Consider the following 121,896-nt stretch of genomic DNA (forward strand, 5'->3'; position numbering starts at 1 on the left):
ACAATCATATTGACACCAGAAAGTTTTTCTGAGGGTTGTAGAGTCTTTATAAATGATATAAAGGACAATTTAATAATAGTGATTTATTTATTTTCTTCTGCCTATGTATAAGCCAACATTATCATTCATATAGCAGACTTTTATTATTTTAAATACTGTCATAAATTAAACGGATTTAAATGTATTAAATGTAATATTAACACACATTTGCAGGTCTGTGTTTTTATCCCCTCACACACTTCTGTGTCTTTAAAAAAAGAAAGAAGAGAAGCAATAACACCCTGACAGATTTATTGAGTGAACAAGTGCGAATAAAATGGGAGACGCGGATGGATGGACGGACAGGAGGACGGAGCGTCTCACCGGGACAGGCCTCCTGCTGAGAAACCATGGGTGGCTTTTGAGTTTTGACTTTGTGGTCCTTTTAATATACTGAGGGACGCCAGTTTGCCTTGCTAAGATATGGGATTAGGAGTATTTCTGGTGAAAGGGGAGTTAAGACGGGCTAGTGTGGACGGTCCCTCCCCTGCAAAAGGCTGAGACAGAATTACAGCTTGTTGGACCGGTGTCCCGCTGTCGCCTTGGAGACAGATCTACTTGGGTGTTCCAGTCCGCGAGGCTGCAGCGCTGCAGAGGCCTATAGGTGCAGCAGATAGAGAGGGAGACGGAGAGAGACACCCTGCTCCACACAGCACCGCATCTGAATCCCTGCAATGACTTTACACCTGATTTAATAATTATGCACACGTGCAGACAGATGAGCCGAGGTCTTTATTAGATGCAGGCCCCGATTACCACACTGTCCTACACTCACGTGGGCCCCTGCAAAGGGAATATTCCACATGCAACAATTAGATTTTGGTTGTTCTTAAATCTCTTTGATGCGTAAAACTAATGCGTAAAACTTGATGCGTAAAACGCCACTATATTCCGCTGACGCCCATGGGTGGATGCGCGTATGGCTTATACTGTACTGAGTCACTCATTGAACAATGAGGCCCAAACTCGCCTTGCCATGAAAATGCATTGCTGTAGGTACGATTTCTCACTCAGGACAATTATTTAAAGGCGTGAACTAGAAAAAGGGGGAGACAAATCGCTTATTAGATTGGATTAAAATAGATTAAACAGGCCTAACAACTTGATTTGTATATAGGCTTTAATATTATTTAATGTCTAACAAAGACACATTATTTTTTAAGGTATAATAGATTTTTTTCAGCCAAAAACCAGAGCCAATCGTTCACTTTATGTGTGTGAGAGACATGGAGAGAAAGCGCGCTGACATCCAGGCCTTAATCAAGAAACATGCAAATGCGCGCACACAAGAAATGCAGAGAAATCAGGTTAGCGCGGCTAAAAGGGGGATCAACAGGCTGGACTGTCCTTTTATTCCGTTGCTATAACAACAGATGTGCTCGTCTATGATGGCGCGCGCATGGAGCCTGCAGAGGTAAAGAAGTAGAAGAAGAAGCCCTCTATAATATAATATAATATAATGTAACATCCGTTCTGATGGGAAAAACAAAGTTGGGGGAGATATGGGGAAGGTGCACTACAGTGATGTGACGTGGCCTCTGGCGAACTTTTGTCCGCCACTACAGATTGAGGTTGGGTTACCTTTGAACCGATAAAGCTCCAGAAGGCCATTCCCATCAGTGTGCACCCCCAGTGAGGTTATTCTGCACCAGTGAAGGGTCACAGGAGAGCTGACGCGTCAGGATACAACAGTTTAATGTTGGCAAATGGACAATTGGAGGAAACACTAACGGCCTGTTGAATATTACCTCAGCATCAAATTATTATTATTATTATTATTGTATTATTATCGTTTATATTATTAGCAATAATATAATATTCTCATTATTATAGTGTATTTAACTAATCATAATAATAACTATTATTATTATTATTATTATTATTAATAATAGTATTATTATTATTATTATGAAAATACCACAATACGAATATATATTAATACATTATATTAACAAATAATTTGAAAGGGTACAAATAATTAAAACATTTAAAAGTGAGCAATGAACATTAGTATTAGAGTTGATTTCAATATGTTCCAATTGATGAACAATGAAAAAATAAGCATATTACTTTGATTAAAATTTTAAAAAGCGTCAAACAATTGGTTTTAAAAATGCCATTTTAAATATTTCCGCAATAAAATAATAAAAATGTGTATTTTAAAAGCATCAGCAATGATAATCGATCAGCCGCCTGCACTGCAACAAAACAAAAATCAATCTCAAACAAGTCTCATATTTCACCGAGCAAGTTAAAACACGCGCTGTGTGTAGTTTCTCGCGTGGAATTGCATGTTGGCAATTTTATTTAACTTTAATTTTATTCAAACTGCTGAAGAAAATAAAATCGATAATTTCCTTTTTTTTATTATTATTATAATAATTAAAATGTCCATCTTTTTCTGTGCAGTGCAGAAGCATCTCACAACTCAAGGAGACACAAAGAAGAAGCAGAAAAACTTGAAGCAGTCACACAATCAACCCGCAGATCTCGTCGTGCAGCTTTGCGCCACCCTGTCGTAAAAAAAAAAAAAAATCCAATACGTTTCCTTTCTCTCATGAATTTAGGATATCAGCCTCTGCCCCCCCTTTCCACATCCACTGCACCCCCTCCTCCTCATGCCCCACAGAGACCATCTCATGCAGCACATCCAAGTTATTTCATATATATATATATATTAAAAAAGAAGAAGATTAATGAAAATGATAAAGAAATGAAATGCTTTTCATACCTGCGCAAAAATAGCCGGTGCTTGTTGCTGGCAAGCCGCACAGGAGCCCATTGTAGAAGCTCGCCTTCTGCCTTCTGCAAAGGGCTCCAGACATCACGGCATTTATTTGAGCTCAAACTCTGTCACTGTTGACTTTAGCACAAAGCAAAGATTTCACTGCCCCGCTAGTTAAAAAAAATGATTATTTTACAGAGATATCGATCAGTGTGCTATAAAAAAAAAAAAAAAAAAATCAGCTTAGCATTATATGTCTAAAATGAATAGAACGAAATTTAATGTCTGTGTAAATTTACAGAGCCGCTGCGTCCTATTCAAAGTTTACACTTGTGCAATTTGGTGTGTGTATGTGTGCGTGTGCGTATGTGTGTGTGTGTGTGTGTGTGTGTGTGTGTACTCTCCCTATATGTGGGCATAGCCTCCACTCCATTGTTTACTGGCTTTGTTTATTCGCAGATCACGCTGTTTAAAGTGCGATCTGTAAAGAGGGGTCTGGAGAATAAACGCACACTTTAGGCCGCTACGTGTTCAGGGTGTCATGTGTGTGTTTGTGTGTGTGTGTGTCTGTGTGTGTGTGTGTGTGTGTGGGGTTTGCAAGAGGTGCAGAAAAAAAACTCTCCTGGCCTTGGATGTGAGCGCAGCGGGGAAGAACAGGCAAGAGGAGGAGCAGGAGGATGAGGAAGGTTTTTTTTTGGTGGGGTGTGTGTGTGTGGGGGGGGGGTGGTGTCTCCTGATTCATCTGGGAGACAACTACAAGCCTATCTTATCTAACAAGAGGGGAGGGCCCGACTACTTTTAAAATAGGCGGCAGACAATGGGGCCCCCAGATTGTGGGGATAGAAGTTAGAGCAGCACATTGAGGCGGCTCTGTTCTCCAAATCAGCCTCCTTTTGCCGCAGCCATTCTCCTGCGCCGCGGGAGCCTGTTTTATGTGACAATGACACTTAATCTTATAGTCACTGATCTAAACTGCAGTGTGTGTGTGTGTGTGTGTGTGTGTCTGTGTGTGTGTGCGTGTGTGGATTAAAATGCTCAATTCCAAAAAGGTTAATTTGACCAACTCCTGCTGCTGCTGCATTATAACACTAAATTATACATGCATAACATCATATATGTGTGCGCATTTATGTTGTGTGTTGATTGCACACTTGTTTTTATTATTTATTTACCCCCTTGTTCATTTTTGTATGTTTAGTTCCAAAAATATGTCAGTGAAACCTATAGATTAAATATAATCATCACTTTATATGTTTGGGATCATGCATATATGTTTGATTGTTGTTTTAACTTCTACTAAATATGGCTTTTCTAATTATTATTATTATTATTATTATTGCACCAATTTCCTATATAATATAGAGTGTGACTAGATGTGCTGGATAAACTTATCCTTAACCCCTCTGTAACTATCCCACATTTCTGTTTGGGATTAATGGGAGTGTGTTGGTTTTCTGGTTTTTGTTGACATGTTCAGAATGAACAAAACTGCAGAGCATTGTGCTCGGTGTTGTCCAACAAATCTATTAATCCTTGCTGAAAATATGCGCCTTGTCGAAACGGCGCAAAGCAACAACTGATGACTAGAATATATCTATCTATAATAATCCTTCTGAGACAGTCAGGAGTCTTCCTGCTAATGTGGCGGCTGCTGCTGTTTTTGTTTGTTATTTACTATATTATGCATGTATTTTCTGTTAGTATGTGTTACTGTGAAGAAGCTGCTATTGAAAAATATAGGTGTTATTCATTATAAACGAATTTAAATGAGTATTAATGTGAAATATCTCTGCTTACAATTATATTGTATTATTATTATAATAATAATAATAAAGGTCGAACAGTCATATTCAGGAAACAAAACCAATAACACTTTAATATAGATTCTGTTCTTGTCACTACAAGAATACACATATACAAGCCATAAATAGGAATCACACAAATGATTGAAGAAAATCCTGCGAGGCATTTAAATTCCAGATATGCAGATGGAGGCTATTTTTTTTATTATTTTTTTTTACAGCAAGTTTTGTGTTTGTCTTTGGGTCCACTCCTGAACAGCCTGACCTCTGAACAGATCTCGTCACATTATCATCATTATTTTTTTTATTTTTTTTTTCATTATCATCATCATCATCATCATCATCATTATCGTCAACACCCTTTCTTAAAAATAATTAAGCTACTAACAAACTCGACAACTAAAAACGGTGGGAAACATCGAAAAAATATCTGAAATACATATTGTACACAAACTCTATATTTTTTGGTTTTTTTTATACAAATGTACAAATTGAAAGGGGGAGAAAGTCCACATCTGGATTGAGATGGTGGATCAGTTTATGTGGAGTTCATGATCGGCCTGGAATACACGCCTTGGTAGTAAGATGAGTCAGGTATGGATGAGGGATCCAGAGCGGCTTTCCCCGCCATGGAGCCCATGGAAAAAGCCCCGGCCATCGGGGAGCCGTAGCCGGAGTAGTGCATCACCTGCTCGTAAGTCTTAAGGTCCATTTTGTGATGCTGCTGTTCCGACGACATGAGGTTATTGATGGAGAAAGGGTGGTTAAAGGAGTAGTGGTGCTCCGGCTTCAGGTGCGCGTCGTGCGCAAGGACCGAGTGATGCTGCGACATGAGGTGCTGCCCCTGTGACACCGGCGAGACGGCGGAGGCGGCTGCAGCTGCAGCGGCGGCGGCAGCAGCAGCAGCAGCAGCAGCAGCGTGCTCCGGGCTCATCGCCTGGCTCGTCTTCATGTCCGACATAGAGCGTTTGTGGTCGCCGGAGGAGGAGTTGGAGTGCGGGGACTCGTTGCCGTTGCAGCTCTCGGAGCTGCTGTTGGAGGAGCCGCCGTCTCCCCCCTTGCTGCGTCCGCCCTCCTTCACCATCTTCTTGTCGCACTTGAAGCGCTTCTGCCTCCTCAGGTAGCAGCCGTTCTCGAACATGTTCCCGGAGTCCGGGTGCAGCGTCCAAAAGGAGCCTTTGCCGGGTTTATCCGGCGACCTGGGCACTTTGACGAAACAGTCATTGAAGGACAACGAGTGGCGAATGGAGTTCTGCCAGCGCTGCTGGTTCTGCCGGTAAAAAGGGAAGAGGTCCATTATCCACTGGTAGATCTCAGCCAGGGTCAGCATCTTACTGGGAGACTGCTGGATGGCCATGGTGATGAGGGAGATGTAGGAGTACGGGGGTTTGGCGTGCGTGTAGCTCCTGCGGTAGGTCTTTGGGTCTCTGGACCTGTTGATGTTCGACTGTCCGTAAATGGGGCTCATGGCGTTCATGGTGTTGTAGGACGTGAGCGCGTTCATGGACGCGGGCTGCGCGGTCATGGGGCTCATGCTGGGGCTGAGCGCCGCGCTCATGGCCGTCATGCCCGCGCCCATGCCGTTCATGGCTCCGGTGCCCGGCGACATGCCGGTCATGGAGGGGCTCATGCCCGTGTTGACGTAGGACATGTTCATGGAGTTGGCCGTCATGTTGGCGCCGGTGCTCATGCCGGGCATGCTCATGTACGTGTTCATAGAATTCATTCCCAGGCCTGTGTTCATGTTGCCAACAGCGGTGTAACACTGTCAGAGTGAGGGGGGAAAGAAAGAGACTCATCAGTTTCATCTGGCACAATTAAAACGCATCCTTATATTATTTAATTTTTGTTATAATTATGTTTTTTTTATATATATTACGCATTCTCCATAACTTTACATGAAATGGTGTTCGAATCAGAAATAAAACAATTTCATAGTCAATTCAGTTTAAATAATCTGCTCCACAAATAATACAACATTGTTGATATTTAAATAACATCCGCACCAAAACGCATGATGTTTGTAGAGTGGAAACGCCGCCCAACAGGGAATTATTATTATAACAACAATAATAATAATAATAATAACCTTATGTAGAAAATAGACTTTTTGGATTTAAGATATTATAATCCCATATTTCAAAATAAATAAATCAAATAAATAAGAGCCCCCTCCTCCCTCCTCCTCTCTTACATGTCAAGCAACTTTGTTAGGATAGTGCGCTGCGTGGAGATGGGGGAGGATTTGGAGGCGCTTCAAGTCAATATTTGATCACAAAGTTAATATTATCTCAGGGCTAATATTGAGTTGTATAAAATGGGATCGGCTTTAGACGGAGAGAGAGAGAGGGGGGGAACAAAAATATATCTATATATTTAAGGTACCAACCTCGGGCTCTGCGTAGTAGGTGCTCCAGTCGGTGTGTTCGTGTCCTTCCATTTTAACTGCTCCAAGCATCATGGAGGACTTTCTACAAAGCGTGTCCCAGCTGAGGAAAAGCCAAAAGTCTCCCCAAAAACAGCAGGTGACTGGGGACCACTGGGTGCGCGCGTGGTGGTGTCGTCGGCGTGTCCCGTCGTCGAGAGGATGTGCGCGGGTGCATGCGCGTCTCTTTTTTTTTTCCTCCCTGCAAGCTCCCCGAGCAGCGAGACGCGTCCGTCAGTGGGACTGGAGTTCAAATGACGCTCCGAGCTGCGTGTTGGCGCTGTGATATAGCTCTGTGCGCCAGGCAAGCCTCCAATCCCTACTTCTACGCCTTGGGCCCTATTTGAATAATCTCCTCGCACCTAGATGTGAGACTCCTCAAGCTTCCCCCCCCTCCTCCACCCTCCACCACCACCTCATCCCCACCCACCACCACCTCCCCAATTGTACACCTTCGCTGACTGAAAAGAACACTTTCATATGAAAAGCGTTCATTCTAAACTAAATCGCATTGTGTGTGTGTGTGTGTGTTTTTTCTCTCTCCATAAAACGAATGTGTCGCTCCTCTACTTCATCTGAGCCAAAAAACACATCATCATAATCCTTTTTTTTTTCTTTTTTTTATTATATTCTAGTATATAAAACACATTATTTACAGTTTTAACAACATTTGCGTCAAATAATCGCACAATAAATGAAATGAGCTTTAAGAAATCATTATTTGGACTAAATATATAGCTGTTTTTGTATATTTAGGCATATTTGAGTGTTTGGGGAAACACATATAGGCCTTAAGAAATGAAGTTTAACACGTTTTTGGTATAAAATGTGTGATAATCCAGTTATATTATATTATATCATCACTTTCCCACTGATTCTACACATTTATGCTCCATTATAATAAAAATAAATAAATAAAATCCTTCCGTATTTTCCCCCCTGAATGATGTCTCTAATATTTGCTGATAGATGACACTTTGTTCTGCTTTTCTAACCTGGACGAGTGCATATTACTGTTTCCAAACGCTTTAATTAATGTTGAATATATGGCATTGACACAGCTTCAGAGCGCCCTCTCTCGGTTATTGACTGCAACTGACTGGGGGGGCTGTTTGTGCCACAAGAAATTGTCTTTTTTTTAAATAAAAAAAAATCCGAATTCATTTAAATTAAAAAAAATTGTTTTATTAATTATTATTAATTGCATTAAAATAAACAATTTAAGCCGTCATTACCAACGCGCAAACTCCGTGTGTGTTTACCCACGTCTTTGCTCGCTAAATAGAATGTACACTTTCTATAAACCCTAATGCTTTTAAATGAGTTTTGTTCAAATATATACGGGGAGGACGCTCTTCAAATAGAGTGGGAAAACTCCTTCTACTGTATATTTGTGTGACACAAACATCAAGGTGAGGCTGCAGTCCGCGGTGCCAGCCACGTGTCACTGGTTGTACATCTATTTGACTGCATATTTACGCACGAGCATAACTATCAGTATAGAGCCCCATTAGTAAAGGCGAGTAAACCCTGTGGTGTTGACGAGGGACTAACAGAGTCTGCTTAACTTGGAAATGAGATCATGAGGAAAAAAAAAAAAAAAAAACCTCTCTGTCTATATGTGTGTGTGTGAGGATTGAGGACTGCGTCAGTGTGTGTGGAGCTGGGGATCGTCAAAATCTTTCCCGCTTCACTTTGCACATTTTTACTTTAAAAAAGGGAAAAATGCATATTTAATTATATTAATGCAATATTTCATTATTCTATTTAATAATCAGGTGTATATTTGTTGAGCATGCATTAGGGATGCAGAGCATGTATGAAATGACAATAAACGCTGCACTCATGAATAATGTATTTAAATAATAATAATGAAAAAAAATATTTAAATTAAATCTATATATGTGTGTGTGTTACACCATATGTTGTGTGACTGGAGCAAATATCTGCATGGTGAATGTGAGCTTACACTGTTGCTCTATTATGCATCTAAGTGTGTGTGTGTGTGTGTGTGTCCTAAAATGTTGTTTTAGGGAAACACAAACCCTCTCATGATAGTCCTTGACCCACGCTCGACATTATGTTGGAGCTAATTCCACTGTTAATCATCAACCAATGCCTCATGGGTCCTCCCACCTCCAAATGGGTGAAGGTCACATTTTTTGGATTGAGTCAAAAAACAACAACAAAAAAAATGTCATTGTGACTCTAATTTCACCTGAAACCACACATGAAAAAAACTGTTCAGTGCAAGAAAGTTGAGCAACGTCCTGTGTCCTTCTCTGCAAGGTCACATGAAAATACATGAAATATGGCTCCTTTTTTTCTGTCATCTTTGTTTTCCTCGTCCTTAATCTCTCATAGTTTAATTGGCGTCCGTTTTTTTTTCGTCCATGGTAACAGACCCTCAGCAAAGCAGAGCACGCATAAATGTGTCTGTGATTTTAACATATGGGAGTTCTGTTTGTGCAATCAATACGTGGCGATGATGAACAGCGTCTGCCTTTGGCTGCTGCCACCACGGATTTGGTCATTTAAGGCTGACGTTTTGATCTGATTTGATTTATTATGCGAGATAAATAAAAGAAATATCACACCGTATGTGTGCTTACAATAGCATTTATCCAAAGCGACTGACAAAAGAGGAATACATAGAAGTAGTCTAATAACAATAATGCAGAAAAGATGGGAATTATGAGGTTATTTTTCAATACAGGAACAGTGTTCAAACTTGTATTTAACTGTGAGTGGATAAAGAAAAGAGTGAGTTTGTGCAGCTGTTTCTGGAAATCGGTGTGAAACAAACAATATTTGTTTAGGTTTTTAAGCAAAAAACTAAATGAACAAGTATTATTTTTATTGATTTATAGTAAAAAAAACACAACCCTCACACTCAAATTAAGTCATTCATAATTTCTGATCGTCCTCTTTGTTATGTTTTAATCTGAGCTGTAAATCTGTAATCACAGTGCACGTGCAGGCACAAACTGCTGCGTTCCCATTCCCGCGATACACTCTTAGACATAAAAGTGCTATGTGGAACCATATAAGGTTCTACGGCTTGTCCTCATAGCTGAACCCTTTTTGGCACCCTTTATTCAGGAAAGGGGTTTTAAAGGGTTACCAAGAACCATTGAAAAACCCTTACTTTGGGGAAGTGTTTTTCAGAAGCAAATGGTTCAAGGTGGAACCTTTTTATAAAGGTTCCACCTAGAACCCTTTTAAAACCCTTTATTCAGGAAAGGGGATTTAAAGGGTTACCAAGAACCCTTGAAAAACCCTTTCTTCAGAAGCAAATGGTTCCAGGTAGAACCTCAGCCCTTGTAGAAGGACCCTTTTGGAACCCTTATTTCCAAGAGTGTACCACCGCAAATTAGATGTGTTCTTCGTGCAAAGTTGACTTTCCTCCCCGTCTTATATACCCATCTCTCTGCTCCCCCTCAGGCTCGGTTGTGCTTCATCATTCAGCCTCCATGATGATCCGTGTCACATTTCACACGTTCAGGTGCTTTTCCTTCACTGATTATGATGGGACGGCAAACACTGAAGTGTTGCAGGTTTAATGGGTCATTTAAAGAAGTGAAAGCAGTGACACGAGTGTGAACAAGACACCTCAGATGTTCTGGTTTTCTGGCACAGATGCTGCTTCGGGGTCTGGGTGGTGGTGTCGCTCTCTCTGTGCTCTGTAAGAGGAAGGCGGATCTCTTGGAGGATTCCTTCAAACACCCAGAAGTTGTTGGCAGGAATGTGTTAACTTTAAGTTTCAACTTTCAAAGTAAGGCCTCTTCTTTTTTTCTTTTTTTTTTGGCCCCGACTGATTTTTTTTGTCCTTTTGTGTGTGTCCCTGAATGCACACACACACAGGGTAAAGGGTTAAGCATGCGATTCATCAAAATAAATTAATAACGAGAGCGTATTCCACTTAGAAAGTGGTCAGGTTGGGAAAAAAAAAAAAAAAAAAATGTTTGCTGCCAACTTGCCTGTGGTGACAGTAAACATTCCAGAGCCAGGCTGGAGTTTGGACTTGCCATTATCTGCCACAGCTGTGACAACGCCTGTTGGCCCACAGGTTTGTGGCTGGCCACGCTGTGTTTACCTGGAAATGAATCTGAAAAGCGGCCGGACTGGGAAGGCACACAAGCCCCGGGGCTAAATAAAAAAAAAAGTGCGAGTCTGCGGTCGTTGCAGGAAGATGGCAGTGGGAGGGAGTCCAAAGTTATTGCACTGCTCCCCACCACCCACCCCCCCGCCCCCCCGGGTGGGTCAGGGAGCAAACACACACACGTAAACGCACTAAGGACATCCTCAAATATATGCAGCGTTTGATATTGAGAGGAATGTGTGGACGAGGGATGCCATTCGATATGTTTTTATGTTGACTGTATCCAGGCCCACGCTGCAGGATTGTCATGGTAAAGGAGCCCTATGTTGACCAGTGCCGTTCATTTATCAAACAAGGTGACAGTTTATCTATGAGACCACAGGAGGAGAAGGTGGCATCTGAAGACCCTCGAAAAACACTCGAACTTAGCTTTAAAATCTTTCAATAATGCTTTGTAGGTCATTAAAAAGATGAAATCAGTCAAAACGTATTAGTGTTTTATCACCGCAGAGCATTTATTAAGGAATTACCACCATTTATAACAGCATTGGTAGGAAACAGAAGTGATCGACACTTGCCAAAAGGGGATTTCACAACCAGATGACACACTTTTTCAGAATATAACCTAATTTAAATGGAGTTTTACAGATCGTTATGTAGAAAGAAGTGACTAGATATATGTATACTTTCATTCTCAATGTGAATTAAAGGTTCATTTAACCCTAGAACACTATCGCTCAAATTCAAAACACCATCACGAGATAATAAATACACCCAATAAAAAGTACTTGTCATCAAAATATATGGAAACATGACAAATTTGAGTAGTGTTCTTTTATTTTAAAGTGTGTCGTGGCTAACAAAATGAAAGAAAATCATGTAAAAAGGCTCCAAAATGACTGGAAAATTTGGAATTTGGGAACAAAAAATGTAATAATAAAGATGAAACTTGGTTTCCATGAAAATCACATGAATTTATTTGTTCTAGGGTTAAGCTAAAAAAAAAAAAGAAAAACTACGGCTAATATGGATTAGCTGTAAAAGTGCGGTTCCTTGTAACGTCTGTCTGTAACTTTCAAAGCAACATTAGAGCGCGTTGTGTATTAGAGCCCAACGATTTAATATCATCGAATCAGCACATTGTTATTCATTAGTGGACCAACTGCAGAGTCAATACACATTTAATCACAGACTGGAGGCAATTAAAACGGGAGGGGGGCTAGTAGTAGCTATGCTAATTAAAGTGCCAGGCTCCCATGGGAAGTCCTCCCGTGTCTAAATATCACTACAATCGAGCCCCGTGCCATAATCCATGATGAGTTATTGCTCGTTTGCTCTCGGCCTCGACGTGCTGTCAGATTCCCCGTCAGGGCAGACGAGAGGGCAAACCTGGTCTGATGATTAAAAGAAAATCTCTGTCCTTATAATGGTCTTTCTAATCCGAAATGACTCGAGGGACGTGGGAATAAAACACAAACACCCTTTTCCATGACAGTTAAATTAATTAATCAGCTGCTAACTGATATGAAATATGGCCGTTTAATGCGGTGATTACGACGACCGGTCGATTTCCTCAAATCTCTGAGAGGCCTCTTGAGAGGACACACACACACACACACATCTCAGTTCTACATCTCAGAGAGGCTTCTTTTTCCCATTTCCTTTTTCCATCAGTCACTCAGAGAGAGAGAGAGTGTGGGGTTCATATCTGCTGCCGTCTTATCTGTATTCCTGGCTGATGAGGAAATTCAAGTTTGGGATTACCTCTGACTGCTGACCCAAATCCATCTCAGACAAACTGGCCCCGGCACTTTCATTATCCCCCTGCCTCAAAGCGACCGTGCAAAGGCAAAAAAAAAAAAAAAAGCAGCTGAGACTCACTGCCGTCAAATCCCTGCGTCTTAATCTATCCGACTATCTTTGTTTTTTATGCATGAGAATAGAAATTAAAACCTGATAGAGGGGATTTTTTTTTCTTTCTTCCACATTAGAGTGGAGCATTTACCACATATTCCACCTTGGACCAGACAGCCCTCCTTCCTGAGTGTCCATCCATATGCAGATGACTCATTTGTAGTGTTTACAGAGCAGCATAGAGGGGGCTGACATCTCGTGAAGAGTGGCTGAAAAGGGGGCTGCCTATGTCACCCCAGGAGCCCGGTGGTTAAAGCCTGCCCTCAGAGCAACAACATAAGTGTCCAATCTGTGTTTGCTTACCCGCGGACGCCGATGGCCGAGCCCTGGCCAGGAGCCCCCGTAAATTGTGGCCCTTTTTTTTTTTTTTTTTTTTTTTTACAGGCGCTGACAGCTAACAGACCATTGGGAACAGAGGCCCTATGACACGGCCACTCAGCAGATTAGCACCTCATCAGCCTCCTGCAGCTTCGAACAAATACGGCCCCTGCCTCTTTAAAGAGACAATAGGGCCACCGCCGCTAAACAGCCCCCTGCCAAGACTGCCCCCCGCCTCCGTTGCTGTCACAAAACTTCCTGGTAAGGTCTTTCTCCAGGGCCACAGCTGCATCAAGGGGTCCTTCTCTAGTTCCCCTCAAGCCCACCCTGACCAGATGTGTGTATTTCAGGTGAGCAAATATTGCCACTTGCCTGAGAGTTCAATGGCCAGTGCTTTCAGTGATGGAGGGGGTTAGTGTGTATTGCACCGGCCTCCTTTGCAACAGGGGTTCGTGTGGCTTCACACAGCAACCGAGCCACAGAGCGGGTCAGGGGGGAATTCTCCACGGAGGCACAGCTGGAGTCGGTCAAATCAAACGTACCTATACGGCTCATCTGCATTTTTTCTTTTTTTTCCCCCAGATGAGGAAACCAATCTCGCAAGCTTTCATTTCCTCTCTTTTACAAAAGAAAAGAGTCGGCGTGCCGACCAGGCACCACACATGCAGCTTTGACCTCATCTTCCCCTGCAATACACAGGCTAAAACTCTTCAAGATACACTACACTCTCAGAAATAAGGGTTCCAAAAGGGCTGAGTTTCTACCTGGAACCATGTTTTTCAAGGGTTCTTGGTAACACTAATGGTTCCAGTAAGAACCATTATTGACCCTTTAAAACTCCCTTCCTGAATAAAAGGGTTAAAAAGGGTTCTTGGTGACCCTAACGGTTCCAGAACCAAAAAGGGTTCTCCTATGAGGACAAGCCGAAGATGGTTCTACTGAGCACTTTTATTTCTAAGACTGTACCATTCAAAAGTTTGGGCTCACCTTTACAATTTTGTTTGTGTTTTCCATTAAAAGCCACACTTTTATTCATCAAAAGAGTTACAAAATTAATAGAAAATATAGTCAAGATTAGAAATAATGATTTTTATTCAAAATAATCATTTGCCCTTTCGTCAAAGAACCAGCAAAACTGTTTTTAGCTTTTTGCACAAGGGTTTTTAAGGGTTTTCAATCATCCAATAGCCTTCTAACACGATTAGCAAACACAATGTACCATTAGAACACTGGCCTCTATACACCTATGTACATATTCCATTAAAAACCAGACATTTGCAGCTAGAATAGTCGTTTACCACATTAACAATGTATTTCTGATTCATTTAATGTTATATTTATGGGGAAAACAAGTGTTTTTCCTTAAAAAATAAGGACATTTCTAAGTGACCCCAAACTTTTGAACGGTATAGTGTATAATATGTCACATTTAACTTAAAAAAAACAAGTGTACTTGACGTTCCCATCCCTCTTTAAATGCATAGATATTGGTATTTCTGTGAGACGTCAGATTGTTGAAGGAAATGTCGCACGAAGCCGTCCCCATAAAGCAAAAACACACACAGGGGGAACCACTTCCCATGATCCATCACAAGAAACTTGAGTTGTCTTTAGTTGTTTTGATTGAGAGACGCCGAGCAGCATAAATGACAATAATTTAAAGCACAACAGGCAATTTTACACGATGTAACCTCAGTTATTTAGGCCCTTATTCAGAAGGTTCACATGCAGGGGAATTAAAAGCTAAGATTGACCACTTGTCATGTTTTGAACACCTTTTTCGACGTACGTCCTTTGTCAAGAACCCGGGAAATAAAAAAGTCACACAGTGCTGGGCTGCAGACAGATTTCCCCGATTTTTACCACAGCCCATCTCGTGTGTACTAAAAGCGCCCGTATATAGGACATGAATCACTATTTACTGGTCATGACGCAAAGGCAGCATTGTGAGTGTGAAAAGGCCACGGGGGCTGAATGCCACACCGACCGAGTCACTCACAGAAAGGCCAGGCTCACAGCTGAGGAAGAGGCAGGATAAGCTTAGGTAAAGGCTACAGGCCCCGCAGACACAGCCACAGCTGTGTATTGGGTTCAGAAGATGATGTGTCGGTGTAGACTGAGGACCACCTTGATCCCCGCTGGAAGTCAAACAGAAGTGTGGGTCGCCGTGTCCTGGGAGGCCCCTCTCCTCTTTGCCGTCACAGTGAAATGACACTAGGCCCAGAAAGCAAACAAGATCTCTCTCCATCTCTCGCCTCCAAGCTCGCTCCAACCTTGTTTGGGTGATGGGTTTTCTTTCTGTTGTTCTGTTTGTTTGCCTGTTTGGTCTGGGAGCTCATGGATACCCAGCATGGGAGAGGAGAGGAATAGAGGATGCGGTGGTGGTGGTGGTGGTGGTGGTGGTGGTGGTGGTGGACAAGCGTGCGTGACACACACACCTCAGACCTCCCCGTGAGGTGACGAGAGACCTGCAGAGAAGCTACCAGGCAAAGCTGCTCGACAAACACACACACAGGCCTCAGGATCAGGGGCAACAAAGGCGGATTGGCTGCCTCTGATCCTTCACCACGCGCTGTTTCTGTCAAACAGCGCCGTTTCAGGTCGTGTAAATGACATATCAGCTCTCTGGTATTCAGAGTTGATAAGTATTTTACTTTAAAATGGGGCCAAAATACATTTCTAACTGTACCAAATACACCGTTTACCCCCCCTAGTAGTTTAACCCACAGCGAGTGACACCTTCTGGCAGCATAGAGAATTTCTTTCTGCATGGAAGCGGGCCATGATGAGGAGTCTGCACACATGTGTATATATACTCTACCATTCAAAAGTTTGGGGTCACTTAGAAATGCCCTTATTTTTGAAGGAAAAGCACTTTTTTTTCACTGAATATAACATTAAATGAATCAGAAATACACTCTATACATTGTTAATGTGGTAAACGACTATTCTAGCTGCAAACGTACTGGTTTTTAATGGAATATGTACATAGGTGTATAGAGGCCAGTGTTCTAATGGTACATTGTGTTTGCTAATCGCGTTTATTGGATAACCCCTTAGAAAACCCTTGTGCAAGTATGTTAGCACAGCCGAAAACAAGAGAAAAATTATTATTTGGAACAAAAAAATATTATTATTTCCAATCTTGTCAATGTCTATATTTTCTATTAATTTAGCAACTCTTTTGATGGCATTAACTACTTACTAATTATGACACTATACCATTCAACCAGAGGAGGGAGACATTGCTCCACATTTCCTATAAATGACTGAGCCGCTTATCCCATGTTCCCTTTGATTATGTTATGCTTTTATTTTGTTGTTGTGCTTGATGTGAGGATAGACTCGGTGAAATCGAACAGTGCTGTTGTATTTTTTCCATTCGTCGGTCCAATCTGGGGTTAACGGGGTCATGAGGTCTCGCTAAGAAGGGTCACATCTTGAAATCATTGAGAGAAACAGACAATAAGGTCTGATATTCAGATCTGTGGCCCAGGAATATGTCATTTTATTCAAAAGGAGCTGCAGTTAAACACGCGTTTGATCCCGGAATTGAATCCACGATAGCGTTTTTTTTGAGTGATTTCAAAGTTGTCCACAAACCCCCACATCCACCTCCACCACCTCCCTCTTTAACTGTGTCATTACTCCCTTGCGGGCTGCACGGTGTGGTGCAACAATCACATCCAGCTGCTGAGGATGGGATCTGACATGTGAAACCACTACACACACACACATGCACACACACATCATGATGCAACATACGTGGAAGCCCGAGCTAAGTATGCACGCACGCTGAAATCCAAAAAACAGCCGTGAACGTGAAGAAAACTTCCATTCTCACTTAAGAAATTTGTTTTTTATTCCATTGGTATGAACTGAAATATACAAAACACTGACACCTGCCAATCCAGCGGCAACACAGACGAGGGAAAAGGACAACAGGAAACAGGAATGTACTCCCAAAACACACCAATAAAGCGAACTATAAAACCGTAGCACTATAAACTCCCATGTGAACCGAATTCTTTCTAACGACAAAGGGGGGGGGGGCTGTGAGAAATGGTCCCAGCAACGTAATAAACAAGAAAATGGACCCTAGTTATTTAGCTCTGGGTTGGCTGTGTGTGAGATACCTTCAGAGCACAAGGATCACATACAGTACATTCATAAAGAATTGAAAACCCTTCATGTTTTAACACAATTTACGTATATAAAATCTCTTTTTTTCTGCTTTGGCTTTATGTGTGTAGACTGAGGATTTTTAGCTTAAAGCTGCAACATAAACCTTATCTTAATACTTTCTGAACATTGAAAGAAACGCTCTAACACAAATAGTTTATTGTCGCTTTTAAACCTCATGCTGAACAGAGGTCGTGGCCCCTTTTATTATTGCATTTACCTTCAGACATAAACGCTCATTTTTTGCGATAAATAGTTTGGAAAACACTGAAATGAACGAAATACCTGACGTCACTACTGCGTGAGCTGCGTCCGCTCTCTGTAGCAGTGAATAGTGTTTCTATTCATTCACTCTGTTCACTGGTAATATAGTGCAAAAAACCTACCACAATTACTAAATACATTAAAAAAAAACAACATGACATAGAAAATTACACGGGATAGTTCCAGTTTCATGCCAACAGTTCAGAAACGGGGAGAAAACTCGATTGAGTTTGATCCTCAGACTGTCGATCCCTCGCGAAAGGTGCCCTTTACTCCCGGGATGAGCTCTCACTCTGTCTCTGATCTCCTTTTTCACAGAAAGAACACAGCCATGTAGTTAAAGTTAACCTAAATTGTATGTACATTAACTATAGTTGTGTGTTTTGGCTTGTGATTGTTCTTGAGAAAAACCCATGGAATGGACATCTTTGGTTTTTTTAATGCGTTTCTGTTGCTCCGCCTTCCGCCTGATGCTCGTAGCAGTGCAATCAAGCCACCGTTCTGGGTTTTTTTTGAAAACCTCCGGAGCGTAATTCTCCATGTGATCGGCTTCTGTTTCCTGTTTTCCACAACAAAAATCCAGCGCTCCCAAAGCTCCTTTAGGGTGTACTTAATCCCCCGAGCCACTAGGGATCCTCTTCCATGTCGTCCAGGTTGGGAGCCATGATGAAGTGTTTGGGGTAAACGAGGCTGTGCTCGTCGGCGTACTCCTCCCAGCGAGCGTCGTCGCTCTCGTGGGTGATGTAGCGCTCGCCTCGCCTCGTCTCGAACTCCCTGAGGTCCAGCCACGTCTGATAGTCCTGAGGGGAAATAGAATAGAACAGAAATATTACAATTACACGTTTAATCCCACCCAAAAAATCCCAATCCCTGACATTCAAGCAGGAAGAATGACAAGACATGGTCGTCAAGAGGACAGGCTACATCTCAACCATTAGTTTTTAATTCCTTTTATTAGCTTAAATGTTGCACTGTGTTCAGTCTAAGAACATAAGCTGTAACCAAGTGGCAATATGTTGTGACATCACCAATAAGAAGCTGAACTCCCATTTTGAAGCCTCCAGGGACGCCATGTTGAGTCTGTGTCCACTCATATGTGCTGTAATATCGTCTATTTTCCTCTATTATTGACATAATGTTCTATTGAAGAAGGTCTGAGACCATAGACTTCTCAGGAAAATGTTTACTGATGTTATTAAACAAGTTATAATTCAAGTTCCAATAGACGTCCATTGAAAATAACTTGTTTTTGCAACCAAAACTATAAGACAATGTCCACTTTGTCTATAACAATGAGTCATTAACTGTTCATTTAAAGGTTTAGGGGGGAAAAACAATAAAAACAAATATGTCACCTGTAACCAGGGATGGCTGAGACATTTGTCCACACTGTACCTCTTCCTCATCTTGACCTGGAGGAGATTGTTGATCAGATCTGTGGCTGTGGAAGAAACAATAGGCAGACTATGTTACTAATGTGATCTTGAAATGAAAACATGAAAATAACAGCTACAGCTCGGGCAGCTGGGGGAGATTTGAAAACCGATTCATCTCCAACCACAGACAGACACAGTTTCAGACGACTCAGACGTGTGGGAGGGGAGGGCAGCACTGAGGTCACATGTCTGAGTATCAGTCTGACACACACACACACACACACATGGTTACACATGCAGGTGTAACCATGCAGGGCAAAGTTACGATTCATTTTGCGCTGCTCTTTTCGTTTAATAAACAGACGACCGTAGGCGCACTCACGGCGATAAAGGAGCTAACAAAGCTAACGGAGCTAACTGGTAAACGGTGCCTGTACTCCGCGTCTTTTTCAGTTTTGAGTGCCTGTCTCTTTAAATGCCACATGAAACTATGTCAGCGTCACTGAGGCTCCGGCAGTTAACAGCAGTTAGCAATTGGAAAAGCCATCATTTGCCGGCGGCACATTGCCGTCATATATAAAACGTATCAACTGGACACGTAAAATCCTCTGAGGCTGGAAGTTTGTGTAGAACTCTGTGCTGCACTGTGCAGCCAAGAATAGAACACTTTGCGGACTTCCGCTCTTCCGGATACTATTGCCCTCGAGTGCACTCTCGCGTTTTTTAGGGACAAAGCAGAGCTCCGCGACACAACAATTCCAAGGAATGTTTCGTTGTGACGTAGCAATGAGCGCGGATGTCAACATGTGTTCTAAGCGTCAAAATTACCCTCTGCGGAGATGTCCTTCCAGGGAGTCGGTGGATACATGAAGGCGGCGTTCTTGATCTGATCGTTGATGTCCTCGTCCTCGTTGAAGGGGAACGTGCCGCTCAAGCTGACGTACACGATGACTCCCACCGACCACATGTCCAAGGAGCGGTTGTAGCCTTTGCTGCGCAGCACCTCCGGAGCGAGGTACGCCGGCGTGCCCACGACAGAGCGCCGGAATGACTTCTCGCCGATGATGCGGGCGAAGCCAAAGTCACACAGCTTCACCTGGATAACGATTTAAAAAAAAAAACAATCATCATCACATCCACACACCAGTTAGGACAGCAAAAGGACCTCTGTGTTCTTACCTGAGGAAAGGGCTCTGCAGAGGCCAGTAGTACATTCTCAGGCTTTAAGTCACAGTGAACGATGTTTTTGAAGTGCAGATGTCTCAAGGCCACCAGGATCTGTCGTAAACCAACGTCCAAAAAAGTACATATTTAGCAACTTAAAGCCAGACGACAATAAGTCGGCGTCAAAATGTTTTCATGTATACAATATATATGTTATATATACAGAGCAATGTTTGTATAATGTGTCCAATAGAATCGACGGCGCTGCCATGTGGAAAAATCACAGCAGCATAAGCACGCTAATGCTCTTAAGTACTTCCATCTTGACGAGTACCATCACATCAAGACATATGATCCCGTCTCATCATCCCATCTATATTCATGAGTACTGGCGTAAGCTAGCGCCGCACGCATGTCTGCCCACGGCGCTCTACCAAAACCACAGCACGACTGACTCCCCTGTCCTGACCCTGGCTTTGACAGAAGCCCTCGTCGGCCACATCAGAGCCGCGGCGCCCCGCCGCAGCTAATGCAGCTGTTGTTAATGGCTCCGCTCCTGTTTTTCGGGGACCCGGGGGCCTGCTGCTCCTCTAATCAGCCCCCCAAAGCCACGACGCAAAGCAGCGCTGTAATCCCCGGCCAGGGACGAGGCCGCGATGCCATGTAAGACCGATCCCGTAAACAACCCAAACCCTGACAGACACGCAAATCTGCTCACCACAAGAATAAACAGGCCCTGGAGCTGGAGCTCAGACTCACTCACAGTGGGCTAACAAACATCCCCCCCCCCCCCCCCCCCCCAAAAAAAAAACAGAGGGTGAAGGCCGGGAAACTATAAAGGGAGAAGTCGCTAAAAAAACACCAAATAACAGGAACTACAGAACCATTCCATTTAAAGATAAATTGTGCAACATTTAATTTGCATTAAAATAACGAGACCAATGTTTTCCAACATTATTTAAATCCATATTATTGTTCAGGGTAATGAACTGCTTCAACACACCTGAAGGGAAACATCTAAAACTGACATGTTTGAGCTGCAGAGGTGATATAATAAATTCTTATTTGACCATGACTCGTTCACAGAGAATAAGGCTAACGGATAATTCTGTTGAAAAAGTCAGCATGTGGCAGCTGGAAACTTAATCTCGTTAAGTTAAGGAAACAAAAGAAGCAAACACAGACCTGTGTGACGAGGAACTTGGTGATCCGCTCGGGAAGTTTGCTCTTCTCGCTGGACAGGATCATCTCCAGCATGTCGCCGTGCAGCTTCTCCATGACGACAAAGACCCGCTCTGGCGTCTCGAACATGCACTCTAAGTTGACGATGCCGGGGTGGTGCAGATTCTGAAGGACACGCGCACCGTGATGAGTAAAGAAGAAATGGAACTGGATCGGAATGGTGTGTGTGTAAAATAGGGCTACTGCTAAAAACCTGCAGTCCATTTCTATTCATTTTGCAACTCTTTTGATGAATAAAAGTGCGACTTTTAATGGAAAGCACAAACAAATTGTATAGGTGACCCCTAACTTTTCAACGGTAGTGTTTATATATATATATTAAAGTTGATAAAACAAAAGAGACGTGGATTGATTTTTAGTAGAAAAATCCCTCTGTGATGAAGGATCTCGCTACTGTGATCGATAAGAAACTGAGCGTACGTATTTTTATCGCAAGTCGACGCCACTTTAGTTTAGTTTGACTCTTGTTTTAGCAAATCTGTTGTTACATGTTCTTAAATGTGATTCCATATTCATTCTATTGTTGCATTTATTCATTTGTTGTGTTATGGCAATGATGATATTCAAATGTGACACAAACTCCCCCTTGAGGATAATAATAAAATGGCGGAGTTTTTGGAAAATCTCTAATTGCAAAAATAACAATTTTACACAACATGAACAATATATAGTTTTCTTCTTACCTGTAATATGGCCACCTCATTCCTCAGCTGGCTCTCCTGCTTGGTAGGAAACCTCATCTTGTCAATGACTTTGATGGCCACGTCTCTGCCGCTCTTTCTGTGTTTGCCTAACGTGTGTAAAAGAAAAAAAATGTATAACTTTAAATATCCCGCCTGTTACTTGTGGTGTAATAGATGGATAATGTACAAAATTGAGTTACTTACCTCCGTACACGATGCCAAACTGGCCCGATCCCAGCACCTCATCAGAAAATATTTGGTACACCGAGGCGATGTCCTGCACAGAGATAACGTTGCTCCGTTATTGCTATTGTTAGATTAAATCAGTATCGGTTACGTCATCTTAAATCCTAACATTGCCAAACTCTCGCTCAACTGCAGCAGAAGTAAAACAAACCAAAAAAAAATCCCTTCAACAAAGACACACGAGTCGGCAGCTTCCCCATTTGTGCAGCATTAAAGCTTCCACCGGGGGAGGGGGGGGGGGGTTTCAGTGAAAGGCATGGTATAATATAGTTTCTGATGTCACCACAATAGCTACTTTACAAGCACAATGAATGCATGTGCTGGGAAATTGTACAACAACATAAAAAAAAAAAAAGGGAGGACGACCCACACTCACCACATTCTCCTGGATCTGGCAGTTGGACACAGATATGCTGATGGACAACTCTTCTGAAACAGAACACACAAGTGGGGGGGAAAAAGAAAAATGTCACTTTACCAATGCATGAAGCAGTTACAGTAAGTCAGCTCACGCATGTTTTTTTTTTCTTCTTCTCCTTCCTTCTTATCGCAGCTGCACGCAATAAGTCACAGGCCCACATAATGAAGCATTTTATTACACAATAAATAGGCTACAACATCGATCTGAGAGGCCACGTGTGACTGAACGCTGCAAGTATGCGTTGCACAGCGAGATAAAGGGAAACACTAAATATGGTGTGACTTTATTTAATGCTGCAACTGAAAGGACCAAATAAATGCTATTAGGACATTTAATATTACTATTACTACCAACACAGTGTTATACAGTGTGCTGAAGTAGTTTTAACACACATTTTATAGATTTTTCACTCACATGTGGATCTTCAATCTTCTATTCACTTTGGAGCCACAGAGTTTCGGGCTCTGATTCCCTGTTTTTGATCTAAGAAAAATAAGACTTCCGTCCCTGAGTGAGGCTCTGGTTTTTTTGGGGGGGTTTTTTGCACAGTCTCGCCAGATCATTTTTCGCAATTGTCACATAACTGACTTGCTGGCCTCGAGAAAGTGATGCATTCTCTGCCTGTAAAACTGATGACTCCAGTCATCTGAGTGTGTTTTTTGGGGGGGGGTATCACATTATCCAAGCAGTCTGTCCTTTTTAACCCTAGAACACTATCGCTCAAATTCAAAACACCATCGCTAACGCTGGGTGATTTTTACCCCGAGATAATAAATACAGCCAATAAAAAGTACTCGTCATCAAAATATATCAAAACATGATCACAAATAGTGTTATAGTGTAGTAGTGTAATAGCGTTCTTTTATCTTAACCTGTGTCATGTCTAACAAAATGAAAGAAAAGCATCATGAGGGGACCGTATAGAAATGCTCCAAAATTACTGGAAAATTAGAAAAAAAAATTAGATGAAAATCACATAAATGTATTTGCTCCCAGCAATGGTGTTCTAGGGTTAAAATATGTATTAAAATATGTGGAGTCATAAGGAAAGCCTTCCTCAGCTGAAATATTCAGCTTAAACGTGTGAAAATAAAACAATATTATTTGTTTATTCTGTTTCAGCTGTGCTAACATCATTGCACAAGAGTTTTCAAGCGTTTTCTCATCATCCAATAGCCTTCTAACCTATTAAAAAACACAATGTACCATTAGAACACTGGAGAGATGGTTGTTGGAAATGGGCCTCTATACACCTATGTACGTATTACATTGAAACCCAGACGTTTGCAGCTACAATAGTCGTTTAAGACATTAACATTAAATAAGGACATTCCTAAGTGACCCCAAACTTTTGCATGGTAGTGTATGTGACTTACTGTGATCTTTGCCCTGTCCGGCAGCACTGGCCACACTCGGCTGGGGTGTGACGGGCATCAGGGCCTGTCTGATGGCTTTCTCCCAGCCCTGGGCGACCTCCACGCCGACACCGGAGGCAGCCAGAGCCGGGCTGTGGTAGTGACTGCCGTTGTTCTCGCCCACGTAGTAGACCATGGTCGCTGTGATGATCTCAAAGCAGTGGAGGTTGCTGCCCTGGGCCAGATGACTGTAGTCTTTGGACTGCTCCACCTGGAGGATCTCAGACAGAGGGATTTCCTGTAGAAACACAGGGGTTCACCACAGAATAAGCTCAGTGGGAATTTGTTTTTAATTCTTTTTGAATATTCCTTTTATGTACAACCAGCGTACCTGAGGAATAAACAAGTTATTGGCAGGAAAACGAGTATTATAGAGCTTGGGATGCGTTTAAAAGAGAGGTAACCTGAAGAAAACAGGAGATACTACAATATCTAAATGGACGATTATATATATATATATATATATATAAGACATCCTAAAACAAGTTTATCTATTCCTATTTTATACATTTTACAAGTTGTGAATTTAATAACAACAGTGATACTATTTTATTTGTATAGTGGTTTTAAAAAGTGCTCAAATACTCCTTAAAACCAATAAACTACACATACAAACACTAAACCTACAAATGCAGCACTCACTTTACACAAACATGACACTTAAAACGTTGATTTACAAACATAAACACTCACACACACTGCCTCCAACACCCGGTGCCGATGAGATAATCCAAGCTCTACTTTCCTCCCTTCCTCTTCTCTCTCTTATGAGCACATACAGGACGAACGGTAGTGTAGCACACTTTAAAAATCCCCCCCTTCCCCTTTCAAACTCGCTGTCAAATCAAAGAGAGAGGAGGGAGGGTTCGGAAATTAAAAAACACAAAGAAGCTCCAGCCAATGGGGGCTCCCGGAGGCACACGCTGTCCCCTCCGCGTGGCTCACCACAGAGTATCAGATGAAGTGCTTGTGGTTAGCGGGGCCAGGTCATGTGAGTGGAGGCCCTGCGGCGGCCGGAGCGCTCTGGTTTCCTGATTACAAGGCAGCACCAGCCAGAGGCCCCATCTGAGCATGAGCCGCTGGCGCTACCGCGAGCCACTGAGACGAAAGACACGGCAGCTACCATTCCTCAACGGGGGCACTGTGTGTATATGTGTGTGTGTGTGTGTGTGTGTGCGTTTGATTGTGACAGGACTCAATCTGGCAGAGACAGAGAGAAGCCCCCTCACCCCATAAAAAGGTTCTTCAGAGGAAAAGCCACAAGTACAGGGGTCTCGTCTTCAAACGCGCAGCCGTTATGGCTTCCAAATGGTGAAAATGGCTGCCATGCCTGGCAAGCGAGGCCACCACGCGACCACGACTAATCAGATCGGAGGTAAAGAGGAGGAAAAAAAAGGGACAGCGGCCCGCACGCTGATGAGCAGCAGACAAGAAACTTCAGGGTAATGAAAAGGGGAAAATGCCCAAGACGGATGCAGATGGAGAAATATGTGGTTTTCGGGAAAAGAAACTCCTGCAGCACATACAGGAGGCCATCATCATCATCATCATCATCGTCGCCGTCGCACGTTATCTATCACATCTTTGCAACAAAGCATGCAAATCTTCGAGCGTGAAGACCTTCAATTACCCTCCTGAGGGTCTTTAAACGAAGCCCAAGTCGATGCACATAAAGCTGCCTGTAAACACACCCTGAGGAATCGGTCCCCACTGAGGTTTCCCCTCTGAGGCTTTAGTGGCAGAGTCTGCAGGGTGTGACAGGGTAATTGGGGGAGAAGGGCGAAGTAATTAAGCTTTTCTTTTTTCTTTTTTCTAAGGTTAGTTTCACAACCAAGTGTAATAAAGAGTTGGTAAGAGAGAAGAAAGGGACGACTGGAGATGCAGCTGCTTGCGAAACCGTCACAGGCTCAAAGGGAGCGTGCCTGTTCAAAAGTCACTGGGGTCACTTATAAATGTCCTTTTTATGAAGTAAAAACACTTTTATTCAATGAATATAACATTACCTTAATCAGAAATACATTGTTAATGTGGTAAACTACTATTCTAGCTGCAAACGTCTGGTTTTTAATGGAATATGTACATAGGTGTATAGAGGCCCATTTCCAGTGTTCTAATGGTACATTGTGTTTGCTAATTGCGTTAGAAGGCTATTGGATGATTAGAAAACCCTTGAAAACGGCTGAAAACAAGGGCAAAATTATTATTTGGAATAATAATCATTATTTCTAATCTTATCAATGTCTTGGTTATATTTTCTATTCATTTTGCAACTCTTTTGATGAATAAAAGTGTGACTTTTAATGGAAAACACAAACAAATTGGATAGGTGACCACAAACTTTTGAAGGGTAGTGTACATAACATAACAAAACGCATTCCCTTTGGCCTTTATCTTAACCATCACAACTAAATGCCTTTCCCTAACCTTTGACCTAACCCTTAATCAAAGTATTATTAACCTTGTGCAGCTATTCGTCTTAGGACTGTTCTCCGCAACCTTGACCGTAACCAGTCGATGCTTAACTCTGACTGAAATGAGGGACTGGTCCTGACAAGGTTAAAGAGGTTTCAAATGCAACGATACACACAAACACACACACACTGCAACTTGACTTTGACCACAGTTAAAGGAGGTGTCCCGAAAACATACTGAGCAACATGAACAATAAGATGATTACAGCCCCATCTCTCGCTCTCTCCCTCACACACACACACACACACAAAAAAAAAAACCACCAGCACACATGTGGAAGTCTTTACCTAGCAGCCCTGTAGTTCCCTCCCTCCGACTTCAGCGTGTAATTACTGTGCTATTAAGCCCCTGCGGCAGTGTAATGACTGACTACGGAGCTGGCACCAAGTGGGAAGTGTCACACAACTCTCCACAACTGATTTTACACACTGAAAATCTCTGGTGACTTGGAGATAAGGTTGTGCAATATGACTAAATATGATTTAACAAAAAATTCCGACCGTATAAATTATTTATTTCACTTTACTTTAGATTCTTCCATAAACATTCCCCCCCTATTTTTTTTTTTTACATAGGGAGATTCCCTTAGTCTCTCCTCAAAACCCCTTCAAATATCCAATCTGACCTGATGCACAGAAGCTAAACATATCTTAGCGACTGTATGTGTTCACTTCATGTAGCTGCACTGTGGTATAAAAAAAAAAACCCACAGGGGAACTTTTAAAGAGCTGAGGTAGTTAACAGTTGCTATTCAAACAACCACACAGGGAATCCACTGCTTATATTTCATTTGCACACCTCTGATATTTCAATATGAAACAAAACATCCCCTACATGACGACTTCACTGTCAATATTGCAGATGTTTAGATTAGGGAAGTGGTAAAGTTTCAGGTTTAGTTTGACGTTTGAAGATATTGTTCGTCAGGTCATGGACTTCCATTGCAGGTGGAATCATCATTGAGGTCAAAGGCCGACAGTAACACTTTAACACCCACACGTGTTAAAGGACAAGAGAATGTCCTGTAACTAAGTTTTTTTGGCCATTTTTCCAGAATAACTTCCAATATCTGGCAGTTATTTGCAAATTTGCTGCATATTAAAATACTGTTTTAACAAACAGTTAAGGTTGTACATGTTAAATTTGAAATTTGAACAGTATAAAACATATTTACAATTATGTTTTTTGTAGCCTCTCTGTGTTTCTTTGTCTCTCGAAGTGCAAAAACAGGCTAAAAACAAGGCAATCTGAGATGGCAGACTTCACCCCATTCACGCAACGAGCCTCTGGCGGCCTCTGTCGGTCATATTGGCAAGTGCAAGTGTGGAAGCACAAACAGAGCCACTAAAAACAATACTTCACTCCCACTATGTACAGGGGTACAGGTGTTTCTCCAACTCTTTCAAGCATTCAACCATCTTTTCACCATGTTTTAGATTTTTAAATGCAGAAATGTTCCATATTATATCTTTAATTCAAGAACAAGGCGGGGAGGAGAGTGTCACGCTTACTTTGTAGAATTTGGCTCCAGTGTCGTTCTGGAAGAGACTCAGACTCTTGCTGTCCAGCCTCCAATAATGTCTCTTGCGCTGTTAAAAAAAAAGGGGGGGGGAGGGAAACAAACACCAAAGTTAGTCTGAAAGGCAAAATATTGCAGTGCAGAAGTCCAATGTTTAGTTTTTCCAGGCAAAATACCTTCTGTGCTGAATTCAACACATGCGAACTGGAGTTTCAACCCAGCACATAGGCAAGAGCTCAGTCCATTTCAGACTGGGCTCCTCTGTTGAGCCTTTGGGGTTATCAGTCTTACCAGGTTGTCCCTGCTCGTATAGTGTACCATCCAGCCCTCCTTCACTAGAGTGGAGCTCCGCCTCTTGGTGTGTTTGATGGACTGGACCACCCGCATGAGAGGGATGTTGGTGCTGGTGGAGGGACTAGACAAAAAAAAAAAAGATATTTATATTTAATTATTTAATTAATTACTGGTTTTAATAACAAGAATATAATAAAATATTCATTCATTTTCACTTTCTTCTCTAAGCAGTCAGCGTTTAGTCTCACAGATTGTGACATAGTTCTGTCGTTTGTATACACGGTAACACTCGTGCAAACATAAACGCCCACTGCTGGTGCAGAATAAATACAGGTTTCGGTCAGTGGTGTGTTTAAGACACGACCACAAAGTCCCCGGTTTGAATTAGTAAGGTGACCTTTGCTTACACGTCATTGTTTACCTGAACTGATACCAAAACGAATAAAATACAACAGAACTGGACGTTGACATGAGCAGGCCACAGCCACCATGAATGAGGAAGCAAAACGAAACAGAAACTTGCACTTCATCACCAGAAAACCAAAAATCTGAATCTTTATACCTAATAGCCTTGATGGGTTCTTCATCTTTCTCTCTGTCCAAAAAAGGAGAGTCCATGTCAAAAATCCTCTCTTCTGGCGTCGACGGCTCCTCTGAGTCGTCCAGACTTCTGCCTCCATCCATATCGTTACTGTCCACCTCCATCGTGTCCATGGTCGTGTCTGAATCTGGGCCTGGACTGGCTGGTTCTGCACAGGTGTCCATTAAATATGCAAATATCATGAAATCGACAAATACGATGAGATAAATAGTCACTATCAATTTGAAATGAGTCGGTAGTAGAAGAGCTCACCTCCGTTGAAGTCCACCTCACCTAAACAATCTCTTGGTACCTTCGACGCACATCGCTTGTGGCAGTTGAATCTGCAATCTAACAGAAGATATATATATATATATATATATCATGGTAATTAAACCTCTGTAATATACAGACTTAAATTCTCAAGACGGAAACATTGAACTTCAGAATTATCATGACAATGGAAGAAGTGCGCAGTTTTTACTCTCCACTGTGGAACCTCTAGTGCCCCCCTGTGGACTTCTAAATATCAAAACACTCCTCACTCTCTCGCTCACAGACACAGCCCTTCGCTTTATGCTGCACAAGACGTTCTATATTTCTTTCTGCGTTACATTTACACTTCATCCGGGGAATTTGGAGCTGCGTGGTGCAGGAACAGCAGCGGCTGCGATCGCCACATGCAAGCACATATTCGGGTAGTTGTTCAAGTCTTCTGAGGTTTGTGAGTTTGTGAGAAAACCAAAATCGTGACCTTGAAATTTGGAGCTGCATAGTGCAGGAACAGCAGCGGCTGCGATCGACACATGCAGGCACTTCAGGCAGTTGTTCAAGTCTTCTGAGGTTTGTGAGTGTGAGAAAGCCAAAATCATGACTGTCAAATTTGGAGCTGTATAGTGCAGGAACAGCAGTGGCTGCAATCGCCACATGCAGGCACATATTCGGGCAGTTGTTCAAGTCTTCTGATGTTTGTGAGTTTGTGAGAAAACCAAAATCGTGACCTTGAAATTTGGAGCTGTATAGTGCAGGAACAGCTCTATGCAGATTGATGCATGTTGACATTTTGTACATATTTGAAAAGTTAGGTGATTACAACTTTAAGAAGACATTTTTCTGCCCTACCTTTACACTGCATGCCCTGGCGAAAAATACCCTTGAGCAGACGCTTGCAGTACTGGCAGATAGTGGGCCGAGTGTAGGTGTGAATGGCAAAGGTGTGCGGCACCTTAACTCGTCCCAGCACCATCTTCTCCATCCAGATAGGCCGACCGCTCCAGGACAGGATCCGCTTCCCTGCCTCCTGATGAGTCCTCTGCTGTAGTGTGCAAGGATGGAGGAAGAGGGGAAGACGGATTGATGTTAAAGTTGATTAAAAAACATGAGCATGAAGGAATAAAAATGAAAAATGAAGTCCTCAAAGGGAGTATCCAAATGACAGGGACGGAGCCAGAGTGAATAATCACATGGCAGGAGAAGAAGAGAAAGAAGTCAGTGGAAAAGGAGGGAAAAGAAATCTGTCACACCGAGTTAGCATGAGTCTGCGTAGCATTCTCAATCCTGGTGGTCGACACAATGTTATTAGATTTGTCATTTTTCACCGCATATGTGAATTTACTCTCGTTCTCGTATGAATAAATGGAGAAGTCTGGAAGCTCCTGACAGAAATGGAAAGGAAGCTGTTCTCGGTTTTTTTTGCCCAGACGTGAGCAGTGGACTTGTAATGTCATTAGCATAATTATATTTTCTATTGACCTTTTGTGGGGACACAGACAAGAGGAGAATAATCGCATTGTGGGTTTATGCAAAGTCAGGTTTTTAGAAGACCTCAGTGAAGATTGACCTCTGTAAAGCTCAATTAAATTTTCAGATTCAGTGGTGATCTATTATAGGACCCCAGGGATTTACACAGGCATGAATTCGCTGAGTGGATGCCTCACATTCTTGATATGTGTGAAATAAAATAACATCACCACCGTCCTGACCTTTTTATTCAGAGGATGATACTATATTTCCAATCAGACCTCACCTCTTCCAGGACAACCACGGCATTCTCAGCAGGTGCCGGCCGGGGGACGGAGAGAGACGGCGGCGTTGGCGGCGGCAGCGAGACATTGGACAGTCGCCTCTTCCTCACGCCGGTACAGTTGTTTGGGATCTTAAAGGCACAGCGCTTGTGGTAGTTCAGGCCACATCCTTAAAACAAACAAAAACAAGCCACATTCTTAATGGACAAAAACGGTACGGTCGTATGAGAGAATTAACGGAGAGTACGTGTCACTGTGTGATGAAACGGGGGACATTGGATTTAAAATACATTCCAAAAACTGAAAGTGAGCTGACGTTAGCCATAACTCCTCTGGGATTTGAATGTCAAGCATTTCACTGGCCACAGTGCCCAGAGACCAAATCTTTCCTGTTTGCTCGTTTATCTCCCAGATACATTTTTGAGGTCAGAGATGTTGTGGGTACAACGAGGTTTATCCTCGAGATACAGTAGAAGGTCTTAGAGAAGTCAAAAAGAAGTGTGTGTGTGTGTGTGTGTGTGTGTGTGTGTGTGTGTGTGTGTGTGTGTGTGTGTGTGTGTGTGTGTGTGTGTGTGTGTGTGTGTGTGTGTGTGTGTGTGTGTGTGTGTGTGTGTGTGTGTGTGTGTGTGTGTGTGTGTGTGTGTGTGTGTGTGTGTCTAACCTTCACATTTGAGGCCCTGCCGCACCAGACCCCACAGCATCTCCCCACAGTAATCGCAGAAGGTGGGGGCCTTGTAGGAGTGGACGAAAAGGGCATGAGGTCGGATCTGGAAGTCTTCAACTGTTGCTTGAGCTAAAAACGACAACACACACGAGATGACAAAAGAGCAACAATTTGCCGTTTATTAGAGCTTAAAATAAGCTTTCTGATTGTTTTAGCTTCTTGAATATGAATATTTTCTGCTTTCTTTGCTCCAAAAAAAATCAGTAGGAAACCTCCCTAAAGGGGCCCCACCTCACTTTAACCTGTGTGAAGTTATCATTCTGCAAGTTGGAAAATGAAAAGGATTATTTGCATTGTAATGCATATCTTTTTTACTCAGTTTATATATGTTTTTTAAAAGCTATTTACAGTATTTTATTGTTCTTTACATTTATATTTTCACATACTTTAATTTAATTACAAGGTTTTTCCAAAAGAAATATATATTTTGAACTCATACATTTTTCGTTTGTGTCAGATTATTTATAACATAATGGTGATGAACACTGTTTGGAAGGGCCCCTGGGAATTTTTGCTTAGGGCCCCTACAGACTCTAGAATCGCCTCTGCTGATCAACATATATTTTTTTGAATTTTCTAACATTTATGGACCTAACGATTAATCAATTAATCGAGAAAATAATCGAGAGTTGCAGCTCTACCAGTTTATATACTATTCCAGACACTATCTTCAGAGCAGGAAACAAAAGAGAGCCAGGCAGACTCTGACTACCAGTGCTGTGCACACGCTGCAGCACTAGAGGGCGTCACATCTTCAGTGGCACGACTTCAATTCCGTCACCGCTTGAATCGAGAGCGATACCCAGAAGACACCAGGGCAATGCAGCGTGATCGCGTTCCCCCTATCAATCCATCTCTGTTCTTATGCACATAAACATCAACCCCCTGCGTCTGTGTTGCTCTCTCTCTTCTCTGCAGTTTTTCCCTGCTCTCTTTATTTCAAACAGACTCGCTGAGCTCATGGCTGGAAGCAAGTCATGGCTGTGAATCATCAAAGAAGATGAGTCAGCGTGCATGTGTGTTCAAGTGTGTGTGTGTGTGTGTGTGTCAGAGGCAGCACAGTGCAATCATTTCACCAGTGACCACAAAGGGGGAATAATTAATCTTATACTCAGGTTAACCTGTGTGGTTGTGGTGATGTCACGTGTGTTTGTGTATGTGTTAGTTTCCTTTAAGGTGACTCCTCTGAAGCGAGGACAACATTCTCAGCTGGTGTTGTTGCCGTGACGAGACGCAAAACTTGCACAACAAAATATGACATTTCATGACATGTCCAAAAAAAAAGAAAGAAAGAAAGAAAGAAATTGATCTCCACATGCTTCATTTAAAATAAAGAGGAAAAACATGCTCAAAATGACGGGGCGAAAACAACAAACAATTAAGATTCAGAGGCAATAAAACAAAAAGATGCCACGGAAAAATGCATTACACAGACACAGTTACGCTAAACCAATCGGATCTTCCTCGTTTTTGACATTTCCACAGATGTGACAAGACGAGGAAAAATGGGAATGGAAAGTAATACAATGTTATGTCATCGCCTTTAATCACCGCGACGACATTACGCAGGGATCGTCTGCGAAAACTCAGGCCACATTTTTGTCCACTCGATGGCTGGCGGGGCTCATGTTCGCTTGGTTCGTGGGTTTGATTTGAAAGACAGGACAGGGTCACATGTCAAAGCTTCCTCACGCTAACACATATTATGAAGGGGCTGCATTGAGGGGCTTTTTCACACACGTATGCAATGCTGGTTGTGCTAATTAGCATCAAACAAAGGCGAACATGAACCCGACGCAAGTGGAGAGGCTCACGTTAGGCTTCACTTGGCGGCCCACATGTGAGAAAAACAAGTTTGCCATATAAAAGAAAGAATGACAGAAAGTATTATAAAACCAGCAGCGGAGGGGAATAAGGAGCTTGTGAAAGTGGGCGGGACCTTCAGGGAGTGGAAAACGGAACAAAGGGACAATCGGTCAGGCCAAGCCTCCAACCTCATGGGCCGAGATGGCCGGTGCAGTGTCCGCTGAGTCCAGGGCCGCCCTGCACATCAGAGTGTGTTTACACTCCCCGGGTCGACTACAATCACTTACTGCAGGATAAACAAGCCCTTGCCTTTGAGCCCGCGGCCAAGAAAAAGCCACTTCTGCCTCCCTCTCACAGCGCCAGAGACACCGAGGCCATCCCTCTCCCACAGCCGCGGAATCCAGCGACAGGTCGGTTAAGGAGCGCTGAGCGGAAGATGACGGGGAGACAAATTGCGGGCCGGGAAAAAAGGTTCATTTTCTTTTTTCTCCGAGCCAAATGAAAGGCTTGGCAGTGTGGATCGCTCTGCTTGTGTTTCTCAAACAAGGATCAAGTGTCTGACATAATAAAGCTCCTCTAATGAAAAAAAAACCCAAGTTTATTGACTGTTAGACGACATAAAATAAGACGCGGTGTTTTCTTGCATATGTAGCATATCACAAATCTTCTATGACACTTAAATTAATTCTATCTCGGACCATAAACTGGCAAAGCTTACACCTGCAGATGGATTTGTTGAGGTAGGAGGGATTAAAATGAGAAAAACACAACAGAGGGAGAGAGGGAAAGCAACAGAGACTGACACAAAAGAGTGTACAAGGCAAACAGACAGTCAGAAACAAAGAAAGAAGGAAGTTCTCCAAGTCTTTCGTCTACATTCCTCAGCCCTGATGTCTGAAGCATCAGCAGATCCTGAACCTACACAATCATCCCGTCTAAATCCCTACAAACAATAGTCTCGGCTCGATATAGAGAGGAGGAGAAATTCGGCACAGGTGGCGTCAGGTGTTCGCAGATGGAGGCAGGCGGACAGATTAATGCAGAACAGATACTCTAAGCCCACCACACAGGAAGCTGATTTATCCATCGCAGGAAACGGGCAAAGAAAGACACCTGTGTAGGTGCTACAATGGCGGACAATCTATCACTTTGTTATATGGCTTTTTCCTGAAACTAATACTGGTACAAAATACTAGAACTGACCATCATGCCACAGTTTATGTCATGATCTTTTTATGTCCAGTGGATGCTGACTTGAAAATAACCCTGTTATTTTCACATAGGGTTAAATTCTCAAGCCCATTGATTGATTTAAAAAACAAACCTCCAAATTATTAAGAAAAAATGCTGCAAAATAATAAAGGAAACGTCCTGTCAAGCTCCGCCTTCATCTCCGCCTCCTGCACTCATCAGTTCACCTGTGGTGGAAGCACACCTGCTCCCAATCTAATCATCAAGCACCTCCCTACTTATTTCCTGGTTCTCCAGTCACTCGTCCCCAGATTGTTACAGACCTCTGTGTGGCAAATGTTATGGCGCTCTCTTGAAGTTGTGTTTTGTGTTTGTACTAGTGGGTGGGTTACTAAGAGGTTTTGATGTGCTCCACCACCATCATAACCCTAAACAAAAAAAAACAGGCTAAAACCTGAAGTTACCGAGCCACAAAATAAGAAAATGAAACTTATCAAAAGCAAGTAAAAGGGGTGTAGTACTGGGTGATTCACAGTCATGAGTCAAGGCAAAGATAACATTGCATTTGATTCAGGGAGGTTTTAGTGAGCACTGACAGCAAGTATCTGACCCAGTGTGTTTGGTAGAAGGTGTGTTTGCTTTGACTAAAAGTGAAGTGTCCTCCAGTTTATTAGTTTAAGGCAACTGTTTAGACATAAAAACACTTGGGGTTTTGTTCTGTCTGGAGGAATTTCAGGTTCATCTTTCTTCTGTTTTTGGAAGCGTGAAGGAGCGTTAACCTTAAATGTGTTTTGCGTTGGACACAGACTGAAACAAAGCTGTGCAAACAAACAAAGACGCTGTATAAAATAAATAGGACACATGAAGAGACGTCAGTCAGTGCGTTTACATGCATGTTAAAAGTCTGATTATAGTCAGACTAAGACAATAATTTGGTTTTCTTAATTTCATGTTAAGTTAGTCTGACTAAAAATCAAGCTAGACTTAGTCAGATTAGCATACCTGATTAATGTGATTCATAGTCTGATTACTGCATGTATATGCTTAGTCAGACTTGGAGTTACTACAGCATCTCAACGTCCATCTTCAAGCAACAGTTCAATGTTTGTTTTTCTGTGACGTAAAGGTCAAAAGGAATAAATCGACTCAGATTTGTACAGGTTGTTTGGACAAGTTGTCCGATTGCCTGTCTTAGTCGGACTATGGCCTTAGCTCCATTAAACTGTGCATGTAAATGTACTGAGTGTGGCCAGTTTCTAGAATCTCACTTTTTATACCATCCCCCTTGAGGGAAATGTTAAAAAGCAAACATTTGAATCCAAAATCACCTTGGAAAGAGGAACAACTGACTTGATGATAAGCGTGTATTGTTCATCCTGTACAGTTTCCTTCACACAGATGCTCAGCAGCTATTTATTTCAGCACCACTCGGTTGTTTTGCCCGTTTCTCACAACCTGACATTTTTTGACACAATAATTACAGTGGTGGTTACATACCAGAGAGCACCACCTCAATGAGGTCTCCTTCGTGGATGTCTTCTGCCGAGGTCAACCTCTGCAGGATGTTCTCGTCATTTAGGTCGTGGCGGAAGAGCAGGATCTTGTCGTACATGCCAAAGAAGCCACACTCTGGGAACTGAGGAGAAGTAAGGGAATTAGTATCATATATACTGTAGCTGGTCTAAAAATCAACTAATGGCTCAACGGTTTCAATTCAACCAATCAAGAGACGGTGACCAAGACGCAAGAAGTTGATACGAACCCTGATATTCAACAAATCTGATATTCAACATTGAAAGATACATAAAAACACTGTGTGTCTGACTTGTATTCACAATGTCTTCTATAGTAAACGTCCTGTAAATGTATGCACACACAAAAATAGACGTTATGTCATTTCCTGGGGCTCACATTCCAATTAGTATGAGGAATAGTATGAAACCTGCGGCTCAGGACAGAGATCCTCCATTATTGTTTGTTCCCTTAAGAAACAAACGTGCTATAGAGTAAGGACACAAAAAATCCATTGAAGAGTGGTAAACATTTTCCCGCCACAGTGAAAATCAGTATCCTATACTCATGGAGCCATAAAGCCAAGACCTCAGGAGTCTTCTACGTGACACTGTTATAAAAATTGCTGCACTTATATGATGTATAGGATGTCTTGACCATTCCAGCGTGGCCAAGACATTTCAACATCTGTTGGAAGTCTCCTTCGCTGCAAACGTCTGGGGCCAAAACAAACCGAGACAAACCAGGTCATGAACTGGAGTCGAGTGCGCTGACATAAGGTCACATGATCAAGGAAAAGGGGCGGAGACGAGGGTGGGAGAATGTGACATGAAGAAGGAGGAGGAGGAGGACGTAAACATCCTGAGAGGAGTCGAGGAGAATCAGCGCACAGGAAGTGCAGCGCCAGTCAATACTGAGTCACTTCCTGTGCTAAGGGCAGATCAGTGAGAGAGAGTGTTCTTGTCATAAGTATAAGGCTATACAAAAAAAATGATGCTCAGGGTGCTGTATATGCAAACATCTACTGTGCACACATGCACAAACCATAACTTAAAACTAAGAAAGGATGTTCAGATTGGTTGGCACTGAAGAGGAGGCTGGTACTGGAAGGATCCACCAGCTGTTTCCTTCTGAACCAGGGTCACACACAATGGGCCACAAAAAAAAACAATGCCTCTGTGGCCCAGGAGTAACGAGGTTGGCACGGCGTCTGGGCACAGGACACGCAAGACACCTGCAGCCCGTTACGTGCCAAGAAACACAGATAACAGATGGTTACATTGGGACGACTTGCATCAACAAAGTCGGAGAAAACGACGCGTCGCGAGGCCAGAATCTTATTCTGGACGAAAAAACCATGACAGCTACAGTGACTTCAGGCATTAGAGAGGATCACACAGAGAGACTCTCCATCAAAGATGCTGGTGCTGAGTTCCCCCGAGAATGAGGACAATGTCCCTTCAGGGATCAGAAGTACATCATAACATGACTTCATGTACAGAAATGAGCTTTGAAAGCACCACCAGACCTATTCGGATCTACGTATACTGAAAAACAACATGCACTTTGAGAAACAGTATTTCTTTGTGTACACACACACACACAGTTATTTAGTGCCCTCTAGCATGACTCGGCTTGGCTTGAGAACTCAATTCAGAACTGTGGATCGGTTAAAAAAGACTTGAAAATCCTGAAAACATGTGTTCATCTCCAACATTTTGCAAGGACATTTCAAAAAGCTCAATATTTAAAAGAGGAGCCTTGTGTATTTAGCGACAGCACTGCGGAAATTCGGCAATCGTGAGCAGAACCGCAACCCCTTCCGCCATATTTTAGTTCAATATGTGAAGTCTGTGCTCTGGTCATGCAGGAAATACTCAACTAATGTTTCCATTGAACTGGTTATAATGATTCAGTACACTGAAAAGAATGTTACTACTGAATTCTACATGATTTGAAGTCTAATTTTTATACTTAAGTAACTTTTTAATCATTCAAATTAGCTAAAGTGGTTAGTCGCACCTTTTTCTGCAGGTTGACAAAGTCAAAGGAGGTATTTGTCATCATTTTATACGCACTTTGGTTCCAATATATGTATATACGGTGTAACTTTCCATCCAGACCACTGTCAAACAAGTTTGCACAAGGCTAATTAAGCCTCCACAAAACACTGTGTTTCTCAGGGTAGTGGTGATTAGATCGTGTGTCACCGACATTCGAGCGCTGCACACAGGAAGTGAATCATTTTATATTATGTGGAAGGCAACAGCAGCAACATGTTGAATCATGAGTGACCAATGCCAAGAAGGTCCCACAGAAAGTTCCAGTGAATTCTGCTGCTGAAAAATTCTGCACACAAACGCTCCGTCAGTCAGGTCTGATAGTATTGCTTGACAGACGTTGATGTAGATTCTCATTCATCCATGTCCGTAATTGAATCGGCAGCAACTGCGTTTCAAAATGAAAGATGCAGTGTGCAAATAAAGTTGCATCATTTCAGGAAGAATAATAACTTCTATAACAGAGATGATCTCAGCTGCATCAAAACTAATGTGGACACAAAGAGAAGGTCAGTTATATTTACAGAGGAGGCTCCTCAGCTCTATGTGTCACACATAGGCACACGCGAACATTTCCAACTCACTGCCCGCTGCTTCTGACACGGCTACATCCTAAATCCTGTCTCCTCGCGAGGTGATTAATGCTGTGTGACCCACACCATCCCCATCGCCGGCAGGCGCTGGGAGGTGGTGGGGGTTGTGGATTGTTGTGCATCCTTCCTGAGGCGGCTGCAGTGTCATGGTGGGGTTTTCCTCTCAAACACACACACACACACACACACACATAAATTTCGATCCATGCCCAAATCTAGCCAGCTGAGTCACCTCCTTTTCGTGCAACACTTTCCACTGCACACACACACTGGGTCCCATTCCAGAGCAGGAGCATCTGCAGGCCAGAACATAATGAAGGCAAGGCCAGAGGACACTTCTTTTTTTCCGAGGCCCATTAAAGCAAGAGGAAGCCAGATATACCAGAACAATAGATGGTTTAGGGCACATTTTAATATTATGTTGTTGAGATCATGGAGATAAAACATGAGAATTGATGACGAACCTGTGGGGGCAACACACTTTTCTCTGTCCCTGTCCACCAGGGGTTCGCAAAGTTTTGATACCTGAGGGCCAATTTAGGAACCCAACATTGGATTGAGGGCCGCCAAAGGAAAAAAAACAGAAAGAAATCCCATTTGTAATAATTGTAATGACCTGCAGTTCTGCAGTTTACACTTATTGGTCTGTATCCAGTAATATCCAATAAACATTTAACAATAATTAATGTGGTAAACGACTGTTCTAGCTGCAAACGTCTGGTTTTTAATGGAACATGTACATAGGTGTATAGAGGCCCATTTCCAGTGTTCTAATGGTACATTGTGTTTGCTAATTGCATTAGAAGGCTATTGGATTGTTAGAAAACCCTTGTGCAATGATGTTAGCACATCTGAAAACAGTTTTGCCGGTTCTTCGACGAAAGCTTGTCAATGTCTTGACTATATTTTCTATTCATTTTGCAACTCTTTGGATGAATAAAAGTGTGACTTTTCATGGAAAACACAAAAAATGACCCCAAACTTTTGAACTGTAGTGTACATAAGAACAAACTCTTCACCTCCACCATGCTCCCGTTCACGTATGCACCCACACCCGCACCATCACCCCAAAAAATATGTTTTTTTTGAAGCCCATGGTGACTAAGCACCGTCTTTTGTCGCTTTTTTTTTTTTTTTTCGAAAACACAAATCCACACAGTGGAGCGAGCCGCGACCACACACGCACACCAAAGACCCCGGGCGCGGAGGAGCTGTGTGTGAGGTCCACAAGTCAGGCTGGAGGGACGAGTGGAAAAGGGGCTTTGCAGTAGTAAGCTTTTGTTAAACGCACTAATCCACCATTGATATGCTAAATCCTGTTATAAGGAGAGAGGGTGAGTGGAGAGAAAAGAAGGGAAGATGATTTGGGGTTGGGTTGGGAGGGGCGGGTTTTGCAGCCTGGTTTCAATAACCAACAGTGCCACTTGGCGTTGCGATCATTTGTACTACAAAGTTCAAAAAAATGATAAATGAGAGGAATCAATCATGAGGATAATAACTCTTCCTGTTTACACCCAGTGATAAATGTGACAGTATAACACAAGGGGAGGGGCAATGAGGCTCAGTCACCGAGGACAACAAGGACTCATGTCGAAATAGAATAGCGTGCACACGATAATGTGGTTACAACGTTTTTTTGGTTCATGCAATGATGTGTGTGTGAGAGAGAGACAGAAGTGGGTGGCATAAAGGAAGCAGGGCTGAGAGCAGCAGTGCAAAGGCTCTGACAGATGGCCATGTGATTACAGTAAGGGGAAAAAGTATGCTGCTCGACCTCAGGCTTCCTCACACCTTTATTAGTCTGGCGTCGGGCCACACAGATGTGGACGACAGCAGCTCGTGCATGGGCTTCAGGTTAGGGTATCCTGTAGGTGATGGCAGCCTCGAGCTGATCTATATTGATAACCGATTAATCGATTTGAAGCTATTTTCATGATCAAAACAAGATTTGTGATTGTTTCAGCTTCTTAAATGTGAATATTTTCTTCATTTTTTTCGCTCCACATACCAAAGAAATCATTGTGGACCAACCGATTACTCGATTAATCGTTAAAATAACCGACAGATTAATCGATTGTGAAAATAATTGTTAGTTGTAACTCTAAAACGGATGCATATTCAGTGTTTGTTTGGACTTCATGGACAGAAACAACGAAACTGACTATCAGACCTGACTGAGGGAGCATCCGTGTGTATACAGCAGCAGTGCAGGCGCAGGTCAAAGGTCGAGAAGCATTTATCCTACAACTAATTTTTTTTTACTTCTGAAACTTTTGTTACTGTTACCTCCGTCTGTCTCGAAACAAATCACTTCCTGTGTGCAGCGCAGGAATATCACCAGGCGACGCGAGATCTCACGCGGAGTCGATGGGCTTCATCGTTGTTGCGTGAACTAATTTGACAGACATTTGTTTTAGATTGAAAACTTGGGCACAAGTTGTTGCCACACCACCTAAAACTTTTTTAAATTTCCCCAAACAACAACTTGTGTAACAGACTTATTGTTGTAACTTTAGTAAATCAAAATGCATCTTTTTAGTGCACCAGGAATGGAGCTTTTCAGAAACACTCACGAGTGTGGATTCATATGAAAACACCAGGACAAGGAAAGAACTGATACAGATACAGAATTCCTCTCTATGCTGCTCTTTAATCACACTCTGACTTAAAAAACCTGTTCATTTTGGCCCCAAACTATCCTGAATATCTCACTTCTAACAACTCGAAGAGAAACTTTAAACATGTTCTTGTCTTGATGCCAGTTTGAATCCAAAGTCCAACTGGGGAAACTGTGAATAAGCAACTCTTCTGAGTTACCTGTGAGGAGGAACTAGATCCAAAACTATGCCTGTTGTATGTGCAGAAGTGATTTAATAAAGCAATATCACTACAAATGACTTAACATGAATTCTTTTTATCAAGTCAGGAGGGAGGAGGCTTCTTCTTCATTTAGCTTGAGGTGGCGAGATAAACAAGAAGTCACAAGATCAGAATTATACAAGGTGTTTTTTATTCACCAGATAAATAGGTCCATTGACTAATAATCCTGCATTTATCTAATTGTGCTAATTCACCAAATCACACCTACATCAGGAGACACAGGATGCTGATTTCCTTTTTTTTTTTTTTGTGTGTTGATCCTAAAAAGAGTACATATTTTCACACTTGGTAAACCCGCCTCCTTGATTATTTTCATGCACAGAAGATTTAATAGACAACATGTGCCGCCCGTAGTCGTGAAACCAGAAGTTACGATGAGCGCGGTGCGGCTTTCACGCGTAGGAAAGCGCCGTTTTATGTCAAAACAATGTGGGAGAACATATATTTGACTTCTGAGGTGCGTGTCGGTGCCCACAACAGAGGGAAACACACTTCAAAACCTCGTCAAAACCAACGCGTTGGAAAATCCAATTACGCGCTCACGCTAACCTTGGGGGGAAAAGCTGCGTAATTAACTTTGCTCAGGGCCACATCAAACACCGCGTGGAAAACTGTGTTAATTTATTAAAGTCAACGGTGGAATTGTATTTGTTTTTGTTACATATTATTAATGTAATTCCGAGCCAGTGGATTTTCCACACAGCGTGGTATGAGAAATACATGTGTCGCGAATTAAAGTATGACTACACGCCGGCATCAGTGACAGCGTAATAAATACTTCTGTCACTTCAAGTGAGGTATCACAGCGGCACACGTTGAAAACACTCAAGTTTTCCACCGTCTTCGTTCAACATGAAGTGTTTTCGGTTCTGCTTTTGCAATTTCCATATAATGTGGTTGCATGATTTCTTAATAAATCACTTTAATGGTGCACCTATACTTACTGGACATTAGGCCTAAGGAAAAAACACAAAAAACTCAATCAGATTTAGTAATGATTAATGATTAGTAAAATTATTTTGGTTGTGCCATCAATTCAGTAATGTCAACTGTCCTTTCCTCAAGAACATCACTTTAGACGATGTGGTATGGATGTTGGTTCGCAAGTCGTTTATACAGAAACAACAAGTGGCTGTGCCAATAAATCAAATTAAAGCTGAAACCCCGCAACTACAGCGTGTACGGCATGAAACAACAACTGAGCTGTTTGTACCAGAGCAGCCTGGAAACACAAACCTAACATCATTGCTACAGAGTGAATAAGCATTGTTTTTGTTGGACTTGTCCCAGACACGGAATCAATCCGACGCTAGTGCCGGCGTCCAAGGATCATACGCCGTTACATACACTGTTCCCACCAATATACAGCTGATTTATGGCTCCTCGCTTATTTTCACAGGCTCACCTTTTAAAGTTTAAGATTGTAAATTATGCGTGACATAAACACACACACACACACACCTTGCATGTGTTCCGTACTGTAACTCCCATTTGTATCCATATAACCACACATATTTCTATTTCTTGCTTAGAAATGAAAGTGCTAAGTAGAACCATATAAGGTTATTCAGCTTGTCCTCATAGGAGAACCCTTTTTTTGGCTACAGGTAGAACCTTTTTATAAAGGTTCCACCTGGAACCCTTTGGAGGGTTCCACCAAGAATCCTTTTTAAACCCGTTATGCAGGAAAGGGATTTTAAAGGGTTCTCTGGAAGCAAATTGTTCCAGGTAGAACCTCAGCCCTTGTAGAAGGACCCTTTTGGAACCCTTATTTCCTAAGAGTGTACAGCCCTACTTTTGAATTTAATTGTACTTTGGCTTGGCCATTCAGCCTGATGCAACAAAATATAATCAAACCCACTCGGTAATAAATCTGGCTCCGCTTGTGATAAAACGTCTTATAACGGAGTGTAACCTTTTGTCATTGATAAAGCAAGACATCTTAGATCATTATGCAAGACATCACAATACACAACAGCCCACGATTAGTCAACTATAACTCCAGAGATCATGCTTCCCTTTTGCTGAAAATCAGAGAGTCCTGCTTCGTTTCAGTGATGCATTACATAAGCCTGTTTTCTCCACAAGCCAAGACAAACACACGGCAGCTGGATGCAGAAAGAGCACGACGGGGGAACGACAATGCACCGCTCTAATGCGGCTAATGTTCACTCGAGCTGCAACTAAGGATTATTTTCGTTATCGATTAATCCGTCGTTTATTTTCTCGATTAATCGTTCGGTCCATGAAATGTGTCAGTGTTTGTTAAACCTGGAAATGACATAAACATATATGTATAGATATATATCAGGCAAGCATCTTTGTGCAGGACAGAGCAACCATCTTCCTATCATCTTCCACAAGAGCAATATTCTGAAGTCAAGTCGGCTTCTTTTCCACCACAGAAGGAAGACCTCTCACTAAGGGCAACCCACTCAAGCAGCAGAAAGGAAACTTGTGCGGTTAGGAGTGCAGCAAGAGAAGCTGTGACTTTCTCACTCCACAGGCTGACTAACTTGTTTCCTTCCATGTGGCAGGAGTGCACCTCATAGCTCATTCATAGGTTAGGGTTAGGGTCGTGTATCGGCAACGGTGCATTCTTCATCAAGACTAATAAATCCGGCACGAATAACAGCGATGGTTCTTACAGGCCAAGTGTCAGCCAAGAGTGAAACAAATCTTCACTAGTTGAAAAATGTCCGGCGCTCCAGTCAATTTCCCTTCCTGTCTCGCACGGGCCACTCTGCTCGCTTTTGTCTAGTCGGTCAACGTGATGACAGAGCAACTTATCGCGTGACCAAACATCTGAAAAGCTTCAATTTTCTCGGTGCATGTTCCGTAGACGTGCGAACATGGAACCTTGGCTTACTGGAAACATATGACACTCAGTGGTCTGGAAAAAGAGCCAAGAAATATTATATAGAGATACATGTTAGTAGACTCTACACCTGTCATCTTAAACTTATTTCAAAGCTAACATCAAGAAAATCCCTCAATTATTTCACCACTTGATTATTTGAATCTGGAGAAACAATAGTCTAGTAATTGGAGCTGCAGTGCAGATGCACTGAAGTGAAGTAGGGGTAATTGTGGTGAGGTCACGTTTTGGTTACCAGCCACTGTATCTCCAATGAAAGCCAGGTGGCTTTCGGGGCAAAGGAGCGCCGATTCTTTAACATACATCACTGACTACGTCCTGCATACGTGTGGATGCATGAGTATAGCATGTAATAACAGTGTCCAGAGGCCAGGCCCGAGACGAGGACTGCTGAGGATCCGAAGCCTCTCAGGAAGAGAGCAGTGTGATCTAAAACACGCTTGGCCAGGCCCCTGCACACTGCTGCTGCTGCTGCTGCTGCTGCTGCTGCTGCTGCTGCTGCTGCTGCTGCTGCTGCTGCTGCTGCTACTACTACTGCTGCTAATGAGTTACAGCCTCGCTGCGATCCTCCGCCTCAGAGATATACTGCAGCACACACTTCATTACCTCTCTGAGGCCTGGATTAGCAGGGGACGGCCACCAGATTGGCGCTCTCGTGGGGCAAATATAAACAGGTGAATGTGGGGGGAATTTGCATGAGATTGATGGCGAAGGCACTTTCTCTTGTTCCGGCAGAGCAGAGGGTCAGAAGTTGGGCGTGAACGTTGCTCGGCAGAAACATTTAAGGTGCATTATGTAATAAATCTAAAGCAACTGGCCATAAAATCCTCCTAATATGTCACAGAGACTCAGGAATAATGTTCATATAACAAACTGAACTCACCAACAACAACAGTACAGTCAATATATTTTGCAGACTGCAAAATCATGTTTATGTTTTGAAAATTATGTTTTGGCATGTGGCGCCACCTACCGCCGTCTACCAATCATTGCAGTCAGTAGAGTCCCAGCTGCCGAGCAACCACGGGTTGCCAGGTACGTCAGAAAATGAAACCTAAAAGACCTCGGTATTTTGAATTTGAATGCAGTAACCGTTTTTTGCCACATTCTTACATATGGCACCTTTAATAATAGCTCTGGGTTCTGATTAATAATAAGAATAGCTGGTTCCTCTTGTTTTGATTTGCAGTTTCACTGAAATACAAGTGTAATAATAAACTAGACCAAGAGTACTGCCCCGAATTCCGAGCTGTTGCTTTCTTTAAAACACACACCAAGGCGCAGTTTCTAAGAAGTTTTAAGCACATCGACAAGGAAAAGCCATTTGAGCGCAGGCACATAGAGCCTTCACGGGCAGAGCTGCACCACCAACCACAGCAGATTGAAGAGCAGAGAGAACACGGAGAGAGAGAGAGAGAATATGGAAACAGGGAGCGGCTCTGAGGGGAACTAAGTGAACAGTGAGTTTGCAGCTGGAGAAAAGACGCACAGGGACAAAAGGAGTCATGCTGAGTGGCTGTCTGTTTCACTCGGGTTCAAAAACGGTCCAACAACAGGCGTGCGTCTCATCAGGGCGACACTGCGAGTGCCATTTGCCTATGCTACGCACGACGTTTCTGAACCTATCAACGGCCGGTTGTATCATTGTGCAATTGCACTTCCCCTGCCACCTTCCTATCAGTTCGACAGATCAAACTTCAACGCTCAAAAACAGGAAAAGGCTAACAAGGCTGTGAAAACAACGCAGAATAAGACATTCTGCAACTGAGCTGCACTACAAGGATCAATAATACCTCTGACACCTTTTAGTGTAGCTACACTCTTAGAAATAAAAGTGATAAGTAGAACCATAAAAGGTTCTTCGGCTTGTCCTCATAGGAAAACACTTTTGGGCGCCAGGTAGAAGCTTTTTATAAAGGTTCCACCTGGAACCCTTTTGGACGGTTCCACCAAGAACCCCTTTAACCCCTTGGATCAAAATGGTTCATTAGTGTTACCAAGAACCCTTGAAAAAAAACCTTGTTTTTCAGAAGCAAATGGTTCCAGGTAGAACCTCAGCCCTTGTAGAAGGACCCTTATTTCTAAGAGTGTACAGCATGGTCTTCACTGCAGAACACTGGCCTGGTTTGACATCCTCCTGTGACTTCTTCAGTTCAGAAAAGCAAAATTGGTGTTTAAAGTGTTGACATTTTAAAGAGTTTAACCCCTCTTGGCTCAGCATGTGTCATGGCTGAAGTCTTCCGAGCACGCCGAGTTTGTCAGTGAATGCATTCAAGGTAGAAAAACTCAAGTCGTTAATGAGTAAATTAATAAGGGGTAAAAGAAATAACCTCTTTCACTGAACCGTGTTGTGCTACAGTCGCAAATTCAGCCTCCCCTGAAGTGCTCTTAAATCACCACATGTGGGTGGCTTCACAAGGACAAAGTCACCAGGATCCCTGAGTATTAAATGGCTCTAAAGTACTGCCGCCTTCCACTTCAATATAATCACAATCAAAGCCCCGTTCGGCGGGGCATTAGCCCAGATTGGAGTGATGGAGATTATCACCTCCGTCACTGGCTGAAAAGTCAAGTATGGTGAAGGGCATTTAGGCACTGGAAAGAAGGGAAAATCCGCTCCACAGCAAAAGCTACACTACACTTGGTGGCAGGAGCAGCCCTGTACTGATGGTTTTGGCATCAGACATCAGGAGAGCGAGGTGGCCACACAACTCCCCCCTCCCTCTGTGTCCCATGTGAGGCCCTGCCAACAAGGCCGGTCCCATGCAACCAACCCCAGCCCCCTTTTTTTCCCCCCCCAGAGGACCACTCTTCTCTCCACTCTATCATTCTCTGACTCTTGTGGCCGGGTTCCCTGCGTTCTGCCTTGCCACTTTACATTTGAAGGAGAGCGAGGCGGCAGAAATGTGCACTGCAGATGGTAGAAATTACGAAGCTCACTTAACTTCTTTTTCCCCCCCCTCTCTATCTCTCTCTCTCTCTCCCTCCTTCTCTCTTTTCCACAAAGTACTCCAAATCTGAAGAAAATTGATAGATTCCTAGTGCAAGAAGGCTTTTAAGTTGTACATGGAAGACGTTATTTCAGCGTTCCCAGTTGTGATATCAATTTTGTCAACTCCATGACTTTTGGAATACACCAATAATATGTCTAAAACCAAATAAGTTGTGGGAAAAAAAGGCTGAGGCCACAACAGTGTGTATTCAGAACCAATACTAACAGTGACTATTTTGATTCAGGGGGTGACCTGTTTTCTCTACAGAAGGAGCTGAATGTGCTTTCCAGGAAACGTCTGGCTCCATGTATATCACACATAAAGCCCTGTGCTGTTGGGATCTCCTCTGGGGTGAAATATGGCTGCCAGCTCCATAGGAAACATGCAGATGTGGCCTTACTGTAGAAACGAGGGAAGGATAGAGAGAGAGAGGGGGAGGGAGGGAGGGAGGGAGAATGGTGTTGATTTATTTACCGTGTGTTTCAGTTAGCTTTGGTAACTACCGTGCCTCCATTTTCCATCTGCACCCTGCTTTCAGGCTATTTTTGCTTCACTCTTAAATTTTCACATGCACTTTTTCTGTTGATAAATTATTCCCAGACCAGGATGAAAAGTGAACACAATACCATAAGCTACAAAAGCCTTCTCCTCAACTCTGTCTAATTAATCTTAAAGAAAAAAAGTTTTAATGCCATAAGTGAGATTACTCCAGATTGTTTAAAATGCTCCATTTTACTATAAATTGTTCAACCTAGCCTGTTTCAAACTCAAAACAGTCTTTGTCTCACTAATTACAAGGGCAGATGTACAGCCCTAAACCAGAACTGGGAGTTACAGCAAGCACTGACTAGGGAAACCTGTGGCTAAGGCATCTGCTTTTCCAGCTACAGTGTCTATGTACAGTAACATCCTAAAGACAAATGCTGCAACGAAATGTTCATAACGTCAGTATTTTCAGCAAATATTCTTGTTCCAAGGAACCAAAAACCTTGTTTCCATTCAAATCATTCATTTCCCAAGCAGTCCAATCCCACCCCATCTCGAGCAGCATCGCATCATCCTCCAAAAATGCCTGGGTGAAGAGGAATGTTGTGTAGCTTGCTGGCTGTCCAGACTGACTGGAGTGGCAAAACTGGGAGTCATTCTCAGGGAGCCGTGAACTTTCGTCCCCCCGCTGCTCCCTCGCAGGCCGCACGAGAAGACTTGGGCGACACACCGAACAGGAAACGTTCAACAAGTAGAAGCTTTGGATGTTTATCTCGCACCATTAATCAGGGCCCCAAAAAAAACCAGACAGGGTAGTTGAAAACGTGACTAGTGAAACAAGGCTGCCACCAAGGAGCCGTCAATGGGCCATCATGGGTTAGATCTGGGCTAGATGGTACCCGATTGGAGGGAGTCTCCACCAGCCACTGACTGGCTCCTTTCATCCTTTCTCACAGTCCTCAAGGAGCCTAGCCAAGAGTTGATCCCCTTGTGCCATTGTTTTTTACATTAAAACAGCCACACTATCTTTTATAAGTATTCATTAGATTTTAAGAACAGTCACTGCCACAACTGCTCTACAAGACTGAGGCCTTAGGATCAAGTTGCCCTGGACTACAATTGACCTGAACCGCAAAAGTAGGCGAATGCGGTCCAAACCACTTCTATCAACACTAATCTCAGATCAGCGCAGGAAACGGAGAGAAAGCAAATCTAGTCTGCGGACTCTGCCTTAGTCATGTGGTCGAGCCTTTAGCAGGAAGAGGAATGAGCCGTGCAAAATCTATACAATGCAATAGCTATTACAACAGGCTTCACGGCTCGCCGTCGAACAATGAGACCGATTCAAAAGCAGAGGGTTCAGAAAAGATATGAAATGTCAACCTTGCAGCCATAAAGACCGCGGCACGCAAACATCTGGAAACTTTACAGCTGTACAACTTCATTCAGAGTGCATCTGCTATAGCAGAGACGCTTTTATTCGCAGCGTGTAAAAAGTATTTCTCTGCATTACGTCGTCGATAAAAAGGCTCAATTAAAATGATGGATATGAGCTATTGACACGTTTACACCTAAAGGCGTCACACATCTCAGCTAAATAACCATAAAGCAACAGTGCAGCAGATCTAGAGCACTCACTTCACTGGAAAAAAACGTTCTAGCCTTAAGCTACGGTCACAAGCTTTGAAAAGAAGATATTGCGAATGAAAGATATTGCAGATACCAGCAGTCGAAACAGGGCTGTAGTGTTCTCTGAAATAAGAAGTGTAGATTCTGAGCTGCAATCGTGCTTCCATGCACACATGTAGATGTGCAGACTTTAAGATTACACAACAAACAGCATTGAAGCTGGCATTCGCCTACCGGAAAATGGAACTACACATGAAAAGGAAACACCACGTGTGCTGCCCTTGTGTTTCAACATCTCTTTCAATAACTCGGATCACTACATTTGTTGTTGTAGGAAACAAGGTGTCAGCGCTGCGATAGTCTTGTCTCTCATGAAGTAAATGAAGCAAACACAGTTTACACGAGCTACTTAATGCACAATGTGGCCTGATCATGTGTAACACAACACATTAACCTAATTAAGATGATGAACGGCTAAAATCCACTGCCGTACATTACAAGCTACACTGATTGATGGCACTTATAGTAGGTATTTTTTAACTACAACACCAGTTTTACTTGAATAATTGGTCAGTGAGGGGTAGAAGTAGTGGTTTGTTTGTTTATTAAGGAAAATGTCAGGTTTTCTGCTGTGTCGGCTGGTACATGGTGCGTCAAGTGAGATATTTGGTGTGTCAAGTGAGATACTTGGTGCGTAAAGTGAGATACTCGGTACGTAAAGTGAGATACTCTGTATGTAAAGTGAGATATTCAGTAAGTAAAGTGAGATACTCGGTCCGTAAAGTGAGATATTTGGTTCGTCAAGTGAGATACTCGGTGCGTAAAGTGGGATACTTGGTGCGTAAATGAGATACTTGGTGCGTAAAGTGAGATATTCCATACGTAAAGTGGGATACTCGGTACGTTAAGTGAGATACTCGGTACGTAAAGCGAGATACTCTGTATGTAAAGTCAGATATTTGGTGCGTCAAGTGAGATACTTGGTGCGTAAAGTGAGATATTCCGTACGTAAAGTGGGATACTCGGTGCGTAAAGTGAGTTATTCAGTAAGTAAAGTGAGATACTCGGTACGTAAAGCACTAAAACAGGATAACATTGGACAAAATTAAATTTTTCAGGTTGACTGCTGTGACTCAAACCGTGATACTCAACAAGACAGACAACTTGCCTTGCCATCAGTATTTCTAATAACACAGTTTACCCATAACTAAACCCCCATTCTAAACAGCTGACACAGCAGAAAACCTGACAGTGACTGGGGATAAACGGGGATAAAGCATCCATGTTTGTTGCGTGCTTGAGTGGTGAGTCACTGAGTGATGCAGGCCAGCTTTCAGCGGAGGAAACGGCAGCACGAAAGGGAAGGGGGTTATACACTTCCAGCCAGACTTCATCTCCACACAGATATTACCACATAAAGTCTAAAGCCTTTTTTTTTTTCCCCGGCCTCCCCCTCTGCTGACAGAGACCTGAGGTTCTGCTGAGTGGAGACTTCCTGGGACGACTGTCAGCGGCTAAGCCGGGGTCAGAGATCTTCAGCTGGATAAGTCGTCTGGCATGAGTGGACTTTGTAAAAGGCTCAGCACTGTCATACATATTTCAGAGCGAGAAGTGGGGCGGAGATGGACTGGAGAGTGCAGAAGGAATACAGTCATATTTTCCATTGATATCAAAGCCACATGGCTGTGTTTCATGAAAGAGTTGATGCAGTGCATTGCATTCGGTGGAGTCTAATAGAGGAAATGCACAATAACGTGGACAAATCGGCCGTATGTTATTGATATTCATAATGTTTATTATATATTAAGCCTTTACGACTGTTGACCATAAATGAAGCAGCTCATATCTCCAAGGCATCTTTAGATAAATGAATGTGATACACAGTAATAGACTGACACACAGTATGGGATCCTGATGTCTTTGTGGCAGATGATCAGCAGCTATTCACTGCTGCTTTTCTTTAAGGTTCATCTTCAGCGCATTGCATTTCACACTCTTTTCCTGTTCCGGATTCTTGCGACCGTGCCAGTGTTACGAGATCCAAGTAAATATGCACACACACACACGCAGTGATGAGATTTTCTGCTCTGCAGACCAGAACTGTTCATAACTAGCTAGTGAGAATCAGCAGACCTCGTAAAGAACAACAACATTACCGCGCTCCTCTGGAATGTCAAACTTGGACAACATGGAACCAGAGGACACAGACTCAGCACAGACACCGCAGCTCCTTCACTATCGTACAACTTTATTCTCATTGCTCCGTAACTCTTTTGTCGTCCCGTCATACGCAATAACAGAGCTCTGACCGACCTAAATGTTCAGAGCCCGGAGGCTGATGAAAAGTGCTTTGTTTAATCACCTCCTTTTTATACAGTCAACGATAATTACGGACACGAATGGAGTAATCATCGTTATTCACAAGAGGTTACAAAAACAGGAACATGTGGACGCACACAAGAGCCATTTCATTATTCTAACAGGCTTTGCACAAGATTAATCCCTCACAACTATGAAGTGATCAAAGATGATTGTGTCACAGGTTTAGAGCACCTACAAACAGAATGATTACCAAAATTATAATGTATAAAGTATTTAGTATATTTTACACTAGGTGTGGGATTCACAGGGTACCATGTGATGCAATGCGTTACGATAGAATATGATATATTGCAAGACCATCATATAGCGATAAATCAAGATATCTGACTTGACTGAAAAGTAAACGTATCTCGGTACGTAAAGTGAGATATTTGGTATGTAAAGCGAGATATTCGGTCCGTAAAGCAAGCTATTCAGTACATAAAGCGAGATACACGGTACGTAAAGTCAGATACGAAGTACTTAAAGTGATATACTTGGTCCGCAAAGTGAGATAATCGGTACGTAAGGTACGTAAACGTATCTCGGTGCGTAAAGTGAGATAATCGGTACGTAAAGTGAGATAATCGGTACATGAAGCGAGATATTCAGTACGTACAGCGAGATATTTGGTACGTAAAGCGAAACATTCGGTACGTAAAGCGAGAAATTCAGGACGTAAAGCGAGATATTCAGGACGTAAAGTGAGATACTTGGTCCGTAAAGTAGTCAATAGTCAAAACAAAGTGACTATTTTGTTCTCCATTTGTAGCAGAGAAATTAACATATTTCTTCACCAGAAGAAAAACCCCTTCTCAGAAAACACATTATGTCTCTGGTGTCATAAATGCTTCAAATTATTAATTCAATTTTAAGCACTTTATCCCCTTGAGGGTCACAGTGGGGAGCTGGAGCCAATCCCAGCAAACAGAGGGTGAAAGGCAGGGTACACCCTGCACAGCTCGCCAGTCCTTCAGAAAATAACCTCTCGCATTCACAACTATGGTGAGTTTGCAGTGACCAGTTAACCTAATCCTCAATCTGCATGTCCTTGGACTGTCGGAGGAAGCTGGAGTGCCTGGAGAGAACACACTGACACAAGGGAAGAAACCTGTAAAACTCAGAACACACAGAAACTTCGCCAAAACACCTACACCTACAGTTGATCAAACCGAGATTCGGACCTTCTTGCAATGTTTTTATTGCCGAACAGTATTTCTCTGCCAGAGTAAACCCCTTTCCTCATAAAAAGTATTACGCATGCGGTGTAGTCGTACAGTGCTTATCATTACACAAGGCCACTTCACAGTAGAAAATGTCTTGTTCAAGGCTCAATTTCACTTTGTACGAACAAGAACTGAACAAGAACAACATCATTAAAGCTGATTTACACTTACACAGCAAAATCGTGCCGCGGCCTGTGTTCGTGTTTAAAGCCAATTCTTATGGGGAAATTATTACAACACATGAAGCAAAAAGCACCCGTGTGTACATGCATTCACGCGTCATGTATGTGCAGTAACTGTACACCACCATGTAAATAACTGATACTACTAAGCTCGTGTCCTGTATCATCTTGTGTCATCGTGCACATGCTTCTGCGGCGCTTGACTCATTTTGGGGCACGAGGCCCAGATGTCTGCTTTGGAAACAAAAACCCAAACACACACACACACACACACACAGGATAAAAGATGGCAAAACAAATCAGCGCATCGTCATGTTACACCTTGTAACTGCCTCCAGGATTACCGCTTGCGTTTGATGACAAGGCAACAGTAGGAAATTTGCACGTGTTTTGCGGAAAACATTTCACTTCAGAGGCAGTTGCTGGAACTGGGCCTCTATACACCTATGTACATATTCCATTAACAACCAGAGGTTTGCAGCTAGAATAGTCACATTGACAATGTATAGAGTGTATTTCTGATTCATTTAATGTTATATTCTTTGGGGGAAAAAAAGTGCTTTTCCTTCAAAAATCAGGACATTTCTAAGTGACCACAAACTGTTGAATGGTAGTGTAGAATGAAAATGAGCTTCCCCTGTTTCAAAGACCAGCAACCATTATCCCGCTGTAATAAAGTGAGATACTCAATGTGCAAAGTGAGATACTCAATGCGCAAAGTGGGATACTCGGTACGTAAAGTGAGATACTCGGCCCGTAAAGTGGGATAATCGGTACATGAAGCGAGATATTGGGTACGTAAAGTGAGATGTTGGGTACGTGAAGTGAGATACTCGGTACTTTTAGTGTAAAACTAATTACGTAAAGTGAGTTACTCGGTACGTAAAGTGAAATACTCGGTACGTAAAGTCAGATACTCGGTACGTAAAGTGGGATACTCTGTACTTTAAGTGGAATACTAATTACGTAAAGTGAGATACTCTGTGCGTTTAGTGAGATACTCGGTGCGTAAAGAGAGATACACTAAATTTCATTTCTCAAACCAATACAATTGGAAGTTGAGCTACAACTGCATGTATAAGTGTATCCCCAAATTGTTGAATGGTAGTGTAGAAATAACTGGGCTATAAATGAGTTTCCCCTGTTTCAAAGACCAGAAACCGCCACTGTTCAGAGGATATTAGAGAGAGAGACAGCTTGATCACTGTGAATCATATTAAAGGTGTCATTACCTTCTGGTCCACTATGGAGCACACGAGGTCCTTCACGGCAGACAACGACAGGTCATTGGCCTCCAGGTTCACCGTCTCTCTGGTCAGTCCGATCTGCAGCAGGAAGGACACTCCATGGAACGAGCTGCGGGAGTTGGTGGGGCTGGGGGCGCTGTGACTGCCGTTGGACAGCCGCGTGTAGAGCGGTCCGGGCAGGCTCGGCGGCGGCGACGACGGGTGGTGCGGAGGGAGAGAGTGGACGAAGGCTCGAGGTAAGGACGGGGGAGAGGAGGCAGACATTGGTTTTCTTCCAATAGCAACGTGAAACGCTGAATAGTGAAAGGACTCAGAGAGGGGTCATCCAGAGGAGCACAGCTGGACCTCAGAGGATAAACTCTTGTCACAGTGACTAAGCACTGTTTGTTTTTGTCAAAAGTGACATTGTTTTGAAGAGAATTAGGAGGATCAGCCCACCGGATTTCACACACCGCACACTCATTCAGCGAGGAGAAGGTAGAAGTCTTGGAAGAGTCCGCAGGCGTGTGCCGTAAAGTTGCTGCCGCAAACTTCATAACCTGGACTGGCGTTCCCTCTTCTTACTGAAGTCAGTAATCCACTCTGACCACAGGAAACCTGTCACCACAAACAACACACACACACAGACAAACACAAACACAGACAAACACAGAGGGTTGTTTTTAGCATGAAAAAATTTACTTTTCACCAACGTGAACACAGTAGAGAATTATTCAGCCGATACAATCAAAGCACTTGAGTCAAAAAGACATCATATTATTATTTTAAAGTGTTGCCTACCTTTTTTTCTGCTGCAATATGATATACAATTTCAATTTCAATCATTTTTGCTGGAGTTTGTCTGTCTGTCTGTTAGTGACCAACATAACTCGAAAAGTCACGGACGGATTCGGATTAAATCTTCACGAAATGTCCACAGTGGGACCAGGAACGACTGATTACATTTTTGGGTGTGATCCATACACGCTGCATGCCGGCACGGTGTACAGTATTTTGTAGGCACTGAGCTGCCTTGGCGGAGGTCTGTGCTCTCCGAGTGCTTTTCTAGTTCATATCTGGGTCGGTATTGGTCCAATTCTGGTGAAAATCACTGGATTATTTATTTAGGGGGGTAAAAAGGAAAATTACATTCTTCATATTATCTGTAAAACAAAAACAAGTATACTTCAATAAGCACAGGCGACATGTTGTAATAAAAGAAACACCATTATGTCACCCAAATGTGAGCGATTAAAGTTAAAGAGGTGCAAATAATTTTTCTATGGTTGATACTGATTTTTAGAAATCAGGGCATCCAATAACTGATATATAATGCAGATTGTATTGATTTATTTTTCCTTTATCTGACACAATACACCACTTTAACTTATTTCTTACAGTAACATTGACATGTATGGTCTGTGCAACTAAGAAGCCTTCATATAGAAGCTGTGTACGTATGTAATAATGAGTCAATGCCATTGATATCATATTTATCACATTATGATAAAGTGCTAATGAGCTTAGCTTAACTTCCCAGAGTTAGCTCCAGGCTAACCCCCCTCTGTCCTAGCATGATAGACTGTGTTAGCTACCGCTGAAACATTACGTGCCCGCTCATTAGCTTTAACCGCACAATATCGACCCTTTTAAAACTGTTGGTAAACATTATATATATATATAAAAATAAAATAGGGCTACTATAGCCGTTGTCTCCGTGCGTAAAACAACACAGAGGCGCGTAAAAGTGAGATTATCCTGCGTGTTTACGAGAATTCAAACTCAACAAACATCTGGAGCCAAAGCTTGTGAACATCTGCAGCACCTCCCACTTATGATTGGCTCTCTGGCAGAAGACGAGGCGAGTGCAAAGAAAGGCAGCAAAACAAGTTATACAATACTCACCCTTCTCAGTGGACACTGGAGAAGTTTGAGAACCGTGTGTGTGTGTGTGTGTGTGTGCGTGAACACGTCGACAGAAACGCTTCAGGAAAAAAAAAGAGAGAAACTTTACCTTCACAGTCGGCGAAGGGCGCTTTTCTCTCCATCGTGAGCGCACTGAAGAAACTTTTCAACTCCATCGACTTGCAAAGCAGTTTTAATATTCTGCTCCTTTTCTTTCTTGTGTGTGTGGAGGAAGCGCGTAAAAAGCGCACCGTCGCGTCCTACGAACAACAACAAACGCCAACTTTTCTCTGACACCCAGGCGCGCAGACACTTCCCGAGCGCTCCATGTATATTCTCTCTCTTATCGTTTATTCCAGATTGTAAATTCATGCGCATCTTATTATGCTTCCAGCTGTGACTACTCCCCCCCTCCTCCTCCTCCTCCTCCTCCTCCCGTGCCTGACGAGAGAAAGAGCAGCGACTGTGGGCTGGGGCTTGAAGTCCTTTTATTACCTCCGCGTAACTGACTTTCCATGTGTGGGCAGGAAAACTTGAACTACAGTCCCAGTGAAGCAATGGCGCCTCCGATGGAGCGCAAACCAATGCGCATGTGCGTTTTCTTTTCCGTTATTCTAACTTGGCCAAGCCAAGAAAGAAAAAAAAGAAAAGAAAAGAAAATCGTTATCCCACACGACCTGGTTTGGTTTCCACACTGGAGTCCAGGGGCTCAGGGGCCCTGAGGGGTTTCATATGCTCTGTGTCCCCACTAGAATGATCCAAATGGTCCAAAAAATCCACATTAGACACTGAAGGTGAACCTGGACCTTTCTCAGACTCAGTATCATCTGTAGAATCTCCTCTTAAAACCCACTTTTTTAACCATACAGAGCATTTTTGTTCACAATTTGATCACCAGTAAAATAATAGCATAATAACCTATGATCAACAAGAACTCTGAATTGTTTTCATTTTCTTTTACATTTAATGAAGTATCTTTTTGACAAAATATGAGAAAAATAACTTTCACTAATATTATCCCTAAATGTGCCATTTACACATCACACAGGTAGTTTAGTATAGTATTTAAACAACAAATTAACCCTGTGGGCCGGTTCTGCCCCGTGGGCCGTATGTTTGACACCCCTGATATAGAGTCTTGGTAGTTTTTGGTGATACCAATATCACAGCCTTGACTATCTACATTAGCCTTTGACACTTATTAGCATTATTTGTTTTACCTTTAAGCGTCTTGTTACTTTGGTTTGAAAGGTGCAATATAAATAAAAAGTATTGCTTATTGTCAGAAAATCAAAGCAATACAATGCTTATTGGCTTAAAGGTGCTATACTGTATGCAAATGATTCTATATCTATGTAGGTGCGCTCCTTCGTGCTCCCTCTGCAAGTTTCATTTGCTGAAGACTTTTTGTATCATGTGCTGGTTTTGCAGTGAGCACAAAAACACACAATCTGGGTAGCCTAGAAGTCAAATTTTTCCAATCCCTGGCACCAACTTTGGACTACTTTTGAGTGGCTACCTACAGGCTGCAGTTACCGTTTGTCCAGCCTTTACAAGAAAGAGGATACAGTCATTAGTAGTGCAGCTACACAAATATCTGAAGGGAAACATTAGATTGTGATTTCTCTCTGTGTCTTTGCGCCTGAGCCTGAACAGTGACAGTTCAGTCCAATGAGTTAATCAGAAACAAATGTGATTTGTTTGTATTGTATTTATTGACAAAATTCCCAGAGGGACTCCCCCGTGCAAAAGTGGGACATGTGAAAAGAGTCTGGGTAAATTGTGTCCACTTTAAGGACTCTTGACATTAAAAAGTCTAGGTCATAATGCATGAAAACACAGGAAGAGGGACTTGATTTTGCAAAAACGCTTGTGTTTTCAATGTGTAAGCTTGTGTTTCTTTGCTGACACACAACAGATGACTCGTTTAAAAAACTGCCGTGTTACATTTAATATGCGAGGTGCACTGTACAGACAAGAAACGGCACAATTTACATGCAAAACAAACCCTTTAATACTGTGGAAATGTGGGATCAATTAGCCTTGCCCACGCCATCAGTCCTCCACGGATGTCCTTTACTGCGATACTGTCCAACTCCGATCCGCTCATCTTCTCCAGAACGTGCACGGCCTTCTGAGAGTCATTCCCCAGCTTACAGATCACATAGACTGGAGGGGAACCGCAGAGGGACAAAACGCACGACCGAGCTTTAGATTATGAATTCAGTTAAGACACCACTTAATCGTCCGATTCACACTGAGACGGACGACAAGAGTAGACTGCAGGCAAGAAGTTGAGATAAATGCTTACGATGACGCAGCCTTGAGTGAAAGATAACAGTGGATCAAGGCTGTGGCGAGATAAAACTCACCAGGAAAGAAAAGTAAATCGAAGTTAAAGGTGCCATATGTAAGATTGTGGCCAAAAAACGGTTACTACATTCAAATGTAAAACACCGAGGTCTTTTAGCTTTCGTTTTCTGACGTAACTGGCAACCCGTGGTTGCTCGGCAGCTGAGACTCTACTGACTGCAATGATTGGTAGACGGCGGTAGGTGGCGCCACATGCCAAAACATGATTTCAAAACATAAACATGATTTGCAGTCTGCAAAAAATGTTTTTTAATGCAAATATTTTGGCTGTACTGTTGTTGTTGGTGAGTTCAGTTTGTTATATGAACATTATTCCGGAGTCTCTGTGACATTTTTATTTTTATGGTCAGTTGCTTTAGATTTATTACATAATGCACCTTTAACCTGATCAAGGCACAGCATTGTTGCACATTTGTTAATTAAGCATTAACTAAAACTCACCAAATCTAAATTTAGCTCTTTGACAAAGCAAGCACCACTCAGTTAATCCAGTGGACCACCGAAATAAAGTTGTGACTATTAATTGCTCTAAAGCAGGCCAGCTGCTCCGGTTGACCATTCTATGTTTTGGAAAAAAAAAGATGTCACCTAGCAACGTCATTACAACCTTCTACTAGGTGTCCAGAATAACAGACTACACAGTGGACAGTGAATATGCAAAAATTCCTCTCTGTTGCTTTCAAACAACACGTACAGATGGTGTGTTTTTCGACACGTTACCTGGAGGTCGGCGGTCACCTGCCATCTGCTGTTGTAACCGAGTGATTTGCTCCTGAAATAACTGCATGTCTTCGCCCTTTCTTTCCTCTAAACGTGAGAGCGGGATGTCTGGCACCAACATAAGGACAAGAAACCGAAACTGGACAAACATAGTGAGACTGGTTGTGTCTCCATCACCCAAAGGATACTGAGAGAGGAGGGCAGGTGGCATATGTCCACCTCCACAAGAGGGCGCACGTCCAACAAAAGATGGGGCTCATTATTATCCAGTATAATTTGATAATCCTGGAATTATAATAAAAAACAGCACTTATACAATCAAATTCAAAATGTGGCTTTATTCAAAGTCTTTGATTTATGTCCCACAGTTTGACAGGAAAACCAAAAACGTTGAAATGCTTTGTGGATTCCAATTTTTCTTTTTTTTTTTAGAATAATATGACCGTTTTGACTGCTTTTGCTTAAATCACAGGAAACAAGCGTCGTTTCTATCTGGAGCCCTTTACACAATCTCGATTACAGCCCAATCAATCATGATCCCCCATCTCTGCGCTTAACGACTCAGCGGGTTTGAAAGCGCCAATTCTGCAGAAATATAAACAGATGCAATCCACTGCCACTGCTCTCTGTGCCAAATAGAACATGTTATTCTTTCCCATAGAAAATCTACAGGCACATTTTTGAAGTCATTTCCCATTTGGGGCTGGGTCGGGCACCGAGATGTTAATCAGTTTATGAATGCACATAAAAAACGGAGAAAATTGGGAGTAATCTTACAATAAACTGCACTAAATACGGGGAGTCACGCAGTATACCCGAGTGTTCTAGAGGACGTATTGCGTACCTGCACTGCGATCCTCTGATCCCTGGAGAGGAGGTTGAGTTTGCGGCACTGAAACACACGGAAAACCAGGCAATAAGAACATTTTCCTAGGAAATCCTAGGAAAAGAAAAGAGGTTCATCTCTTGCGACCGACCTTATCCGTGGCAGCAGACCCACAAAACCTCTCGTAGTCGACCAGCGCGGTGACGCTGGGGTTCTCTCCACACACGACGCAGTTTGCCTGCTTGGGCCGCAGCTTGATGGACCTGAACCTCGCGTCCTGGGCGTCAAACATCAGCAGCTGCTGACCAAAGGAAGCTGGAACGATCAAAATCAAGGAAAAAAACTACTTTTTTTTAAAGTATCACTACGTAACTTCATTTTAAACAGGGTTTTTAGTGCAAACTAGAAATTGGATACGCTAAACTTGACTGTAGGTGTGAATGTGAAAGTGGATGGTTAGTTGTCTCTATATCTGAGATTGGCACAGCGCCCCCTTGTGACCCTCATGTGGAGGATAAAGAGGTAGAAGATGGATGATGCACTGAGGTCTTTTGTATGATCGGAAGACAAACGTAATCTCTTTAATACAAACCTCATCTTTAGAAAAATTGTGACGCGTCCTCAAAATACAACAAAATACAAAATCTGAACCTTGATTTTTATATTTTCAGTGTTTTCACTGACTAATCTCATTGTATTTTAAATGTGACGGCTGCAACACACTCAGAAATAATTTGTTTTAGCAATCAGTGGTATGAAAGTTTGTTTATAAATTGGATTTCACATTTAGTTTCTCAACACAAGACTGCAGATACTACACGTCTTTCACCATCTACAGACCATGATATTAGAAAATATTCTAATACGGGAGTCAAGGGAAAAACTGTGTGGAATCCGGGCCCTCAGGAGGTGCTATAAGAGAAACTGCTATGCTATTATGTGATGGATGTTGCTACATGGTACTTTAGAAAGCCATCGCCACTTTACATAGTCCATTGCTGCATCAGGAAATGAAACCCGAAACTGAAATGCACAAAGAGGAAGCCGTATATTAACGGACTTGGCCTCGGCCTGCAGTCTAGATCTGTCTGAACGGAGGCGTTTTTGGCGAATTTGCACCAATGCTACAAAATCTATCTAGTTATTATTATTATTATTATTATTATTATTATTATTATTATTATTATTATTATTAATAAAGTTTGTCCAAGGAAGATACTGTATGTAATGCGGTCGCTCAAATACCGCAAAGAAAAGGATACTTCCTTGTCCAGATGCAATCTTGATGACTTCCAAAGCTTGCAAGCAGCCCATTATCCCTGGAACTAACAGAGAAATGCACGATGTTACAAAGAACCAATCATCACAAAGACTCTGTCTTCTGTGCATAAGTCAGAGAAAAGGACTCACCCACTCCTAATACCCCTCCATCAGAGCAGTTGGTCACCGTCTCCGGAGGTGGCGGCACTGGGTACAGACATCTATAACAGGGGCCTCCGTGATAATTATACACCGTCAGCTACAAACACACGCATGAATCATTTTTACGAGGAAACGATGAGGAAAAACAAGGGCCCTTTCTTACTTACTTACCTGACCCTCCATCCTAAGTGCACTTGCTGACACCAGAGGTTTGTCACTGAGGACGCAGGCGTCGTTCACAAGATAACGAGTGGGCACGTTGTCGGAACAGTCGGCCACAATGTCATACATGAGGTCAGCGGGGTTAAGGCGTCGACACAGAGTTTATCAATCTGACGGATCGTTGCTCTTTTGGTGTTACGATAGGCAACGGTAAGCTTGAATAGGACATGGTCGACGGCAGCAGTGAGGAATATCTGTGACAAAAAGCTCAGCACAGTAGGATACTGTTGAATGAGTTGCAGGGCATTTCCTGGCGATAGCTGCAGGTGGTAGGGAATACACTCCACAGTGGAGTTCAACCTGTACCAGAAAACACATACAATTTTTCTTTTAAATTGCAAAATCATGGATGGAAAAAATGAACAATAAGGAAAGAAAGGATGTGTATCATGACATAAGTGGGACACAGCCTCAAAATACTGTGTCTGTGTGCAAGTCAGTGAAATGACGCCCTCGTGTGGCCATTGCTCTACACTGTGTGTGTGTGCTAACCACAGTAGGCCCACTGTGAGGGAGAGAAGCAGCCCTCTAAAATAGCATGTTTACACAATATTTGCAGACCGAGGAGAAATGCACAACCAAATATAAGCTGTGGTGAGACTGGAGTGCGCCAGCATACATGGCACAGCACAGCAAGCCAACGTGCACATAAATACAGCTGTTTTTGCCACAAGTGAAAAGAAATCAATGTCTCCAACAAGTGATTTCCAACACTTATGTCCTCCAACAGGATACATAATTACTTTTGACTTATATGTGCTGTATATTGTCTGAAACGACATGTGTACAAATACCGGTTAGTACCTTCTAACTGCAGCGGCTGCAGACAGAGCCTTGGCCCAGCCCTGGTTCTCCTCGCCGTGCAGCACCTGTCTGTGCAGGTTACTGAGCTCCACCTCATCATAATCGAGCAGACCCAGGCGCCCTGGAGAGACAGAGAATAACAGACAGAGGTCGGTCTGTGTTGATCCACACTCCCTGGTCATTGCCTCGTCTCATTTTGAATCCATTTACAACTAAACTAAACCGTTGCTGTAATTCTTTCCCCCAGGCTTAATTCTTTCCCCAGTTAGTTCTGCAGTAAAAGAAAACCAGTCATTAAACAAATATAGCCTCTGAATACACTCTTACTATTGACAGTACACCCAAGTTTATTCATTAAACAGCACAACATGGATAGTATATATACATCCATGTTCTATGTGTGAGGAAAGTAAATACATTATTTTGGTAACAAACCTCTTCCTTGCCGCCACATTTATTTTATTTATCATCATCAGACAGTTAATTTTAGAAAAAACTTGGCATCTCACACCTAATATATAAATATAGTTTAAAGCAGGGGTCTCCTGGGGGCCACTGAATGTCTAGTCTGGTCACGAAGGGGCCAGTCTAACTTTTTTTGGGAAAAACCAACTGCTCAGTAGAGATAGGTCATTTGAGCTTCAAATTACATCATGATATTCCATTATGAAAATCCAATAATGATATTTGTGACAATAGTATGCATGATTTCAAAATAAAGGGCAATTACAGAAGGTCTAATACGTTGTTTAATTTGGCACAAGGTCATGATTTACTTACCAATGCCTGCTGCAGCAAGGTACTGTGCCAGGGGGCAGCCTAGACCTCCACAGCCAACAACCAGCACTGATGTCTTGGATAAGTTGAGTTGACCTGTGCAGAGTGAAGACATTACTCCGTTGTGTTCAGTCGAGCCGTGAAGCAAGCGTTACCAAAATGTTTACACCGTCTGTGCTCAGCAGACATACCTTGAACACCCAGCTCGGGTAGAAGGAGTTGTCTGCTGTAGCGCATGATGTCGTCATTGCTGAGGGCCGGCGTGGCTTTCAGTCGGGTCAGAGGCGTCACTTTGTTATGAAGCTCCGGAGCTGAGGTATGACTCTGCTGTGATCAAACCATGGATAGTTATTATTGAATAAAAAACACTAGTTTGCAGATTTGAGCCTTTAGTATGGCATATTAATGATACATTTCCTTTGACCTTAAATAATAAAGCGGTAGAGGATGGATGGATGGATATTATTATTATATAATAATAATAGTATGATATAGAATTGTATATTCATTTAGTATAATAAAGACTCATTAAAATAGCTATCGTTCAGGTTACAGTGTAAAAAAACCCGGAGGCAAACCGATTTGTAAATTTGACCTATAGAAATGAGTTTGATTTAATATAATTACACTGACTTCCTTCATTTTGTGTGACTGCACAGTTTTAGAGAAATTGCAAGTACAAGTCCCGCATTTGCACTTTGACTTTGAGATGCAATGAAAAGGTCAGGGACGTCTATGATTACCAGCATGCTGTAAATTAAGATATTTCTAATGTACAGTTTGAGAAATTTCAAATTAACTGTCCAGCATTCGCACATCTCAAAGTTGAGAAATTCTTTTTCAATTAAAAAGTGCCATTGAGGGACTTTTAATTTGAAATATCTCTAAAAATGTACAGTAAAAATGTCTGATTTCCGGTACACTAGTAGATATCAAAGTGATTTATCAGCCTTGTTTATAACATTTAGAGAACTCTCTTTATACAGTGTCCAGTTATATATGGTATATGGATATCATATGGTAGCTTTTTAACGGTAAATACCTTTGTTTTTAGTAACAGTCAAATGCAAAGAAATACCGACGTGTAACACTAATGCCGTTTTGAAAATAACACATTTAGGTGCAGGCGGTTTATATACATGTAAACTGCTGTTTAAATAAACGTTAACTTGACATGAAGTAAAACTTCCAGACCTTTTCCAGTTGAGCCAATGTATTCTTCAGTGCAGCTATCTCATTCTCTTGCTCTTTGAGTTTCGCTTTCAGACAACAAACCTCCTGAGACATGTTTGTCAGAGAGCACAAACGCAAAACAACCGCAATAAATAAAACAAAAAATGACGTGTAAGTGTCAAAAAAGAGGCACTTTCTTCGGAAACGGATGTTTACAAGCGTTGCAGCGTGAGCATGGATGTATAATATGAACTGGATAGAGCACCGCCCCCTCGCAGCCCACTTCCGGGTTGACCGCGTGAAACGTAACCACGTGGTAGATGACGTAGAAGCGCTGGTACTGCACGTATTTATTGTGTGTGTTTTTCTCTTGTATTGTTTCTTATATTTACTTTATTTATGAATGGATAAAGTAAGAAATAAAATCAAGATCTGTATTTGGGGAGAACATATAGAACGATGTAGGAATAACATTACAGAATAATAAATATTAAATTAGATACATGTTTATTTATATGGTTTACTCACTTAGCCATTGATCATGCAGACAAAATTAAACTCAGACTCTTAACAAGTGTAACAGGTACTTGTAGCAACAATGAGGAAAATTAGGATTAGATTAGATTAGATTAAATCCAGGTAAAATTGTATGTGATCAGCAGTAAAAGCATGTGATGGGTTCATTGAGATTAAATGAACGTCATGTGATGTGACCCTCAAATGTTGGTGAGTTAAACACACACACACACAGAGAGAGAGAGAGAGAGAGAGAGAGAGAGAGAGAGAGAGAGAGAGAGAGAGAGAGAGAGAGAGAGAGAGAGAGAGAGAGAGAGAGAGAGAGGGATGCTGCTTTTACAGCCTAATACTAGATCTTAATCCTCAAAAAAAGCCTGTTAAAGTTGTGTGGACAAGTCAAAATGTCCTTACAAAGATAGGTTTTCACAACATGAGAAATATAACATAACCTGAACTCTTACCCTAACACTAACCTAAACCCAATTTTAACCTTAACCCTAAAAATCAGGTCTTAACCCTAAAAAAAACAACACATCCATTAATTTCCTGGAGTTTTACTCTAACCTTATGTACTAACTACTTGTAATCTCTTGTGTTGTAATCTTGTAATAAGGAAGACGAGCCCTGTCTAAACAGATGTAGGTCCCCGCAACATGAGAAATACCCACATACACACACACACACACACACAGCTCTGTATTGACTACATTCATTTGCTTGCACAAAGCATTACAGTATTTAACCATTTGCTTGGTGACTGTTGGTCAAGGACAGTGTTTATGCCAGAAAAGGTCCTGAGGAGGTAACGCACACACACACACACACACACACACACACACACACACACACACACATATGCAGTGACGCGTTGCTGAGACCTGCCTCCTGCATTCACATGGTCAGAATCAGATGCTCTGTGAGACGACAGACTCTCACACAGGAATGTGGAGAGCAGCCATGGCTGAGCGGAGCTGCTCCTTCTCGTCCTCCTCCTCCTCCTTCTCTTCAGTGCGCTTGCTTTCCACCTTGGCCGCCTGCGTGACACTCATCCACTTCTCCGATGCCATTCCCTGGACTCAAGAAAAGGTAAACATGAATGAAGAGAAAGAGAGCGAGTGTGTGTGTGTGTGTTTGTGTGGGACCATTTTTGAACTTGTTATGTTTGTGAATCTCGGCGTGGCTGACCTCTCTGCCTGAGTCAGGGCTCACATGATGCATTGCTTAAGTCACACTCATTTTGAAATACCACTAGGAATGCACACATATCCACTTTTTTTTAAATAGAAATATAGCTTGTTAAATTCAACTTTGCTATGATCTCTGCATGTTTCCTCTTAAAACATCACACTGCAGTATTTTCGGTCTCCATATTCAGCTCCTATATAGTATATAGGAGTATATTATGAATGTCATATAGCGCTGAACATCAATCAATCCTCTGCACACAGTTTCTTGGCGCTTGTTGTTGTATAAATCTCCTGGGATGCACCTGGGTATGCCTGGCCACTAATGTCCCCTCATTTATGTTCATCTTACCACTCGTCTCTTTCCCCCCGTTGCTATGGCAGCACAGCCATCATCATTGATCCTCCAATTGCAGAGCTTGATATTTATAGACCTTAAGTGGACCCCCCCCCATAACCCTCTCTGAGCTCAGTGAGCCCCAGCTCTTTAAGGGACCGTGTTGTGACCACATAATGATACCGTATGGGCCATGCTGTAATTACAGGTCCAAATCATGAGTCGACCAATAGCGGTATGTTGACTCATATTTCTGAAAGGGGATTTGTTTGTTTGAAATGAACAGACATCTTATACAGTGCAGCCAATGATTTCCCGGAATGATAAAGTTCCTTCTGAGAACTCCAGAGTAGCTCGTGATCACTATTTTATGAAGCAAAATGCTAAATATAGCACAGTAACTTCAGTATCTTGTAGATTTGGACTTAAATAAATGTTTTTTGAATGAGATCTGGGCTTAATGGAAAAAAGAGATGAACTGATTAATTGAGAAACCTGGACTAACAATGAAAATAGCTGCTAATTCCCTCCCTTTGATTCTTATTTTGACCACGAGAGAGACGCACACATGCATTGACTGTGCAGTCCTTATTCCCCCATTTTCCATTCCGGTTGTTACCACGACAACAATGGCTCTAAGCAGCTGAACTTTGAGACCAAATAGATAAAAACGAGCCATGGTATAGAGATGGATCAATATGTTGTTTAACCTGTGACTGCAGTTGTGAACACACTGGACTGGACACACACACAGTTCCTCCAGCTATGAATCCAAATCCATCAAAAAGCATTGGTCAACGTTAAGGTGACGATCTCTCTAAAGTATAATTGTCTCTTGTGTCTCTCACTGAAGAGGTGGCTTCGGTAAAACACTGCATTGACTGATTGAAACCAGTGCCATTTCTGTTTCTTCTGATCCTCCCTGTGTGTTTCAGCTCCAGCACCGAGCCATCACGCTAACGCAAGATGAAATCCGCACGGCACTGTCTCACACTGATCTGAACACGATGTGGCAGAGTTATCTGAGGCCGCTGCTGATCACCAGGTACCCGGGCTCTGAGGGCAGCCTCCTCGTGCAGCAGGTGATAAGAAGTGGCAAGAAAAATGTTAAAAAGCACGATTATTTTCACTTAGTTTATAATAACTCAGTTTAGTTGCAGCATCACGGCAAATCAAGACAAAGATAAGCAGTCGCTATCACCTGATTTTGGGCTGTTTTGCGGTGATTCCTGACAAACGAGAGTGTAAAATGCTTAACTAATGTTTTGGTACACTCTTAGAAATAAGGGTTCCAAAAGGGTCCTTCTACAAGGGCTGAGGTTCTACCTGGAACCATCTGAAAAACCCTTTCCGGAAAAAGGATTTTCAAGGGTTCTTGGTAACCCTAATGGTTCCAGTAGGAACCATTTTTATCCAGATAACCCTTTAAAACCCATTTCCTGAATAAAGGGTTTTAAAAGGGTTCCAGGTGGGGAAAAAAAAGGTTCTACCTGAAGCCAAAAAGAGTTCTCCTGTGAGGACAAGCTGAAGAACCTTAAATGGTTCTACTTAGCACTTTTATTTCTAAGAGTGTATGTTCTACATTCAAAAATTTTTCTGTTTACAGTTTGGGACGAGATGGACCTTTGAGCGTCTCCACTATCCAGACGTACCTTATATTGACGCAGACACAATCTATTCTTTGGTCTGCGTCTATTCAATCTATCCCACTAAAGGAAAACATACTTCCTACGTGCACTGCACTAGTATATTCAATTAAGGACAACCAAAGTGAATTAAGTTGATTCTTTTCTTGATTTGCTCGCGTGCAACAACAGATTTGTGTGTCTGTGTTTATGTCTGTGTCAATCTTTCCCCTCAGCAAATCAAAACCACCCTCGGTTCCCTCGGAGCAGGCTGGGAAGTCACCGAGGACAAGTTCATGTCACAAACGCCCTACGGCAATCAGCCCTTCACCAACATAATTGCCACCCTCAACCCGTCGGCCAAACGCCGCCTGGTTCTGGCCTGTCACCACGACAGCAAATATTACCCGTCGCAGTGGCACGGGGTGGAGTTCCTCGGCGCCACAGACTCCGCCGTCCCTTGTGCCATGATGTTGGAGTTGGCGCGAGCTCTGGATGAAGAACTGAAGGATCAGAAGGTAGCACTGACATGATATACTAGTGTGGCCTTATGATATGATGCAATACAAGTCTTAGTTAAAGGTAGACTTTGTGTGGTTGTGAATCATAGCTGAGGCGTACAACAGCATAGGCTGTAAGCTCTGGAATAGCAAAACCAAACATGTGGTAGACTGGACCAGATCCTAGAAAACTTCACTGTAGGAAAAAGTAATCATTTCAAGCTGAGGGGAAATAAGATGGTACCTATAGAGCATATTTCTCTGACTGGTTATTCTACATTTAACTCCGTCAGGGAAGGAGCTTTCTTGGGGATGTAGGTTATGGCCCAATGAAGATTTTATTAGATTTTGGTGGTCATAAACTGAGCAGCCTTGGTGGAGGTTTGCACAGTCTGAGGCCTTTGTTTTGATCAAAATGACTCATGAAAACACAGGCCATTTTTGTGTTTTTCATAATCTGTGGCGCTCTGATCCTTCCAGCTGTAAAACTTAGCTTTTTCCTGACTACCTGGGCTTCTAGTTTTAAGAAGAATAACACACAGAGAAGATAGATTCACATCAGGAGGATCTGTTTAGTAATGAAAAAGCCCTATAACCAAGACAAATGGGCAAAATAGTCCAAAGGGTTTCATTCTGATACCGATTCCCATCCTTAGTCTGTTTAATCTACACATAATAATTGTTACGTCTTCCCTATTTTTTTTTTTTTATTTAAATAAAATTGCCATCAACGGTGTTTACCTGTGCATGGTTTAAAACACTTATTAATATTCACGGAGCTCCTCTGAATTGTCACTCTGTGTGACAGCTTGGAGCCCTATATCTATGGGGAAGACGATGACTCAGCTGTCTGTCACAGTGGGGAGAAAGATGATATCTGACTCCAGATTTTCATTTTTTCCACTTGTGTATGGCATAGATTTGGTTGCGTTGCCATTTAAAAGTGATAGTTATGACAATGATAATATAATTATTATAAAACGGAGTATTTGTATGTAACTTTTAGTGTTAAAAAAAGGTCTGAAGGGACCATTGGCCCCCCCGGAAATCTAATCAAATGATCAAATCCGGCCTTCGTTAAAAAAGTTTGGACATCCATATGTCAGCTGATGTGGAGGATAAAGTAGTACACAATGAATGGATGAAAACACAATTTGGTCGTTGTATTTCACTGTTTCTGCCACTGGAGGGCAGCAAAACCCTTGGATTGAAAGTGACACAGTAACGGTTCATCACTACCTCACTCACTTACTCATCTTCTAACTATCCAGAGCTCCAACGGCAACCTGACCCTGCAGTTGATCTTCTTCGATGGCGAGGAGGCTTTTTTCCATTGGAGCCCCATAGACTCCTTGTACGGCTCTCGCCACCTGGCCCATAAGATGGAACACACCCCTCACCCAGCTGGGGCCACTGACACCAACCAACTACACGGCATAGTATGAATCACTTCTACTCATACTTAAAGGTGCATTATGTAATAAATCTAAAGCAACTGGCCATAAAATCTAATATGTCACAGAGACTCAGGAATAATGTTCATATAACTCACCAACAACAACAGTACAGCCAAAATATTTGCATTTAAAAAATTATTTTGCACACTGCAAATCATGTTTATGTTTTGAAATCATGGTTTGGCATGTGGCGCCACCTACCGCCGTCTACCAATCATTGCAGTCAGTAGAGTCTCAGCTGCCCAGCAACCACGGGTTGCCAGTTACGTCAGAAAATGAAACCTAAAAGACCTCGGTGTTTTGAATTCGAATGTAGTAACCGTTTTTGGCCACATTCTTACATATGGTGCCTTTAAACTCACTTAGGAGCGTTTATTGTCATGATATCACGCATCGTTTATTCTATGATAACAACATTAATTGGTATATTATTTCCCTATCCCGGCTAGACTGAGATTACTGAGCTTATCAACACATGGAGACATTCCCGTGTGGACAGGCTCAGATAAAGCAAACAGTATCTAGTGTCGGTTTGTCATCACGAATGTGAGACAGCTCGGCAGCATCATTCACACCCTTCTTCCCCTCTTCTTCTTCTTCTTCTTCTTCAGGATCTGTTTGTGTTGTTGGATCTGCTTGGAGCTGCTGACCCACGCTTTGGCACTCATTTCCCCAACACAAAAGTCTGGCTCTCCAGACTGCAGAACATTGGTACGACGATCTAACATTTTTAAATACTGAAGTTATCCTTGATTTAAAAGGCAAACAAAAAGACATGGGCCCGTTACCATGAATAGAAATGTGGATTTCTTTGGATTTTAAGAATGTTGGAAAACGTCTTGGCTAAACGTCTTTGTTCTTCTTCCAATGCAATCTTCAGAAATACGTCTTCACTTGATGAACCAGCTGGAGAATCATCCGGAAAGAGTGGAGTATTTCTGGCCTGAACATTCACTTGGACGCGTGGAAGACGATCACGTACCATTTCTAAAAAAAGGTAGGACGCACGCGACGGCGACGAAACGACGACGTGTTAAAACGCGTCGAGTCTGTTGGCTGATTCCCTTTCTGTTGCGTCTCTGTCAGGCGTACGCGTCGTCCACCTCATCCCCTCGCCCTTCCCGTCGGTGTGGCACACGTTTGACGACAACGAGCAGAACCTGGATCGCTCCACCATCCGGAACCTCAACAAGATCATACAGGTCTTCGTTCTGGAGTACCTCAACACCAGACCAGCCGTCGCTCCAGAACCCTCGGACCCACCGCTCCCTTCAAACCCATAGAGGGTTCTGTAAACTCCCAGCATGCAACTCTATTTCTGTTATAAATCTCACTGTAATAATATTAGTAATATTTTAAAGACTGGCATTTACTGCTCAACTGCAAAGTGGATGTTTCATTTTGATTAAAAAAGATCTTTATGTTAAGATTTGTCCTGATCAATGGCTGATCTCTGCGGACGGATCTTCACCGCTTGTATCAGAGATGAGGGGAATAGGAAAGCTAGGAAAAAGGGATGAAATCATGACCACGAGTTGTCCAAACGCTACACTGTGCTTTGTTTTCACAATTCCCCTCAAGCCTTCAGACACGTGCTCTGTACCAGTTGCAACAGGAAAGATCTGAAAACTGTGTTTTACCCACAGTAAATCTGTTCAATGTATAAAAAGTAAACCTGTCAGTGGCAGGAAGTGGCGTGTGTTTATATTATCACAACACATATTTAGCGCTTCATATCCTGTCATCTAAGATAGCCATGTGGATAACTTCCTGTGCTGATGTTTCACATGCCTGCCTTTGTTTATACGTCTGCAGTAGCCTCGATCTTAAACGTAGAGCCCTGGAATAATACACAAGGCCGAGGTTGGACTTCCTGTATTTTTGGGAGCAGAATAAATACAAAGCAGAAAATAAAGAAAGGTGACCTTTTTGGATGAGGAAGTGTGGACCCTTTTTTTTCTGCGATTAACCTCATAGGAAAGCAAAAATAGCTCGTGCCATTAGCTCTCAACCCCCGTCTCTTGTTGCTCTCAGCCTTGAAGCTCGGGCCCTCTCCTCCCAAGCAGACCAAACAATCCCTCCATCCCTCCGCCTCACCTCGACAACAATCCCATGATTCATTTAATCCTATCAGGGAGGACCTCCCCTGAATTCCACACCACCCAAATCCTGTTCAATCCAGCCCCACTCCCATGAGAAGTGAACGTGACTCCGAGTCCAACATATTCTCATAGTGTCGATGGAGGCTAAATGTTTTACTTCTTCAAAGCCCCATTAGTCAACTCAAGACAGGTATTTTTCCACTGAGCTGAACCACATCATAAGTAACAGTTTCCCCTGATCCCTTTATTTAATACAACATAGTTGTCTCCTCGTCTCTGCCAAGTATAAGTGCTGCGTTACCAAGCTCATGTCAACCTGTCAGTTATCATTAAAGAAAACGGCTCGGGCTCAGACGTTAAGTCTCGTTTAAGTTGTTTTGTCGAGATAATTAAATTGCTTTAATTCGGCAAAGCGGCGTGTTGGAACAGAGCAGGGAGAGAAAAAAATATTCATAATTTCTTTTCCTTTTGTTTTGCCCTGAAAGCAAAGCGATGCATCACCCAAGAAGTTTAATAACAGCTGAGCTTTAATCTGCAGCTGATTACAGTGCGGCGTGTATACAGTGCAACAGCCTCCAGCTGAGTCATGGGAAGGGCTGGGACTCTCCAGTGAAAGGTATGTGTCAGAATGTTGAAAACAACATGATAGTGAAACTAATATAGCCCCATAGTCAAGTCGATTTTTTATTTATTTTCCTTTGCTTGTTTTACGTTTTAATTGTTCTCACTTGCCTTATTATCAGAGGTTACCATGGCTTTCCTAGTATTTAAATGACACCAGTGACGTGGGTTAGGGTTAGGGTTACAAAATGCACATACGTTAGTTTGTTATTTGTATTTCTAGCAACTTCTGCCTTTACTCCACTGCATTTCATTAATAAATGGTGTACTTTTACTCCACTACATTTCCCCTATAACTATCTTTGTTACGTCTTGCTCAAGCACATGTATAGACTAGCAGGGCCAGGAATTGAACCCACAACCAGTCGAAAGACAACTCACCTTACCACTGAGCTACCATGGCTCAGTCCTAACTCCTCACTTTTTTATAATTCTTTTACTTCTACGACTTAAGCATGTTTTGTATCAGAAAAATATTTTTGATACTTAAAGGTGCCATATGTAAGAATGTGGCCAAAAACGGTTACTACATTCAAATTCAAAATACCGAGGTCTTTTAGGTTTCGTTTTCTGACGTAACTGGCAACCCGTGGTTGCTCGGCGGCTGAGACTCTACCGACTGCAATGATTGGTAGACGCCGGTAGGTGGCGCCACATACCTGCAAAGTCTGCAAAATATTTTTTTTAAATGTAAATATTTTGGCTGTACTGTTGTTGTTGGTGAGTTCAGTTTGTTATATGAACATTATTCCTCAGTCTCTGTGACATATTAAGAGGATTTTATGGCCAGTTGCTTGATTTATTACATAATGCACCTTTAAATACAGTAAATGTCATATACCTTAAGACTTTTACTTCAGTAACATTATAAAAAGTGACTTTGAAAAAGTCATTTTCTGGTAACATACTTGTACTTTATACAAGACTGAATAATTATCGCATGACATAACAATATTTTTTTTATTTTAACTAAGGAAATTATATTTCAGCCAGGTAGTTGTGGCTTGGCCAGCCATATTCTAGTTTCTAGTTTCATGATTAAACTGCTAGATTAGATACAATCAGCAAGTCATGAGTCCCTGAAGAATGTGACTCTCAGCCAACTACATGACGTGCATGGACGCAAATCACCTGCAGAGGGCAGTGTTCAGTCAAAGTTGATATTGAGCGATTAAGACTGCAAATATATATTTTTATTAACATTACACTTGTGACTGATTTCATGCAAGTGTAAAATAGCATCAATGTGATTCAGGAACTTTAATTGTTACCATTTACAGGCTGCAAAAGTGTGAACTGATATTTAAATGTCTGTTAAAATGGAAATGATTAAAATCGTGCTGACAAGCTGAGTGTATATTAATCCATGTGTATCCATATTTTTTCAGGAGTGACTAAACACTGTTGTGTTGAGTTTGCACGCCTCCAGTTTCAAACGAGGGCGGCGAACACACAGAAACTACCTACTATCTTACGCTGCCTTCAAGTGCTCCACGTAAATCCCGGGTTTTATACGAAATAGTTACACACTGAATGGTATTTGTGCGGGTGGTTTGTTCAAAAAAACAAAAACTTGATCTTAAACATTGAATTTTTAGTTTAATATTAATAACAATGAAAACAGCAGACCAAAAAGCAGCTTATTTCAGTATTTGCTAGCTCAGTACATTTTTCCGAGTGTTACCAGCAGCACGTGAAGGCAGCACGGGTCTCGGACCGGGAGCTGCGTCTGTGGGGGATTTCACTTCATATCCACCTCCACTCCAGTCATGCGTGGACACAGTCGTGGAGTGAGTGGACACGAACAAGCGAACGGCACCGAGCAGTTACGAAGAATGTGACAGCACTTTCCTCGTTTCTTTTTTTGTTTTTCATTCCTTACGTGAAAGTTTAGCACAGGTTTTTTTTGGTCTTTATTTCTTCTTTTGTCTCTCAACTATCGCGTTGAAGAAGAAACCATGGAGCCGATAACGAAGTGGACGCCGACCCAAGTCGTGGAGTGGATGAGAGGTAAACTGTTTGGTGTTCAGTGGAAGTTTATTATATTTGACATAAACAGTAGCAGCACAGTTGTTCATCGTACACGCTTGCGCTGTTGCTTTTTTCTCCAGCTAGTTTCGTAGAAACTGCTCCTGTGTGTCAACACACATACCTCCGCCACAACAATAGGACTCTGCATCTGTTCCTACCCTCACTTTACTAAGTTAATTACTCTCAGCTGTGTTGTCTTTTCTTTAATATTACTATCACTTGAAGGGGAACTGTTTGATTCTGTCTCAAATACACTGCTTTCTGTGTCACTCGTTTATTTAAAAAACTATCTTTATTCGTGTTTGAACTAGTGAGGAATGACAGTCATTAAACTTTGTGCACACGCTGATTTTACCTCTTTAAATGACGCAATGTTGATATGTAATTAAGGTAAAGACTACATTTTGAATCACATATTCAGATTATGGTGTTTCACACGAGTTGCTAGCAGAAAATTTCATATTATTTAATTTAATTCCATAATATCCTCATTCTTGTTTACATGTTTATTATATGACATACGTAATGATTTTTTTTGTCATGTTAGCAACATTAGCTTATCTGTTTCCCCTGTAGCCTAATTTTTCCACAATATTTACTAGCAGATACAATTAAAGTAGAGTATTATCACAGTCATTTATTGAATTGCATTTATATTATATTATATTATATTTTGTATGGTTCTTTGCATTTAAAATGTTGTTTAACCCAGCAAACTCCACATGTACAAAGTTATTATTGTTATTCTGAGTTTTATTTATGTAGGTAATGTTTATTTTAATTGGGTTACTATCCAATTAAAAATACTAAGTCGTATAATTCGAGTAATATGCTCCACTTTACAGTCAGACCTCTGTTTTGGTGCTTTTCAGGCATTGACACCCCATAACAACCCACGCCTGACATGTATGCTCACTATGTTAATGGCACCATTACTCTTTGAACCCAAGTTCAGTCACAGCATAGGTATGTCTAGTGAGGTAGTGAGGGACACCAAATGGTATTTGAGGTATGGAGTTAGTCGCAGAGCTATCATTCCCCAGCATAAGCCAGTGAAGTGTGTCTGTATTCAACTACAGAAGCTGTTTATGTGTGACTAAGCGGCTTCTTTGCTCTACTGTCACAAGCATGTATGAATGCTCCCAAAAATAAATCATAGGTGATTTCCTTTACAATCTCATAATATGTATGTCATGGCAAGCACCTCTGTTGGTATTTGGAGCTGTGACAGGGTTGGAGTTGCTGTTCTTGCTGATTGAGGCATGTCCTCCGGTGCGCGGCTATAGTTTCGGAGCCGAAGGGGATTGTGGAGGGGTTAGCGTCAGTGTGTGCAGGGACGGCAGCTCAGCCGAGGCTTGTTTGGATGGAGGATCAGTTGTCCACACAGGTCCCAATGCCATCCGTGTCATGAAAAACTGACTCGGCAGATTTCTTTGCAGCTTTTAACCACTGGATTTGCGGACCCCTTCAGACCGACATAATAGGAGTGAACTCGCTGAAATGACAGTAGAACATTCATGGGATTTAGGGATGAGCTGTATTGTTGCCTATACTGGTCAAAATCACTGGATCGAAAAAACTATTTCTGTGATATTCAGAGTTTTTGGATCGGATCGGATTTTACATTTTTCTAAGAACAGATTGTAAAAATCACATCGTAGGCTGTTAATTTCTTCTATAGGGAGAGATTATGTTACATAAGAGGCCAATTATTGTTAGATGATACATCTGCTGGATATGTTAACGGCTTAGTAGTTTAAGAGATGTAAAACGACTATTGACTGATGTTGGTAAGGACTCAAGGTTGTAATATCTGTAATGTCGGACACGAAAAGTGGTTTTGAGCCATCACTAATGGGATGGTTTCATATATTCTCCTCATATAAACCTGGCTCATGAAATTTTGGAACACAAGGTTAGCTTGCAGTGAAACATCCATTACTTTCATCAGTGGATATTCAGCAAATTGGACGATGCATCATTACATGATCACCCAGGAAAGCTCAATCGTCATTTTCTTCACTTGGAGACACCGTCTATGGGTGTGCACAACTATTACTATTCAAATATTTGACCGACAGACACAGCAACAAAACAGACAAAGCATTCAAATGAATTTCAAAGTGCTGTAGTGCTTTATGACATCATAAACAAAACGAGTTTACACATAGCACTGATCGGTCCAGTGCCAGGCTAATGTCTTAAGGTGAAAATTCAGCTTAAGGGATTTATGCCATAAATGTATGTTGAATGTCCTTGTGATCAGAAAAGTGGTTAAGAGAGGACCAAAAGTTGCTAACTCTGTCCATGGAAGGAAAAAAGACCTTGTTATGTCCTTGGTGAACACTGACTGTACAGCAAAACATGGCGTATAAGCCACAAACATCGTGTGATTGAAGATTAACTTGTGTAATCCTTCCTCCTTACCCAAGATGAGAAGATCAAAAACCCTTGTTGGGAGTAGGGTCATGGCCTTATGTTGACCTATTCACACCAATGGTAAACATGGGTGTTTCCAGGGATGCTGCCCCCACGTCCCAGTAACTACCCTGTGTGGAATCATCCTCTCATTTGCCTCAGGTTGTTTTTACCAGTAGGACAGGGACTTTTTGTGTATTGGGACAGTTGTTAATCACATGCATTGTTCAAGGGGATCAAGCAGTGGTTAAGGGGGAGGCCTATTGCTGGTGAAAGGCTGCTTGGTCCTTTTACTGTTGTAGATTGTTTGGAGATTGGAGATGCCCTGGAGCACTTTTCCGAAAACCACAAGCTTGGATCTTTGAGCCGGACCTGTGGTGTCGCATGATTAGTGTGCCATATGTCATGTGTGTGGCGGCTTGCCTTTAGGGAAACTTGCACTTTTCTAATGACAGTAAAGATGTCACAGCACAAATTTCATTTGTCATTTAATGTAGTTTCCATGTTTGAGGTTGAATTAAAAGAGCAGTGGCATTAATACATTGACCCACATACCCGCGTTCACCAAGTCAAAAGTCATTTTCCAAATATAGTCCTGAATCCACATGAGCAGAGCTTCAGCTGAGATGTGCTGGCACTGACCAGGGAATGTTTAGCCTCAGCTCAGCCAAATAACTTCTCATTTACAAATGTGCTTCCTTCTTTCCCTTTCTGCTTATCCTCTTTGTAGTAACTGGCAATGAGACTGGGCAAGGCATCACAGACAGGCAAACCTACACAACTATTGTCTGACTGAATGTTTTTTTTATTATGCTAAGGCCATGTGCTGTTCACTACTCACTGGACGCATTATTTTTATACTTAAACACTGGTTAATCAAGTTTCAAAGCCACATATCTGGAAAGGGATCAGGCACGTGAGTTTTACTGATGAAGTTTATTCGGATCATGAGGTCACAAGTCCGGCTGATCTCGTGCCATACATCTGTTTCAAAGACGTTTGGGTTTGGATCATGAGTGGGCATTCCTGATAACCAATTGACTGCTGTAGATGGTCAGCAAGTCAAGTGTTTATTTGACGTCATGTTGGTGGAAGCGTATGAGTTGCAGCAAGGTTGTCTGTGGCTGTATCCTGCAAAGACGGTTGTCAGTGTGTCGGATAAGGCACCATTCACTAATCTGCCTGTTGTTTTGTGAATTTAGATTTAGGTGAATACTGATATGTTGGTCTCAATAATGGGAACTATCTAGTAGTTATCTTGTGCATTAGCCTTGATTGAATTTAATTGGGGAGCTCTACTGGTTGTGGCAACATAAACTAGTTTGTATGCTGCTATTCTGAGGTCAGTGCCCAGCCCTATCAGAAAAAAGCTGTTGAATAGCATTTGGTGTACTTGGGGAAAATACCACCATTGAGTCCACTCATGCTGAGTGATTTTACTAATGGGTACCTTCAGCAGTTTTATCTACAGAAATGATAGTGAAGTGTGGGGAATGACGGCCCATGATCCTTATCTGACCTGAACTGCAGTGTGAACAGACATTGTGCAGACACCTCACCCCTATTAAGACATCCATTGCCTCCGTTTTAGTGCTGGCTCCATTGAACAAGTGGAGGTCTATGTTTGGATAACCACCACAGGGATCATTAATCCAGTTTAGCAACCCTCATGCTCTACAGGCTGTGTGTATTCATCAGGTATTGCTTGTGTTATATTATTTCAGAAGAAGGATTTAGGACCGGTGGAGATCTCTACGCCCCTTTTGGTGGCCTCATGTGTGCAAAGACGTAACCAGGTTCAATCATTTGTTCAAATGAAAATGAATCTGTTCTCAAAGTTAAAACTCCTGTCTTTGTCATTTACCAGTGGCAAGTCCTCCAGTCATTCATCCTTTTAAAATTGACCTTTTGTGTTCTAACTGTGTTACTTTTCCATAGAAAATGGCCTTTCCAGTTCTGGGGAAGTGCTGTAAGAGGATTCCCCCTGGGGAGAGATAACTAAAAGGGACTGCCATGGTTTTGTTCCTGTCGGCCCCTTCGCGGCCTGTTTCTCACACGGCCCACTGTCTCAGCCTTGTAGCCTCAGGAGTTCTGACATATGTTAACTTCTAGAGAAATCCTCAATAGTTATTATCACTGTTCAAGTGACAAAGGCAGAACAGGAGAATGTGTTCAGTTCAGAATCAGTTTTAAATAATGGCTTAAACGTTGGTTAACATTTGAGGGGCAGGTGTTACAGCTTTGATTCTGTTTGCACAGCACACACAGTAATGGTCCTTCATGGGTACAGCCCTTTATCAGAGTTATGATTTTTATCAGTTAACAGTATCAGTCTGCATTTGCCTGCATATCCAACGGTTCTTCTCCCTGTGCCAATGGAGGAGACCAAGCCCCACTCCTGCCAACCTGGGATAGACCTGTTTGCTTTTCATTCAAAATCGAAAATATGCATTGCAAATCTCCCTGATAATCTCAGCTTAGCAGGGCCTGTGAGCCTTTTGGCCCTGCTCTGCTATAAGAGCATTGTCCTGCGCAGTGTGACGTTGAAGCTGTGGGTGTAAAAGCGCCAATCTGAGGTGACACGGCGAGAGTAAATGCGGGTCACATGCTTCCTGACCTCACTTGCGGGGATGTGAAGCGCATGCACCTGTCCACGTCCACTAGGTTTTGAGCTTGCCTGTCGTTTTACTTAAAGACGAGGCGTTCAGTGTTGTGAAGTCTCAAATTGCTCCGGCAGCAGTTCTATGCTGGTGAAAGGAAAAAAAGAAGTGAATGGCTGTGTTAGTATTGCCCATCGAAGCACTGTTAATTCAGTTATGCTCAAATAACCACAGGACATGAGAGGAATGTAGTCAACGGGTGTTTTATTTTCGTACCAAGCTGCTCGGGGAACAAGCAGTCAAAACAAGTCACATTCGTCCTTTGTTGCGTCCAGGACCACCAGTTGCTTTTAACGGATTTAAAACGCTGAACCCAGTCGGAATGATGGTTCCCCCCGAGCTGACCAAATAAACACAAAGCTCTTTCATCCTGCCACCAGCTTACACTGTAATGGACTGCGATGTCATTATGATTATGAACTGATCTGTATACTTTTATGAACTGCTAACCACTTGTGGGTTATGCCGGGCAATTGGGAGTGTGCCAGATTGTTCTGAACATGTCCAGACTAGTTCATATTTTCCCCAGTCCTCCACAGAGACTGACTGAATTCCTGTCTGGTTGTTAACCCATTTTTTTTTTTATTATTCCAATCCTGTGGTTAAACTTTAACACAACTCTCTGACTTTCAATTTATTTAGTTTGCATTTTCCTGACATGGTGCTTGTATCACATTAGAGCTGCTGCTGTTCGTGGATTCCCGCTCTTGTGTTCACGTTTTCACTTGCCGTGAAATGCGTTTAAGTCTGCCAACTCTTGACTGGTTGCACAATTAAAGAGTGTTGATGGACACACGGCAGCATGTAATGGGCCTGATTAATGCTAACCCTAACCCCAGGCTCACCATCAGAAAGGCTTCATGTCGCCCAAGTACAAGGAAATATGAAATTGGTTGGAATTGACAAGGAAACTATAAAACATCTGGAAGATTAAACAAAGCTTTATTCCCTTTTTGTGGTCATTTGTATATTTGGTTTTCCGAAGCACACAAAGGCAGAGTCATACACCTGCGCCAGGTGTCAGTTTACATTTGGTTACATTTGAAAATCTCGTTGGGATTCCACAGAAAACTCCACAAACACATTTCAGTGAAGTCATATCATTAAGCTCACGGGTTAATATAGGTAAGCTGTGACTGATCCAACCTGACATGTTTTGTTGGAATTCGTTGTGAAGCCGTTTAAACTCACTGAACTTAAAATCAGCTGCTGGCTGCAATGTTGCCAGAGGCTAAAACACCAGCCAGTTTAAAATAAATAAAAAAAAAATTTGTTCCAGGGATCTCTCCTCAAATAGGTTGTACAAAGGACATTGGAGCGATATGTTGGTTTTGAATTTGTTTAAGCAGGGAGTGGCTGCTCCTGGACCAGGAGGTACGATTGTTGGAGATTCTATAGAATCCTCTCTTTTGTTTTTGTCAGTGTAGACACCTGGGAAAGCCTCCCTCCTGCCCTTAATCACCGTCTGTTTGTGGCACCCGACAGCACATTATTCACAGGAAATATGACTGTCCCTTTCTTAATATGTCACGGCTACAAGGGAGAACAACAGGTGCCCGGCGAGAATACAAACAAACCTCACCTGCGAATGGGGAGTGTGTGTTTGTGTGTGAGCATTAAAACAAAATCTAGGGACACGTCATTCACCAGCATCACCATCCATGTCCATGTGGCTGCGTCATTGTTGCCGTGTTCTGGCCTGCAGGTGAACCACTGTCGCTCACCACTACCTTTCATCGAAGATGACTCACCCTTCCCCCACCTGTGGTCTTCTCACAGCGGGGAGAACAGGATCAGCTGCCCACGGCCAGTTGTGTTGGTTGTGTTTGACACGTTTTATTTCCAAGTGTACATTACATTCGTTCCCCCTCTGTGATATTAAAAGGAATTAGTCACTGAAAAGCTTAGTGGAAAGTGAATGACTTGTTGCTTTAATGTAGTGAATGTCTTTATTATTATAAGGCCAGCACACGTTTGTTTTTTTAACTACTTTTACTTGTTCAGAGAGGATGGACAGACCAATGATACTCTCAGTCTTTTTGACCCTCTTCCCTGTTCCCATGCCCTTAAATCATATTCACATATTTGTATTTAGTTCACTCCTCCACTTTATCATCATCCAACTTCCCCTAACCTCTTCATGCCTAAAATGCAGACATAATCTGCAGAATCTGTCTTTTTGCCTTGTAGCTTGTATTTTTAACAAGATTTGAAGACTGATTTGCCCCGTGGGGGTTTCACAGCCATTATGCTCATGGGAAATCCACAACAGGAACAGAGAAAGTCAGCTGTCTGCCTGTCACGTGTGGTCATTTTGTAAAAGCCAAATAAAGCATTGTCGTACCACATGATATGACAACTGATGCAAAGTTTTTAGATTGCCGCGTCTACTTCAATCTTCCCATGGCGAACTAAATGAGTGGGGCTTATTTCCTCCACTAAACCTAGTTCATCTTTATTGTGGTTTCCATAGGTGGCTATTATGGTGTTGGTAAATTGGTCTGTAATCAGCATGCAGGGCCACCCTGCTTATGTACCATACATGTGATGGGATGAAACCACTAAAGAGTTCCCCTGTTTTTCTTCCTCAACCTGTTTGTGTCTCAGTGGCTGTGACTTTGAACCCAGGTTTCGGTTTGTTGGGGGATGCCACTTCTTAAAAGTGGTCATTTTCCATTCTTGTTTTTCCTTGTCTTTTTCTGACTCTGCCCTTTGTTCTTCCTCTTCTTGTCTCTTTCCCTCCATCTCCGTCTCTTTGCAACAACCCCCTTTAATTATAGTTTTGTCTTCGGCAAATGATGCACAGGCTGAAAGCGGAGCGAGTGTTTTAGATGTCCTGTTGACACACAAGCGGCACTGTCAGTTACACAACATCCCATCCTCGGCGGCGGCAGCATCTCCCAGCCCACACAGAGCGAATGTCATTTTTACTCTCTGGTTTCATTGGGGATAAAACCGGAAACTTCAAGACCACTCCTGAATTCCTGAAGCCTCCGCTCTAAGATTTCAAGACACAAAAAAAACTGTGACTATCTTGGGACACTCGTCAACAGGCGGAACCACAACAATATGAACATTGGAGGGGCCAGGAAAGACGGAAGATTGTGGTGGGTGTGGAGGCAGAAACAGGGCTGGGAAGACACGGTGGAGGGGGGAGATTGAGACATTTTTAGGGCTTTGTTGCTTTCTTATGAGGGTGTTGTGTTGCACTGTGACCGGGCGGAACACTGATTGGAAAGTGATGTGTCCTGAGAGGTGAATGCTCCAACCCCTGCCAGACCCCAAGGCTGTGGCCGCACTACTTGGACACTCTCCAACAATTCTTAAAAGACAAGAGGTTTAAAAGCAGTTTTATAAATCTGATCTGGTATATCAGAATACATCCCCCCCATAAATAAGTCGGTCTGCGTTTGCCCTACCACATATGAAGAAAGTTTGACAGGAGATAATTGTTCATTTTCACACCTCCTCGCTTTACTGTCGTGGTTGCTTCACTCACTAATGTGCCTGCAGCAGTTCTCTTCGTCATCTTGTTTTTTGCTGTTTGTTCTCATTCGTGCATGACCAGAAGTCATCGTGTATCAAGTCACGTGACGCATCGCTACCAAACATCACCTCTTAACCTCTCTTCGGTCGGTGTAAGACCGAGCCATTCGCTGCTTGAGAAATTCAGAAATTGGACGAGGCGCCAAACAATGTGCCTGAGGTTGTGTGCTGCTGTAGGTGAGGATTAACTGAATTTGGGGAGGGGGTAGGGGGACACTCCTAGTTGCCGGTGTGCTTCAACCACAGCAGCCCTGCAAACTTTGACCCCTTCTTCTCTCATCCGTCGTCATCCATCACTCTGTAAGAGACAGAGCTGCTTTTGTTTGCCTGTGGAAGGACTGGGCCTCAGCTGCTGTTTCTCTCACTTGGGAAGCCCACGTGGGACATGTCATTGACATTTTGTAGTTGTCCGTGTTTCAGATTAGGGTATGTGAACTGAAACACTCTTTGTTAGCTGGAGGAAGCAACGATAAGATTAAAACGTGGGTCACACGGGGTCGCAGACCGTTTGGCAGATGAGTGCAAGAGAAATTATCCTAACCCTGTCCAGTAAAATGCTGCATCACTAAATCCTGATTCAATAACGAGTAGTAAATTCACTACTAACGGCGTCAACGTTAACGCATGACGACTGACCGGAAAAAGACACGCGTGACACCGTGTTTACGGGACTCCCGATTGTTAAAATGAGTCTCTTAAGTAACGCTAAACTTTAAAAACGGAGGCACACATAAGCAGTGTACACTAGTTATTTGTGGCGCTGCTCTTTTCGTTTAATAAACAGACCACTCCAGTTTGACTGTAGGCACACTAATGGAGCTAACGGAGCTAACTGGAAGCGCGTTGTGCGTTAACCTAGTGCCCAGCACTAAAATGTTCTTAAACTGCAATAAACATAGATTTTTCCTAGCTAGTTTCGTTTGCCTTAGAATTTACCATAAAGGTAGATCATGTTTTGGTGTTGCAATTATTTTTATTTTAGCATTTTTCTCTAAATATAGGCAGCCGTACACCAACTACTTCGTTGGCAGAGACATTAGAAGACACTTGGCTGCATAATTGCAACAAGTCACACTGCAGTTAAATAATTACCTTAGCATTAAATTTAACTTGTTATATAAGCTATTTTCTGGGTAGTGAGGTATGTTTTTGTTTAGAAATGCAGTAAACATTTTATAGGGGACATTAAGATGTTCCATTTTCTTCTATAAAACCAGTGTTGGTGGAAAGGAAATAATGCATTTCGTGTTTCTTTTTCAGTGTCGGCGTCTCACTGTCTGGGTCTGTGGTTGCAGCACTACGTTTTAAATCTTTTGTTTATCACAAGTCCTATCATCGTGGCAATAGTCAACAGCATTTTCACTCGCTGTAAGAAAGCTGTAAGACTCTGTACTGTACACTGTCCCCAGCTCAGGACACAACACGCTGATTGAAGAGATGTAGAGCAGCATTGTGTAACTCCTATCCTGCTTTCCCATTGGAAGGGTTTGCCCACTGTGTGTACAGGCTTTGTTGTTGTCCTGTGAAGTCATGCATTATTAGAGGATAGCTTAGCAGTTGCCGAGAGGAGCTTTTTTCTTTCTTTCTTTCTAATTACAACACGGCCTGGTCCGGCCAGGAACCATTGTGCCCAAGTGCTGTGAATTCCCACAATAGTGCTGCTCAGGCGGAGAACAATGAGTCAAATTCCTGTCCATTCCCCACAGGTTCAGAGGCCAGGCTGACAAATAAAGACAGTGGAGTTACAGTGGCTTTGCCATTCTACACCCAGTAGCTCTCCCACTGGCCACCCCAGTGGGGATATTGTTTACGTGTGCCCATGTTTGTGTGAGTGTTTGTTTCAGGGTTGCCACAGCTCCCACGGGGAGTAAAGTGAGGGGTTGAAAATGGGGGAAGGAGCTTTTTTCGTTCGTTTTGTAAGAGGCGTAAGACTGATCACTTCTTTTTCTAATGTAATCAAAACTCTGAGAAAGAAAATTTGGCAACCGAAGGCTGCATTGAGGGCAGAACACTGAGCGTGTATAAGCTGTCATTGTCCAAACCTGTGTGCTGGTTTTTATTAGATTTATTTAATCGTTTTTATTTAGCTCCATAAAAATAACTCTTAAAGGCCTCCAACAGGGTCTAGTTCCACTTGTACTGTCCATGCTTGCTTTACCAGCTGTCCAGGAATATGGCTGCGTCTATGACTACACACACTCTGTGTACACTCGGACAGTTGTGTTGTTAACCTGTTTGACACATAATCACTGTTTGCTGAGTGGGAGATGTTGGGTGGTAAGAAAGACCTCACGGTGAACAGCAGGTGCCATACATCACCTGCTGCACTGTTTATTTATTGATCACCGACGCTGATTATTCAGATGGTATCTCTCATACTGGGAGCGGGTTATGTCTGGGAACAAAGGGCAAGTAGCAGTTCCTTGCCATAATTATTGCATTTGTTGTGTTTCAACCTTTCAAGGGTCAATTCTATTACAAATACTGCCTGAAACTATTAAAAAAAACTAAGCTTCATTCATAAATGAACTCTTACTCTCATATTGAGTCGATTCCTGAAATTTGGATTCCTTTCCCATTAATCTGTTGTTAAAAATGTTTGGCTTTGACCAATGTTTTTCCAGCTTAAAGGCTATGTGCGACCACAGTGTCGTGTGTCTTTGCCTCTGCTGCACAGTCACACCCACTTGCTCTGGTTTGAGGACATTTGCCAAGTGGTTCACAGAGGCCATTAAACTCCTCCAAATGTGTTTCATCCTGTGCAGGCTTTTGAAAAGCATTCACACAGTCCCCCCTCCTTCTGAAGTCACAATAATGTGACACTCTATCTCTTTTATTACTTTCTCTACCCTTAATGAAAATTGATAGTCTCACACACACATACACACACCCCAGAAGCCATTGATCAAGGCCCTATAAATGTTTTATAAGCCAAACTGTAGGGACACCCCTCTTTTATACAGAAGGTGTCAGTGGTTTAGTCCACAGGGACAGATTGCTGTGGTATGTTCCTCTGAGGGCCTCTAAATTCAAAGCATTTTGTCTCCCGACACATTTACTCCTTTCCTCAATCACCGTGACCATCAGAATAGGTGGAATCTTCCATTGACGCATGCAAACACACTTAGCAATTGTTCCGTTTCAAAGCAAATGCAGATCAGTTTGGACCCGAAAGGGACCTGACATTTCTAAACTCACTGAGGCCTGACTTCTTGGATGAGGGCTGGAAGATGAGGGGAGAAGACTGTGCTGAAAAGCAGCCCACAGGAAAGGAAAAGGCCCTTCATTCATCAAATATCCCCCCACTCACTCACTCACTCTCTATGTTGTTTCTTTCCAATGCTATTTTTCCATATCGACATTGTGCGGTTTTACAGCAACCTAATCTGAGAAACACACAGTGTAAGGCCCTGCACGTTATATTAAAAGCTGTAATGCACAACTCCCTTGTGGTCTTTGGAGTTTCTTCTTCTGTTTTTATTGAGTGTGGTGGCACCATTCCACAGGAAATGGCTTTTTAACGCAGCAGGATGTAGAGACTTTGTCCCTTCTGGGTCCAACTCTTTGTTTTCATCTATAATTGCATTAAGTGACTTGCACTGTGTTTGAATTTGTGTGTGTGTGTTGGTGTGAGCGCAGGCCAACACTCAGTCCCTTGCCTACAATCCAGAATGAATTCATCTGCCGGCTGCTGGCTAGTCAGTGGTTAACTTTGGAATTCTCTGAAGTCCAGCTCATGAATTAGCATACCAAGGAATGAGAAAAATCTAATAAACTTAACTGGAGTTGACTTGTGTTGCAGCTAATGTTTAACAAGTCATGATGGATTGTCCCCTAAGACTGAAAATGCTGTCATATGTGACCTCTGATGCCATTATGGAGTTTTAATCAGGTCCTTTGTAAGTAAAGGGCTAAAATATAGAATATCAAGCAATTATAAAACGTGTCAATTGGCTTCCATTCCATCCAACTTCTCTCACCCCAGAACTATTACCGTGTAACTTAAATTCACCCATAACTTAAAGCCTGAGAAAGTTTGATTGTCATTATTGTGTAATCACACCCTCAAACTCTGTTTGATTGACAGCAACCAACTGCCTTTAGATTCTGATTCAACTGTCGATGCAGCATGATCATGATCTTCATGAAGGGAGGATTCAACCTACTTAAAACATACTAACAATTTCTTCCAAAGCTTTATTTGTAAGATTCTGTTTTGTATCTGCTGTATTTCTTATTATTATTATTTGTGTTAGTTTAAGAATCAAATCTGTAACTGTTGGTTTTTAGGTGACGTGTAAATAACACGTTGAGTCAGTCGTGTTTACACATGCCGTGCAAACTTGTTTTGTCAGCGTTTCACTAGACACAAACACATACAGTGTCTCCTTCTTTTTCCCACCTCTTTGAAACGTATGCACAGACAAGAATGTCAAGCGAGCCAACTTGACCACAGATAATATCGAAAATGCAATGCATTTTATATGAATGCTGCTAAGTTACTTAGTCTAGCTTTAGTGACTTGAATGTTCAATTGAAAACAGATATGACCTCTGACATTGAGGTAATGTTTTGTCTGTGTTTGTGTATCTAAACCTAAAAGTAAAGAACATTTCCTAAGGATGTAGATTACGGCTCATTGGTGAAATTGTTGAAACTGCCTTGGTGGAGCTTTGCGCTATCCGAGTGCTTTCTCCAATTTGTTGTGTGTGTGTGTGTGTGTTGTGCAGCTGACAGGTTTTTCAGCGGAGCAGGGCACCGGGCCATGTCTCTGCAGCTGCCCCTTCTCTGTGCACTCTTTGACTGGGAGAATGATGGCATTAACTTCTGCACCCACAGCACGATGCGCGCATAAATACTCACAAAGGCTCGTTATTCGCACTGTTGTCTGGGGCCACTGGTTGAATGACCGGCGAGGGTCAGGACACGCAGCCTGCATGTTTGTGAGCTTGTTTAATGCGGCGTGTTGTACATAACTCATTCTATAGGATCAGGAGAGTTGTTGTAGTGCATAATACAATTATATATGTTGCAAAGCAGTTGGAGTTGACATAACTTTCCGACACTGCGACTTTCAAACAGAAAGGAGTAGACGCCCCTGACACACACACACAAATATAGCCCTCCATTGTTTAACCAGCCTAACAGTCTTAGAAGTCTCAACCGTTACTCTGTTTATAGTCTGTTGATCTAGCTAGGAGCCAAGATAGAGGACCCACCTGTTCCTTATCTCTGTGTCCACACACTCTCTCACACAATATCAGGCCAATTAGACTGGCAGATACAGTAATTGAGCTGATGTTAGGTCTGTGTTCATGTTTGAAATGGGAGCTCTTGACAATTGCAGTTGAAACACACCTTTCAGAAAAGTTAATGTTAAATGTTATTTGTCTAATGAATTCCCTTCTCATGTTTGTCTTTTTCCGTCTTTTTGCATATCCAGGTTTGGATGACAGCCTGCAGCATTATGTCAGCAACTTTGAGCGTGAGAAGATCAGCGGGGAACAGCTGCTGAAGATCACACATCAGGACCTGGAGGAGCTCGGCGTGGCCAGGATCGGACACCAGGAGCTGGTGCTGGAGGCTGTCGATCTGCTCTGCGCTCTGGTCAGTGGAGTCGATGTTTGCCGTACTGTGTCTCCAGGAAGGTTTTTGCAATGTCTTTACATCCTCCCGTCCCTGCCCCCCCCCCTCTCTTTCTGCCTGTGTCAACTTTCTGGTTCGGCAGCTAAAAGACCGTAGTGATGCATATGAGGGATCATCTTTCCACACACACAGCTCAGCAGGGTGTGGAGGCTCCATGACACATGAAGCTGCCTGAGGACATTGGGAAAAAAGAGTGTCATTTAAGCACCATTTCTACTAAGCGGTAGAGTTTGATGACGGTTTGATACCCACAATTATTTGCACAATAGGTATTCCTTATTGTCCCTTTTTGAGTACCTAGCACAGCGGTGGAGACACACTGGAGTCTGTTATGAATAACGTCAGCGTGCAGTAGTGTCGACTGTTTCTCTCTTTACTTTGGTGACTTTATCGGTGGGCTACACTAGTACGATGTCACACTGTTTACGTAGGTGTTGATGCTAGCTACCTCTTGGTGGAAATGCAGCTCTAGAGAAGAGAAGTGGACCAGTATTTGGCAGCTTGAAGCTGTGAAAGATGCAGTTTAGGGTTATGTAGTTATTAGTGACAGTTTGATTAGATTAGGACTCTTTCTTTCTCCCCCTCTTTAATGTAAAACTTCTCCTGTAGCCTCCGTCCATCCTCTTAAGTGAAATGACAGAAATGACGGTCACTTTCATGTCTTCTCCTCACAAAGTTCAGCTCTCATTAGTCGCTCCAGGAGCAAACCAACAGATGAACTGTCCGTCATCGCCGCTCTGAGAAGTACCGCCAACACAAATCACTCTCTCTGCCCTCGACTGGTGAAAGCGTGAAAAGCGCAATGAAAACCATCCATGCTTCAGCTGACGGAGAACCAGGTTTTTCAAGCAGATGGGATCGATTTGGAGTTTTATCGCATCCTGTGCCATAAACGTCCCAGATTGTGGTCGCCGTGTCAGCGTTTCTCTCTCTATGCTCGCTTACATTCATCTTTGAGGGCGCGGGTATTTTTACCCCGAAGAAACTTGAAAGCAAAATCTTTTGTCCACTTAACACAAGGCTGAATCTTCCGTTGAGACTAAGCTGACACCACAAGACAATACAGATTTAATTTGGGCCCGTTTAAATGGGTTTACTTGGATATTTAATGAAGCACGTACAGATCTGATCCTCTCACCTTGACCTAACTGTAATACTCACTCACCTGTTCCAAAACGGACACCTGGAAGCACTTTGGTGTCTTTTTTTGTTTTGATAGATTTACTCCATTGAATATATACCATAATGTACATCGTGTGGGCCATAACCTCTTTTACCATCCCAGTAATCAGGCCCAGATTTGTGCTCACCCCAAAAACCTTTACATCTCACATTACATTTTTCTCCTGGTTCACATAAATTTGCCTTCAAAAGTGCCTCCTCGGCTCTGTGATGTTATTTTAAGAAAATCCCTGCATGTGAATTCTATTCTATTCTCTTTCTTCATACATACTCTGTGTTTTTGTACTTGATAGTATTGTGCAATTTAGTAAGATACCTATCGGGTACATTGCACTGTCAGCATTACTTTATTCTTTAGAACTTGAGGTTAGGAATGTTGGACTCTCTGCAACCTTTCACCTCTGATTGAAGCTGTGTGGCAAAATGTTTTCTGTCCGTTTGGAGCTGCCCTATTAAGAATGAGTTCTCAGCCTTCCTCGTACCCCTTGGGAGGAAGTGGGGGCCCCCGATTCAATTAGCTTTAACTGTGGCAAGGTCACTGCTACTGCCAGGACCTCAGGCCACCACCACCAAAAAGAAAACCTCCCACTCGACTTGCACTATTTGCCCTGCCCCCACTACTTTGTCTCCCTTTGTCTTATTTACCTTTAGTCCAGACACTTCCTGCTGATACAGTCATCTGTTTTTGCCCTTGACTTAAATATCATTTCAATATTTAAATGTTTATGCAAGCACGCACAAAATAAAGACTTCACCTTCACGGAACCATTAACGTCCTGTTTGCCGATTTCGACCTAAATCATCATGATCAATGGCTTCACTTACAGCCCCACAGCACTTCAGGACGAATTTATACTCCTGCTTCTCGTTGACCCAACAGCTATCAGGACCAAAGTGCTGCCCTGGGACAAAGAAGGAACATTTCAATTAATTTTACTGGGAGGCTTTGATGCCTTCTGCAGAGTCAGTGTTGAAACCCAACACTTCCTTATTTGTTCTCAGACCCCAGTGGCGCACTCAAAGACAAGCACCTCGTGATAGTCCAACATGCATTTGAACATACAGTCGCAGAGCAGCTGTAAATGTACTTCACAATTGCCTCGGGTAGAATCTGTCCCAAGATATACTGCCGACGCTCATCTTAACATGGTTCTTTTTAGCAGATGCACACACAAGCACACTCTCTGTCCAGGCTATGTGCATCTTTTACAGTCCAGTCAGATCCATGTAATGCCTGAGGCAAGGGCAGTGATAACCAGTATCCATTTCCCCTTTAGACCCTTATATCATCAGTACATGGGCTCTCCAAAAAGCCTCAAGTATATATAAAAAAGCCTCTGTCATCTTGATTCTAGATTAACTCAAGTCTATTAAAAGGCACTGAAAAAATGTAAATTTGGCTTAAAAAATGTCTATTTTATTGGAACCACAGATTTTCACTGAGGCGTGGGTTTCAGTTCAGCTGGCAGTGTGTGGACAAAGGCTCGCTGGACATCTGTGGGCCAGTCAGAGCTGCTGTGACTGTGTGATTAGCCTGCTAATGAAAAAGCCAGTAGAGGCTTTTGATTTTTGAGAAATGCTCACAGTGGCTTTTTGAGCTAAAGTCTCACTTTTGGACTGCGTGAATGGCTGGATGAGAAAGCAAAACTATCAAATGACTTCCCTGCCTCTTTTCTTCCATTCATCCTCTGATCGTGTTTGATTCTGTTTTTATGGCGTTGACGTGAAGTGTGGCAGGGGGTAAGACTGCCTACAGCTACCGTTTGACTAACTCACACTGATTCCTTGGCCGCTGAAGTGAAATGATTTGTATGTTTTTGAGGCAGTAAAATAAACATATACACTAACCAGTTGCAGATTTTCTCAGTTTTTTGCCAAGCACATGCTTTTTTTTATATTAAGCTACTGTAACATTACATCACGCTGCAGCAGCATTGATGTCAGCTATGGGCAAGGCCACCCCTTTTCTGTTTACCTTAAAGCAGTTTTAAAACTGTTAAATAATCAAGACGAGACAAGATTTCAACTCTGTTTAAATTAAACTTCATTGGAAAAATGTATGACTTTAAAAGACACTCTTGAATTCATTCCAAATCGGAATGAAGTAGTTTCAAAGAGCTTACTATTCATATAAAATCAGTACATGTTATGGCTGGGGAAAGAAATAAAACCAAACGAATCACACGCACTTGGCGAGCATCAGTGGAGAAGAAGCAAACTCCTTTCCCCGCAGCAAGACATCTCTGGCAGAACCAGACTCGGAGATGTGCCCTATATAAGCATCGGCCGGTCGGAGTGAAAGGAAAAATGGGGGAGTCTAAAGATTTTTAGACAGGATTTAAATAAGGGTAGGGATGTAATTTGTCTGAAGTCAAGAGGGAGAGAGTTCCAAAGTGTTAGGGCTCTAATAGCAAACTCTATGGGATCCTTCTCATTCTAGATGTCACAGCTGGGTCCACTTTGACAGCTGGGCTGCACTTTTTGCACCTTTTGCATGAATAACCTATAAAGTGCAGGAATGCATGAGCAGGAAACAACCCAGGCTCAAGAATGCAAACTTTGCTCCGCTTGATAGGAGTCAGGTGATGGCACGTGTACAAATCCATAGAGGGGAATGTTCATGCCTGTTGCAAGTGCATGTAAATCACGTCTGTCAGAGGAAATATTACAGCCATTCATTACACAGGAAAAAACATGCTTTTGTCCTCGGGACAAGATTTAGACTGTAAAATTGCTTTCATTAAATAAGTTTGATTAGTTCGTTTTAAACTGTGTGTTCCTTTTTGCCTTTTCAGAACTATGGAGTGGAAACGGACAACTTAAAGAACCTGGTTGTCCGGATGAGAGCCGCCACCAACACTCTCCACATGGCCACGTGCGACAGGCGAAAAAGCCCGGCGTATGACGGCAGCACCTCGCGCAAGCCACCCAACGACTTCCTCACCTCGGTGGTGGAGCTCATCGGAGCTGCAAAGAGCCTCCTGGCTTGGCTCGACAGGTAATAAGACAAGTCACGACCACCTACCTGTACCTGTCATTTGATCACTGTTAAAGCAGGCAGATGTCGCTCTGTTTTACACGAATGTGTAATTTAACAGTACAGCATGTCAGTAAGGTGTCAGAGGTGAAATTAATCCTTCTTTGTTTGGATATGATGTCTCTATCCCGATGACCTGCTCTAAAACACATTATACAGTAAGAGCAGTGAAAATCAAGCATGTTGCCAGGAATACATTCTTAATATTGACCATTTTATTGATTTAATTATATTTGTTTAGTGCAGTTCACTTTCCCAATCATTTTTTTACACCTACCTCTCTTACCTTAAAAAATACATTTCAATAGTATATTGCAATGTTAAATCTTTCCAATACTGCCTTTTTAAAGCATAAATTCACATTTTACATGGTTTTATAGTGAAATGTTATAGTAAATATTCTTTTTTTGTTGTTAACTCTCTCTCATTTTAGTACTTCTCAGTGTTAAAATGTAAGTATGAGGTGCTAATATGTTGTATGTTGGCACATTTATGGCACACAGGCTATTTAAACAAAGCTTTAAATAGTGCTACAAATGAGTCATTTATTAGTGCACTAATCAAGGTTACATTCAATGCATTTACTGTGATTTTTATAGCTGCTTTCAGACATTATATTATGTAGCACGTGTTGGAATGACAGTCAACTCCTTGAATCCTTGAATATGAGAATAGAGCAGGAAACTCGACAGGAAATTCACAGCAGGTGGACAAGTTTCCTGCCTCCTGCGTGCCGGACCCAGGCACCACCCTTTACCAGATCTTTCCAGGAAAATGTCCTGCTTTTTGTGAAAGTGTTTGACTCCTGTTGTGTTCGTTCAATGTGATTGAAAAAACTCTAAAAAATGGTTTAGTCCTCTGCCCTTCCCACAGCAGCCTCCGCTGCTCTGCTCAAGGTTTACTCAGTTTTAATCTCATGTGCAGAGAGCACATGTTGATATGTTGGTTTAGGGCCTGGTGTTTGGGGAGCTATTTTAGAGTATGTGTGTTTTTAGATGGAGTCGGGGGTGGGGGGAGAAAAAAAAGGCACCAGAATGGTGACATTGTTGAATTACAACCAAGTCTGTGTCTGTGGCTAGTCACCCACACACAGTCATCAGAGAGAGGTTCACTGCATCTGCTGTGAAGCTCAGTATTCTCGCTGACTCCACGTTATTGCACCGTTATATATATCCAGTTTCTCCTTTTTATGAGCTAAGGATGTGATTAATATCGTTTTTTTATATACATAGATACTGAAATTGAGTGAAACAAAGTTCAACACAGCTCCACAGTCCATCACTGGACCCTAATGTTCTCTCTTTCCCTCTTTTGTCCGCTCGCAGGACGCCTCTTACAGGGATCAGTGACTTCACAGCCACCAAGAACAAGATCATTCAGCTGTGCCTGGAGCTCACCACCACAGTTCAACAGGTCTGCACGCTATTTAGTTCAACAGCACACATGTAGACAGCCCCAGGGAAACACACACACACATGCAGACATATACACACACACACAAAAAAACAGCTTTTTCCACCACTGAGCTCGGGGGCAGAGACATGCGGGATAAAGTGTAGGAGAAGAGAGTTATGGGAAATGTGGTCTGGCAGCACGGCGTAAAACCTGAAGCCAGAAGTCTGAGCACATTATTGCATATGCTGTTGTTTTTCTTGGGTTATTTTCCTCCCCCATGCTTTTTAATAAGGAAGACCCCCTTAGTGCTGGGGCACTTAATGGTTAACGTCGCCTTTTTTGTGTCTCCGTTTTCATAAAATACCCGCTGGTGCTCTTTTAACGGTGGCTGCCAACATTCCCCAGGCTGGCTGCCGTTCTCCCTCAGCCATGTGGTTTCTGTTTTTTTGCCTCTCCAAGATGCTCGCAGTGGGAGACCAAACTGTCTGAGAAGCACTTCCTGCGTGTAGGTTTTAACGCCGCAATGAGGAGGTGGTCCATCTGACTGCCAGATAGATCACTAACAGTTAAAGCAGAGCATCAGCAAACATCCACTATAGAGTATTTCAAAGTTTGCTGCAGACAGTTGCTGCAGCATTGCATCATGGCTGAGTTGGGTATTTCTTTCGTCAGTTTTACTCGACCGGTAGATATTTCTTCTTTTTTTTTCTTTCTTTAAAAGGCAGCTGGTGAGTGGCTTTTCCTGTAGAATTAAATCCTCCAGTTTTTATATACAGTTTTCGTCTCACCAAAGGCTTTTGTCGTAAGCGCAACTCATTTTACACGGCCAGTGAAAGTGGCTGGTCCGACCACAGGTGTCATTTGGTAGAGGCTTATTACATCAAAATAAATTCCTTTCCCAGAGTGCCTGTTTCCTCGCTAGAGTCTGGGATTTCACCACCTCTGGTGATTTACTGTGGGTGTCTCGGTCATGGTCGTCCAGCCGAGTGTGGGGTATACATTTCCCACACTGCCATGTGAGATAGGGAGGTTACGGTGGAGGATAAACAATCGTGAGGTGCTGAAAGAGTCTTGTATAGCTGGAGTGATTCGTTTCCTCGTGCAGCTGGAGAAGATATGAAGTTTGGTCCCTTATTAGTTTTAAATCAACTCATAGAATACTATAAACCTGCAAAATCACAGAGAGAGGCTTTCTAAAGTATTTGAACTTTCACATAAAGTCACAAGACTATTGACCTTTTTTAATTAAACCAGCCGGACCCCCTTCTTTGTTTTTTAATAAGAAGCAGGCAAGCACATGAGCTACTGGTTAATATAGTAGGTTGCAGAGGAGACTGCCACAGTGATTAATTTAATGAAGAGGGGGGAGGGGCGGCACAAGGTTCACTCGACTTGTTCATGAACTTCAGACAAATATTAGGGCTTTTCAGATCGCACAATTGTGCAAAGTGTTCGGCATGAATGAAGCCTGTGTCTACACACAATGGGACGCTGCAATAAAACCCTAGACACATCACAAATCTTGGCCGTCGCGTCTCTATTGAGGTCAGCCTCTTTCAAAGAATACATATTTCATTGATCTCCTTGTGGCGTTTGTCTGTGTCTCAATGATTCCATAATTTTTGGATGAGACATCTTTGTTTTCCTCTGTTAATTGTGAAGGGACAGATATTCCATTATGTAGGCTAAACATGTCTCTATAATAATAATGTTTTAGTTCTGGGCACGTTAATGGCTTCAACCTTAGCGTTTCCAAGCGTGACGTCACGTTTACGTGCCGCGGCACCGGAGTCCAGGCACCGTTTACCAGTTAGCTCCGTTAGCTGCGTTAGCACCATTAGCACATCTATAGTCGAACTGGAGTGGTCTGTTTATTAAACGAAAAAGAGCAGCGCTACAAATAACCAGCGTACCTGTGTACTGCGTATGCTTGCCTCTGTTTTTAAACTTTAGCGTTACTTCAGAGACTCATTTTAACATTCGGGAATCACGTAAACATGACGTCACGCAAGTCTTTTTCCGGTCAGATGTCATGTAAACGTGTCATGTGAAAGTGCGTACTATAATATTTGCATCATTTATTGTTACAATAGGAAAAAGAGGGTGTTCGAGGACCAGGTATATGCACATATTCCTCTCCAGGTTAAAGGCAGCTTGTCTCTTGGCTCCTGCGCTGTACTACTTCATTACTCAACCATGTAAATCCACCCTGGTGGAAGATCAAAGGCCCTGGAAGCAGCACACACACACACACGGTCATCTGATCCGCACTGGCTGTGAGATCCAGTTCATAACATGCCGGATCAGTACACCCAGGGAATTGTCCCTCAACCTGTCTCGGTGCTTGGTTGTGATCTGGCTCCAGTCTAGTATAAGGACTCTGGTTTTTGACAAAAGATACGGGATTATTTTTCCACATCACAAAGCAGCATCTCTGAAGGATTATCTGCGATATTATTTTCACATGATTTGACGAAGCGACTCTCAAACAAGAGAAACCTTGTGGAAACGTTGGTTGCTCGACGCAGAACGAGCCAAGTCGTATCCTCTAAACATTGAAAATATGTATTTTTAGCTCATCCCCGTGGGCTCAGTCCACAGTCAAGTCATCCAAACACTGAAATATGTAGTTGCCTGTCGATGCACACAAAACCTAATTCACCCTGAAACCACCATGTGTTTTTGGCTTTAACGTTAAATTACAAATTATTTTCCTGCTTGAAGTTTTCATTTTCAAGTAAAGCAAATATGGAAAAGTTATATCTGTATTAAAAGAGCTTTGTCCTTCAATTAAGCGCTCAAACATAGACTAAAGAGAAGCTTTTATGGGAAGTCATCACTCATGGCCTCAGACATTCATGCAAATCGTGTCATTATATACAAACCAACAGCAGGATAAACAAAGTGCATTTGAAAATAAAAGACGCTTGATTTTAGTGCAGTGGAATGTGCCAGCTATGGAAACATGGAAGAACTTGCTCGACATCGCATTTGATGCGCGCTCAATGGACTCACAAAGAGCAACAGAGCAGGCTTTGTACAGACGGCACAGGCATATGCACGCCCCTGACAATGTGAGGGCCACAACACCAGTTTCCCTTTTATTTATCGTCACAAAGGCTTGTGGCTTGTGAGGGCCCTCCAGAAATAAGAGGGCTTTTTTTTCCCTTTGTTCTCAGAAACATTTCACCTGTGTTTTGATGGATGGCTTCTCTTGGGCTTTTCCAAACACTAACAAAAATACACTCACCGTAGACTGCCCCTTGGCCCCTTTTACCGCCAACAACACAGTTGTCAGGGGGGAGTCTGTTGCCTCAGCTGTAGTCTGATGGTGGTCACTCTCCCAGGCTGACCTTGCACATTTTTTTTATCAGCCCATCATTTCCAACAACTAAGACCACAGCTACTGTCCGAGTTTTATTCCATGTTTTCCCACCATTATGACGGTTCATATGGTATTTAAGCTCCGGTATATTTTACTGAACCACACCGGGCATTATGCAATTACAGCATCCCCAGAATTCAGGCAAAGAGGTAATTTAAAAACTAAAAGCTGTTTATTTGTGGCTCTTCTCCATTTTTCTCAGTTCTATATCTGGAATGCTGATTGCATCGTATTTACCCGACCCCTATACTTTTTCTCTGCATAGCCATTGAATAACCTCCTCCCTGTTGTTTACTACTCTCTGGTCTAATCTGTCATCACTTTCTTATGTGCAACAGGATTGCAGTGTTTACGAGATGGAAGAGAAGATCCTGGAGGTTGTAAGTACACCGTATATCTTCTTTGTTTGCCAAATATAAACTGAAGGCAGACCTTGGATTTCTTATGTAGTTGTATAGGTTAATGTCATTTTACATAAAGCTGCTAATACGCCCCGGCCATCAGTCAGTGTTTCCTGTTTCTGACGCTCTCCAGACTTCTTAGGTGGACACTGGGCTTCCTTTAGCACTTTGTCTCTCTCTCTCTCTCAGGCAACACATGTGACTCCCACAGTAGAGCAGATGATCTCCGTGTAATGCCGAGATCAGTGTACACATTAGCAGCACAATTATAACCTGTCGCCCCAGGAAAATCAGTCCTTTTATCCCGAGTCATGTGTCATAGTGAACTGGAAAGTACAGTCCACATGGACTGCAGGACAGGTGTGAAATAAGGTGGATGACACCATTTACATCACATTGGAACCTCGCAGACCTTTGCACACTCAGATGTGGATAGTATGCCCAACCCCCTAGGCTTCTCCACAACGAGTATCATAAACACGGCTTTGGAAGTCATTGTTTGTTTACAGTCTTGCGGTCCCATGGCCCAGAGCCATTCCAATGTCATTATCTCAGACGATGTTTGGGTCTGTTGGTCAACTCGTGGCACAAGTCTATGGCCCTGATCGTCGCATCTGACTCGGTGGCCATAGTATGAGACAAAAAGATCATGTAGCCTTCCTCACCTTTTGTTAACTTTCAGCCTGTGCTGCATTTTGTTTTGCTCCGGTTTCTGAGTTCTTCCACTTAAAATGTTAAAAGTGTCCAAAACAAAACACGTGCCACCGTGTTAAGATCCTTCTAATGATGACAAATGTGAAGTTTTCGTTCTAAAACAAGCAAGGGCGGTGTGCACAAGACTGATTTTAGTGCTTTATTATGTGTGCATGAGTGCACTAATGGTGCCCTTTAGCCCTTTAAACCTGCTCTAAACATGAACAAACACACTCAGAGGCAAACACGACAACAAACTGATGACGGATGAGAGCTTTATGTTACCGTGTTCAGGAGAAGCAGCAGTGTGACCCGACTTGTTCGAACCTGTAAAGCACACAATGCATGTGCAGCTCATTAAAAACGCCGTCAGAGGAGTTAAAGCGCCAGTTATGATCAAAGCGAGACGTTAATCTGAGTCTTGTGCTTCTTGTTTTTCCCTCATGAGAGTGTTGTGTTTTTGTCTGTTCCTCTGCAGTCCAAGATTCTGAACAGCATCTGTGATCAGACTGTGAGAACCACCTCTGATCCCCTGATGAGCCAGTCGGCCTGTTTGGACGAAGTCCAGCTGACCAATATCAAACCAGGAGAGGGTTTGGTAAGGCATAACTTTTTTTCCCCCAGTCCTAATCTGGCTGAATGCTTCTTGGCTTTGCCCACTAGGAATGCTTGTAATGTGTGTCAAAGCATGACCCTCACATGCTCTCGTCTAAACCTGGGAATATTGTGTTATTTTTAGGGGATGTACATCAAGTCCACATACGATGGATTACACGTCATCACAGGAACCACAGAGCATGTAAGTTTCAATCAATATACAACAATATATTCAGCCTCTATCTTTGAATTTATTTCATTACAGCAAAAACAGACAGAATCCAAAGCCATTTTCATAGATAAACTCTACAAATATTTAGATCGACCAGGTTTAGAGCTGCAAATAACGATTATTTTTATTATTTTTATAATCGTTTGGTGCATTAAATGTCCATAATTGGTTGATCATTGTTTGTCAAACCTGGAAATGACGTTGTTCTCAAATGTCTTTTTTCGTCCACAAACCAAAATGATTCAGTTTTAATCATTCTCTGTTATATAGAGCAAAGAAACTAAGAAAATATTCACATTTAAGAAGCTAAAACGATCAGAAATCTTATTTTAATCATGAAAAAAATCTTCAAATCGCACTAAACGGAAAGAAATTTTCCATATTTTGTGAAAAAAAAAAAAAAGGATTCTCATCCTCCTCCATCTTCCTCCAATAATACTGGGGTATTACTGAGTTAAGAATTACTCATCTATAAAGGGACTTGTTCCTTTTCTCACTTTTACTACCTACTTACGATGGCAAGCACCAGCGACCACAAACAGAAGTCCTACCTTTTCCCGGCCAACACTGAGACAACCGGTCTGTGACTCATGCCGCAGCATCACTGCCACGGTTGGATCTTCACGCATCCGGCTGTTGGTTGTGATTCAGGACCTGAATCATCGGCGTTAATCACCAGTTGATCTCGTGTGACATCTGTGTGACACGAGGATGAATTGAATTGATATTCATCGAAGAGGTTTTTTTCTCACGAGATGGAACTTTTGAATTTATTAAGAGTGAAGTAGCTTCTAATTTACGACACGGTTTTGTCAGGGGAAAAAAACTGTGCTGGCTGTAAATGTTGTCTGTCAGGATTTGAAGTCATAAGTGTGTGTTTGTTGTTTAGTCGCCTGCAGACCTGAGCAGGAAGATACATGCAGGTGATGAAGTGATCCAGGTTAACCAGCAGACAGTGGTGAGAACCCCATTATTTTTCTTTTTTTCTTTTTTTGGAAGTAGTAGTGATTGTTTTACAAAAACATTTTTATTTAAATTGTCTTTTTATCTTCCTGTCAAACAGGTGGGCTGGCAGCTGAAAAACCTGGTCATTAAACTGAGGGAGGACCCCAAAGGCGTGGTGCTTCTCCTTAAGAAGAGGCCCTCAGGCACGACAGGTTTCACCCCTGCCCCGCTCAAAAACATGCGCTGGAAACCTCCCGTGCCTCAGGTACATATACATATACATACACATGCACACATTTCCTCCTCTCGTCCTCGAAACATCAGCAAAAGCCTTTGTCATTGTCAACCAATTATCCAATTTTTAAGGGAGTTGGTTCCTTAAAGGACAAGTTCAGGCATGTGTCGTAGAGCCACCCTGAAAACACTGCTGCGTTAGAGGGGAACAAACAATCTCATGATGTCATTCAGCCGAGGAGATAAAGCTGCCAGCTTATAGAGTTAGTCTGGTTCGACTGTACCTGGGTTATTATCAACAAGTGGTTGAGATGTTGCCAAGAAAAGAAGATACTGGGACTTTTGAAAATGAGGAAAACAGCTATTGTTTGAAAAAGAATCAAGAGCAGCTGATAAATATCGTGCTAATCAGGTTATGTGACTCTAATCCAATTAGATTTACCTTTCAACCACGTCTCCACACCTGGGTCCGTCCCATTTGACAGAGACAATAAGCCTGTTGTAAGCTTAAACTCTGACAATGTCTCATCATATGAAGCCATTTTTTCGGTTTTATAGGAAAGATGAGAGTGCATCAGATAAGGAGTTGAGTTTCTCCAAACAACAAAGAGCCTCTCAACACAGAGGTGGCCAATGTCAGCATGTCCACCAGCATCTTGTTTAAACAAGCAGTGAGAGGTATCGGAGTCGGCCATCTAGGTTATCTGTGAAAATAAGGCAAAACAGAGATGAATCACACACACACACTGTGATTCAAGAGTGACTGGCTCTGCCTTTGTAATATTATATAATTTGCGCATACACAAGCTATTTGAAGAACACAAAAAGTAATGATTCACGAGATCCCCAGATCGGATGTTTAGTAAGCGTCACTGTAAAATCAGATCTATTACTTAGGTCTGATGAGAATGGCGGGGGGGAATCAAAGTCAAGGCCGCAGTGTTGTTAAGTGTTTGGAGACATAACTGTGGTCAATGAATACAGTTTTAAGTACACGCCTCGCAGCCTATTTTGGACTTCACTTGCAATCTTTCCGTACCTCAAACAAGAAGGTTTATACTCGAGGAGACGCACAAGCACTTACATGTCTCACCACATCTAGTAAACTCCACCCATTTGCCAGCATATTTAAAAAAAAAAAAAAAAAAAAAACTGTAGGAAAATGCAAGCAAGGTCTTTAACGTTAACACAGACAAACATGAACGTATACACTACCGTTCAAAGGTTTGGGGTCACCAATACACATTTTGTTGTGTTTTCAGGGTATAACATAACATAATTGCACAAGGGTTTTCTAATCATCTAACGCAATTAGCAAACACAATGTACCATTAGAACACTGGAGAGATGGTTGCTGGAAATGGGCCTCTATGCACCAATGTACATATTCCATTAAAAACCAGACGTTTGCAGCTAGAATAGTCGTTTACCACATTAACAATGTTTCGAATGTATTACTGATTCATTTAATGTTATATTCATTGGGAAAAAAAAGTGCTTTTCCTTCAAAAATAAGGACATTTAACGTAATTAACTGTAACCGTTCTTTTCCCCAGAACAACTCCTCGCTGATCAGAGCCCAGTCTCCGTACGGCTCAGCTAACGGATCGACCAAAAAAGAGAAGCCAGCTATCATGGACTTGTACATCCCCCCTCCCCCGCCAATGCCGTACACCCCAAGGTGAGTTTCATTCTTAAGTTAAGGCATTAAATATATAAGCTGTAAAACAAATGAAAGAACTAATAGCAAGAAGGATGAAAGCCAACCCCCACACCACAGTAAGCAATCTAAGAACCCACTCGGACGACCTTTGCCACACTTCATCACCTCCTACTGTACTTTCTGTTCCGCTTGTCTTCAGCCCACTCTGTTCTGACCAGTCCCACCACAGTCCTTATGCAATGGCTGCTTCCTCTTCATCTCCATGAGAAAGACAGTGTGTGCTTAAAGGCCCAAATCTGAAAAAACAAAAAAACGTGTGCAGCCTCATATAGTCATATTTTATATAACGCCAAGGCTACTATTGTGAAAACAATTTGATCTCAAATTATCCTAATTATGGGTGTTCTGGTTGCTAATTAAACCCTGTGGATTGGCATGTTGTGCCATGACAAATAACTGAGCTTGGTTTGTGTATCCCCCTCGCAGAGAGTTGAGAACAGAATGCCTCTCCAGCATCACTAAAAGACCAAAGGGCTCTGAGTCACCAAACTCCTACCTGGACCAGGAGAGCAGGAGACGCTGCACCATCGCCGATTATGACAAGCTCAAAGTCGGCTGTCCCATCGAGGCCAACGTCATCCAGCCCAGGATGAGAGAGCACAAGCATTCACGTGGTCAGTATATTGTCAGCAAGGGGATCTTGTGAATGTTCTGTTCTGTTTTTAGAATAAGTATTAATGATGCTACTCCGCGCCTCTAGGTAAGCCCCGGCCCCTGTCAATGCCAGTGGATACTTGCGTTGGAGTGGTCGATCCCTACGCCAAGCCTTGGGCACAGGGAAGGAAAGGTATGTGCAGTCGTCCTTTTTTTAATGTGATGCAAAACCTTTGTAATTCCAATTTGCTTTCGTCAAAGAACCAGCAAAACTGTTTTAAGCTGTGCTAGCATAATTGCACAAGGGTTTTCTATAGTGCTGGGCGCGTTAACGCGTGGTTAACGGCATCAACGTTAACCCACGCTAACGCATGGCTCGTTTCCATGACAACTGACCGGAAAAAGACGTGCGTGACGTCATGTTTACGTGACTCCGGATTGTTAAAATGAGTCATTAAAGTAACGCTAAAGTTTAAAAACAGAGGCACACATACGCAGTACATGGGTACGTTGGTTATTTGTAGCACTGCTCTTTTCGTTTAATAAACGGACCGCTCCAGATGGACTGTAGACGCGCTAAACGAGCTAATGCAGCTAACGGAGCTACCTGGTAAACGGTGCCTGGACTCCGGGGTCGTAAACGTGACGTCACGCGCGTCTTTTTCCGGTCAGTCATCATGGAAACGCGTCATGCGTTGACGTGCGTAAACCCAGTGCCCAGCACTAGTTTTCCAATCATCCAATAGCCTTCTAACGCGATTAGCAAACACAATGTACCATTAGAACACTGGAGAGATGGTTTCTGGAAATGGGCCTTTATACACCTATGTACATATTCCATGAAAAAACAAACGTTTGCAGCTAGAATAGTCATTTACCACATGAACAATGTATAGAGTGATTCATTTAAAGTTATATTCATTGAAAAAAAGTGATTTTCCTTAAAAAATAAGGACATTTCTAAGTGACCTCAAAACTTTTGAACGGTAGTGTATTTATGGGTTCCTTGAACACACACATCTCTTTATCTTAACTGCTTGTTGTCTCTGTGCTGTAGGTGATGACCTCTACAGATACCTGAGCAATGAGAGGATCCCCACCATAGTAGAGGAGGTTCCCTCGGTGTCTTCCCCCTACAGGCCCACAGGAGAGCGTCACCTCATCCGAGTGGACCACATCCGCGGCAGCCGCTACTACTCCAACTCAGACCTCCACAACAGCGCCACCATCCCCTACCCGGAGGACACGAAGAAGGCCCCCGTGGCCCCGGCCTCCAAGCGCGCCACAGCAGAACGCTCACTACTGGTCAGTTGGATCACGCGGCTTAAGCTATTGACTCACTGATGATGCGCTTCCTGTCCCGGGGCTTCCTGTTCCTGTCTTGTGCCTTTGATGTTTTTTAACGTCCGGCTGTGTTTTTTGGCAGCTTCGGGCTTTCTCACACTCCTGTCTCCCCCCCCTGACCTCCATTATTTCCCTGGTGTTACTACTACTATCAACTACTACTCCTCCTCCTCAACCAAACTTGCTTTTGTAGTACTCACTACATTGCGTCATCACCCCCTTTAACACTGCCCAGAACCCTGCTGCTCGTCTCTGACCACGAGTCCCATCTCTGCCTCAAGAGGACACGCTTTGTTCAGGTTTAGGACACTTTGGCCTTGTGTGCCGTCTCTGGACTCCTGTACATAAGTGAAATGCTCTCTGGTACCTTTTATTTAAATATTTCAGAACACTTGCATATCACGTCATCTTATTTGTTGATTTTGATTATATCTGCATAATAAGTAAGTTATAGGAGTTAAAACAAATCATGTTATTACAGTTTTTCTTTGTCAGTTACATTACCCTCTGCCAATGGTTGCCTCCTGTAAGCTATGCATTTTCAAAAATAATTTTAAAAGTCCCTTTATCTGACGATGCTGCTTTGGTTTGGTGAAGGGATTTTTTTTGTTTTTGTTATTAGCAAATATTTGTGCTGGTTTAAAGCTGTGCACTACGTTCACAAAACTCTGCAATTACCCAGCTGAATGGGCCTATACATACAGCTGGTTGACAGTAATAACTAGTGTTTTAAACCAATCATTTAGAGTTAACGCAGGTTAAATGGCCTCCTAGAAGCTAATGCTATGGAAAGACCTCATATCACAAGAGACAAAATGACAGTATTATTATCATTATTATTATTATTATTATTATATTTAAGACAGTTCAGAGAAGAAGTGTCTGTTGTTGCCTTTTTCTTTCTTTTGCCTTTTGTAAAAATTTGAATAGCGTTTATTAAAAATGTCAGTTATTTCTCTGATATTTTGTATTGTCTTTATTTCTCCATTGGGTGTGGAGTTTTTGTTTATAATGTTAGCTAATGAATTTCTTGTCTAAAAAATACATACTTTGCTGTATCTTCATTGTAATTGACGGGGCTGCTTTTGCAATTAGCGCGCTCTCACACAGCAGGCGGCTCGCTCTAACCTGCTTTTGACCTTTTGAGGTGAACTCTGCTTCTGTTTTTTAAGCCTGCACTGAAACCAGATAGCTCATATCAGGATACATGTTCGATGATGTTTAGGTAACTGCTTCCCTCTTTGATAAACTTAAAATCCCAGCTGGGGCCGCCATATGGTCAAAGCAGGTTCCCCCAGCAGGAAACCTTATTCCTGCACATATGTTGTCTTTTTAAACATTTAAAAGTCCGGTGTAGGATTACTGCGCTTGAAAGCTTTTGCCATTCTCATCGATTTCGAAGCGTTTGCCTGGGAAGGATCAACACTGAAGATCTGGTGAAGAAGGACCTGCCGCCACTCTCACCTCCTTTTCCCTGCGTGTCTTTGTGCATGACTTTACTGATTTGAGATTTTCTTATCTCTTCCTCTTCTTCCTCATGTCCTGCTCTGCCCGAGCTTGCCAAGCTCTAGTCGCCTGCGGTCCTCGCTAATTTGCACTTTCTGAAAACCTGTGGTCTGCTAAAACACCACCTGCACTCTGCTCAACCCGCTGCTAAGCTTGCTAACCGCTAACATGGTGTGCCTGCACGTCCAAAATGTTTGCACAGGGTAGACTTGTGCATGTAGAATCATTTGTCGTTCACAAGTGAAAGTGTCTGTTTGTCTTCATCACGATTTTCCATTTTGCCTTTACATTTAAATATTTGGTAGTCACACAAGAGCAAGCTGAAAGACTCCATGTGCAACATATGTTTTCTTTATGCATCACAGGGACCTGACTGGTACTCCAGCAGTGACTTCCTCAATCGGTGAGTTGCTCTACACACACACACACAGACACATATACTCTATAGGTCACATGAGAAATGTAAGAGCAGGGTGGGTCTACTGCTCGTGCAGGGGAGTGACAGCAAGCTGTGGAATCTTCAGAGTGCAGGGTCAGTGGCAGTGGGTGGGCCGCTTTTATGATCAGGGGGAAAATGTGTCGTACGCAGTCGCCGCCAGGTTGAGCATGAAGACGCAAACAGATGGCGGCAGCTGCCAGGTCAAAACAATAGAGTTATTGTGAAATATGTGAAATAAGCAATCTTAAATCGATTAGGATTAAGACTTTGGAATGTGGGTTTATACCTTTTGAGAATAAACAATAATCCATCCACCTTCTACCTGCTTCATCCTCCACATGAGGACGTGCCAGTCTTAGCTGATGGGGTGAAAGGCGGGGTACACCCTGGACAGGTCGCCAGTCCATCACAGGGCCACGAACCATTTAATCTCGCACCTACAGTCAATTGGGGGTGTCTAATCTGTCTAATCCCTAAATCTGCATGATTTTAGTCTGTGGGAGGAAACCAATGTGGAGATCATGCAAACGCCATGCAGAAAGGCCCTTAATCTGAATCCTTAAACTGTATGGCCCCCCCTGACTGATCTGAAGGTCCACAGTGTAAGAATTAGTGACATCTATTGGTGAGACTGCAGATTGCAACAAGCAAAGTTACTCCGACGCTAATTCCTCCGTCATCCAAGCACGTCAGGGAAGCACAGTGGCCTTTGCATACCAGTCATTGTCATGTCATGTCTGATTTAGTTAGCTTAAGCTTCAAAAAATGCAAAAACAAACACTCTGGCTGGTTAATAATCGGTTTGCGTGGACGTCGTAAAGCAAGGCCCTTGTCTGGAAAACATAGAAAAGGCTTATTCTTAGAAAAACATATATTTTTACCAAGAAGATGGTATGAACCTTTTAGGATTGGCTTATTCTTAGGTTACAAAAAAAATCATGTGTGACCATCTCTCGCCACCCCACCCCCATGACACCTTCCCATTCACGAGGATCTCCACAAATGTCACTACCGTGGTAAATCCTCATTCTTCTCGCGCTTCCAACTATAAATAGCTCCACCCACCCTCCGCTGCGAAATATTACGACATCTGAGGATTTTTACCATTCCATCCGTGCGTGGAAGAGCAGAGTCTCCTCTGGTCATGGACGTGAGACCTGAGGAGGTGCGACTCCCCACGTTAACACCACGATCGATGACTAAATTGCCTTTGCACGATACTTACCGCCCTCGCTGGCAGTTCTATTCTAAGAGCGTCGCACAAATGCATCACATCCTGTGAGGGTGGAGGGGGGTTTTGTTCTCCACGCCCGATCACAACATGTTGAGGATACATGCGGAGATGCTGTGGTGAATCCTCTAGATGAGCTGTTGACTCATCTACAGCGTGTAACAGTCACGACGGCAGTGTCGTATGACTGACGGTGAATGTAATCGAGTGCCATATTCATTTTGCCTTGGTTAAAAACAGACCATTTGCATCATCAACACCTGCAAAAAAAAACAGCATCCTCCCCCCTTCAGCAAACTAGCAATTTAACTAGCAGACAATGACGTGAAAATTTATGGATGACAGGAGGAGGAGAACACAAAAAATGGAAAAAAAAACTACCCAGAGACAATTTCATACCCTGAAATTGCAGGGTGAGGCCCAGCTGAGGTAAATGGAGTATTTTCAGCTTCTTGTCTGCCCATGCTGCTGGGGCTGGTTTCCAAATGTATTATCAGAGCAGTGACTTAATGCCAACAGTATTACTGTCGCCATGGGATCCATTTTGCGCGAGCCAAATCAAAGTGAGACGGATCGGAGCGTAGATAAAGATAATGAGCGGTTACGAATAAGCGGCTGAGCAGTAAGTCATGTGTCAGAATTATGTTGTTTTTTTTTTAAAGGAAGCTTTTGTCTGATGTAAAGTGGCGTACAAGCCAACATTATACTGTAATAGCACTGCGACTGTTCCTTTTAAAGTAAGTTTGTTGACTGTTGCGTCGTCTCTGCTGTGTTTCCGCAGGTATAATCAGCCACATGTACGATCCTGGACCTTCTCGCAAGCAGTAAGTCGCAAATCCAGTGTCAAATGTGTGCAGTAATCCAGTGCAATGTGAAGAATGCCACTGCAGGCCTCAGCTTTGGCAGGCGGAGATGAAATTAAAACCCGCAGTTGCAGGCCAGTTACATTTCACACTCAAATATGACAGCATCTGAATTTCAGAATTTCAATTTGCAGCCAAATAACTAGGAAACTACTACCATCAGGCTCTATAGACATGCAATCCACCAAATCATCCTGTTTAAGTAACGATTATTTCATGTCGTATTAGATTATATTCATCTACTCATGGTGTAAAGTCCTATGAATGTAACGTCGCAGATTAGTTGGATGGTGTTCAACGGCAGTTGGTGTTTTGCGGCAGTTGGCATCATCAAGAGTCTCGAAGTCTGGAAGAAACCAGCCAACATTCATTAAATCAAAGCAGTTCTTGATACTGGGCTCAGCTTTTTCCTTGTGTGTGGTGCCAGTGGTTTACCTGCTAACCTGAACGTTCAAGTTGTTACATGTACTTTCACTGAGCTGCTGCACGGCCGCACGTTCTCTCCTGATTTGCTCCTCATCGAGTGAACTCGGCAACTGCAGTAGTGTGAGGAGAAAAAAACACATTTTAACATATTAGAGAAATCTATATTTAACAGAAGAGTATAACTATATATATATAGTTATTTTAGTAACTAGTTAACTAGTAGTTTATATATATATATATATATATATATATATTTAAAAAAAATAGAAAAATAAAATAAAACAGCATGGATTCTGAGATTAAACTCAGAATTCTGAGATTAATGTTAGAATTCTGAGAAAAAAAGTTAGAATTCTTACTAACTTGAATTTTGACTTTTTGATTAAAGTCAAAATTCAAAATTCTGATATTAAAGTCAAAACTCTGAGGAAAAAAAGTTAGACTTTTCAGATTAAACTCAGTATTCTGAGATCAAAATTCTGAGGTTAAAGTCAAAATTCTGAGAAAAAAGTCATCATTTGAATTCTGAGATTAGTGTCAAAATTCAAAATTCTGAGATTACGGTCAAAATTCAAATTCTGAGATTAAAGTAAAAGTTCTGAGATTATAGTCAAAATTCAAAATGTGAGATGACAGTCAAAATTCTGAGATTAAAGTCAGAATTTTGACTTTAATCTCAGAATAGACAGCATGAATTCTGAGATTAAAGTCAAAATTCAGATTTTTCTTTTCTTTAATCTCAGAATTCTGATTTATTTCTCCAAATTCTGACTTATGTTCAATTCTAATTCAATTACATTTCTGTGGCCCTAATACACTTCCATAATATATCTTGTTGAGCTTAAGTTTTATTTTGAAGTTGAAAATTGCTCATGTGGTACACATTTGCGTTTTTAAATACCAAAGTCATTAAACCGGTTTACCTGTTTATTTCAAGTTCGCCATCACCATATGAAAGACACTTTGGTGATTTTACCGCCCTGTAAGTACAGTAATTACTTTGGTAAACAAAGTGTTGCTCTCCTGTCTGTACATAGAGACTATTACACCATGAGTTAACGTCAGTCCCTCGGTGACACAAACACACATGTGCCTCCATAAAGGTCAGATGGATTAAGCTCATAGTCAACAGTGACAAGTGGACAAATCACATTCATGCTGATTTATGGCCTGGTGCTAACTTGTTGTTGCACCAAACAAAAAAAAACCTTGACCTTGACCTTGTCAACATTTATACAGGGAAAAAAGAGGGTGGGGTGGGGGGTACATGCATGGTTGTATGGAATAGTATATGGCATTTGTTCTTTGGAATGTGTCTTTATACCTTCGTCTGCACAAGATGTTAATTCATGTTGTCCTATAATGACCTAAAGACTTCATGTAGCATGATCTAAACTGAGGCGACGATCGGCGGCGTTATAGGTCAAGAGCAGCGTGACCAAGGGCCGGAATCAGATATCATTTCCAGCCCTGCACCCTCACCCATTTACACTGTGTGAGATTCCCCCTGCCACTGCATAATAGCCTCTCTGTTTGCCCCCCCTCCTGCTTTCATTCCTCTACTTCACACACACAGTTTCTGGCTGGGGGGGGGGGGGGGGGGGGGGGGGACATTAGCTAAGTGCCATAACAGTTCTCAGCATGGATCGTGATGGGAGATTGAGTGCTACAATGGTGTGACCAATCCGCATTCCAGTGAATCCTGCAGGCCTTTGACACGAGTCGCAGGCGAGATTACCTCACAGAAACCCACCTTCACTGAACTGTCCCTTTAAATCACCCTAAAGTGGCACGCCCGGGCTTCTTTTTTTTTACCCCTTTAGCACTGTTTCACTTAAAGGTGCATTATGTAATAAATCTAAAGCAACTGGCCATAAAATCCTCCTAATATGTCACAGAGACTCAGGAATAATGTTCATATAACAAACTGAACTCACCAACAACAACAGTACAACCAAAATATTTGCATTAAAAAAAATATTTTGCAGATCACAAATCATGTTTATGTTTTGAAATCATGTTTTGGCATGTGGCGCCACCTACCGCCATCGTCTACCAATCATTGCAGTCAGTAGAGTCTCAGCTGCCGAGCAACCACGGGTTGCCAGTTACGTTGGAAAACGAAACCTAAAAGGACCTCCGTATTTTGAATTTGAACGTGGTAACCGTTTTTGGCCACATTCTTACATATGGCACCTTTAATTCAACGCATTTAATTGAAATGTGAAGGGAGGGGTGGAGAGGGTGCTAGAGGAAGTTACTTGATATGGATGAGAAGGGCAAATGAGACGGGAGGCTAAAGAGGAAGTGTGAGAATAAAAGAAGGGGTGTTTGGGGGGGGGGGCTGTCCCCCATTCTCTTCACAGTACAATAGCAAGTGGAAAGGGAGAGGAGGCCCCTGTTTATTTCAGTAGAAAAACGCAATGCTGACTATAATAACGCACGACTCAGGAATGTGTCTGCCGGTTTACCGCTTTCCTGGCACGGATTCACGGCAGGGCCAGAGCATCCAGGCATCATCTCATCCACAACACTGATGTTATGGCTGTGCAAACTGAGAGAGAGAGAGCGTTGATAGCCAGGCCGCAGCTTCCCCAAGCTACGAGCGGCCTCTGTAACATGAGACGCTTGTGTGTTTGTCTCCTTTACGCAGACAAATCAGACTTTTATTTCTCATCACAACTAACTTTGAGTGGCACTTTCACGTAGGTGAAAAGGTTTCGCAGGGATTTTGAATTATCCAATTAAGTTTAAAGGTAACGTGAGCTTAGCTTAGCCTATGTTAGTCTCAGTCTTGTGTCAGTTATTTAAACATAAACTAAAATATACCCTTGTTTTACTAGTGTTGTAATGTAACAAAGTACAAATACTTTGTTGCTGTACTTAAGTACAAAAGTTACTTTACTTACTTAGCTACTTTAGTTACTACTAGCTACCAAATAAAATCAGAAGAAGAAGAGTTGGTCGTTTGCTCTCATTTAGCCTTGATTAGCTGCTTTACACTACAGTTTTGCCATTGCTCAAGGACACATATTATAGACTAGCAGGGCCAGGAGTTTAACCCACAACCTTCCAGATGAAAGACAACTCGCTCAATCGTTGCTCCTCACTTTTTAATACCTGTACTTCTAAAACTTGAGTACATTTTATATCAGAAAATGACTTTTGATACTCAAGTACAGTAAATGTCATATACTTCAAGACTTTTGCTGAAGAAATATTATTTAAAAAGTGACTTCAACTTCTACCAAAGTCATTTTCTGGAAAGAAAGTTGTACTTTTACTCAAGTATCCCTTTTAGGTACTTTATACACGCCCGTTTTTTTTATGATTTCTTTGGAGTACAACTCAATCAGTCTTTGTTGTGGCTAATACTGAGGCTGTTACATTAGCAGGGACTACAGTGACATCTAGAGGATATGTTTGGTAACTGCAAATATTTTCTGAAAAAACAAAATTTAGTCAAAACAAAAATGCAGAAAAAGTTCCTCAAAGGTTAGAGCTGCTTTGAGTTTTTAAAAAAAACGACTGTTTTTTTATCACTTTGTATTTGACCTACTTTGAAGGAACGAGGTACAGAATAACCAACCTGGTTCCCGGTTTCGTGGTTTCGTGGTGGTGACGTGAACGCACCTGGATTTCTTCTTCGTTGGTTTTTTTTTAACTGACATGTTCGCTAAAGTTTGGTCAGACTTTGAGCAGAACTTTCGGTTTAAGCTCCTCTCGTTAAGATTATGGTGGAAGGTAAAGTAACGTTTAAACATTATGTTGTGGTTTGTTTGTTTTTATTTTTTTTTCTCAGTTCAAACTTATTGTTCTCTGATAGTATTTGTTGTTAACGTGGTTGTCTAGTTGTATGTATTTTGCTGTTAGCTGCTAGCTCTAGGCTAAAACCAAATGGTAAAAAAAAGGTAAAAGAAACAATTAAAAAGTTATATACAACTTAGTATTTATTTATATTTGCTTGAAAGGGTTGTTGTGTTTCTGCTGTTACTCTATTGAACGTTCAGTCCTCTCTGAAGAGGGTACAAAATAAAATAAAAAATATTTTAAAAAATGGAAAAGATAATATATCTGCAGTGACAGCTACAGCTAAGTGTAGGATGTTTTTTATCACAACTTTGTATTCATTGTATTTAGAATATAGGGTCAGTACACATCAATGGGCACTGACGTAGATGTAAATGTGCCAAATTTGCTTATTTCCTTAAAAAAAAACAAAGGTTTATGTTTACTTTGAATTAAAATGTACTTGAAACTTTTGTCTGCAAATTAAACAAAAAAAAACTCCAACAGGAAGTAGGTTACTTAACTAAAGTCTCCCTCACAGTCCCAGTTGTGCTGAGGTTGATGTGGTGATCAACACAGGCAGCGAGCACATCACTCACAATCATGCATGTGATGTGTCTATGTTGTGCAACACACACACACACACACACACACACACACACACACACACACACACAGATGTGCAGTGATACACAGATGCACAGATGAAGCATCAGACAGAGCTCCTCTGCTGTCTTAGTGTGAACTCAGACGATAACAAGGTGAAACTGTGGAGGTTCAGAGAAGCAGGTATGGGTGTTTTTTGTCTTCTTTTCCTGTTCTGGCAGGGCCGCGGACGTTTGTACACTGGCTTTTGTGGCGAATGGTTGAATGTGAAACAGCTGCAGCAGCATTTGAACCCTGGATTCTTGTTACAAGACCACCACCTGCGGTTTCACATTTTCTGAGGCTGATGTTGTTGGGTTTTTTTTTCTTCTGCGTGTTCTATCGATACCGCTTTATGACCTTTTCTGGCATAAACACCAGTAGTTCTCGTGGAGACCAATGCTTCATAATTTCTGAGGAATTATTAAAGCTCAGAGCGAAGATTTAAATTGTGGTCAGGTTAATGTTAAGGTTAGGTATTAGCTGGTCATGGTTAAGGTTTGTTTGGGCCGTCCTAATGAATGGAAATCAATGAAATACAGTCAATGAACAGTTGAGTGTTCTGTGGTGTCTGTAATATTCCCTGTGCTTCAGGTAGTTCTGTGACTTTACAAATCAGGAACTAAGCACACAGAGGAAGTTAGTCAATAATGGCAACTTGGATTTCACAATATCTTTTGTGTCACAGTTCATTGGGGATAGGTTTCAAAATGTAAGACATTTTTAAAAATTATTATTATTACTATTATTTGCTTTATTTAAAAAAAGTAATGTGATAAGTGCAGAAGAATCCCGTCCTCCTCTTTTAGATAAGTCCTTTATGTACAGTATGAGTCATGGGCTGGTTGAAACTACTGACAGTGACCCTGGTGTCATATTGTCTTGTCTTTACCCTGCATTCCTGACTCGGCTTCCATCCTAAGCTGAAAAGGAATTTCTGATTTTGTTCCTCACTTTCAATTCACACTTCGTTTGGGGAAAAAAGGAAGAAAAAAAGAGCAAATCTTGTCTCGTGTCAGCCCATGACGTCATTTCCTTTTTTTTTTCATTGTGGAGCAAAAAATAAATCACCCCTTTTTCTCAGTATTGGTCTGTGGGTTGTAATATTGCCAACCCACACATTTGCCCATAAGCTTTAACGTTATTTTCTTTCAACAGGCTGCCTTCCCCATATCTGTGTCCCCGTCTATGGCTGCTGACGATTACAACCCTGTAAGTGTTTCTTCTGCTTTTTGTGTTTAACATTTGCTAATCTGGTGGCTTAAATGTTCTTGTTGTGATTGAGACACCCAACGGCCCTTTTAATGGCCTCCATTCTTGTTTTTCTTCACCAGCGGGGTAGTTTATAATGACTTTCTCTTGTATTTTTGTTTGTTAAATGAAATTCACAAGGCCAAGGGAGATCAAATAAGGCAGAAAGTCAGACATGAGACTGTTGAAGAGGTGTTAATGAGAGAAATAAGAAGAGAGAGTGAGTGTGTGTGACACTCGCTGTGAGAAACAGGATGTTCCAGACAGCCTTTTTGTGCCTCATCTTCTTCTCTGTTGTGAGGTTTGAGACGGCTGCTGTGATGCCTTCTTTCCTGTGAGCCTCTGACCTGACGTTGTCATCGTCTGTCCCTTCTTCCACAGGTCTCCCTCCGACACAAGTCCAAGAGGAAGTGCAGAGGAGGTAAGCTGTCACCTCGTGAGCCCTCCTCATCACTTTGTGTGTGTGTGTGTGTGATTTTGGCCCTGCTGTGGGCATGTGTGTAAATTTGGCCCCCCTGTGGGCGTGTGTGAAGTGGCAGGGCAATTAGTATGTGCAGGGGTTGTAGACAACGCTTGTTTAGTTTCACTTCAGCCTTCATCTACTTAAGCTCTGTGTGTCTGTGTCTGTGTCTGTGTCTTGTGCTCTTGTGGAAAGCAGTTGTGAATCTTTATGTTATTGTGCATGGATGTGTGATAATACCAGGTAGGTCAGAGGTGTTTTGCTTTGCTGTAGATTCACTTTCCTGCTGGACAAACGGAGGGACGAGGTCCTCGTGTCCTTATTTATGCGCGTTTGTGTTTTCTGCTTTAGGAAATGGTACGATGAGCAGGAGACGAATATCGGTCAAAGAGCTGGGTCAGCCTGACCACCAGGGCTGGCTCTACAGGAAGAAAGAGAGCAAAGGCTTCCTGGGCATCAAATGGAAGAAATACTGGTTCGTGCTGAAGAAGACCGCTCTCTACTGGTACACCAACCATCTGGTGAGTGTCCTCTTTGTGTACCAACCGCTTTCTCATCAGCAGGAGCCATTTATCATGTAGACGTGGTCAGTCAGCATGTGAAATTAAAAAAAAAAGGTTTCTGTTTCTGTCTCTTCCTTTACCACTAACCTTTCTCTTGCCCACACGCTCTCTCTCACACACTCTTTCTAACTTGCTCTCAAATTTCCTTTACACCCATTGGACAGATCATTTAAGTGTATTTAAGAAACTAAAAATACAGTGTTTCTGAAAATAAAGCACAGAAGAACTCAATTTATATATTTTTTTTTTTACGACCCTGCTTGCTCTCACCCTCTGTTTAGATCGCCTCTGACCTGCTGTGCAAGGTTTCTGTGATGCTTCTCTCACACACACACACACCATTGTGATGTACAATCACAAAGTACTGCTTCCTACAGTACAGCATTGGCCTAATAATACCTCCATAGATTGTTTGCATTCATTTTTAAAGCTTTCTTTGCTCCTTTTGCTGTAGTCAAAGTGAAAATGCAATTTTTCACTTATTTTATTTCACTTTAAACAGATTCCATCTTACCTTGTATACCATCTAACATCATCCACTGGACTCCAGTTGCTTGAACTATTAATCTAGTGATCATTGTGTCAGTCTGAATGGGTTATGATTCAGCTTGTTTTGCCGCAGTTGATCATAATTATTAGAACTAAGAGACCAGTTTCTTGAATGTGCTACAGCGCCTTACTGGCATTTAACACATCACGACTGTAACACAGATGAGTCACACTTGGTTTTGCCACAGCTGTCTCCCAGCAACCAGCAGCCTTATATTGCAGTGCTTCCTGAATGTGACAGAGTCACTTATCCCCCCCGTCATGCCCGGGCACATGCAAATGTAGCGGACGTGGATTTTGATTTACTGGCATGACGATTTCAAGTCATATCTACTGTGTGTGTCACAGTGACACGGCGAGAGAAAATAGATATTATGATTTGCTAAGCGAAGGAGTTGGTGTCAGGAAGTGGTTAGATGTTGTCACATGTTTTTAACACCCGCTGTTTTTCAATCTGTGTTACAGGCAGAAAAAGCCGAGGGCTACATCGACCTCACCAACTTCATGATTGACAGAGCCATAGAGTGCAAGAAGAAACAGTAAGCTCATCGTTTTAGACTGTCTTCTCCTGTTTTTGGCTTGTGTCGATTATATTTCATGAGCCACTGGTTTGAAATTAAAAATGAATAACTGTTGAGGTGTTTATTATTATTATTATTTCTTATAGGAAATAGGCAAAATTACAGTAAGTTTTACCTCTTTAAGTTTAAAAACCTAATGTCATTTAAATGGATTAAACAAATAGCTGAAAGGGGACATCAAAAATCAACTTTTTAATCATTTAAATCCTTATATTTTGGACTCTGGAGGTCCTATCAGTGTGAAAAAAGATGACTTACTCATGTTTTTGTGGTCCTCCTCAGTCTAAGTACAGGAGATGAAACATGCGATGTTGACTTCCGCGCTCATTGGGACGTCACATTGTGCTAAATTCATGGAATTCGCGGAGAAATCGCGGAGCTCCGATTTGTCCGTAAAAAAAAAACGCGAGAGTGCAGGCGAGGGCAACGGTGTCTGAAAACCAGAAGTCCGCGGACAGTTCTATTCTTGGCTCCACAGTGCAGCACAGAGTCCTACACAGACACCCAGCCTCAAAGGATTCATCTGTCCAGTGGATACATATTATATATAACGGCAATGTGCCTGCTACAGCCTGCAAATGATAATTTGCTAAATTTTATTTTTTTTTTTAAGGTAGACCTAAAGAGATACTACCAAACGGAGCGTTCTGAACAAGGCTGTTTTGGCAGGGTCATTGAACTGCTGTGGTGCTTCATCCTTATGGTATTTTGACCAAAGCATGTCACAGACATGTTCATTAGGACACCAGGGAACTAGATTAACTTGGAGAAATAGGGTATAATATGTCCCTTTTAACACAGTTTTTCACAGTGTCTCCCCTCGTCTAAACTGCTCTCCATTCCCTTATTCCCCTGCAGTGCGTTCAAAGCTTGCCACCCACAAGTCATGATGTTTTACTTTGCTGCTGAAAGCCACGAGGAGATGAACTTGTAAGTCGCACAATAAAGTGCAACACTGCATTTCCCCTTTTTCCATTTGCTCCTGGTTACTCAGTTGAATATTTTTTCTTCCCAGATGGTTAAATAAACTTGGGTTAGCGTCCATTCACTATGAGCCAGCGGAACCCAACCCAGCAGCCGGTGAGCACCCAGAAATATTCAACATTTCAAGATATTTGTTTCATTGAACTGGTGTTTTTAAAACGGAACAGATCTTTTCTGACACACACTTTTGGATGTGTAGAGTGTTATAGTGAAGCCAGTGACCATGAAGAGGCTGAAAGCACAGAGATCCCTCCTCCGCCATACTATGAACAGACCCTGCGGAACTCTGTGGATGTGTCCGGGCCGCCTGGCAGCACACATCAGGTGAGTGATGTGTCTGTCAACCGGGCTGCACCTGCCGTGCACTGAACACTGGATGTTGTTTTCATGCCAATCCCGTGTAAGGTGTTCCATCTGAATGTGGACTGTGTGTATTTTCAGGGTACCCTCCCTCCCCCTTACTCCGCTGCAGTCCCCAGCGAAGCCAACGGTTCGATGTCGTCGCCAGTCAGCACGATGACGTCACAGAGCTCCGCCTCCTCGCTGGCCAAGAACCGGCAGTCGTGGCTCGACCTGGTCTCGCAGGCGTCTCCTCCTGTCGGGGAAACGGTGGTGGTGTGCTCGGCTCAGATACACACAAATCAGCCTCCGCGAGAGGAGATGGAAGAGGAGGAGGAGGAGGCGGAGGAGGAAGTCTCGCAGGGGTTGGAGATCTCGGTTCCCCATGGCTCATCAGGCTCTAATGAGCAAAGCCCTGCTGTGGAGGGGGAGCCACAGATAGTGGTTACAGGTGAACAAAATAAAGGTGAGATTTATTTATTTTTTGTTTTAGGTCTGAGAACTGAATAATAGAAACCGATCTGACAGTCCAACCAAATTTTAGCTTGAATTTGAATGTCTGTTTTTGAGCAAACTTTCAATCTCTTTCACTTTCAAGTGAAGAGATTGATACTTTCTGTTTCAAACATCTGGTCCCACAGAAAGGTGTGAAGTGCAATATATTTATCTTCTTCATCTGTGTCCTGTCTGACCTTTTTAAGCAGTGCTGACATTGTGTTGTATAGTCTAATCATTGTGGTGTATACATATATGGTGACATATGGTGCATTGTGACCTTGTTTCAGTGGATCATGACAACGGCTCGGATGAGATGGAGAAGCTGTACATTCATCTGAAAGAGGCCAGTCTGTCTCCAATAGGAGATCGCAAACCATCGACTAAAAGAGAATACAGGGCCTCCTTCGTTAAACGCTGTAAAAACCACGCCGTCAATGATAAACTGCACCTTATCAGGACACTCAACAGCACATTAAAGGTATATATTTGTAATTTAATTCTGCTTTTTTCCCCTACTGCTTTTCTACCATTTGACTAATATTATCTTTTCTGTACCAGTCAAAAGAGGCGGACCTACAGACACTCGAGCAGGTGCTGCTGGACCAGGAGCTTACCTCACACCGGTTCAGAGAGTGGAAGGACGCCAACGCGCCGTTGGTGCAGGAGATCTGTGTCAAACAGGACCAGCAGGTGGCGCCAGTGGCCACAAAAGCTGCAGCGTCAGGCAATGCCGCTCCTTTGGTGGAGACCAGTTTATAAACTGCTCAACACACACACACACACACACGTGCACATACTGATGTTTTCAGCTGAGACTACTGCTCCACATCATGGGACTGTTGTACTGCTATACAGCACCTGGATCAATGAAGAATTGTGCTTTTAGAGCCTAAATTGGGACTTTGTATGAAAAGCAGGTCACATTAAAAAAATATGACTTGTGTTTTAGTATTACTTTTACTGTGAGACGTTTTTATGATGTAATTCTGTAGACGTATGCATAAACTGTTTTAATATTTTGAATGATGGACTATGTTGAAATAATGGATCCATTGTTCTGTGCATGGAAAACACTTGTTTGTTTGTTTTTTTACAGCTTGTTTCATATTTTTTTTTATTTCATTTGTAGTGAAAATTCTAATTTTAGCGTCTTATCGGTGCCATGCACCGTCACTGCATGTTACAGTTGCGTTTCAGAGTTGTGAATGATTTGATGTGTGTTGATTTTGCCTCACTTGCCATAAAGACTTTACAGACTGAACACCTTATTCTTAGAAGAAGGGGGAAAAAAATACAATTTTGCATTCTACTAAACAATAACAAACCCTTTTTGATGAAGAATCATTGGAAATGTATTGACAAGCTACAGTGAATTAGACACATGATGCATGATGGGTAATTTTCAGGAGAAGAAAAGGGTAAACAGACTTTTGGGCCAGCAAACCCAAACTCTGTGCTAGTTACAGATAAGCAGATGATTAGATTTTACAGTTTTATGAAAATAAATTTCACCTGGTTGTGCATGTTGATTATCAACTACTGTATGTGTAAATAGTCACATTTTCATTTTCTCTGCGCTCGAGTCTGTCATAAATGTCCATGTGATTGTTTGTATATAGGGAAATAAACACGCGCCACAAGAGTGAACATTTTCCTGTGTAGTTTTATTTTGATCCACACTCCTTTACTTTCCACATTTTTTGCTGCAGATCTATACTAAATAGTTTTTTTTAATGACAAAATGAAAACAGAATATTTACTTGTGAAACCAGAACATTCAGGATCAAGAATAACAGCTCAGGTGCTTTAAATCTCATCGCTCTTGATGACCTTCTCAGCTCGCCCACCTGTGGTGCATTAAACTGATTGAGCATGAGTTGAAAATCCCCACCCTTGCCTGTTCTCAGATCTGACCAACACACAGAGAGAGAGACTGCAGAGCTTGGAAACAAAATTATGCTGAAACCCCCTGATATTGGGGGGAGAAAAGCTAGGCTTCTTGCTCATGGAGGGGAAGGTGAGCTCCTATGTGGACATGAAGTAACTGATCTTAACTCCTCGCCTTCCCAGTGTCGTCTCAACCGTGGGGCAAGCATGGTGGCAGCTGCTCGGTATGAGTTTTATCAGTTTGTCCTGACTACTTTGGAGAGGCCCGCCAGAGGTCTTCAGCCAACATGACGAGAGCTTGAGA

The 121,896-nt window shown here is 42.4% G+C and overlaps 5 protein-coding genes across 7 annotated transcripts; 2 read left to right on the plus strand and 3 right to left on the minus strand.

The window, feature by feature from the left end:
• Window positions 1-5,104: 5,104 nt before the first annotated feature.
• On the minus strand, window positions 5,105-7,027 carry foxa2 (forkhead box A2; the record flags this gene model as incomplete). The annotated part of the gene is made up of 2 exons (XM_083908045.1): window positions 5,105-6,331; window positions 6,956-7,027. The coding sequence occupies 2 exons, from the start codon at window positions 7,025-7,027 to the stop codon at window positions 5,105-5,107; spliced, it is 1,299 nt and encodes a 432-aa protein (XP_083764171.1).
• Window positions 7,028-18,397: 11,370 nt separating this feature from the next.
• On the minus strand, window positions 18,398-55,417 carry prkd3 (protein kinase D3; the record flags this gene model as incomplete). 3 transcript variants are annotated; one of them, XM_083908241.1, is made up of 18 exons in its annotated part: window positions 54,961-55,417; window positions 36,426-36,564; window positions 31,869-32,000; window positions 31,210-31,376; window positions 30,306-30,498; window positions 29,457-29,534; window positions 29,166-29,346; window positions 28,601-28,724; window positions 28,302-28,379; window positions 24,280-24,556; window positions 22,859-22,911; window positions 22,441-22,513; window positions 22,237-22,343; window positions 21,497-21,658; window positions 20,327-20,425; window positions 19,976-20,243; window positions 19,127-19,212; window positions 18,398-18,571 (listed from the first exon to the last, which is right to left on the minus strand). In XM_083908241.1, exons 1-18 carry the CDS (start codon window positions 55,237-55,239, stop codon window positions 18,398-18,400), a joined length of 2,670 nt encoding a protein of 889 aa, XP_083764367.1. In that variant the 5' UTR covers window positions 55,240-55,417. The 3 variants fall into 3 exon arrangements, with proteins under 3 accessions (XP_083764367.1, XP_083764366.1, XP_083764365.1); XM_083908240.1 differs by having other exon boundaries at window positions 29,166-29,352; XM_083908239.1 differs by having other exon boundaries at window positions 29,145-29,352.
• Window positions 55,418-58,682: 3,265 nt separating this feature from the next.
• mocs3 (molybdenum cofactor synthesis 3) lies at window positions 58,683-65,370 on the minus strand. The gene is made up of 13 exons (XM_083907832.1): window positions 65,198-65,370; window positions 64,195-64,330; window positions 64,007-64,099; window positions 63,227-63,347; window positions 62,648-62,722; window positions 62,372-62,489; window positions 62,189-62,297; window positions 62,041-62,103; window positions 60,930-61,093; window positions 60,797-60,844; window positions 60,141-60,237; window positions 59,953-60,060; window positions 58,683-59,028 (listed from the first exon to the last, which is right to left on the minus strand). Exons 1-13 carry the CDS (start codon window positions 65,288-65,290, stop codon window positions 58,871-58,873), a joined length of 1,383 nt encoding a protein of 460 aa, XP_083763958.1. The 5' UTR covers window positions 65,291-65,370; the 3' UTR covers window positions 58,683-58,870.
• Window positions 65,371-66,648: 1,278 nt separating this feature from the next.
• qpct (glutaminyl-peptide cyclotransferase) lies at window positions 66,649-72,363 on the plus strand. Its single transcript, XM_083907942.1, has 7 exons — window positions 66,649-66,778; window positions 68,149-68,295; window positions 69,075-69,356; window positions 70,610-70,777; window positions 71,407-71,506; window positions 71,676-71,792; window positions 71,882-72,363. Exons 1-7 carry the CDS (start codon window positions 66,650-66,652, stop codon window positions 72,076-72,078), a joined length of 1,140 nt encoding a protein of 379 aa, XP_083764068.1. The 5' UTR covers window position 66,649; the 3' UTR covers window positions 72,079-72,363.
• Window positions 72,364-75,299: 2,936 nt separating this feature from the next.
• cnksr3 (cnksr family member 3) lies at window positions 75,300-121,282 on the plus strand. The gene is made up of 25 exons (XM_083907870.1): window positions 75,300-75,528; window positions 89,617-89,780; window positions 93,797-93,999; window positions 95,364-95,451; window positions 99,157-99,198; window positions 100,391-100,510; window positions 100,652-100,711; window positions 101,631-101,699; window positions 101,805-101,951; window positions 103,477-103,601; window positions 104,070-104,257; window positions 104,344-104,430; window positions 105,295-105,542; window positions 107,453-107,490; window positions 109,539-109,581; window positions 115,639-115,692; window positions 116,113-116,152; window positions 116,543-116,712; window positions 117,769-117,842; window positions 118,743-118,814; window positions 118,900-118,964; window positions 119,068-119,192; window positions 119,310-119,673; window positions 119,993-120,183; window positions 120,264-121,282. Exons 1-25 carry the CDS (start codon window positions 75,477-75,479, stop codon window positions 120,462-120,464), a joined length of 3,030 nt encoding a protein of 1,009 aa, XP_083763996.1. The 5' UTR covers window positions 75,300-75,476; the 3' UTR covers window positions 120,465-121,282.
• The last annotated feature ends 614 nt before the right edge of the window (window positions 121,283-121,896 follow it).

The sequence above is a fragment of the Microchirus variegatus genome, assembly GCF_963457635.1.
Source record: "Microchirus variegatus genome assembly, chromosome: 21".
Lineage (NCBI taxonomy): Eukaryota > Metazoa > Chordata > Actinopteri > Pleuronectiformes > Soleidae > Microchirus > Microchirus variegatus.

Bases quoted from the DNA above. Each gene is read 5' to 3' on its own strand.
- qpct (XM_083907942.1), top strand. From the start codon at position 66,650: ATGGCTGAGCGGAGCTGCTCCTTCTCGTCCTCCTCCTCCTCCTTCTCT. The intron at 66,779-68,148 runs GTAAACATGAAT...TGTGTGTTTCAG, and splicing joins TTCCCTGGACTCAAGAAAAG to CTCCAGCACCGAGCCATCAC. The intron at 71,507-71,675 runs GTACGACGATCT...TGCAATCTTCAG, and splicing joins CTCCAGACTGCAGAACATTG to AAATACGTCTTCACTTGATG.
- cnksr3 (XM_083907870.1), top strand. From the start codon at position 75,477: ATGGAGCCGATAACGAAGTGGACGCCGACCCAAGTCGTGGAGTGGATG. The intron at 118,815-118,899 runs GTAAGTCGCACA...TTTTCTTCCCAG, and splicing joins AGCCACGAGGAGATGAACTT to ATGGTTAAATAAACTTGGGT. The intron at 119,193-119,309 runs GTGAGTGATGTG...GTGTATTTTCAG, and splicing joins CGCCTGGCAGCACACATCAG to GGTACCCTCCCTCCCCCTTA.
- mocs3 (XM_083907832.1), bottom strand. From the start codon at position 65,290: ATGTCTCAGGAGGTTTGTTGTCTGAAAGCGAAACTCAAAGAGCAAGAG. The intron at 62,723-63,226 runs GTACTAACCGGT...TTTCTGGTACAG, and splicing joins GCAGCCGCTGCAGTTAGAAG to GTTGAACTCCACTGTGGAGT. The intron at 61,094-62,040 runs GTATCCTTTTCT...TGATCGTTCCAG, and splicing joins GATTGCATCTGGACAAGGAA to CTTCCTTTGGTCAGCAGCTG.